Below are 142,631 nucleotides of genomic sequence, written 5' to 3' on the forward strand. Positions count from 1 at the left end.
CCTCAGCTCGTAAATCCGGCCCGTGGACCCTGCCGCCCACTCGGTCAGCCCCTGCATGCTGCGGACACCACATCACAAGGGGACTGACTTCCATGATGCTGGCACGGCTTCTGGGCAGGTGCCTACACTGGCGCGGCTTCGGATTGGCTGAGGGAGTTGTTTATTTCCTTGACATCTGATGGGAGGGCGTTCCACAGGGCAGGCACCACCATCGACAAGGCCCTTTAAAGTGCCGTGAGATTGTCATCTTCTGTAAACATCTGCCAGTAATAAGGCTCAACTCAAATTACCCTTGAATATGTAAATCACACCCACCAGTGTCTGTGGGCTGCTATAAAGAGTTTTGTAATGACCATCGGAGGAGCACAGAGAAGGAACCTCCGTCCCACAGCACAAGACTGCTCTATATCAGTGCAGGTACCATCTCCACAACTGTCTCTCTACGCTTTCTTTTCTTGAGCTGCTTTGTTCCCCTGTTAGGGCTAAACCACCTGTGAGGCAGGAAAGCTGTGTATAGCTCAGGGATCACCAATATTTTAAGTCCTGTGGGCACACTTCGAATTTTGAGTGAGTGCTGTGGGAGGTCCCCCTCCCCCGCCTGTCACTTATCTCTCTTCTCCCCCAAATCACTCCCTCGACTTGACACTACAACAGCCAGAAACTAGTACAAAAAGAGTTTTGGAACTTATTGAAATATTTGGTCAGGTAGCAGGTTTTAAATTGAATAAACACAAGACAAAGGTGTTGGAAAAAAATCTTACGGTGGGGGAAAAAGATAGTTTTCAAAGAGAAACTGGTTTGGAAATTACTAAAAAGGTAAAATATCTGGGGGTGAATTTAACATCTAAGAATGTGAATCTATTTAAAGATAATTATGAGAAATGCTGGGCTGAAGTGAAGAAAGATTTCGAGATATGGTCAAGATTGAGACTTTCCTTGTTAGGCCGAATTGCTGTAATTAAGATGAATGTATTGCCGAGATTGTTGTTTTTGTTCCAGACATTGCAAATTTTAGATAAGATGGACTATTTCAAGAAGTGGCAGAAAGATATATCTAAATTTGTCTGGCAGGGCAAAAAACCCAGAATTAAATTTAAGATTTTGACTGATGCAAAGGATAGAGGGGGCTTTGCCCTGCCGGACTTAAAACTTTATTATGAAGCAGCAGCTTTTTGCTGGCTGAAACCATGGCTGCTTCTTGAAAATACAGACATTCTGGACCTGGAAGGTTATGATAATAGTTTTGGTTGGCATGCATATTTATGGTATGACAAGGTAAAGGTACATAGAAATTTTAAAAATCATATTATTAGGAAAGCATTGTATAATGTATGGACTCGATATAAAGATTTGTTTGAAAGTAAAACCCCCAGGTGGCTGTCACCAATGGAAGCTAAGGCGGTAAAAAGATTGAACATGGATACAGACTGGCCAAAATATTGTGAAATTATAGAATATGATGGTGAAAAGCTGAAACTACAGAGTTTTGAGAAATTGAAACCTAAAGTCCGAGATTGGTTACATTACTACCAGATTAATGAAACTTTTAAGCAGGACAGAAAACTAGGATTTCAGAAGGAGAGGTCAAAGTTAGAAACAGAATTGCTAGAACCCAATACTAAGAATTTGTCTAGAATGTATAATCTGCTGCTAAAATGGAACACACAAGATGAAACGGTTAAATCAGCCATGATTAAGTGGGCACAAGATATTGGTCATGATATTATGTTTGCTGACTGGGAGCAGTTATGGACCACAGGTATTAAATTTACGGCATGTAGTGCCCTGAAAGAGAACATAATGAAAATGATCTATAGGTGGTACATGACCCCAGTCAAGCTTGCAAAGATATATCATTTGCCCAATAACAATTGCTGGAAGTGTAATGAATGTGAAGGAACTTTTTATCACCTTTGGTGGACCTGCCCAAAGATTAAGGCCTACTGGGAAATGATCTATAATGAAATTAAGAAAATCCTTAAGTGGACATTTGTAAAGAAACCGGAGGCTTTTCTCTTGGGCATGGTCGGCCAATTGGTACCAAAGAAAGATAGGACCTTTTTTATGTACGCAACAACAGCAGCAAGAATCCTTTTGGCGAAGTATTGGAAGACTAAAGAACTACCTACTCTGGAAGAATGGCAGACCAAGGTGACTGAATTTATGGGACTGGCAGAGATGACCGGCAGAATCCGTGACCAGAGGAAAGAGACAGTGGAGGAGGACTGGAAAAAATTTAAAATCTATCTTAAAAATTGTTGTAAAATTTCGGAATGTTAAGATGTCAGGGGATTGGACACTAAGAATTACAGCTATAAATCGAAATTTATAAAGCAGAAACTCTTTTTAAAGAGAATTAAATATAAAAATGGGATGAAGAATTGCTAAAAATTTTGAAATTTGGATGCAGTGAAGGGGAGGTTTGGGGAAGTCGCATTATGTTTGTTTTGTTTTTTGTTTATGTTGTAAAATCAATAAAAATTATTATTAAAAAAAAAACCAAATCACTCCCTCGAACAAAAGGTGAATGCGTGCACATACACACTTCACAGGGATCTGGGAATTATCCTGAGCCTTTTAAAGTACACACAGCTGAAAGTGGATGTGGGAACCTGCGGCACTATAGAAATTTATAAGGGAAGAAAAAACTAACCACCCTTACCGTCCCAGGACTAAGGGAGCAGCCAGGGGCTCCCAGAGGCTTTGTGGGTGCCAGCGAAAGGCCTTAAAGGCCCCAGTGCAGTCATCAATGCAATGCTGGTAATCCCTGGTCTAGCTCTTGCCTTGAATGATTTCCCTATCATTATAGCCACTTAAGAGACAGACTAAGAATCCCAGGGAACTGTGATGGTTTAGTAGTTTAACAGCTCCTGTGACCTGGTATGGTTTGCTGTTTCTTAAGATTCTGCATGCATCCCTCCTTTATTTTTTTCATTTTTCTATTTTCCGTTTGCTGTATGGTTGGTTATGCATTTATTATAATCCAGCCTGTACAGTTTGTTTTTATATAATGGAAAGCGAACGTCTGTCTGTCTGTCTGTCTGTCTGTGTCCTCTTCCAGTCCTTACAAAGCTGCTGTTAGCTCCATAGTGGAAGCGATGGGGGAGGTACTATATTTTTATCTGATGGTTATAGTGTTTGGGGAATTTTGATTCAGAAAATGGCAGGGGGAGTGAAAGGGTAAAAAAAGAGAAGTCCTCTCTTCCCCAGAGCCACTGCTTTGAACAAAATTGTAGAGCTCCATGGCTACTTTAAATTTAAAAACTTGGGAGAGATGCTATATTGGGGTGCCATCCAAGAGGGGCTGAGGACCCCTGAATTTTCAAGGAGGACCTGCTGGGCTTTTGCATGGCCACTGCGGGTCTTGCCAGGCCCTCCTGCAGCTAGGATGGGCCCCGTCAGGCTTTATCTTTACTCTAGGTGAGGGAAACTGAGGATGGGACAGAAATTTGATTCAGTTTTCATTCAAAGGCGAACCTATCAAAATTGTGCTTTCCAAAACAATGCACAACCTGAAACTCAGCAACCTTTTGAAATTTACACTTGTCCAGATTTTGCAGTGCAGTTATCCAGTCAAGTAATGTGGAAAAAAATTGCACATATTGGAGTAAAGTGTCCACAAAAGTGCACTTTTGGATGAAAATAACATATTCATTGTTTCTCTTGTTGGTTTCTGCCTCGATGAGGCCATTGACTCTGTACTCTTCCAGTAATGACCCATCCCCCTTGTTGCTTAAGGTGAGGCTGCAGTGACAGTCAGTGCACCACTGCTTTTGTTCAGAATGCTTACAGTGGTGTCCAAACTTTTTTCAAAGAGGGCCAGATTTGATGAAGTGAAGGGCTGTGAGGGCCAACCAAAGTTGTTAACCTTTTTTAGGGTTGAAGTTGTTGAGCTTTTTTAAGGATTTTACCCCAGGAAATAAACTGCTCCAGGGGCTGGATTAAACCAACCAGTGGGCTGGATTAGGCCCCCAAAATGGACTTTGGACATGCCTGGTGCCTTAAGATGTCCTCTGTAGCTTATCACTCTTTGTTTCAACAGCTGTAACTGCTGAAGAGGTGACAAATATCCTGAATGTCAGCCAATCTTCAGGAAGGAATGGAGAAAGCAGGAGGAGATGAAGGTTTGTACACCCACAAGAACGAACTGGCAAATTTCTTTTCATGTAAAGAAACCAAATTCTTTACTTTTCTATTTGTTTTCCAAGGCAATGTTCCCAAATCTGCAGATAGCTTTCTGAAAATCATTGGAGGCTAGATATTGAGAAAATAAAAGAATCAGAAGTGGCTTCAACAATACATTACATTACATTACATTACAGTGGTACCTCGGGTTACATACGCTTCAGGTTACAGACTCCGCAATCCCAGAAATAGTACCTCGGGTTAAGAACTTTGCTTCAGGATGAGAACAGAAATTGTGCAGCGGTGGCGCAACAGCAGCGGGAGGCCCCATTAGCTAAAGTGGTGCTTCAGGTAAAGAACCGTTTCAGGTTAAGAACGGACCTCTGGAATGAATTAAGTACTTAACCCGAGGTACCACCCGAGGTACCACTGTACATTCATATATACACTGTATAGAGAGAAGTCTGTCTTTCTTTCTTTCTGAAGTGGCTTCAAGAGGCAATGCTCTCTGTATGGGGATTCCCCTGTGCTTAATCAGAGACCTGTAATTAGTGAAGAATGCTTCAGCACAGTTGTTGAGAAGAATAAGACCTTGTCAGCATACAGCACTTCTGCTCAGAGATCTGAACTGCGCCCCCCCCCCCCCCCCGATTTGGAATTGTCATTGTTAAAGATTTCACACTTGTAAGAAATCAGTCTTTTAATGCTGCAGCCAGCACCCACACATTGGAATTCCCTGCCTATTGATATCATATAGGCAGCTTCTCTGTGCCCTTTTGGGCACATGCTTAAAACATTCTTGTTTAGGCAGGCCTATCCAGTCCCCTAGGGTGTTGATGTGTTTTATAATCTCTTTTCTGTGTGCTCTACAGTTTTAATGGCCTTTTGTATAGTTTGACTTATTTGTTTAAACTGTTTTCATTGAAAATTTTTATATAACCTGTAAACCAATTAGAGGTTTTGTGGTTACAGTCAAGCAGTATTTTCAAAAGAAATACAGGAACAATAAGAAAAAACTTTGAATCTCAAACTCTCAGAATTTCAGCACTGAGATTCAAACAGATGGCAAAGTTAATTTCTCTGTCAGTCAGCATTCCCAGGGCAACTTACACAACAACAACAACAACAACAACAACAACAACAACAACAACAACAACAAGTCTAATATAACTAAGACAGGCTTCTCCAACCTGGTGCCCTCCATCTATTTTGAGCTGTTACAGCTTCTATCAAGCTAAGCTAGCACAGTCACTCTGCGTGGGATTGATAGGCGCTACAGACCAAATCATCTGAGAAGCACCAGGTTAGCAAAGGTGGATCTAAAGCAATAATAAAACAGCATAGTGCAATGTAAAATGCAAATAAATAAAAACGGGCTGCAGCTTAAAAGAATTAAAAACTTAGCCATGTGAATCCATCTTCTGTCCAAAAATTGTTAATGGATACATGAAGGCCTCTTCCAGGAACAGGAATCCGTCACTATCTCCAAAGAAATAACAGGACTTATTCTCTGGGCATGGCTTTAACTGAGCTTTTCATGGTTTTCTGATTATGTTCCCATTCCTCCTCCACATCTGCCTGGGCCTGTCTTAGAGTACAGATTCCATACAGTATTTGGTTAACCACATACAGTCCTATGTTTGGATATAACCCTGGCCTGTCAGTCTAAAGCACAGAGGCTAAGGTTTATCAGGACTAGGGCAACCAGGCTGACTGCTAAAGCAACAGGGCTGCTAAATGCTGAATATGCACCTCTTTATCCTGTGCTTTGAAGCCTGAGATGTGTGTTTTCAGGACCCAACTTATTCCTGTGACTCTAATTGTTTTTGATTCTGACTTTTAAATGGTAGCAACCCACTCTGGGACCTGCTGGTGAAGGGTGGGTAATAAATTTCGATTTTAATAATACAAAAAAATACTATAGCACTGGCTGTCAGCTTCTCCTTAGCCTCAGCAATACCTGGAGAACTCAGCAGGGAGGAAGATGGGGGCCAAACCTGAATTGGTTTGCTCTGCCTGCCATTGGCTCTGGCTGTGGGTCTTTCTTCATTCCACCCCACCATTCCCAGTGGACACCATCCACCACTGTTTGAAGGTTTGGTGTGGTTTCTTCTCAAAGATATTAGCAGGCTCTTCTCCCATTTGATGCTGCACTGAATCTTAGGTATCCCATCCCATGGTGGATGAGGGCAGGGACAGAGTTGGAGGCAAGCCTCATCAGAGCTTGTTTCCAAAAGGGAAATGACAAGCATACCTACAGAGTGAGGTAACGGATCTCCTCTGCAGAAACCAGTGTGTGCAGTTTTCCATCCAGGTTAGTGCTATTGAAATGCAGAATACATATCAGTTGGCTGGGTCGGTTTGATTGATTGCTTTCCATTAATCAGGAGGAACGGAATTAAATATACAAGCAGTAGGAGGTGACTCAAAGCCAGAAATCCAACAGCTAAGGCAAGAGAGAAAATAGGGAGCCAGTCAAAGACCAGCACCATGGACCAGCACCTAAAGCTGTTAGGTGCAGAACAGAGGTCAGCAAGGCTTACTGGGCATGGGCTGCATCACTCTGAGGACCAGACTGGTGCAGCGCAATGCCGGAAAACGCGTCTGTGCATGTCTGTGGCGCCAAGCGCCACAGCGATTTCCGGAGAAAAAATGGCACAGCCCAAATGATATGAATCAGAACCATGCAGCAATTTCTGGACCATCTGCGGGCCGGATCCAGAACCCATTCGGGCCAGAACCGGCCCGCGGGCCTTAGGTTGCTGACCTCTGGTATAGAATGAACATCAAGCCGCTTCTCTAGGAAGCATTGATAAAGGCCCTAAACACCTGGAGTCCCATGCTCCTACAATACTCTTTTTTGAAGGCTGCTTAGTGTTTTCAGCCAGGGACAATATGTGAGCATGAGGTCTTGGCAAACCTTCAGGGTGGCCGCTTGCTGGGTTTGGTGTTTCTTGTTGGGTAGTCTGGGTTGCTTGGTTCCTTCTTGATGAGTCCATCACTTGCTCATCCCAAGTGGCTTTTCAGGTTCCCTAAGGCTGCACAAGCTCTTTGACCCACAGCTGCTATAGCAGTCTTGAAGGAAAAGGGCAAAGAAATGACAATATATCTCGCCACCAGTGCCTAGGTTGCTTATTGGGAGCCATGTCCATAACATGTTATGGCAAATGACATGGATTGCAGCCTAAAGCATTGTCAGTGAAGGATGCATCTAATTTTTCATTTTGGCAGTATACTTACCTGTGGTTTTAGCACTGGTTGAACAAAGTAAAACTTTGTTGTAGTTGTTTAGTCATTTAGTCGTGTCCGACTCTTCGTGACCCCCTGGACCAGAGCACACCAGGCACTCCTGTCTTCCACTGCCTCCCGCAGTTTGGTCAAACTCATGCTGGTAGCTTCAAGTACACTGCCCAACCATCTCGTCCTCTGTCGTCCCCTTCTCCTTGTGCCCTCCATCTTTCCCAACATCGGGGTCTTTTCCAGGGAGTCTTCTCTTCTCATGAGGTGGCCAAAGTATTGGAGCCTCAGCTTCACGATCTGTCCTTCCAGTGAGCACTCAGGGCTTACCGTATTTTTCGCTCTATAAGACGCACCAGACCACAAGACGCACCTAGTTTTTGGAAGAGGAAAACAAGAAAAAAAATATTCTGAATCTCAGAAGCCAGAACAGCAAGAGGGATCGCTGCGCAGTGAAAGCAGCAATCCCTATTGCTGTTCTGGCTTCTGGGATAGCTGTGCAACCTGCATTCACTCCATAAGACGCACACACATTTTCCCTTACTTTTTAGGAGGGAAAAAGTGAGTCTTATAAAGCAAAAAATACAGTATTTCCTTAAGAATTGATAGATTTCCTCCTTCATGGATCACTGCCTTGACATGGTGAAGGGGCTTGAATAACTCAGAGAAGCTATGAGCTATGCTGTGCAGGGCCACCCAAGATGGACAGGTCATAGTGGAGAGTTTTGACTAAACGTGATCCACCTGGAGCAGGAACTGGCAAGCCACTCCAGTATCCCTGCCAAGAAAACTCCATGGACAAAGACAACAGGCATATAAAAGTAAAACTAGGAACTTGTTTAACCAACTGTAGGCACAATACTCTAACTCTGCACGATTGATGCCAAACAGGGCAGTTGCCATGTCATGCAAAAATGTGATTATTTCTAAGTATTGCTTGTTTCTTCTTTAGATTACTCCCCATTTTTTCTTGCATATGGATGTGTTTTTGGGTACATTATATATTTCCATCCTAATGTGTTCCCCAGTTCCTTCCGGGGGCGTTCGTCCAGCATTAGAGTATCCCTGGCACTGCAGACTTACAGATATCAACCACAAGATCCTCATCCTGCAGAATGACCATCTGATAGCATCCCCACCAAATTCCAACGCATCAGGTAATAGTTATTATGATTCCTTTGCATCTTGCTGGTCCTGCCGTTACTGACTGAACACTTGTTTACATTCTGGAGCTGAGTAGCCAGGAATCGGGAAACAGGGTTTTTTATCATCCAGAACTCACCGGAACTTAGTTCCAGCACCATTGCCATTATAAGAAAGGGAAGTGTTTGAAATATACTCGGAGTCGAGAGTGGATTTCATGCTCTTTATTCAGCTTATAGTGGTGAGGAGGAATGGAAGTTCCCCTGGGATGTCTCCTTTATATACATTATTTACACAATGGGCCCCATGTGATTGGCTAATTCCGGGATTCTCCTGTAGGCCAATCCGGTTGCGGATTCACTTCCACTTGGAGCTGGATTGGGTGGCTCCTGTGGACCAATCAGACTGCTGCATTCTGAATCCTATTGTTCTAGGACCAATCAGACTGCTGCATTTTGGATCCTATTCAACTCAGTACATAACAGTGTTCAGCAGTGGCATGTGGCCCTTGGAATGTTGCCCAGAAGGGATTGAGGACTGCAGGCCAAAAAGAGCTCCCCACTTCTGCCACAAGAGGTGGCAAAATTACAAACAGGGCATGGGATTATCTGTGGGTCTATGCAAACTACCGGCACTATGTAGCAGAAACTCATGAAAACTGGACACGTGTCTACTGTAGTGATCATGTGTATAGACACATATTTGATTTTGAGGGGATCATCAGTAGTTTCCCATCCTATTGAAAACCTTCCTTCCATTTTGGCTTCTCCTACAAAATTCCTGTACCAAATAAGAATGCATGATTTACTCCCTCTCACGGTACTGACCCTGTTTTGTTTTTTGTCTCTAGAGGTAGTATTTGACATATATCCCAACAGAGGTATTATGGGAAATGTAATCTTTATTGGCTTCAATGGACGTGTCCTGTCCTGTGTGGAATCTGGAGGAGGGCCTCCTCAACTAAAGGCAGTGGTGAGTTTTGTCCAGGGCTGATCCAATCATTTTAGTACCTGCGGCGAACCACAAAACGGTGCCCCCTGCCACAGAAGAAGGTGGGAAGATCTACCTTAGGAACAAAGCAAGGAATCAAACCAACCTTACTCAATGGTTGAACTGTGAATCAAAGGGCATCATGGGTGGGAAAGGGCCTGCTTTGGCTCTGAATGGGGGCCCAGAGGGCAGCCCCTTCCCTTCTCTCCTTAGGGATGGGAGGAGACCAGCAGTCCCTCCTATTCTCCGAGGATGGGGTGGGGGACTGCTAAGAGTGATGTGCCTTGGCCCAGTATACCTGAAGGAGCATCTCCACCTCCATCGTTCTGCCCGGACACTGAGGTCCAGCTTCGAGGGCCTTCTGGCGGTTCCCTCACTGCAAGAAGCCAAGATACAGGGAAACGGAAAGAGGGCCTTCTCAGTAGTGGCGCCCACCCTGTGCAACACCCTCCCATCAGATGTCCAGGAAATAAGCAGCTATCCTATTTTTAAGACATCTGAAGGCAGCCCTGTTTAGGGAAGTTTTTAATATTTAATGCTGTCTTGTTTTTAACACTAGATTGGGAGCTGTCCAGTGTGGCTGGGGAAACTCAGCCAGATGGATGGGGTATAAATTATAAATAATAATTATTATTATTATTATTATTATTATTATTATTATTATTATTATCCCCATTAAAACAAAAACTTACACGTTTAGATGAATTAATGCATTCTAGTAGGCACTGTTGTTGCTTTTATCAATTAAAGTTCTACCTTGCCTTTCCTCCAAAGGACCCCAGGGTGGCAAATAATGAAGCAATAGAAAAATACAATTAAAAATAAAGTGCAACCATATTAAAAAGTTTAAAAATAATAATATATATCTTTAAAAGCTATTTTTAGGGTATTTACAAATAATCCCATATTTCCAGGATCCTCCCCTTCCCTCCCACAAACATTTGCTTTCTCTCAAGCAACTGCAAGTGATGCAATACAACTTTTCTTTCTACCCAAGTCTTTGCATTTCTGTTTTCTTTTAGCCTGGAAATATTAAGGAAATGTACAATGAGGTGAACGAATTCAGGAGTTGCACTTTCTTCAGAAAGCCTGGTGGCAAAGAGACGTACAGCTTGGAATCTGCAGCATTCCCGGGCTGGTTCATAAGCACTTCTCCTGAGCCAAACAAGCCTGTTGGTTTGAGCCGCCCAGGAGCCACGGAGATCACAGAATTTTATATGGCGAGAATATAGGACTAAATGTGACCCTGCTGCTTTAAAGGAGAATATCTGCCATTACCAGGGAGCTGTCATTGAAAATACATGACACAGAGGAAATCATCCCCGAGAAACCCCAACGCTTCTCCATTTGTTGTTATTTTTATTCTTTATTAAATTTGTTATTTGCTTTATCTTGCCCTGGACAACCCAAAGCGACCTAGAACCAACCAACCAACCAACCAACCAACCAACCAAATAAATAAATAAATAAACACCACACATACAGTAGATACATTAAAGTCTATAGGAAAAAAGAAATACATTAACACTCCTCCCACTTCACAGATAGTTAAGGACTAACGGCCTGGTAATAGAGGAAAGTTTTTGCCTGGTTCCTAAAGATATGATTGTGCCAGGCCAGCCTCCCTGGGAAGAACGTTTCATAAATGGAGAGACACTGCAGAAAAGGCCCATTCTCATGTTGCCACACGCCAGATCTCTTTTTGAGGGGGCACACAAAGTAGAGCTGCAGATGGTGATCGCTGGGTCTGGGTCAGTTAATATGTGAGAGGCAGTCCTTGAGATATTGTAGTCCAGTTTCTGGCTGATGTCACAATTTACGTCTGTTGAGCTCTTCAGGACTGGGGAGCTGTTCGGGTGGGGGAAAGCCAGGAGTTATGAGGTAAAATTCCTGGCAATGCTCCTCAGGCGTTCTGGGGAGTGCACAGTATCCCGTGGTGTTGCTTAAGCTCATATCTAGAAAGGCAGTATGGACACGACCTCGGAAGTATGTCCCTGCCATGGACGAATCGTCTCAGGCATGATTTGTGATCGGTTCCCCGTGAATTTGGAATATTGGCGTTGATTAGGGGACGCTCCTGAAATGGCATATGATAAAGGGCTGCAATTAATCAGCTGCCGAAAGGACTGGATTTGGGCCATGAAGGTATTTCAATGATTTTCAACAAGCGCAAAAATACTTACAATAGCCAGAATGGAAGGGGAGGCAAGGCAATGTTTGTTTTGATGGTTCCTAAATGGTCTTTTTCTCTCTTGACCACCCCTTTAAAATGAAAGAATCATGTGCAGGTGTTTTGATGTTATCTGTTACTGAGAGAGAGAGGGGAGCCAATGATTTATGCTCAACAAAGGGTTCTACAATTTCTTTTACACCCTTCCCTCTTGACTGAGGGTGAATGGAACTTATATAAATTTTCTTTGGACTGGATCAGGAGTGGAGAAGAGAACAATTTGCTAAGGACTGCTAATTACACTTGGCAGGAATTTAAATATGTGACTTTGATCTTTAATTGCGAGCTGTGGAAAATAATCCCCAGAATTTTAATGGCAGAGCAGACATCAACTTGGGGAGTTGTTTATAGCTCAGCAAGTCCTTGAACAATGGAAGGAATGTTTTCAAAGGAGTGGAATGGACCAAGTACAATGAAAATCTCTCTTCAAACCTGGTCTGGGAACAGCATGCTAGAAGGAATGAACACGTGAATTTTTTTATATATATGTTTGCAAAATAAGAATGGTAATGATTTGTAAGGAAACAAGAAGGCTAGCCACGAAAATGGATTAAAACTAATAGAAGGATGAGAATGTGATTAAAGAAGAAGTGGCAACATCAGGAAGCATTGGACATGTTTGTAACAGGAGTGGGAAACCTTATTATTGTTATTATTATTATTGAAAAATTGTATTAAATTTAAATAATTTGGATCAATTTATTAAAATTCGGAAAACACACACACACACACACACACACACACACACACAAGAATGAAATATTGTAGTCCTGAGTCTTTTAAAGCTTTATAGGTCAAAACCAGCAAAGGCCACTGAGAGATCCAGCAGAACTAGGAAACAGCTTTCACCTTTGTCCTTAGCCCACCAGAGATCATCGACCAGCAAGATCAAGGCAGTTTCAGCCCCATGTTGAATGAAAAGGATCTAAATCGTCCACATCCTCCAGGCGTGCCTGGAGTTGTTTAGCAACCACCCACTCAGTCACCTTGCCTGAAGATGGGAGATTTAAAACTGAGTGATTGTTGGCCATTTTGGATGGGTCCAAAGATGGTTTTTAAAGAAGCGATTTAATAACTGCCTCTTTCAGTGAGTCTGGGAAGGCTTCCACACAGAGGGAAGCATTCACCACCCCACGGAGCCCCTCGCCCAGCCCTTCCTGGCTTGCTTTTATGAGCCAGGATGGGCAAGGATCAAGGAGACAGGTGGTTGGTTTCACTCATCCAAGCAGCCTGTCCACATCTTCAGAGGTGACAGATTGGAAGTGATCCCATGCAACTTGACTAGACAGGACTCTAGGTACAATTGCATACAGAAATGTAAACGTTAATGAGAAATTGGCACCAGAATGCTGATGAATATTCCTGAGGACTCTTTTTAAAACAAAATGAATGAACTTTATTACGGTCACAGACCAGGATAAAAAAACAAACAATCAGATAAATAAAATAGCAGTTAGGATTTTTTAAACTGATAAATGTTGGGGCAGATAAGGACAAAGAAACAAGCTTAGGATAAAACATCTGAATAAAATACAAGATTAAACACAAGGACTCTTTTTAAAACAAAATGCAAACTAATATGGAAATGAGGAGAACTGAACAAGACTGGAAGAATGAGAAACCGAGAGCAACCAAAATTGACCTATCCAGCCATCCCTACTCTTGATAGATGCAATTTCCTTCTGTTTTTGTAGCTTGAGTGAATACTGGAAGTTCTGAACATGTTAGAACTGAAAGGCATTTTGCTACTTGATGAGGATATACATACACTGGCATTAAAACCTTCCTCCTCTTTCAGAAGTTCTAATCTTTTACTTTATCAAAATAAAACTGAGTGATCTCAGCACCTCCTTGATGACTCAAACGAATTGGCTGGTTTGGCTCAGGCAACGTGCTTAGGAACCAACCGGGGAATGCTGCAGATTCAAAGCTGCCGGTCTCTGTGCTGCTGCCACTTTTACAAAAGAAAGTGAAATTCTTGTGTTCCTTGCCATCGTTGTAGAGATCCATAATGCCTTTACCCTATTTAAGATAAAAAAGCATACAAAAGGTTTAGTAGAAAGAAGGGTTGTGCTGCATCACAAATGAACGCCGTCAGTTGCCTGGGAGAAAGCGAGACTTGGGGCTAAATCCCAATGATTGTAACCAAAGCATATACAAATTCAAAGTTTACTGGAAGCCTCAAGTTTAAATCTGGATTGTGTCATGAATACACCAAGCATTCAGCCATGAGATAAGCCTTTCATTCAAAGGGTGGGAGGACCTGTGGCCCTCTAGAGGTTGTTGGACTACAATTCCTATCATCTCTGACCATTGGCTGTCCAGGATGGGGCCGATGGGAGTTAAGGTCCAACAAGATCTGAACCACCACTGGTTCTTCAGCTTCAATTCCTGTCTGCCTTTCATAAGTTTGAATCTTTGTTTATATAACAAAACAGGGATTGTTTCGCTCCTGAATTTAAAAAAACAAAACAGGAAATAGAACCAGAAGCTGGATAATGAAGGAGAAATTCATAACTAATGGAGAAGAGTGCAGAATGTACAATCAGGAAGTATTTGCTTTCACTAAAAGGACAGAAGCAGCCCTAAAAACCTCAGTAGAGCTTTTCCTCTCCCCAGTAGACAGGCTAGGAAGGAGAGGGAAGAAGCCCAGAAGGATAACAGAGAGAAGAATGGAATGCAGTGATTAAGGAAAAAAAGAATGAGCAAACAGCAGAGAATATCTAAAATCTTTGTCATGGTGGATGCCACAGAACAAGCAGAAGAAATTTGAAACAATCGAATGTGGCTTTGAACCAGAAGTGAAACCCACCTCCAAGGTCAGCTGAGGTTGACCACCAGATTCACCACAGGAGAGGGTTTGTGCTCCATCTTGGGTGCCCAAAAAGACGGCAAATGTGTTTCCATCTTTTGGGGTTATCCCTCTGTTGGGGGTCATAGCCAACAAGTAATCTGGAAGCAAAAAACAGGCAAAGATCAGTGTGATAAGAGTGGGGTGTGACCATGGAAAGTTAAGGAGCACCATTTCTGACCCTAGTTGAAGACAGTGCTGCTGTATCAGACACTTCCTGACACCTGGTTACCCAGTCCCAGAATTTGCACAAGTGTTCAATCGGTAACAGTGTAGGTCGCAGCTGTGAGATGAGAAGGGTTCTTAATCAATGTTACCAGGTGAGTTGCCATCTTTGGGAGCTGCTACCAGCATGTTGTTCTTCAGGAACAGGAAATTCTGGTTAATATCCCAAACCCTGTAGAGCCATGGGCTCCCTAACCGAAGGGAAGGATCTGTGATGAAAAGAAGTAATACAAATTTATCAATACAGAAGAAAAATGGAATATTCTAAAGAAGGAACAAACAACTTTTCAGAGATAACTTTTTTCTTCTGTGTTGGAGCTGCAATTCTTTTCTCCCCCTTTTGCATGAAGTGGTAATAGCCATGGTTGGCACAACACATTTTCCATGGTGGCAACATTGTGGAGTTTCTCATGTGAGTCTAGGACTTCCTCTATCCTTAAGATATTACGCATGCAAGTCATTAAATGTGTTCCTAGTGTATGTTTTTTCATCTGGTACTAAGAATACAGGTTTATATATTGCCAAAGAGACAGCCTAGTTGTCTGGCTGTTTTCAGCTTTAATCCAATGGGGTCCAACCTGGCTGAAACCCAAGGACACTAGTTTGACTGGTTTCTCCAGGTGAAATCCATCGACTCCCCCTGCTGGTGTGTGTATCAGTTTCCTTTTGACTAAAGACCCCTGCTTTTTAGAGGAGTTTTGATTCTGACCATGTTCTTGCCCTCCTGAACCATGGGAGAAAGAGATAGGCAGAATAACCAAGGGCACAGAGCACACATGCATGTACGAATGAATGAATGAATGAATAGCTGAATCAGGTTAGCTAATGAAGCAGGATATCTACCGTATTTGGTTATCTGCAAGTATATTTGCACACAATATGGTCCATGAAATATGTACTTTAAAAAAACAGTCCTGATTGTTTACCACCCCCATCTGACGCCCCAAAAGTACCCAATAATTCAGGATAATAATTCATGCATCTGGTGAAATGGGCTTATATTGTTAGGAAAATAGTCCAACAGGTACCACTCGTTCTTTGCTGAAACAGACTAACACGGCTAGATTTTTTAGGAACAAGTCCTCCTTGCTTTTATGTTAAACCACCAACATGGAAAATATCCCCATGGGGAATGTCATTTCATTCAGCTGGTGTACATGCATATGGTGACATAGCATGGTTTGCTGGTTTCCGGGGCAGGTGGGAGCCAGGTGGACGCACGCACACTAGGGCGTGGGATGCGGAAAATGAAGGGAGCCTGCCACAGAAGGCCAGCCCTTGCTGTTGATGCAGCACTGCAATGCCTGCCTGCCCATGCAGGGTGGAAGCCAGCTAGCAAATTGTGGCCCTTGGCAGGTGAATCCCCCTGATGCCCTTGGTGAGGAGTGCCAGGCTTTGCTCGGGTTGCCCCTTGACTGCTTCCCTTCATCCGTGCCCACTCACCATTGGGAGAGCATACTGAGCGAGGAGTAAGTGAGCACTAGGCATTGGTCGGGCGGCCATTCAGAGAGGAGGTTGGCCATTTAGGGAGGGGCCTGGAATGTAGCGGCAATGCCAGGTCAGACTCTGGGGCCCAGATAGCCCTGCAGCAGGCAGGGAAGGATGAGGAGCTGAGGGCAGGGACCACCAGTACGTGCCTGGACAGGAATCCCCGCAGAAGCCAACACCTGCATGGGGGTGCCTGGTTTGCACCCCCTCAAAATTATGCCCCCAGGGGACTCGGCCTCCTTTCCCCCCACTATGTTATGCCCCTGTGAGCCTATATGGATAATGGAAATTTTAATTTAATTTAAGGCTCACTGCAGGTTTTCAGAACTTGTCTTGTGCAGGAAATATAAAAGCAAAGCATTGTTTTTCACCTGGCTTAGGAAAGTGATGGAATAAATCTCTCATTTTCTGGTCCACAGTCATCTTGTGGGGCTTCTCCCTTAAAGTCTCTGTGTCTACTTTATCCATTGCTTCCCAAGGATTGGTTGAGATTCAGGCTACAAGCTCACTCTTCTGCAGTTGTAGCTACTAAAAGAGAGTGATGTAAAATGTTAGAGGAGAGGCTGCAAAAATCCAAAGTTCCATTGATTGCCCTTCTGCACAATATCCCTGGATCAACACAGATACATACATACATATATATATATATATATATATATATATATATATATATATATATATATAAAACTTTATTTGTAAGCCACCTTTACATAGTTCATACCATGCTCAAGGCGGATAACAACATTGAAAAACTACATAATTACAACATAACAACCAAACCGAACAAGTTCCACATAAATCATAGTAAGATCTAAAATAAAATATCAGTATCAATCAAAAAATCAGTATCAAAATTAGCAACAACCCACTGCCTAAACAATACCCCAGGAAAAGGTCATTCAGCAGCCTCAGCTTTTGTAGTTGGAGTCCGTCCTGGCCCCACCCTCCCAGGCCAGGTGGAACAGGCTTGCAAGGCAGGAAGGAAGTCTTCCAGGACTCACAGCCAATATAAATTAGGCATGGTGAAGCAAGGCTAATTACGCAACCAATGTCCAGGAGTAAGAATACAGCAACAGAGAATCAGACGATATGCCACTGGTATGAATTGATGCAATATAGCAGATCATTAAATCAGAGCTTCCACCTTCTTGAAATTTAAAACAGATACACAGGCTACCAGTTTCTATCAGGACAGGGGCTCTGGAGGTGAATTTTTAATCCTTTCCCTTGTGCTCAATCAAGCTTAACCCTCCGTCTCCAAACATTTGTACCCTCTTTAAGGGGAGAGGGAATGAAGGGCATCAATTTTTTCCCCTTGGTACAGACCTGCTGGGCTGGGGAGGTGATATATTTCTTCTAAAAACATATATCCTGCACAAAAGAGCATTACAATTACAAAAATATCTCAAAATACCTTACAACAAATTCATTTTAAAAAATAGCAATGCCACTTACAGCCAAAGTAAATCGAGAATAAAGTAAACAGCAGTCCAGAATGCTTAGAAAGGGGAAACAAAAAGTACACCTGAATTAGTATTGTTAATTACAATTAATTGACATTAAAATCAAGGAAATATGTCTCCCTCAGCTTCACTGCCCACCAAATGACTATAATGATAGATGGGGGAAATGGGTCTGAGGAAAGGCAAAACAGAGATTTCCTGCCTCTGAGATAATTTGGCATTTGAAGCAGACAATTTAGCATAGTCTTCCCTAATTTGAGGCCCTCCACATGTTGTGGACCACAGCTCCCATCAGCCTCAACCAGGATACCCAATGATCATGGATGATGGAAGCTGTAATACAACAATATCTGGAAGGCAACTAGCTGGGAAAGGCTATGATCTCAACTAGCTGCCTTCCAGATATTGCTGGATATCTGGATAGAAGGTTCAGAGAAATAATTGAGGAGATGCTACCTGTCCTGGTGTGAGGAAGTCCTGTGTCTTGCTATGAATTGTCTTCTGAGATTTACACAGCATCTTATAGCTTAGTCAGACCAGTGGGTGTGGTTTATATGCTCTATGGCACCTTATATGGCACAAACACTAATCCAAGTCTTGCAGCAGCAGCCAGCTGTTCCAGGAAGCTACAAATGCTGTGATAGTTCAAAAGCTGAGGGCTCCTCCCAACATCCTTTTTATTCTGCATTGGTGATCATTTATGCTCATGATGGTACTGAGGTGGTCACATGCAACCCCAGTTTCAATACTGTTTGTGACTAGTGATAGAGGAGAAATTTGATTCAGTGTTCATATAAACCTGAATCTTATCAAATTTGCACATTCCAAACATTATGCGAACTGAAACAAAGCTATCTTAAATTTGCGGTTCTGCAGATTTCGCAATGCAGTTCTCCATCCAATCAAATAATGTTTGTGGAATTGCATATATTATAGGAAAGTGTGCAGTATAATGGACACATTAGTAAAAATCTACAGAAATGCATTATATTGGGGGAAATTGATCACAAACATGTGTACACTAGTCATAACTGCATAGAAAATGTGTTTAGTGGGAGAAATTTGCAGTAAAAAACTAGTGAATCTTCATGAGGAATTTTTTTAAAATGCAAATTGCTGCAAAATGTAGAGAACTGAATTTCTGCCCACACTCCTCTTTTACAGTGCCCTCCTTCCCTATGCAGTGTGGACTTTTGGCCAGTTGCCTGCTGGGGTGTGTGTGTGTGTGTGTGTGTGTGTGTGTGAGAGAGAGAGAGAGAGAGAGAGAGAGAGAATGAATATTTGGAAGAGTTTCTGATTGGCCTTGGGGAGCCTTTTTCCATCCTGCTGAAGCAGGTGGATGCGACTATCTCTTAAGAATAGGGGTGGGGAACCTGTGGCCCTCTAGATGTTGAACATAACGCCCATCATCCTGATGCAGGGACAGACCTTCAAAATTTAACCCTCTTCCAGCCCAATGCTGGGTAAGGGAGGCACCAGGCTTTAGGGAGGTGAAACCTAGATCCATCCTACCTGCTTCCCAAATTTGGGCAAGTTCTAATGAGGCTTTAGGATGAAGGTAGGAGGACAACAAAGGACGTGGCTGTGGCTTCAACCACAGAGCCTAGGACTTGCCGATCAGAAGGTTGGCGGTTTGAATCCCTGCGACGGGGCGGTTCCGTCACTGCAAGAAGCCAAGTTACAGGGAACCAGATAGAGGGCCTTCTCAGTAGTGGCGCCCGCCCTGTGGAACACCCTCCCATCAGATGTCCAGGAAATAAGCAGATATCCTATTTTTAAGTCATCTGAAGGCAGCCCTGTTTAGGGAAGTTTTTAATATTTAATGCTGTCTTGTTTTTAACACTAGTTTGGGAGCTGTCCAGTGTGGCTGGGGAAACTCAGCCAGATGGATGGGGTATAAATTATAAATTATTATTATTATTATTATTATTATTATTATTATCCCCATTAAAACAAAAACTTACACGTTTAGATGAATTAATGCATTCTAGTAGGCATTGTTGTTGCTTTTATCGATTAAAGTTCTACCTTGCCTTTCCTCCAAAGGAGCCCAGGGTGGCAAACAATGAAGCAATAGAAAAATACAATTCAAAATAAAGTGCAACCATATTAAAATGTTTAAAAACAATAATATATTTTTAAAAAGCTATTTTTAGTGTATTTAAAAATAATCCCATATTTCCAGGATCCTCCCCTTCCCTCCCACAAACATTTGCTTTCTCTCAAGCAAGTGCAAGTGATGCAATACAACTTTTCTTTCTACCCAAGTCTTTGCATTTCTGTTTTCTTTTAGCCTGGAAATATTAAGGAAATGTATGTGGGAGTCATAAAGCCAAGGCAGAGGCTTGTAAATACCACAGGGTGCCCCCTGACCTCGGCTGACCGGCACTCTGTGCTTTACAATGTATTAGGACCTTAAATGGAGTTGTGTTACCTCTGGGCAGTGTTTCCTTATATGGAGAAGGGAGTGTCAAACCTTGACCAGGCATGTAATGTGAGACATTGCCAGATGACCATGCTGTTGGTGAGGACAAAGGATAATAAAATTTACCGGGGAAGCGAGAGGTTCGAAGGAGCTGCCCGGCCGTTATGAAAATACTCGCTGCCTCATTGTGTCTTCTTTCTATGCTATGCTAAGCACCATCTATGACGGCAGGACTCCGACAAGTGGTGCCCCGTGTGAGGCTAACTTAAAATCTGAGGCAAACTTAAAAGAAGAGGCTAACTAAAGAAGGCAGTGTGAGACTGAATACAGAGGAAACCGTGTGCGGCTTATTGATCCAAGTTATGGATATCATCGACTCACCACGCCCGGCAAGGGTTGCGCTGAATCATCTTTGGATCCCGGTGAGTCGATCCCTTTTATATTGATTTTAGAAATATGGGCAGCTCCCTGTCTTTTCCCCAACAGAAATTTTTAAAAGACTTAAAATTTCTCCTCTCCTCCAACAAATTGGAAGTTCCTGATTGTGATTTGATACAGCTTATTCAAGCCATTGATGAACATTGCCCCTGGTTTCCTGAGGATGGAACTTGGGAATTAAAACATTGGGATAAGATTGGAGCACATTTTCACGGACACCCCAGCTTCAGTGTTCGGATTCTAAATGCATGGTGCAAGGTTCGTTACGCCATGGGCTCTTTATCACCAAAAAATATCTCCATGGCAGCATTGCCAACATCACCTCCAGCTTCTTTAGTCCAGTCTGCTGTGATGCCATCTGTTCTGGCACTTGCCTTGCCCACATCACCAGATCCTCACCAGAGGATCCAATCCTGCAAAAATACCGTGGTCTGGCTGGCAATGATCCTACTCTCTCATCGACAGAACCAGCCACCCCTTTTCAATGTGCAGTCTTTGCCTGTTCCTTAATTCAGGATACTGTGGCATTTCCCATTATAGTGCCACCTGCTGGTGCCCCAGCAGGAACTCAAGCCCAGCACCAACCTTTTGACTTTAAAATCTTGAAAGAGCTGCAGCAGTCAGTAAAAGTCAAGGAACAAATACAGCCAATGGGAACTTTACAACCTGGCATGCCAAATCCAAATATGCTCCCATGAGAATATCAGTTGGCAGTGATTGATTTAAAGGACTGTTTCTTTTCTATCCCACTGGCTCCAGCAGACAGGGAATGGTTTGCTTTTACATTGCCAGTATATAACAATTCGCAGCCCACCCAGCGAAATCAGTGGGTTGTCCTGCCTCAGGGCATGTGGAACTCCCCTACACTTTGTCAACATTTTGTGGGTGAAGCATTGAAACCTTTCCGCATGCGCCACCTAGAGGACAAGCCTTTGTGGGTTCCAGCTCGATGCGTGCAGCCATGGCGAGTCCCTTCAATTGCGGAAGTGCCTTCCCCACCATTTGCCTCGCCATCCTTTGTTGCACCGTTATACAAGGAAGAGAAGCAGACGGCCCCGTCCAGTTGAAACCACCATTTTTCACCTTATCAGCTGGCAAGCCGCTGTCGTCAGAATCCTGCTCTGGCTGGCAGCATCCACGGCTCAGCCACTCTCGAACTAGAAGAACTGTGTTGTTGAATAAGACTTTTAGGGGAGAAAATTATCATAAGATATGGAGGGATAATACTTTTGTACAAAATATGATTATGTTTACCAGTTTATTGCATGCTTCTAGATGCTGGCTGTGTATGCACATGCCCCCTTTTGCCCGTCATTCGGGCATAATGCTTCATGGTGTGCCTATTAATGGATCCTTTCAATTTACAAATGTTATATCACCTAACCAAACTTTTTGGCCTCCAGTACAATTGACCCTCCACGAGCCTGCCTCCATTTGTTTTCAAATTAAAGAGGGGAAAGAATCATGGGGCATATATCCAAACTGTCAATATACATTGAATTTCACCTTTAATAGCTCTTGTTCTCTTACAGGAACATACAGTGACCAATCTGAGTGCTATAGGAGCGATACCAGTGCATGGCTAAAAATTAGAGAAGAAACCTACCATCCAAATTGGAATCTGAATTCTTCAATCCCTGGCTTAGCAAATGCCACAGATGAGCAATTTCATATCAGTTCTTTATTTACTGCAGCCTTTACTTGGTCCCAGCAGAGTAGTAATATCAGCTATTTACTCCAAAGAGAGTTATGGTTGCTTTGTGGCGAAAAAGCATACAAAGCCATTCCTCAAAACCTCACGGGCACATGCACCTTGGGTATCGTGGTTCCGTTGTTGTATAAGGTTGATAAGTTACCATCTTCTCTTAGACTACGAAATCGTCGGGAGGTTAATTCACCCATAAATCAATATATCGGTACCCAGATTTCTCGGGCCTTGCTGCCCTCAGTGGGCGCTGCAATGAACTATAGGGACCTCCATCGGCTAGCAAATTGGACTGAAGGATTATTCAATAATACCATAAAAGCTTTGAAGAATCTCAACCAGGAGGTATCTGCAATGAGAGAGGTGGTCTTACAAAATCGTTATGCTTTGGATGTCATTTTAGCCTCAAAAGGAGGGGTTTGTCCACTTGTTCATTCTCATTGTTGTATGTTTATTCCTGATAATAACGTCAGCATATCTGCGACGATTGATCATATGGAAACCATGGTAGCCCACAATCCATTTGCCCCCCCTCCTTCCATTGATCCATGGGCATGGTTATATTCTTGGCTTCCGGATGGAAGTTGGCTTCGACATTTATTGATTTTAGTGATCATTATAGTAGTTATTTGTGTTATTTTGTGTTGCTTTATACAGTGTATTCCTTCTTTAATCTCTATATGTACTGCATGGTTCTCCAGTCAGCGGCCTGCTTCCGGCCTTACAAGAGTCGCCCATCGCGCTCGATATAACCGTATTGGTAATGAAATATATTATTCTGATTAATAAAATAAAGAAAGAGGGCACGTGGGAGTCATAAAGCCAAGGCAGAGGCTTGTAAATACCACAGGGTGCCCCCTGACCTCAGCTGACCGGCACTCTGTGCTTTACAATGTATTAGGACCTTAAATGGAGTTGTGTTTCCTCTGGGCAGTGTTTCCTTATATGGAGAGGGGAGTGTCAAACCTTGACCAGGCATGTAATGTGAAACATTGCCAGATGACCATGCTGTTGGTGAGGACAAAGGATAATAAAAGTTACCGGGGAAGCGAGAGGTTCGAAGGAGCTGCCCGGCCACTATGAAAATACTCGCTGCCTCATTGTGTCTTCTTTCTATGCTATGCTAAGCACCATCTATGATGGCAGGACTCTGACAAATGTACAATGAGGTGAACGAATTCAGGAGCTGCACTTTCTTCAGAAAGCCTGGTGGCAAAGAGACGTACAGCTTGGAATCTGCAGCATTCCCGGGCTGGTTCATAAGCACTTCTCCTGAGCCAAACAAGCCTGTTGGTTTGAGCCGCCCAGGAGCCACGGAGATCACGGAATTTTATATGGCGAGAATATAGGACTAAATGTGACCCTGCTGCTTTAAAGGAGAATATCTGCCATTACCAGGGAGCTGTCATTGAAAATACATGACACAGAGGAAATCATCCCCGAGAAACCCCAACGCTTCTCCATTTGTTGTTATTTTTATTCTTTATTAAATTTGTTATTTGCTTTATCTTGCCCTGGACAACCCAAAGCGACCTAGAACCAACCAACCAAAGAAACAAAGAAACAAAGAAACAAAGAAACAAAGAAACAAAGAAACAAAGAAACAAAGAAACAAAGAAACAAAGAAACAAAGAAACAAAGAAACAAAGAAACAAAGAAACAAAGAAACAAAGAAACAAACACCACACATACAGTAGATACATTAAAGTCTATAGGAAAAAAGAAATACATTAACACTCCTCCCACTTCACAGATAGTTAAGGACTAAAGGCCTGGTAATAGAGGAAAGTTGTTGGCTGGTGCCTAAAGATATGATTGTGCCAGGCCAGCCTCCCTGGGGAGAACATTTCATAAATGGAGAGACACTGCAGAAAAGGCCCATTCTCATGTTGCCACACGCCAGATCTCTTTTTGAGGGGGCACACAAAGTAGAGCTGCAGATGGTGATCTCTGGGTCTGGGTCAGTTAATATGTGAGAGGCAGTCCTTGAGATATTGTAGTCCAGTTTCTGGCTGATGTCACAATTTACGTCTGTTGAGCTCTTCAGGACTAGGGAGCTGTTCGGGTGGGGGAAAGCCAGGAGTTATGAGGTAAAATTCCTGGCAATGCTCCTCAGGCGTTCTGGGGAGTGCACAGTATCCCGTGGTGTTGCTTAAGCTCGTATCTAGAAAGGCAGTATGGACACGACCTCGGAAGTATGTCCCTGCCATGGACGAATCGTCTCAGGCATGATTTGTGATCGGTTCCTCATGAATTTGGAATATTGGTGTTGATTATGGGGTGCTCCAGAAATGGCATATGATAAAGGGCTGCAATTAATTAGCTGCCAAAAGGACTGGATTTGAGCCATGAAGGTATTTCACACAAGAGGTAATTTACAGAAGATTTATTGAATACAAGCAATTAGCCTCTGACTGCTCTCTCCGAGCATCCATATATCATGATCAAGTTGAGTCTTCTGAAGAGTACTTCCGGCTCCTGCGGAATATCCTGAACTTATCCCCTTACATTTATTGGTTCTTCATCTGTCTTGGACCCTTTCCATTGGCCTAGTTCTAGGACTGACAGGTTCAGCTACCTCCTGTTCCGGTGAGGAAATTCTCTCCCTCCCTTGTGCCATGAGAGGCTGAGATTCCTCAGATGCTAGCTCTCATCCAGCCCGCCTTCACTCTGTTAATAAGCCACATTCCTGCCAGCTTCAGAGAGGGGAGGCATTCGCCCACTGTCTCTAGTTGTCTGAGAAATCTGCCAGTCTCTTTGTTCTCCTTCTGCCTGCCTGCTTTCTAGCTCAGACTGCCCTTCCCAGTTTTGGGCTGTTGTGTCCATGACATATACCTATTGAGGTTTCTTAAGCTTGTTCTGTTAGTGCTAAAGCTTTTGTACCTGTCCATATGCACCAAAGGTGGGTGGGACAGAAATAGGGCAAGTGGGGAAGGACAATGGAGCCACAGGTGCTTGAGTCAGACACAGATGAAAGCACTGCTGCCATATGCATTGAAATGTGTCCCAGAGCACACCAAGCCTGCGAGGTTATCGTGGGAAGCAGAGAGAGAGAGAAAGCAAGCAAGGGCAGAATGAGCAACACTGAGTGACTGGAGATGAAAGACGAGTGACAGAAAGTGGGAAACACAGTGCCCGTGGCAAGAATGGAGGAGGAATGGAGTGGGTGAGAAAGTAGAAGGAGAAAGAAGAAGGTCGTGTGTGCTGGGAATGTCAGAAGGAATGTGTTTAGGCGAGTGATGGAGAGACTGAAGCAACATTGGCTGGAGAACAATTAAAAAGCACAAACAGCATCTGTAAGGGAAGTGAGGTAAATTAATAACAATAACAACAATAACAATAACAATAACAATATTTTTATTATTTATACCCCATCCATCTGGTTGGGTTTCTCCAGCCACCCTAGGTGGCTTACAGCACATAAAAAATGGTAAAACATTAGACATTAAAAAATTCCTAATACAGGGTTGCCTTCAGAAGTCTTCTAAAAGTCGGATTTCATTGACATCTGATGGGAGGGTGCTCCACAGGGCAGGTGCCACTACCGAGAAGGCCCTCTGCCTGGTTCCTTGTAACTTCACTTCTCGTAGTGAAGGGCCCCAAAGCTGGACCTCAGTGTCCGGGCTGAATGATGGGATGGAGACGCTCCTTCAGGTATACTGGGCTGAGGCTGTTTAGGGCTTTAAAGTTCAGCACCAGCACTTTGAATTGTTCTTGGAAACATAACAGGAGCCATTGTAGGTCTTTCAGGACTGGTGTTATATGGTCCCGGCAGCCACTCCCAGTCACCAGTCTAGCTGCCGCATTCTGGATTAGTTTTAGTTTCCTGGTGACCTTCAAAGGTAGCCCCCCCCCCCGTAGAGCACATTGCAGTAGTTTAAGTGGGAGATAACCAGAGCATGTACCACTCTGGCAAGACAGTCTGCAGGCAGGTAGGGTCTCAGCCTGCATACCAGATGGAGCTGGTAGACAACTGCCCTGGACACAGAATTGCCCTGCACCTCCATGGACAGCTGTGAGTCCAAAATGACTCCCAGGCTGCGCACCTGATCCTTCAGAGGCACAGTTACGTCATTCAGGACCAGGGAGTCCTCCACACCTATCTGACCCCTGTCCCCCAAAAAACAGTACTTCTGTCATTTCTTGTCAGGATTCAACCTCAATCTGTTAGCCACCATCCATCCTCCAACTGCCTCCAGGCACTCACACAGGACCTTCACCACCTTCATTGGTTCCAATTTAAAAGAGAGGTAGAGCTGAGTATCATTTGCATACTGATGAACACCCAGCCCAAACCCCCTGATGATCTCTCCCAGTGGCTTCATATAGATATTAAAAAGCATGGGGGAGAGGACAGAACCCTGAGGCACCCCACAAGTGAGAGCCCAGGGGTCCAAACACTCATCCCCCAACACCACTTTCTGAACACAGTCCAGGAGAAAGGAGAGGAACCACTGTATAACAGTGCCCCCAGTTTCCAGCTCCTCTAGACCAGTGGTCCCAACCTTTTTTTGGCCATGCCCCACCTAAGCATCTCTAAAATCCTGATGCTCCCCCCGTGACATATCATTCTTATTATTCAAAAAGTGAGCTCCTATTCACATGGAGGAAGCCTAAAAGGCCATTAACGTGGTCTAAACAAGCTTCCAAAGAACATGGCATCCATGAAAGAGAAAAATCAAAGAACGAAAGGACAGTTGAAGGACTGAGGAAGAAATCACTAAGAAATTGTTACAAAAATAATAATAATATGAAGTGATATGAAAAAATAGCAAAGAATGTTTCAAAACATAATAGAGAACTGAGATGCATAAATATAAATTATTTTTAATGGAAGCTTTTTCTGTAATACGTTGATCATTTTAATTACTATACAATAAAATAAAGGTACCTAGCAAATTCAAAATACAATTTGAGCTCGTCTCAAGATAAGTAGACTAAAGTTAGTGAGATACTTGTGCTTCATGCCTACTTGTGCTTCATGCCATATTAGACACCAGTTTAGTCAGCTTCAGTCTCAAATCTCCTCATTTAGTGATATCCAGTTGATTTCTTTTCTTCAGTAGCAAATCATTTACAACTCTAAAGCCACATTCAGCTAAATATGAAGATAGGAACGGTAACAACCGTTTTCTTGCAAAGTTGCTTGAATTTGGGTACAGTGATACCTTGGGTTACATATGCTTCAGGTTACATATGCTTCAGGTTACATACGCTTCAGGTTACAGACTCCACTAACCCAGAAATAGTACCTCAGGTTAAGAACTTTGCTTCAGGATGGGAACAGAAATCGCGCAGCGGCAACGGGAGGCCCATTAGCTAAAGTGGTGCTTCAGGTTAAGAACAGTTTCAGGTTAAGAACAGACCTCCAGAACGAATGAAGTTCTTAACTCAAGGTACCACTGTATTTAGTTTCTGTCTCATCACAAAGCCATGCCATCACTCCTTTTATATTGAAAAAATGACATCAACCGTAATGTCAGAAAACCCACAAGTTGAAGTTTTGGACCTAGCTTCACTGCCTATGTCTCTTTACCAAACGTGCCATTGAATTGCTAACAAAAAGCCCTGGGAACACAGTTTTTAGTGAAGTTGAATGGTAGCATTAACTATCATGGAATTGTGATCAAAGTTTATTTCATACTTACTATTTGTATTTAGAGTTCTGTAGCAGTTATTATTATATCTGCCTCACATATAAAGCATGAGACCCACAAGAAAGTGTCCTACTTTCCCTCATTGATAAATCGCGAATTTCCTGAGGTATCTGAATTCCCACCGATCACCAGTGCTCAGAGCAGGTAGAGGTCCAAAACACTGCTCCGAAAAATGGCAACCGCTCCAACTTAGCAGCTTATGGAGTGGTCACATTCAGGGGGAAGTTCCACAACTGTTCACTGAGCGCTCTTGTAGCGCTACTTCCCCCTGAATGCACCCAGTGTTTTCTATGTTTAGATAACTGTATATGAAGCCTCTAGAACCATAAGAAATGCCAAAAGTCATTGTTAATAACTCATTCTCGAATTGCTCCCCTTAAAAATCAAATTTCCCCCCTATGGGGCCTGTGCCCCATGTTGGGAACCACGGTTCTAGATGGTCCAGAACGATGTCATGGTTGATGGTATCAAAGGCCACTGAGAGATCCAGCAGAACTAGGAAACAGCTTTCACCTTTGTCCTTAGCCCACCGGAGATCATCGACCAGCAAGATCAAAGCAGTTTCAGCCCCATGATGAGGCCTGAATCCCAAATGAAAAGGATCTAAATGGTCCACATCCTCCAGGCGTGCCTGGAGTTGTTTAGCAACCACCCACTCAGTCACCTTGCCTGTAGATGGGAGATTTAAAACTGAGTGATTGTTGGCCATATTGGATGGGTCCAAAGATGGTTTTTAAAGAAGCGGTTTAATAACTGCCTCTTTCAGTGAGTCTGGGAAGGCTTCCGCACAGAGGGAAGCATTCACCACCCCACGGAGCCCATTGCCCAGCCCTTCCTGGCTCGCTTTTATGAGCCAGGATGGGCAAGGATCAAGGAGACAGGTGGTTGGTTTCACTCATCCAAGCAGCCTGTCCACATCTTCAGAGGTGACAGATTGGAAGTGATCCCATGCAACTTGACTAGACAGGACTCTAGGTACAATTGCATACAGAAATGTAAACGTTAATGAGAAATTGGCACCAGAATGCTGATGAATATTCCTGAGGACTCTTTTTAAAACAAAATGAATGAACTTTATTACGGTCACAGACCAGGATAAAACAAAAACAAAAACATATAAATAAAATAGCAGTTAGGATTTTTTAAACTGATAAATGTTGGAGCAGATAAGGACAAAGAAACAAGCTTAGGATAAAACATCTGAATAAAATACAAGATTAAACACAAGGACTCTTTTTAAAACAAAATGCAAACTAATATGGAAATGAGGAGAACTGAACAAGACTGGAAGAATGAGAAACTGAGAGCAACCAAAATTGACCTATCCAGCCATCCCTACTCTTGATAGATGCAATTTCCTTGTGTTTTTGTGGCTTGAGTGAATACTGGAAGTTCTGAACATGTTAGAACTGAAAGGCATTTTGCTACTTGATGAGGATATACATACACTGGCATTAAAACCTTCCTCCTCTTTCAGAAGTTCTAATCTTTTACTTTTTCAAAATAAAACTGAGTGATCTCAGCACCTCCTTGATGACTCAAATGAATTGGCTGGTTTGGCTCAGGCAACGTGCTTAGGAACCAACTGGGGAATGCTGCAGATTCAAAGCTGCCAGTCTCTGTGCTGCTGCCACTTTTACAAAAGAAAGTGAAGTTCTTGTGTTCCTTGCCATCGTTGTAGAGATCCATAATGCCTTTACCCTATTTAAGATAAAAAAAGCATACAAAAGGTTTAGTAGAAAGAAGGGTTGTGCTGCATCACAAATGAACGCCATCAGTTGCCTGGGAGAAAGCGAGACTTGGGGCTAAATCCCAATGATTGTAACCAAAGCATATACAAATTCAAAGATTACTGGAAGCCCCAAGTTAAAATCTGGATTATGCCATGAATACACCATGATTTTTAAATCTCCTGTTGTAAGCAGCCCAGAGTGGCTGGGGAAGCCCAGCCAGATGGGTGGGGTATGTGATAAATAATAATAAATAATAATAATAATAATAATAATAATAATAATAATAATAATAATAATTATTATTACTACTACTACTACTACTACATCAAGCATTCAGCCATGAGATAAGCCTTTCATTCAAAGGATGGGAGGAACTGTGGCCCTCTAGAGGTTGTTGGACTACAATTCCTATCATCTCTGACCATTGGCTGTCCTCAATGGGGCTGATGGGAGTTAAAGTCCAACAGGATCTGAACCACCACTGGTTCTTCAGCTTCAATTCCTGTCTGCCTTTCATAAGTTTGAATCTTTGTTTCTATACCAAAACAGGAATTGTTTCACTCCTGAATTTAAAAAACAAAACAGGAAATAGAACCAGAAGCTGGATAATTAAGGAGAAATTCATAACTAACGAAGAAGAGTGCAGAACCTACAATCAGGAAATGTTTGCTTTCACTAAAAGGACAGAAGCAACCCGTAAAAACCTCAGTAGATCTTTTCCTCTCCCAATAGACAGGCTAGGAAGACTAAGGAGAGGGAAGAAGCACAGAAGGATAACAGAGAGAAGAATAGAATGCAGTGATTAAGGAAAAAAAGAATGAGCAAACAGCAGAGAATATCTAATATCTTTGTCATGGTGGATGCCACAGAACAAGCAGAAGAAATTTGAAACAATCGAATGTGGCTTTGAACCAGAAGTGAAACCTACCTCCAGAGTCAGCTGAGGTTGACCACCAGATTCACCACAGGAGAGGGTTTGTGCTCCATCTTGGGTGCCCAAAAAGATAGGGGATTTGTTTTCATCCATCCCTCTGTTGGGGGTCATAGCCACCAAGTAATCTGGAACCAAAAAACAGGCAAAGATCAGTGTGATAAGAGTGGGGTGTGACCATGGAAAGTTAAGGAGCACCATTTCTGACCCTAGTTGAAGACAGTGCTGCTGTATCAGACACTTCCTGACACCTGGTTACCCAGTCCCAGAATTTGCACAAGTGTTCAATCGGTAACAGTGTAGGTCGCAGCTGTGAGATGAGAAGGGATCATGACCATGGTTACCGGGTGAGTTGCCATCTTTGGGGGCTGCTACCAGCATGTTGTTCTTCAGGAACAGGAACTTCTGGTTAATATCCCAAATCCTGTAGAGCCATGGCCTATCTAGGCTTATGGGTGGAAACTTGGAATGATCTGTGATAAAAAGAAGTAATACAAATTTATCAATACAGAAGAAAAAATGGAATATTCTAAAGAAGGAACAAATAACTTTTCAGACATAACTTTTTTCTTCTGTGCTGGAGCTGCAATTCTTTTCTCCCCCTTTTGCGTGAAGTGGTAATAGCCATGGTTGGCACAACACATTTTCCATGTTGGCAACATTGTGGAGTTTCTCATGTGAGTCTAGGACTTCCTCTATCCTTAAGATATTGCGCATGCAAGTCATTAAATGTGTTCCTAGTGTATCTTTTTTCATTTGGTATTAAGAATACAGATTTATATATTGCCAAAGAGACAGCCTAGTTGTCTGGCTGTTTTCAGCTTTTATTCAATGGGATCCAACCTGGCTGAAACCCAAGGACACTAGTTTGACTGGTTTCTCCAGGTGAAATCCATCGACTCCCCCTGCTGGTGTGTGTATCAGTTTCCTTTTGACTAAAGGCCCCTGCTTTTTAAAGGAGTTTTGATTCTGACCATGTTCTTGCCCTCCTGAACCATGGGAGAAAGAGATAGGCAGAATAACCAAGGGCACAGAGCACGCATGCATGTACGAATGAATGAATGAATGAATGAATGAGGTTAGCTAATGAAGCAGGATATCTATTTGGTTATCTGCAAGTATATTTGCACACAATATCGTTCATGTACTTTAAAAAAACAGTCCTGATTGTTTACGACCCTCCTCCCCCTCCCAATTCTATAACCCAATAATTCAGGATAATACTTCATGCATCTGGTAAAATGAGCTGTAGTTCATGAAAGCTTATATTGTTAGGAAAATAGTCCAACAGGTATCACTCGTTCTTTGCTGAAACAGACTAACACGGCTAGATTTTTTGGGAACAAGTCCTCCTTGCTTTTATGTTAAACCACCAACATGGAAAATATCCCCATGGGGAATGTCATTTCATTCAGCTGGTGTACATGCATATGGTGACATAGCATGGTTTGCTGGTTTCCAGGGCAGGTGGGAGCCAGGCGGATGCACGTGCACACGGGGATAGGCTGCAGAAGATGAAGGGAGCCTGCCACAGAAAGCCAGCCTTCACTGTTGATGCTGTACTTCAATGCCTGCCTGCCAACGCAGGGTGGTAGCCAGCTAGCACATTGTGGCCCTTGGCAGGTGAATCCCCCTGATGCCCTTGGAGAGGAGTGCCAGGGTGTGCTCGGGTTGCCCCCTTGACTGCTTCCCTTCATCCGTGCCCACTCACCATTGGGAGAGCATACTGAGCGAGGAGTAAGTGAGCACTAGGCGTTGGTCGGGCGGCCATTCAGAGAGGAGGTTGGCCATTTAGGGAGGGGCCTGGAATGTAGCGGCCATGCCAGGTCAGACTGTGGGGCCCAGATAGCCCTGCAGCAGGCAGGGAAGGATGAGGAGCTGAGGGCAGGGACCACCAGAACGTGCCTGGACAGGAATCCCCGCAGAAGCCAACACCTGCATGGGGGTGCCTGGTTTGCACCCCCTCAAAATTATGCCCCCAGGGGACTTGGCCTTCTTCCCCCCCCCCAGTATGTTATGCCCCTGTGAGCCTATATGGATAATGGAAATTCTAATTTAATTTAAGGCTCACTGCAGGTTTTCAGAACTTGTCTTGTGCAGGAAATATAAAAGCAAAGCATTGTTTTCACCTGGCTTAGGAAAGTGATGGAATAAATCTCTCATTTTCTGGTCCACAGTCATCTTGTGGGGCTTCTCCCTTAAAGTCTCTGTGTCTACTTTCTCCATTGCTTCCCAAGGATTGGTTGAGATTCAGGCTACAAGCTTACTCTTCTGCAGTTGTAGCTACTAAAAGAGAGTGATGTAAAATGTTAGAGGAGAGGCTGCAAAAATCCAAAATTCCATTGATTGCCCTTCTGCACAATATCCCAGGATCAACATAGATACATATATATATAACTTTTTTTGTAAGCCACCTTTACATAGTTCATACCATGCGCAAAGTGGCTAACAACATTGAAAAACTACATAATTACAACATAAACTGAACAAGTTCCACATAAATCATAATAAGATCTAAAATAAAATACCAGTATCAATCAAAAAATCAGTATCAATAATAGGACCAACTCCCTGCCTAAACAATACCCCAGGAAAAGGTCATTCAGCAGCCTCAGCTTTTGTAGTTGGAGTTCGTCCTGGCCCCACCCTCCCAGGCCAGGTGGAAAAGGCTTGCAAGGCCCTGGAGGTGAATTTTTAATCATTTCCCTTGTGCTGAATCAAGCTTAACCCTCCTTCTCCAAACATTTGTATTACCCTCTTTAAGGGGAGAGGGAATGAAGGACAGATCTGCTGGGCTGGGCTGGACTAGGGAGGCGATATATTTCTTTCAAAAACATATATCCTGCACAAAAGAACATTACAAAAGAAACAAATGTCTCTGCCTTTGTATTACAAGAAATTCTCAAAATAGCTTACAATAAATTCATTTTTTAAAATAGCAATGCCACTTACAGCCAAAGTAAAATGAGAATAAAGTAAACAGCAGTGCAGAATGTTTAGAAAGGAAAAACAAAAAGGACATATGAATTAGTATTGTTAATTACAGTTAATTAACATTAAAATCAAGGAAATATGTCTCCCTCAGCTTCACTGCCCCCCACCCACCAAAAGACTATAATGATAGGTGGGGGAAATGGGTCTGAGGAAAGGCAAAACAGAGATTTCCTGCCTCTGAGATAATTTGGCATTTGAAGCAGACAATTTAGCATAGTCTTCCCTAATTTGAGGCCCTCCACATGTTGTGGACCACAGCTCCCATCAGCCTCAACCAGGATACCCACTGATCATGGATAATGGAAACTGTAACACAACAATATCTGGAAGGCAACTAGCTGGGAAAGGCTATGATCTCAACTAGCTGCCTTCCAGATATTGCTGGGCATCTGGATAGAAGGTTCAGAGAAATAATTGAGGAGATGCTACCTGTCCTGGTGTGAGGAAGTCCTGTGTCTTGCTATGAATTGTCTTCTGAGATTTACACAGCATCTTATAGCTTTGTCAGACCAGTGGGTGTGGTTTATATGCTCTATGGCACCTTATATGGCACAAACACTAATCCAAGTCTTGCAGCAGCAGCCAGCTGTTCCGGGAAAGACTTTCCTCCCTGGAAGAGAGGGGAGTGGTTGTGGGCGGGAGCCCGAGCACCGCCCCTAGCAGGGGGCATTAGCCCCCTGCCTCCACCTCACCTGGCTGGCGCCCACGCCCCTTGGAAGGCATCCAACCAGCTGCCACAGAGGGGGCGTGTTCAGCAGCCTTTGGCTGCAGCGCCAGCCTCTCCCCGGCCTCATTCTTCGCCGTCATCTCGTCGCGAGTCACCCACCCTCCACTCCCTTCGAGTTAGGGCTTAGGTCATTGGCCTTGCTATGGACCTTAGGTTGGTCACCCTGGTTGCCCAGGGGGCCTGGTAGGAGTTTTTGGCATTAGGCTTTTTGGTTTTTTCGCCTACCTCGTAGCAATCGTCACAACTTTTGTGGTATTGTTGGGTAGGTTAGGCATTGGAATAATGTGTTGTGGTGTGTCGAAGTGCTAGGTGTGGCCATCGCCTATGCCTTCAATTTTTGGGTATTCCATTAATGGAATCTGGCGGTCGTGTATTCTGTCCGATGCCTGCTTGGCGGGAGGCCATGGCACGACCCTCGGTGACATCAGGGGAGAGCCTATTGTTGGATTAGCATCAACAGGCTCCACCTACTGGTGAATAAACCCACTTGTTTTAGAGATCCAATGCCTAAGCCAATACCTTTTCACTGCTGTAATCAATAAAGTTGTGGCCTTTCCTTGCCCATTAACCTTATATCACGTGTCCTTGTGTCTTCATTTCAAATTGTGGGGGTCGGGTCCTCCAACCACAAGCTACAAATGCTGTGATAGTTCAAAAGCTGAGGGCTCCTCCCAACATCCTTTTTATTCTGCATTGGTGATCATTTATGCTCATGATGGTACTGAGGTGGTCATATGCAACCCCAGTTTCAATACTCTTTGTGACTAGGGATAGAGGAGAAATTTGATTCAGTGTTCATATAAACCTGAATCTTATCAAATTTGCACATTCCAAATTTGCGGTTCTGCAGATTTCGCAATGCAGTTCTCCATCCAATCAAATAATGTTTGTGGAATTGCATATATTATAGGAAAGTGTGCAGTATAATGGACACATTAGTAAAAATCTACAGAAATACATTATATCGGTGGAAATTGATCACAAACATATGTACACTAGTCATAACTGCATAGAAAATGTGTTTAGTGGGAGAAATTTGCAGTAAAAAACTAGTGAATCTTCATGAGGAATTTTTTTAAAATGCAAATTGCTGCAAAATGTAGAGAACTGAATTTTCTGCCCACACTCCTCTTTTACAGTGCCCTCCTTCCCTATGCAGTGTGGACTTTTGGCCAGTTGCCTGCTGGGGGGGGGGGGATGAGAGAGAAAATGAATATTTGGAAGAGTCTCTGATTGGCCTTGGGGAGCCTTTTTCCATCCTGCTGAAGCAGGTGGATGCGACTATCTCTTAAGAATAGGTGTGGGGAACCTGTGGCCCTCTAGATGTTGAATACAACTCCCATCATCCTGATGCAGGGACAGACCTTCAAAATTTAACCGTCTTCCAGCCCAAAGCCGGGTAAGGGAGGCACCAGGTTTTGGGGAGGAGGCGTGAGACCTAGATCCATCCTACCTCCTTCCCAAAGTTGGGCAAGTTCTAATGAGGCTTTAGGATGAAGGTAGGAGGACAACAAGGGACGTGGGTGGCACTGTGGGTTAAACCATAGAGTCTAGGACTTGCCAATCAGAAGGTCGGCGGTTCAAATCCCTGCGACGGGGTGAGCTCCCATTGCTCGGTCCCAGCTCCTGCCAACCTAGCAGTTCGAAAGCACAAAGTGCAAGTAGAAAAATAGGTACCACTCCAGCAGGAAGGTAAACAAACTCCGGCTCCCTCGGCCAGTAAAGCAAGATGAGTGCCACAATCCCAGAGTTGTCCGCGACTGGACTTAACTGTCAGGGGTCCCTTTACCTAGGAGGACAATAGGATCTTGTCAGAGCCCTCTTGCTTCCTTCCTGAATCCCAGAACTTACTAGGCTTTGGGAAGGAGGAGTGGAGGCACTGTTAGAATTCCTGCTCCGTGACTGCAGTCATAGGATTGTTGTCTTTCACATGACGACTGGCATGTTCTCTCCCTCCTAGTCCTACTGGAATGTAGGCTGAGCTCCTGACAGGCACCCCTTTGACCCCTGTGCCCTGTGTGGGGGAACCGGTCACGCCATATTAAATCTGCCTGAAGCACTCGCCATACTGTCTGGGGCTGAGGGGAGTTAGAGCATTACAACTTCTGGAGGGCCACAGGTCACCCCCCTCTGTCTTAAAACATGAAATATATGGCAGTGGAGGCCCTTAGTCAAGCACCACGCCTTTTAAAAGTATGGTGTACTGTGTTAACACCACTTAGGAATGAGTTAGGTGTGGCTGTTCACACACAGTTAATTTTCCTTCACTTGCTGCAGTCCAGCAAAGATATCCCATAGGTGAAAACAGTTTTGTGTGTGCTCATTTTTGTACTATCTGTACATAGGTCTATTGCGCAAGCTAAATAAATACAGCAGCCAAGCACCTCATCACCCATGGGAAAATCCATCCCTTGTCCTCTCTTGGTGGCACTAATTAGTTATGGACATATTTATGCAGCCCATACTTTTCTAGATCCAATCCACACCCAGTTCAAATGGTAAGGCTTGCCAGAGACACTACATATTCAAAAGTGCAAGTCTCTTGGGTTTCCTTTGGTCTTACTGTAGAAAGTGAAGTTACTGCATTTTAAAAAATAAAACACACGAATGTAAGAAAATATGAATGCTAAATTGAAAAGGAAAGCTTGATCAATCTATTTTTTAAAAGGGCGATTGTACCAATGGCTGTTGGATTAGCAGTGAATTGTCCTGAGGAAGTTTCTGTTCCCTCCAAGGGGGCTCTAATTATTGGCTTCCATTATTCTTTTCTCACTTTTACAGCAAATGACACAATTTCCCCACAAAATGAAAAAGAAAGCAAAAATAATGGAAGCCACTAATTAAAGGCCATTCTGTTCCTTTGAAAAGCCAGCTAACTAAGGGACAATTCATAACCTATCCCCCATCAGGGACAAACACATATCAATAAAACAGGTAAAACCTGAAAACACAGAAAGCTTTTAATTAAAGGCACAATAGATCTTAAAAATCTAAATGGGACCTCTATATTAAAGGTATTATGCCACTGAGTGCCATTTATTTGGAATCAAAATTGGGGGAGGGTCATTGTCCTGCTTCTAGGATTCCCTAGTGAATATGGTTGGCCACTTTAGGAGAGCTGGTCTGATTCAGCTGGGCTCTTCTTAAAGTTAAGGCAAAAGGAGGACATATATGTTAAAAATAGATTATCAGTTATGGTTTGAGATTAAGAGTGGAAGAAAGCTGAAGACTATAGTTTTGAAGTGATACCCCCCACCAAGACTTTAGTGCAAACTGCTCATCTAACATGGTGAGGTTATGGGGCAATCTTCTGTCCAGCTATATTTTGTATGGAAGAGATACAGTATTTTAAAAAGAAATTTGTATCCTGTTTCAAACTTGTACTAATCAGCACTAGTACTAATTTCTGTTTCTTAAAATTAGTAAGCAAATTATATGAGTCTCAATTTAGCAATGATCAGAGATACCTCAGCAAATATTATTCATGTGCTGTGGAAATACAGGAAAGGTGGTGGCGTAATCAAATGAGTTTTAACAATGTGTACGGAGTTGTTGGTTATTATTTACATACCAAGCAGGGCTTCAGCTGATATTTCCATAAAGGTTATTGGGTGCAGTCAGCTCTAATTTCAGTTATGAGTGTGCAAGATCCACTTATGTAAACATGAGATTTGGAATGTCCAAATTGTGTTCATCTGTTATGTGGGGCACACAGCACTTGTAGGTTGATTTCCAGTCCTATGAATGCTGGGGGCTGATGTAGCAAAAGGGATGAGCAGTGTTTTTTCTGGGGGTACTCATGGGTACAAAGTACAGGCACCTCCCCCCCCCCCAAATGTCAAAAGTGTGTCATTTACTGTATCAAGTTTATGGTGAGTACCAGCACCATTTTTTCTTTTTTTCTTTTAAAAAAAGCACTGGAGATGAGGCTTATTTGTGACTCCCAACCAACCAACCAACCAATCCCAAGCACTGGCTGAGTCTTCCTAATGGGCTTTTTCAACAATCCAAATGAGAAAATCTGTTGCATATTCTGTATGTAACCGACAAACCTAGACAGCATCTTAAAAAGCAGAGACATCACCTTGCCAACAAAGGTCCGTATAGTTAAAGCTATGGTTTTCCCAGTAGTGATGTATGGAAGTGAGAGCTGGACCATAAAGAAGGCTGATTGCCAAAGAATTGATGCTTTTGAATTATGGTGTTGGAGGAGACTCTTGAGAGTCCCATGGACTGCAAGAAGATCAAACCTATCCATTCTTAAGGAAATCAGCCCTGAGTGCTCACTGGAAGGACAGATCCTGAAGCTAAGGCTCCAGAATTTGGTCACCTCATGAGAAAAGAAGACTCCCTGGAAAAGACCCTGATGTTGGGAAAGATGGAGGGCACAAAGAGAAGGGGATGACAGAGGACAAGATGGTTGGACAGTGTTCTTGAAGCTACCAGCATGAGTTTGACCAAACTGCGGGAGGCAGTGGAAGACAGGAGTGCCTGGTGTGCTCTGGTCCAGGGGGCCACGAAGAGTCAGACATGACTAAACAACTAAACGACAACAATTAACCAAATCAAAAGATAGTCCAGGCAGGGTAGTTTCCTAAGGCAGGAGGAATCAACTCCCTCCACTCTTGTGACTGTTTACAGGCTCATCCTGTGGCCAGCAAATGATTGGAAGGAGTTATTCCTTCTTGGGTAAGTGAATTTGACAAGTGCCCCATGGCACAGATGATTTGGTGTTCTGCCTGGTGTGTATGCCAAGTCTAAAGGGCCCCCCAAGGGAGCCGCCAAACCTAAACTGGTGTTGGGTAACCTAAGGGTGCCCTAAACCCAATTGTGGCATTCATCTGTTTCGAGAAACAATGGAGTTTGTCTTTGGGGCTAAAATCAGTGTTAGCAGCCCAGAAGTGACCTCCCCAGGATGTGTATGGAGGTCCTGGGCTGCCCAGATGACAAGACACAGATGTGACCCAAAGGGAAACAGAGTAGTACATTTGGAACCAGCTTGGCTGCAGGAGTGGCCAGAAGGAGGCGTACAAGGCACCGTCAAACCTCCATAGGCTTTTCCTCTCCCAAAAATATTCTGCAAGGGTGTGTACATTTAGGATCAGTGTTTTCCTTCTCCTAGATGGGCTACCTTCCCAGACTGACGAGTCCCAACTGCCCCTTATTTCTCTCTACAGCGCATGCAGCACATAGACCCACTATTGCTCTCATCTGCCAGAGTCTGTCTTCACATGCACTCACTGTGAGTTTGAGGTCTATCAGTTACCACCCTCACCTGGCTAGTTGAAACTGTTCCCAGGGTGTGGTTGCTGTTGCATGCTGACAGCTTCTAGGAGTTACAGGTGACAGCTGAATGGAGTGGGGACCAAAGGTGGACAAACTACCCCAAAAGGAGCACCATGGATCCACCAACGCTGGTACTGCCCCTCCCCATAACACCCCATAAACCCCTTAACCCATTAATACCTCAGGTATGCACCCTTTTCCCTTACATGCTCAGTCTAAAAGCCAGTAAAACCAACCAAAAATTCCACTCCAACACAAAACTCCCAACAGTATGAAGTAGGTGAAAAAAGGCTCCCCAAGGCCATTTTACTAATGTGTCCATTATTCTGACACTTTCCTGTAATATATGCAATTTCATAAACATGGTTTTATTGGATGGAGAACTGCATTGCGAAATCTGGAGAACCACAAACGTAGGATAGCTTTGTTTCAGTTTGCATAATGTTTGGAATGTGCAAATTTGATAAGATTCAGGTTTATATGAACACTGAATCAAATTTCTCCTCTATCCCTAGTCACAAACAGTATTGAAACTGGGGTTGCATGTGACCACCTCAGTACCATCATGAGCATAAATGATCACCAATGCAGAATAAAAAGGATGTTGGGAGGAGCCCTCAGCTTTTGAACTATCACAGCATTTGTAGCTTCCCGGAACAGCTGGCTGCTGCTGCAAGACTTGGATTAGTGTTTGTGCCATATAAGGTGCCATAGAGCATATAAACCACACCCACTGGTCTGACAAAGCTATAAGATGCTGTGTAAATCTCAGAAGACGATTCATAGCAAGACACAGGACTTCCTCACACCAGGACAGGTAGCATCTCCTCAATTATTTCTCTGAACCTTCTATCCAGATGCCCAGCAATATCTGGAAGGCAGCTAGTTGAGATCATAGCCTTTCCCAGCTAGTTGCCTTCCAGATATTGTTGTATTACAGCTTCCATCATCCATGATCATTGGGTATCCTGGTTGAGGCTGATGGGAGCTGTGGTCCACAACATGTGGAGGGCCTCAAATTAGGGAAGACTATGTTAAATTGTCTGCTTCAAATGCCAAATTATCTCAGAGGCAGGAAATCTCTGTTTTGCCTTTCCTCAGACCCATTTCCCCCACCTATCATTATAGTCATTTGGTGGGCAGTGAAGCTGAGGGAGACACATTTCCTTGATTTTAATGTCAATTAATTGTAATTAACAATACTAATTCAGGTGTACTTTTTGTTTCCCCTTTCTAAGCATTCTGGACTGCTGTTTACTTTATTCTCGTTTTACTTTGGCTGTAAGTGGCATTGCTATTTTAAAAAATGGATTTATTGTAAGCTATTTTGAGAATTTCATGTAATACAAAGGCAGAGACATTTGTTTCTTTTGTAATGTTCTTCTGTGCAGGATATATGTTTTTTTAAAAATATATCACCTCGCTAGTCCAGTCCAGCCCAGCCCAGCAGATCTGTCCTTCATTCCCTCTCCCCTTAAAGAGGGTAATACAAATGTTTGGAGAATGAAAGTTAAGCTTGATTCAGCACAAGGGAAAGGATTAAAAATTCACCTCCATAGCCTCTATCCTGATAGAAACTGGAAGCCTGTGTATCTGTTTTAAATTTCAAGAAGGTGGAAGATCTGATTTAGTGATCTGCTATATTGCATCAGTTCATACCAGTGGCATAACGTCTGATTCTCTCTTGTTGTATTCTTATTCCTGGACATTGGTTGCGTAATTAGCCCCGCCTCACCCTGGCTAATTTATATTGGCTGTGAGTCGTGGAAGACTTGCTTCCTGCCTTGCAGGCCTTTTCCACCTGGCCTGGGAGGTGGGGCCAAGGCGGACTCCAACTACAAAAGCTGAGGCTTGTCCTGGAGTATTGTTTAGGCAATGGGTTGTTGCTATTGCGTGGACAGGCGGAGTCCCCAGATCCCGAGTGGTCCCCCCGTCATGTGGAATAACGACTCTAGACAACGTGCTATGGGATTAAATTGGCCACAACTTTATTAAATTTCAAATGTGGGTAGACCTTGGCTCAGGCATTGGGCGTTCTCCCTCCCTAGTCCCCAGCCGGGGACCTAGGGAGCATCAGGGTTATCCAATGTGTGTGGGGGGGATGGGCCGGCTCTGGAGAACATATGTTCAAGCAGAGATAGCCGCCCCCGTTACGCTGCCGCAGGGGAGAGCAATGACGACCTTTCGGCGTACGGCCAAAGCCTCCCTTCAAAAACCCCTTTAACGGGGAACCCTGGTATCGCCGCCGCAAAGAGGAAGATGGACTAAAGGATTCCGCCCAAGGCCTGATACCGCCAAAGTTGTGACGTTTTGCTACGGGAAAGGCGAAACCTGCCAATGCAGGGAAATTCCTTTCCGGCCCTTTAACAGCGACCTTATCGTAGCAGCGCCCGCATACCTGTGGAGACAGGTTAACCTGCAAAACCTATGAAGAAAAGTTAACCTGCAAAAGAAGACATTAACTGAGGGTGGGTAGGGTGGGAGAAGCTCTGGAGCCAAGTGAGGATTAACAATTAAGATCCACCCTCTATTGTGTGGGCAGGTAATCCCTCCCCTTACCTGGCCTGGTTTCCCTGGCAACACTTCCCCCAGGTGGGATTGGACAACTCGCTGGGGTAGGCGGGGACCTCCAGGTATCCCACCTGAGGGAAGGCAAAGCCTATGCTGATGGGGCCACTCCAGATCCAGGGCTGCACGCGTCCACGCAAAAGGCGCCCCCCATTTTAAGTGGGGAGCGGTCATTATTGACACTGAATTTTTGATTGATACTGATATTTGATGTTAGATCTTATTATGATTTAGGTGGAACTTGTTCAGTTTGGTTGTTATTTTGTAATTATGTAGTTTTTAAATGTTGTAAGCCGCCTTGAGCATGCTTTGAACTATGTAAAGGTGGCTTATGAATAAAATTACCTATGTACATATGCATCTATGATGATCCTGGGATATTGTGCAGAAGGGCAATCAACGGAACTTTGTATTTTTGCAGCCTCTCCTCTAACATTTTACATCACTCTCTTTTAGTAGCTACAACTGCAGAAGAGTGAGCTTGTAGCCTGAATCTCAACCAATCCTTGGGAAGCAATGGAGAAAGTAGACACAGAGACTTTAAGGGAGAAGCCCCACAAGATGACTGTGGACCAGAAAATGAGAGATTTATTCCATCACTTTCCTAGGCCAGGTGAAAACAATGCTTTGCTTTTATATTTCCTGCAAGTTCTGAAAACCTGCAGTGAGCCTTAAATTAAATTAGAATTCCATTATCCATATAGGCTCACAGGGGCATAACATACTGGGGGGGAAAGAAGGCCAAGTCCCCTGGGGGCATAATTTTGAGGGGGTGCAAACCAGGCACCCCCATGCAGGTGTTGGCTTCTGCGGGGATTCCTGTCCAGGCACGTACTGGTGGTCCCTGCCCTCAGCTCCTCATCCTTCCCTGCCTGCTGCAGGGCTATCTGGGCCCCAGAGTCTGACCTGGCATTGCCACTACATCCCAGACCCTCTCTCTGAATGGCAGCCTAACCAATGCACTGCTCACTCACTGCTTGCTCAGTATGCTCTCCCAATGGTGAGTGGGCACGGATGAAGGGAAGCAGGCAAGGGGCAACCCGAGCAAAGCCTGGCACTCCTCTCCAAGGGCATCAGGGGGATTCACCTGCCAAGGGCCACAATTTGCTAGCTGGCTTCCACCCTGCATGGGCAGGCAGGCATTGCAGTGCTGCATCAACAGCAAGGGCTGGCCTTCTGTGGCAGGCTCCCTTCATTTTCCGCATCCCACGCCCTAGTGTGCGTGCGTCCACCTGGCTCCCACCTGCCCCGGAAACCAGCAAACCATGCTATGTCACCATATGCATGTACACCAGCTGAATGAAATGACATTCCCCATGGGGATATTTTCCATGTTGGTGGTTTAACATAAAAGCAAGGAGGACTTGTTCCTAAAAAATCTAGCCATGTTAGTCTGTTTCAGCAAAGAACGAGTGATACCTGTTGGACTATTTTCCTAACAATATAAGCTTTCGTGAACTACAGCCCATTTCACCAGATGCATGAAGTATTATCCTGAATTATTGGGTAATTTTGGGGCGTGGGATGGGGGTGGTAAACAATCAGGACTGTTTTTTTAAAGTACATATTTCATGGACCATATTGTGTGCAAATATACTTGCAGATAACCAAATAGATATCCTGCTTCATTAGCTAACATCTTTCATTCATTCATTCATTCGTACATGCATGTGTGCTCTGTGCCCTAGGTTATTCTGCTTATCTCTTTCTCCCATGGTTCAGGAGGGCAAGAACATGGTCAGAATCAAAACTCCTCTAAAAAGCAGGGGTCTTTAGTCAAAAGGAAACTGATACACACACCAGCAGGGGGAGTCGATGGATTTCACCTGGAGAAACCAGTCAAACTAGTGTCCTTGGGTTTCAGCCAGGTTGGATCCCATTGGATTAAAGCTGAAAACAGCCAGACAACTAGGCTGTCTCTTTGGCAATATATAAACCTGTATTCTTAATACCAAATGAAAAAAGATACACTAGGAACACATTTAATGACTTGCATGCGCAATATCTTAAGGATAGAGGAAGTCCTAGACTCACATCAGAAACTCCACAATGTTGCCACCATGGAAAATGTGTTGTGCCAACCATGGCTATTACCACTTCACGCAAAAGGGGGAGAAAAGAATTGCAGCTCCAACACAGAAGAAAAAAGTTATGTCTGAAAAGTTGCTTGTTCCTTCTTTAGAATATTCCATTTTTTCTTGTGTGTTGATAAATTTGTGTTACTTCTTTTCATCACAGATCATGTAAGGCCCACAGAAACGCCATGGCTCTTCAGGGTTTGGGATATCAACCAGAAGTTCCTGTTCCTGAAGAACAACATGTTGGTAGCAGCCCCCAAAGATGGCAACTCACCTGGTAACAATGATTATGAACCCTTCTCATCTCACAGCTGCGACCTACACTGTTACCGATTGAACACTTGTGCAAATTCTGGGACTGGGTAACCAGGTGTCAGGAAGTGTCTGATACAGCAGCACTGTCTTCAAGTAGGGTCAGAAATGGTGCTCCTTAACTTTCCATGGTCACACCCCACTCTTATCACACTGATCTTTGCCTGTTTTTTGCTTCCAGATTACTTGTTGGCTGTGACCCCCAACAGAGAGATGGATAAAAACAAATTCCCCATCTTTTTGGGCACCCAAGATGGAGCACAAACCCTCTCCTGTGGTGAATCTGGTGGTCAACCTCAGCTGACCTTGGAGGTGGGTTTCACTTCTGGTTCAAAGCCACATTCGATTGTTTCAAATTTCTTCTGCTTGTTTAGATGCATCCACCATGACAATGACTTTAGATATTCTCTGCTGTTTGCTCATTCTTTTTTTCCTTAATCACTGCCTTCCATTCTTCTCTCTGCTATCCTTCTGTTCTTCTTCCCTCTCCTTTGTCTTCTTAGCCTGTCTACTTGGGAGAGGCAAAGATCTACTGAGGTTTTTACGGGTTGCTTCTGTCCTTTTAGTGAAAGCAAACATTTCCTGATTGTAGGTTCTGCACTCTTCTTCATTAGTTATGAATTTCTCCTTAATTATCCAGCTTCTGTTTCTAATTCCTGTTTTGGTATATAAACAAAGATTCAAACTTATGAAAGGCAGACAGGAATTGAAGCTGAAGAACCAGTGGTGGTTCAGATCTTGTTGGACCTTAACTCCCATCAGCCCCATCCAGGACAGCCAATGGTCAGAGATGATAGGAATTGTAGTCCAACAAGCTCTAGAGGGCCACAGGTCCTCCCATCCTTTGAATGAAAGGCTTATCTCATGGCTGAATGCTTTTTGTATTCATGACACAATCCCGATTTAAACTTGAGGCTCCCTGTAAACTTTGAATTTGTATATGCTTTGGTTTGGGATTTAGCCCCAAGTCTCGCTTTCTCCCAGGCAAAAGATGGCATTCATTTGTGATGCAGCACAACCTTTCTTTCTACTAAACCTTTTGTATGCTTTTTTAAATCTTAAATAGCGTAAAGGCATTATGGAGCTCTACAACGATGGCAAGGAACACAAGAACTTCACTTTTTTTTCTAAAAGTGGCATCAGAATAGAGACTGGCAGCTTTGAATCTGCAGCATTCCCCGGTTGGTTCCTAAGCACGTTGACTGAGCCAAACCAGCCTATTCGTTTGAGTCATCAAGGAGGTGCTGAGATTACTCAGTTTTATTTTGAAAAAGTAAAAGGTGATTAGAACTTCTGAAAGAGGAGGAAGGTTTTAATGCCAATGTATGTATATCCTAATCAAGTAACAAAATGCCTTTCAGTTCTAACACGTTCAGAACTTCCAGTATTCACTCAAGCTACAAAAACACAAGGAAATTGCATCTATCATTTTTACGGAAAGGTAAAAGGTTCACTCTGACTGCTGAACAGTCAGACTTGGGAAAGGAAGCAGAATTCTTTTGAAGCTAAAAGGTAAAGGACCCCTGACAGTTAAGTCCAGTTGTGAACGATTCTGGGGTTGTGGGGTCCCTCGCTTTACTGGCTGAGGGAGCCAATGTTTGTCTGCAGACAGTTTTTCTGGGTGATGTGGCCAGCATGACTAAGCCGTTTCTGGCGAACCAGAGCAGCACACGGAAACACTGTTTACCTTCCCGGTGGAGCGCTACCTATTTATCTACTTGCACTTTTTTTTGGTGTGCTTTCAAACTGCTAGGTTGGCAGGAGCTGGGACCGAGCAATGGGAGCTCACCTCATCGCGGGGATTTTAACTGCCGACCTTCTGATCGGCACATTGCAGCTGTGTTTCCAGGAAAGGCAAACATGTCCAAGAGAGACCCCTAGTGACTAAAAAATGTACAGAGCTGCTTATTGTATACAATGGAATTTAAAGGTGCTTTATAGATAATGATTTTAAAGGCAATCAAAATCCATAAAAGACTGTCTGTCCTCAGATAGTACTATTTATGCGGGGTCCTAAAAAGGCACCTGTAATGGGATAAGGGGCTGCTTGTGTGTGAGCGCTAAGACTCTCACAGTTTTGTAGTTAGTTTTAAAACTCTCCCTCTCCGCGGAGCCATCAGTGCATGGCTGCCTTAATCGCTGGCAGAATCCGTCAGTGGGCGTTTCCTGAATTTCTTCCAGCATAGAAGTTCTTTGACTGAAAGTCTCCTCCTTGATTCTCTACGTGACAGCTTTCTGCGCAGAGTAGGCGTTCCAAGGGGAGGTCCTGAGCTCTCCCCACTGGTCTAGCTGGAAGTGTCTCTGAGCCTCACCTCCGACTCTGTCTCCTCCGCTTCCCCTCCTGCTTCCGCAGAAGCTCTCCCTCTCCCCCTGCTGGTTCCCTCCTCAGCACCAGAGGGTCTCCCAGCATCCGATAGCCTCTCCACCACCTTAAGTTCCGATGGCAGTTCCCTGACATCCACCTCCCCTCCAGGACCCCCCTCACCCCCTGTTCTCCCCCTTCCTTTGGGCGGTGAGGCTGGGAACCCCCGGAAAGAATCTCCCTCATCTTCGGATGACTCGAAAACTGCTCTCCACCTACTACTATCCCGTCTTCCTGAATAATCTTCCCAATCTGATTCCCCCTCTTCAGATTCTTCTTCCTCTTCCGGTTCTGAGTCCGGAAATCCCTCAAACTCCTCTTCCTCATCGGTGGTGCCAAATTGCTACTCCCAGAACCTAGCTAAAGGCTTGGGCCTCCTTGGGAACCTACGGTGAAACTCTCCCAAGAGAAACTCATCCTTAACGGTTTCTGCTGGTACCCAAGCATTTTCTGACTCCGGTTCCCCTTCCCACGCCACTAGGTACTCCACCTGTTTACCCTTCCACCTAGAGTCGAGTATTTCTGCTACATGACTGCTGCGCTCCCTCTCTACTACTTGTGGTGCCGCGGGAACCTCTCCTTCTCGTCCCTGAAATTCCCGCCCTTCCCTGTATGGTGATAGCAATGACCTATGAAACACTGGATGTAGTTTCATGTTGTCCGGCAGTTTGAGCCTGAAGGCCACCGGATTGACTTGTTGTGTAACCTCGAAGGGTCCCAGTCGTCTAGGTCTCAATTTCTTGCAACCTCCCTTGAACGGTAACCCTTGTGTTGACAACCACACCCGGTCCCCAACCCTTATCGTCTCTCCTTCCCTTCTGCTCCTATCTGCCTGCCTTTTGTACACTTCCTTGGCCCTGTCTAAATTCAACTTAAGCTGTTGATGTATTGCTTCCATTTCTTCCACGAAATGTTCCGCCGCCGGTACACTCCATCTTTCCTCCCCTCCCCCTGGAAAGGCCCTAGGGTGACACCCATAATTGGCCATAAATGGACTCATGCCCGTGGACACATTTTCGGCGTTATTGTAGGCAAATTCTGCCAGGGCTAATTTCTCTACGCAGTCACCCTCTCTCTCATTTACATAGCATCTCAAGTATTGTTGCAAAATACTGTTTGCCCTTTCTGCTTGCCCATTGGTTTCTGGGTGTCTGGCTGTCGAGAAATTGACCTCCACGTGCAGTAAGCTCATGAGCTTCCTCCAGAACCTGGACGTGAATTGTTTTCCTCTGTCAGAGACCACCCTCAAGGGGGCGCCATGCAACCTAAAAATGTGTTTTACAAACAACCTGGCGGTTTCCTCCGCCGTTACCGCATGTGAGCAAGCTATAAAATGACACATCTTGGTTAACAAGTCTACTACCACCATGACCGCCGTTTTCCCCTTGGATTTGGGCAAATCTGTCATAAAATCGATGGACACTGCCTCCCATGGCCGTTCTGGTGTGGGTAATGGTTCCAGCAACCCCGCCGGTGCCGCCCTCTCCCCCTTGGCTCTCTGGCAGCGGTCACACCCCCTTATATATTCTCGTACGTCTTCCCTCACCTTTGGCCACCAAAACTGCCTGGTGACTAACAACATGGTTTTGTGTTGCCCAAAATGCCCCGCCGTGGGGCTGTCGTGCAGTTGTTTGAGTACTCTACTCCTCAATTGCCCCTCTGGTATATACAAAGCCCCCCTGTAGTACAGTGCCCCATTTCTTTCCTCAACCCCCCGGGTTTTCCCCTGCTCCTCTGAGCTCTCTGAGCTTGTTTTGGGCGTATTCATCGCCCTCGGTCCCCTCTACCAGTTCTCGTTGTCCAACCAATGCTGCCCTACACACCCAGTGGTCCTCGGGTATCACATGTCTTTCTTCCGGTGCTCCCTCCCCCTCCATATATTCTGGTTTCCGGGAGAGAGCATCCGCCCTTATGTTTTCTTCCCCCGGTACGTAGCGAATTTCAAAATGGAACTTGGAGAACTCCTGTGCCCATCGCACTTGTCTCTGGTTTAGTACCCTTGCCGTTCTCCAGTATTCCAGGTTCTTATGGTCTGTGCACACCTGGATCTTGTGTTGTGCCCCTATTAGTAGATGTCGCCAGCGTCGAAATGCTTCATAAATGGCCAGCAATTCCCTGTCGTACACTGTATAATTCCTTTCCGACTTATTCAACTTCCGCGAGAAGAAGGCACACGGTCTCCAATCAGACGGATTCCTTCCCGGCTGGAGCAGTACTGCCCCTACCGCTCGGTCTGATGCATCAGTCTCCACACTCATTGGTTTCTGCAGATCCACGTGCAAGAGCTGTTCTTCTGAAGCGAACGCCTTCTTTAGTCGGTCAAACGCTTGCTGCGCCTCTTCCGTCCAAACGAACTTCTTCTTGCTACTGAGGCAATCGGTGATGGGTGCCGTTAAGTGGGCAAAGTTTTTGATGAACTTCCAATAGAAATTTCCAAACCCCAGGAATCTCTGCACGTCCTTCCTGGTTTTAGGTGTCTTCCATTCCAGTACCGCCTGTACCTTGCTCAGATCCATTGATAATCCCTTGTCGGACAACCGGTACCCCAGGAATTCCACCTCTCTGGTATGGAACTGGGACTTCTCCAGTTTGACCCATAGCTGGTTCGCTTGTAACCTGCTTAGTACTTCCCGGACATCCCTGACATGCTGCTCCTCGTCCTCTGAGTAGATCAGTACGTCATCTAAGAAGTCTACACAGTTCTTGTACAGCAAGGTCCTAGAACGTGATGCATGAAAGATTGAAAACATGCTGAGCCCCCCTGTAATCCAAAAGGCATAACGAGGTACTCAAAGGCCCCCAGGGGGGTAAACATGGTGGTTTTCCATTCATCCCCTTCTCTCATTCTGATCAGGTTGTACGCCCCCCCTTAGGTCCAGCTTGGTAGAAATCTTTCCCTTCCTAACCCTGGTTAAAATGTCGTCAATCCTGGGCATGGGGAAGGCTACTGGTTCTGACACCGAGTTGACGGCCCGAAAGTCCACTACAAGCCTGGGCTTATTCGTGTCTTTTTTGTCCACAAAAAACACTGGACTGCCCCCCACAGCTCTCGACTCCCTTATGAAACCTCTCTTTAGGTTCTTGTCTATAAATTCCCTTAACTCCTGCATCTCTCTGTCCGACATGGCGTACAGTTTGCCCACTGGCAGCTGAGCTCCCGGGAGTAGGTTGATTTGACAGTCAAAGGGTCTATGAGGGGGTAGTCTATCTGCTTCCTTCTCACTGAAGACGTCACTCAGATCGGCGTATTGCGGTGGTATCTCTCCCTTTTCCCCCACCGCCAGCCCTGCCAAACTTGTCATTGCCATCCCTGGGTTTCCCCTCCCATTGCAGTGTTCCAAGCAATGAGCTGACCCGAAAGAGACCGTCCGTTGGTGCCATCCCACTAACGGGTCATGTAGCGCCAGCCAGCTCATTCCCAATATGATGGGTGGTCCCTCCAGGGTGGCTACATGAAAGGCAATGACTTCCGCGTGCCTTGCCACCCTCATTGTCATGGGGACCGTCTGTTGGGTTACTTCTTCTCCCAGAAGTTCCCTCCCATCAATCGTGGTGACTTGCAAAGGACTACTTAAGGGCAGAGTCTGTATCTGATGCTCTGATGCAAATTCCTTACTCATGAAATTGCAAGAGCTGCCTGAGTCTAACAGAGCCTTTATAGTGAGTGGATGTCCGTTGGGTAGCTCTAGCACCACCCCTACGGCTATGGCTGCTCGGGGGGGGGGGGTTCAGGCTTGGGCACGTTCACTGATCCTTGGCCTGGCTGCTGTGCCCTGTCGCTGGCAGCCAGGCGTTGGCTTTTACTTGCTCCTTAACCCCCTCCTCCTCACTCCCAACAGCCCCCACCATTCCTTGCCATGCCTTTCTTTGAGGGCAGACCCTGGCAAAATGTCCTGGCTGTTGGCAGAGGAAACACTTTTTGGCGCCTTTCCCCTCCTTCTTCTGCCCTTCGTTGGAATTTGAAGTCCCCCCCGCGCGCGCGCCTCCAATTTGCATTGGCTCCACTGGCTGGGAAGGTTGTTCTGGCATCTCAGGAATGCGGAAATCATTCCAACGCTCTCCTTTGCCTTCCCGCTTCTCCAGAGCCCTTGCCTCCTGGCGCGCCCCAATCGCAAGTGCAGCCTTGGTCAGCTGATCCATGGACTCCGGACAGGGCGCGCGGGAAAGTTCATCTTTCACCGCTGGGGCTAGCCCTTCTTCAAATAACATTTGTATTGGGTCCGAAGCCAGATTCCAACCCAGTTTGTGTATGAGCATGGCAAATTGCGCCCAATACTCTCAGACTGATTGATTTCCCTGTTTGCACGCCATCAACTGCCTGCGTACCATGCCCTGTTCAATCTGGCTGGAAAACATCAAGTCCATAGCTATAAAAAATTTCCTCAAGTCTTTCAAGGCGTCATTATTCGATGCCATCAGGGGTCTAACCCATTCTCTAGCCCCTCCCTCTAGGTGTCCGATCACAAAGGCTACTCTCGCCTCCTCGTCGGCAAAGTCATCGTACTGCAGGTTCAGGGCATACTGCATCTCTGTCTTAAAGGCTTGGTAGTCCCTTGGGTCACCCCCGTATTTATGCACCAGTCCCGGTATCTTCCTTGCAATGGGGGTGGGTTTCCCCTGTGCATCCTGAGCTCTCCTTTCATCGAGCCGCGCCGTTAGCAGAGCCAGCTGGTGTTCCAAATCTCTGTTTCTCTCCTCCAGAGTTGGTCCTCCTCCAGCTCCCCCCGCTCCTCCGACTCCCGTTGGGTTGCTCATAATGCCCTTCCTTCGCACAGGCAGCGTCAAAGACTGACGGATTGCTGTAATGGGATAAGGGGCTGCTTGTGCGTGAGCGCTAAGACTCTCACAGTTTTGTAGTTAGTTTTAAAACTCTCCCTCTCCGCGGAGCCATCAGTGCATGGCTGCCTTAATCACTGGCAGAATCCGTCAGTGGGCGTTTCCTGAATTTCTTCCAGCATAGAAGTTCTTTGACTGAAAGTCTCCTCCTTGATTCTCTATGTGACAGCTTTCTGCGCAGAGTAGGCGTTCCAAGGGGAGGTCCTGAGCTCTCCCCACTGGTCTCGCTGGAAGCGTCTCTGAGCCTCACCTCCGACTCTGTCTCCTCCGCTTCCCCTCCTGCTTCCGCAGAAGCTCTCCCTCTCCCCCTGCTGGTTCCCTCCTCAGCATCAGAGGGTCTCCCAGCATCCGATAGCCTCTCCACCACCTTAAGTTCCGATGGCAGTTCCCTGACAGCACCCTAAAAGCTGAGTAGAGAGAGTTTGTCTGAACAGAAGACAGCTAAGAATTCTTAATACTGTGATAATAGGGAAACTCTGAAAACCGCTTTAGAAAGGACAAGACAACTGGATTTATGAACTTGAAGATAAGAGACAGACAGTTAGCTTGGGGACAGGTTACCCTGCACGTCTCAAAATAGCCCAGAGCAGAGACACTTTTGAGAAATAGAGAATAATGCTTTGAAAAATGTAAGTTTGTAAGATTGCTCTTAAGGGACCAAAGACAGAATATACCTCAAAAGCTAAAACTAGGGTATGCTAATAGGGACAACCCAACACTGAAAGTAACACCAGAAAGTAAGTCTCCCAGGCTAAATACTTGTAACTAAGCAAACCTGACCTGACCTGACCAGCTGAACTGCTGTAGGAAGCTAGGAAGCTGGGAAGCTGGCTAACTCAAGGGAAGCACCCTTATCTAAGGGGCAGGCTTTGAGGATCAAGGTCTCCGGTATTGTACGATTGCCAAATGTATACATCAGACAGGTTCCTTGACTCGCTGCAAATCCTATGCTATAAATTATGCCAGAATCTTAGCTTGAAAATGTTCCTATGTCATATACAGCTTGTCTTTGACCAATTGGGGTTTTCCACATCTTCTCTGTGAGGGAGCAGAGAGAGAGAGAGTGACTACAGACTTTAAAAACCCGTGTATAATTCTTGATCGATGTGCTGCTGGTTGGCATCCCATGCTACAGCACGTACCCATCTGTTGAAAGGAACTAATAAAGCCTTCCTAATTTACCAATATTGTCCAAGATAATTTTATTTTTAAGACTGTCAAAGCATTAAGTCTTGGGGGCCATTATTTCATTTCTAACAACAACCAACTTATACAACCAGCATTGCAGAAGGCTCTGTCTCCACCTCTCTCTCTTAAAGACTAAAAAAAATTGTTATATGGATTCAGAGGTGTTTCTTATCCTGAACACCTTTTGAATACAAGAGGTAAAATCCACCTGGGCATTCTCAAAAGGGCCTGAGAGATGCTGAAGAAGGTGAGGGAGGAGACTCTTGCCTGTAAAACCTTATTGCTTTACTTCACTTTTCCAAGTGTCAGCTTCTGAGAACAATGGGATGCCACAAGTCTTACTCAAGCATCCTGGTACATAAAGTTTCCTTGAGCATGCAAATCACACCCACCAGTGCCATTAAGCAGCTATGAAATGTTGTGTAAAGCCCAGGAGAGACTTCAGAGAGGGATCTTTCACACTAAGGCACAGTACTTTCTCACATCAGCGCCTTCAATTATTGCTCTGGACTTTCTACCCGTGTGTTAGAACAGGAGCAGACTTTGGTAATATGTTGCCCTGAGCAAAGCTATAATTTGGCACCTCCCCTTAAATATTTCTTATTTTCACAAAACTTCATTTTGGTGCAGTTGCTTTTTATGAATCTTCTCAGTAGGTACCTGCATAAATATAGCCTTCCTTCAATCCTTCCACACCCACACTGCCCTAAATCTGGCACTGGTTAGAATGTTAGCTTTCCCCAACCTTCTGCTTTCTAGACAGCTTTCTATACCATCTACTGATCTGTGTAAGCATGATGCTCTGTGGGTGTGATATGGACTAGATCCCATGGAAGGCAACACCCAAACAGGATTTCTATGTAATCAAAACGTAAAACTACAGTGGTACCTCGGGTTACATACGCTTCAGGTTACAGACTCTGCTAACCCAGAAATATTACCTCAGGTTAAGAACTTTGCTTCAAGATGAGAACAGAAATCATGCTCTGGCAGTGCAGCTGCAGTGGGATGCCCCATTAGCTAAAGTGGTGCTTCAGGTTAAGAACATTTTCAGGTTAAGAACAGGCCTCCATAATGAGTTAAGTTCTTAACCTGAGGTACCACTGTACATGCATTTATGGTGATTGGAGTCCATCTGGTATTTAAATGGTGCAAGGAGAATAAAAATACTTCTAAAACTGGCAACAAGCATTAAGAATAAACCGCAGGAGATTTCTTAGGCAAAGGCGTTTCTACATACAGTAACTGGTTCTGGCAACTCTTTGACTTCAAGCTATATGCTGCACTGGCTTCAGGGAGAAAGCAATCACACGTACCTTACATCTTCCTGCTTGAATTTTGCAGACCCTTCACCTGGTTTTGACAACTTATTCTATCAGGGCGGGGACCATAATTCATTGGGGGTGAAGTTGGAGGTGCAGCTGCACAGAAATTTTCAAACTCATATAGATGGAGGGAAAGTGGCTTCTTTAGTCATTTAGTACTCTTTGATTTGCTTGGGCAGAGGTTATACAATGTCCGCTCTTCATTGAACATTTGTTCTGATTTGCTTGTAGGGTGGTTATATAACAGTGCACGTCCTTATTTGTTTGCACAAAGGTTACTGTATGTGATGGACTCTAGTCCCCATCATCCCTGGCTGGCTTGGGCTGACAGTAGTTAGAGTCCACCAACATCTGGAGCTCTGGGAGGAAAACCTTTCATTGCCTACAGAAAGCCACCCAATTTTAAACAGCTCCTCACACACAATAATACAACAACCAGAATTAACATGGACACTGGCACAAGAGCCTGCAATAAATCTAGATGCCAACTTTGTTGCCATGTACACCCAGACAGCATCATTATTGGTCCCAATAACATCAAACATACTGTAATGGATATCGGGTGGTTGCTCGAGAGCAGTCAGGCAAGATGCCTCACTGGTCTGTTCTAAAGCTTTATTATTGGTGCTAAAAACCTTTAGAATGTGGAGTGCCTCTATTCTGTGTCTTGCTCATTCACTGGCAGAATCTGAGAGTGGGCGGTCCTTAAACCTCCCCCAGCAGAGTAGTTTTTTGACGCCCAGTCTGCGCCTCCCCTTTCGGCGCAGAAGCCTACTGCGCAAGGAAGGCGTGGGTAATGGAAGACCTCTCTCCTCCCCACTTTGCTCAGGCAAGGTGTCCTGGCACTGCCTTGCCTCCTCCGAGCCCTGCAGCTCCTCCCCACTAGAGGCGTGGCTGCCTTCCTCCGCTGAGGAAGTGCTGCTTCCCACAATCTTTGGGGGCTCTTTGTAATTCATCCGCCTCCCCCCCCCCTCGCTCCTGAGCCAATGGCAGTTCCCGGACACATACCATCTCAGGCCTATTTAATTGTTCATCTTCCAACATTATGTATGCTATCAAATACCAACAGTGCCCTTCAGCTCTTTATACTGGACAAAAAGGAAAATTTTACACCAAAGGATAAATGGGCATAAATCTGACACCAGGAATCATAAAACAGGGAAACCAATAGGAGAGCCCTTCAATCTCCCAGTCCATTGTGTGCTGGATCTTAGAGTGGCTGTCTTATTGCAAAAGAATTTTAGAAATACACTTGAAAGAGAAGTTGCTGAATTACAACTCATTACCAAACTAAAAACTATGGAGAGACCTGGTCTGAATAGAGATATTGGATTCATGTCTCATTATACATACTAAAGCTAATTATGGTCCTCTATCGCTTTAAAAGTCCCTTGCCCTTCCCTGTGGAACCATCTGCGATAACAGTCATCAACAGTTATAAGGTTGAAGTGACCTCCGCTTCAGAGTATCTGACAGAAGTGTGTATTACACACGAAAGCTCATATCTTGAAAGCTTATATTTAGTTGATCTGGAATCTTTCATCTTTGTTTCATCTTTCATCTTGTTATTTATTATGACTATGACAGATCAACAAGGCTATCCACCTGAATCAACATCTGGAGTGTCATGGGTTCCTCACCCCTGGACTGCAATATTAGTATTATACAAATTTATAGAGCATAAAGCCATGTACAAGAGAAAAGCAGAATAAAACACAGAATTATGGAAGTGCTGTTCCTCCTTTATTCCACAAAGTGGAGATATTGATCCAAATTCTGTTCAGGAGCTTAGCAGTGTCGTGGGAAATATTCTGGCAGTTAGTATCCTACCACCAAATAAATCTCCCTCCACATATCTGAGTTAGCCAATTCACACCAGTTAGCCCTAGTTCACACCAGTTAGCCAGTGTTGTTGTTGATGATGATGGTGGTGGAAATAATGGAGGAGGAGGAATCAAACTTTAGAAGCACATTGGATGGAGGCAAAACCCAGGATCCTATTTCCTCAGCAAGCGTTCCAAATCGCTTTGTCTATATCACAAAATAGGCTCTTGCACTACCCTTTCATGATTTTTTAGACCTCATAGGTTGGTAGTCTTTTTGCAAGAGGACATCATTGCAGTGGAAGCCTGCCCAGTCTGGAGAGGTAAAGCACTATGCAGACTTTTAAGGGCTACTGTCCTTTTAATTGAAAGCTTTGTGAGATTGCTTTTACTGGTTTCAGTTATTTTTTGTCTTGTCTTTTCTTTGCTGTAAAACTGAGAAAAGAATAAAGTAAACAGGTAATTAAAGTTCCCGGGGGTGGAGATATGCTCATCCAACAGCCACACTATCTTATTGATACAACAAGCCTTTCATTTTTTATTAAGCATTCATAATTTCTTAGGAAACATGCATTACAGAGCTTTATTTTTTAAAAAAACAAACAAAACAAAACCAAAAGAGGTTCATTATTTACAGTAGATCTGGAGAGAGCTAAGGGCCTTTCTCTTTTGAATCCATGATGTTTCTGGGTTGGTTCATGAGCGCCCTTTTTGAGCCAAACAAGCCGCTTGCTCAGAGTCAGCAAAGAGCTGCTGAGATCACTTTGTTTTATTTTGAAACCTGCAGCCGTTTCTAATAGATCAGATCCACTGGTGTTAGGGGGAAAAATCAGAATGTTGCTGCTATCCATGCTTGGCATCTGTCTGTCTTGGGAGACAATGGGTCAGTGTACCTTAGGGGGTGAGGACAAACTGTTGGAGAATTACAGTGCCTGCTGGTGCTGTGGAGACCAATGCAAGAGAGACATGTTTTGTTTCAGCTAGGGCAGATGAAGGCGTCCGGTTGTACTGCTGCGGATGCACGCCATGGCGTTTCTTCTGTCTGCGTTCCTCACAGTGGTCATTTCTTCTCTGGTCATGGCTATGGATACACAACTTGACTGTCTGTCTCCCAGCACTGTGGTTGTCTGCAATGGATTCTCACAATGCAGTGTTGACGTTGTCAGCCTTCATGTCACATTTGCAGTCATCTTCATAATGCAGAGTTGGTCTGCCAATTGATTAAAAACTCTCACAGGAAGCTCTCTAAAACCCTGCAAGTAAACTTGTTAGGTTACTCACATGTGATGATTCTGAACACCATAATCAAGGTTCAAAAATCCTTAGGTGGTATAAGGTGAAGCCTCAGACAATGGTTGCAGGCTTTAAAAAAAAGAAATATCTAGATGGGTTGGTGCCTTACAGTTAGACTGTTAAAGCATGACATTACAGCTCTATGCAGCTTGGAGACCCTTCCCCTAATTTCTCTAGTGTGAAGGTTTTCCAAAGTTAGTGGTGAAAGAGAAGCACTCTGGACTTGCTTAAAGGCAGCTTCATCTATCCTTAATATGCATTAATAATACAAATATAGTTAAAGCTATGGTTTTCCCAGTAGTGATGTATGGAAGTGAGAGCTGGACCATAAAGAAGGCTGATCGCTGAAGAATTGATGCTTTTGAATTATGGTGTTGGAGGAGACTCTTGAGAGTCCCATGGACTGCAAGAAGAACAAACCTATCCATTCTTAAGGAAATCAGCCCTGAGTGCTCACTGGAAGGACAGATCGTGAAGCTGAGGCTCCAATACTTTGGCCACCTCATGAGAAGAGAAGACTCCCTGGAAAAGACCCTGATGTTGGGAAAGATGGAGGGCACAAGGAGAAGAGGACGACAGAGGACGAGATGGTTGGATAGTGTTCTTGTAGCTACGAACATGAGTTTGACCAAACTGCGGGAGGCGGTGGAAGACAGGAGTGCCTGGTGTGCTCTGGTCCAGGGGGTCACGAAGAGTCGGACACGACCAAACGACTAAAAAACAACAACAACAAAATACAAATACAGAGATGACAGGTTGGAGCCTTGGTGAATCCAGATGAAAGTAAAAACTTGCTTCTGTCCCTTCTCCTGGAGTATTGCCAAAATACTCTGTTTCCATTTCAACCACAAAGGCAAAGATAAAATCACTCTCACACAGCCAAGGCACAAGAGCTGGAAAGTTACCAGCTAGTGAGTGAGGAAATGGGAAATGCATTTTGCAATTTCACAATAGTGTGAGCCCCCAGTCATTTTAATATTTGGTGTTGGTGGGTTTTGGTGTTGATAACCACAAATATGTAGGGTCAAAATCTACGGTGTTGGCCAGAAATCTTTATTAGGTCCCAAATGTAACAAAATAGTGTGAAAGTCCTCCATCCATGTTACAAAAAGCAGGGGGCGGATGAGGAAACAACAACGGAAGCTACAGATATTAGGCATATATTATAGGGATGAACCGATGTTTAGAGTTAATCCCAGAATGGAGGCTGCATACTGAATTAGTCTCTGCTAATTAGGTCTCTGGTTACCCTATGGATTTGGCAATAAATGACTGTTCCTCATTTATTAAAACCCCACCCCCAGAAACAATAGAATGTAAGAAGAGGCCACTGGATGAAGCTAGTAGGTGATCTAGCCAAGCATTGTGTTCCCACAACTGCTAGTCAGGGACCTAAGCACATTCATCATCTCCCTGTCGTTGTTTTTTAGTCGTTTAGTTGTGTCCGACTCTTCGTGACCCCATGGACCAGAGCACACCAGGCACTCCTGTCTTCCACTGCCTCCTGCAGTTTGGTCAAACTCATGTTCGTAGCTTCGAAAACACTGTCCAGCCATCTCATCCTCTGTTGTCCCCTTCTCCTTGTGCCCTCCATCTTTCCCAACATCAGGGTCTTTTCCAGGGAGTCTTCTCTTCTCATGAGGTGGCCAAAGTATTGGAGCCTCAGCTTCAGGATCTGTCCTTCCAGTGAGCACTCAGGCCTGATTTCCTTAAGAATGGATAGGTTTGATCTTCTTGCAGTCCATGGGACTCTCAAGAGTCTCCTCCAGCACCATAGTTCAAAAGCATCAATTCTTCGGCGATCAGCTTTCTTTATGGTTCAGCTCTCACTTCCATACATCACTACTGGGAAAACCATGGCTTTAACTATACGGACCTTTGTTGGCAAGGTGACGTCTCTGCTTTTTAAGATGCTGTCTAGGTTTGCCATCGCCTTTCTCCCAAGGAGCAGGTGTCTTTTAATTTTGTGACTGCTGTCACCATCTGCAGTGATCATGGAGCCCAAGAAAGTAAAATCTCTAACTGCCTCCTGTTCTTCCCCTTCTATTTGCCAGGAGGTGATGGGCTCAGTGGCCATGATCTTCGTTTTTTTGATGTTGAGCTTCAGACCATATTTTGCGCTCTCCTCTTTCACCCTCATTAAAAGGTTCTTTAATTCCTCCTCACTTTCTGCCATCAAGGTTGTATCATCTGCATATCTGAGGTGCCTAGTCCCCAGCAAATGTTATTCAGGTACTGAGGAAGCAAAGGAATGATTGTGTTGTAATCAAAGGAATCTTCATAATGTTCAGGGAGTGGTTTCATTCTTAGCATTCTAAGTAGGATCAGAGCCAACCTTTTCAAGAAGTTCTTTCAAGGTAGTTAGTTTTAATGTCATTTTCTAGTGTGCAAGATACACTTGCTTGGACACAAGATGCATAATGCCCAATGTGCTACCATTTGTTAAGCTGAACACAAGAGCCTTCCAGGTTGTTCTTGTTCATGTGGTTGGTGCAGACTATGAGCCCAGAAAACGTCAGCCTCACCCCCAACTCTTGACCAGAGCAGATCTGGAAGGGAGGACAAGGTGGGGATAAGTGTTTGGAGAAGGGTGGAATGGAGTATTCCTTCAGGGAGTTGATGGACTAAAGAAGCTTCAAGCCTTTGTCTCTGGAATTTTGGATTCCTTACTTTGTAAAATTTGGCGCCAGGCTGCTAGCAATTAATGCTGGAGATCAAAGCAGCCAAAGGAATGAGGAAGAAACAGCATTTAATTGGGATGGGGGATGAGGCTTGTTGGTCAATCTCAATCAATTAATACACTCAGCAGCTGAGTCTTCCTAGTTAGTTCTTTTAGCAATGCAAGTGTGCAACTTGGTAGCACATCCTGTATGCAATAGACTTATGCAAGCAGCATTGCAGAATGATCTGTCTTCTCTTTTTTCTCAAATGTTTTATAATACAAATGGTCATGTGAATTCATCCTTGTTCAGAAGTACTTCTATCACTGAACTTCAAAAAAACAAACAAACAAAAAACAGATGGAAATCCAACTAGGCATTTTGCAAAGAGCCTGTGAAGTTTTGTGCAGATGATAGACCTGAAAAACTGGTTAAATTAGTATTTCAAATGCCAAGAACCTGACATGTAAATAAGCATGAAGCATGCAAACCACACCTACCAGCCTCACTGAGCAGCAATATAATGCTGTGCAAATCCCAGGGGAGAGCAGAGAGAGAAGGATCTCTCCCAAGGCACGGGACTTTATCGCACCAGCGCAGGTACCACTTCCTTAATTACTTATCTGAACTGCCTGTCTCTGTGTTGAAATGTTAGTCGTCTACAACCTGCTACCTTCCAGATATTATTGGACTGCTATTCCCATCTTCTATGAATGTTGCCTAAGCTGGGCTGGAGTCCACAATATTTGGAAGGCACCAGGTTAAGGAACAGTAGGCTAGATTGTCTGCTTCCACTGCCAAATCATCTGTGAAGCAATGGATTTGTATCTGGCCTTTCCTCTTGCCAATGTTCCCCATCTATCATGTTTCTTTTTGTGCAAGATATATCTTTCGAAACAAGTCAGCTTCAAACTATGGGCTGTGTTGGACAGTGGAACGGATTTCCTTGGGAGATGGTGGACTCTCCTTCCTTAGAGGTTTTTAAGCAGAGCTTAGATGGCTATTTGTCTGTACAGTGGTACCTTGGTTCTCGAACTTAATCTGTTCCAGGAGTCCATTCAACTCCTGAAACCGTTCGAAAACCAAGGAGTGGCTTCCGATTGGCTGCAGGAGCTTCCTGCACTCATGCGGAAGCCGTGTTGGATGGTTGGCTTCCAAAAAACATTTGCAAACTGGAACACTTACTTATAGGTTTGCGGTGTTCAGGAGCCAATTTGTTCGGCAACTAAGCCATTCAGGAACCAAGGTTTGACTGTATGAGAAATGTATCTGGAAGACAGAATGTATCCAGGAGCTAGTGGTCTGACAAGGAGCCCTCCCTGCCTCTGTTCTTTCCCCTTCCCTCTCTCTTGTTAAGTTTTCTGATGGAATGTATTTTGGTTTCTCATTGCTATTTTTCAATATGAATGTTTTTGAGAACAGTCCTCAATGTTTGGGAATGTTGGCAGGAGGTGAAGCTGCCTTATCAGTTGTGGAGGATAGTGCTGGGTACCTTCTTTCATGTTTGTTGTGGTTTGAGAAAGTGAGGCCCTGGGAGGGAGTAGCTAATGGATGATTTGCATGTAGCCAGTCTTGAAGGCTACACAGGTTATCTATAAAATCTGATGGTTTGGGCAGAGTTTCTCTGAAGCCCATGCATGGACTGATCGGCTGCAGGGCTGTGCAAACTGAGGCTACCTGGAGGAGTCACTTTGCCACTTCTTGAGGGTTTCCAAGTGGCAGATTGAAGTGCTTGCTTGGTATGTATACATTGTTTGCTGTTTCAGAATAAAATCTTTTATCTTCTCACTCACTTGTGTATTTTGTATTGCTTCTGAATCTCATTTTAAAAGAACCACCTTGCCTTTGGCAAGACACTGTCCTGCACGCTTTAGTTGAGATTCCTATATTTCAAGGGATTGGATTAGTTGACCCGAATAGTCCCTTTCAACTCTACCATTCTATGATCTATGTGTATATCTTTATTGCTTTAAAATAGATACATTTATGCCAAGAAAGCAAACCAACCAACCAACCAAAAAACAAACAAACATACAATCAAACAAACAAACAAACAAACATACATACATACATACATACAAACAAACAAACTATGATTGACAAAGGTTTTACAATAGTTCACATCATTGGGAGTACAAAGGATGTTAGTTATAAGAATTGTGTAGTTTCATATATTGCTAATGTCTGTTTGTCATTCTATGATCTATAGATGAAATAAACCAAACCGGAAGCTCATCAGGGATCGCAGCGTAAGACGTCACTCTTTTTTAAAAGCTCCCCCTACAGAAATCTGAACTTCATACAGTCTGAACCTCAACCACTCATCAAGAAGAAATGGAGAAAATGGGGGAGGCTGAAATGAGGAAGCCCCACAAAACTGTACAACAGGAAATGAAAGATTTATTCAATCATTTTAAGGAGCCACCTCCAGGTGAAAAATGATTATTTACTTTTCTATTCATAGCTCAAGCTAAGTTTCCAAACTATGCCAATCATCATTATGCCAATAGTTTAGATTTTTTAATTTTTGCCTTTTTAACCATCCAGGTACGGTTGTGATCCAGTCATTACCAGATCCCTGGTACTTCAAAATTTGGGATATTAACCAGAAGTACCTCTTGTTAGTGGGTGACCAGCTGCTCTCAGCTCCCAGAAATTCCAACTCACCAGGTAACAGCTCCTACCATGTTTCTCAGTTCCTCCACCCCCAGGTGGCTGGCTGTTTTCAAGTGGAACTAGGTAACCTAGTTTCAGGGAGATGTCTGATTCAGCAGGGCTGGTCCAAGACATTTTTCTGCCTGAGGCAAAGGACAAGCTAATGCCCATCCTTCATTCCAGGCATGGAAGCTAACTGGATTGGTAGTTGAATATTTTTTTAATACTAGAACAAGATAGGTTCACTCTTCCTAATGGTAGGGCCGGCCCTGTTGTCTTGGTTGAAGGACAAGATAGTGTCTTCCCATTCCACATATGCTAGAATCTGCCTGGCAGTGGCAGTTGAATCTTACTTCAACACTAGTAATGGGACAACATCCTTGACCACACCCAGGGGAAATGGACTAGCTTAGGTACACAGGGATGTGCTGCCTGAAGTGAGTGTCCCACTTTGCCTAGTTGCAAGGCCAACCCAGTGACTCGGCAGCATCTTCTTAAACAAGGCTCAGCAATCCTCTTGTGGGACTTATCCATGGGGTTCATGAGAGCCACTGTGAAATGGGGAAGAGGAGAGTTCTGGGCTGAGTCTGTTCTAATGCAATGCCTTTAGTCACTAGTTGCATAGGCAGGTGCCTTAGACCTAGTCAAACCATTGCTCCATCATGCCCAGATCACTGGTCCATCTCTCTTATTCCAAGGCTAGTCCATCTTGTCTCACTTATTCCAATTGGCAGTGGTTCTCCAAGGGTATCAGTCAGAGAATGATCTGTCATACCACCTGCCACATGAACTTTTTAACTTGGAGATGGGGAGCCTGTGCCCCTCCAGATATTGCATGGACCATTGGCCATGTTGGCTGGAAGTTGACATCTAAGAACAACCATGAGAGGGAGGCACTGGTCCTCCATTCCTGCTTCAGCTAGAGATGACAGATGGAGCCAGTCAATCAGCATTGTGCAAGCCTTGCTTCTCATCAGCCTAGAAAATGCCGTCTTCATGCTTCAGGAAAAGATGTTGCATGTGTGTTGCAACTGTGGTGAGTGGCCTCCATAGTAGATTCACCACAGCCTTATATTGAAATATCTTTCTGTGGCTCCCTTCTTTCAGATCTACACATTTGGATAGTTAGCAAGCCATAGCAGGAAGATACAGCTGGCAGGGTGTTTCAATTGGAAAAACCCATCCAGCTTGAGAACAGCTCCCCAAATGGAACAAATAACTCTGAGATTGCAGAGGGAAAGGCCGGTATGGACTAAAATGAGACACCATGGACAAAATGCAAGCAGCAGGCACTGCACAGAAGCAACAAAGAACAATGTTACGAAACAAGCCTCTAATGCAGGTGCAGGGGAAGTTTGACCCTCCAGTTGCCCTAAGAGGCATGGCCAATAGCCAAGGGTGTTGAGAGCTGTTGCTTTACCCTCACCTGTTATAATGGTTGACAGGGAAGGTCTGTAATACACTGGTAGAGCACATGCCTACAGAACAATGTGTGCTACCTCTGAGCTTAGCACCCATTTTAGGAGGTTTCAATATGTTTTTTGTAAAAACAATGTGTAAGAGGACTGAAGGTCACTTCAAGATACAAAATTGCTTGTGCGTTGTGCAAGCTCCTGTGCCATGCAGTGGACCTCTCATGATATGAACATTGGACATACTTCTAGTATAGGGGTTGAGCTCCTTTCTAGAGACTTGTTCTTATGGGTCACTTTAACAGCTTTCAATCTGATTGATGGCCTTCCAGTCACCTAAGACTCCTGTACCAATAACGCTTTATCTCTCCCTTCCTCCCGCTCTTCCTCTCTCTTTCCCTCCACTGATCCTGTTTCTGAGCTGCTCACCTCCAGAGGGGTTAATTGCTGTGGTCCCAGATCAAATTATTGGGGAAAAAGATGACAGAACATCCGCCATCTTTATGGGTAAGGAAGATGGGCAACGTACTTTGTCCTGTGTGGAAGTTGGTGGTCAACCTCGGCTAAAGTTAGTGGTGAGTATCATTTGTGCTTCAATGTCTCTTTTGATTCCATATTTGTCACCCCTAGTCTATATGAGAAGCTCAGCATATGAGGTCTGAGCTGGCTGCTCCAAACTCAGACCACATGGCTCTAACAAGCCTCCCTTGAGTTCCTGTACCAATAATTTAGGAACTTTCACCACTGTAACTAAGCCAATTTTTACTGCCTGTGTCTTCTGACTGATGTATGGGAAAGCACATGAACCTGGCCTTTGAAGTGTTTGTAAGTAAATCAATTTTTAACTTATTAAATGTGTGGCCTTTGAGGGAAGAGACAAACTTTGAAGGAACTTAGAAAGGTACATTTTGAAGGTCTAACAGCCTATATTTCCACCCTTTACTTTGCTACATATTTTGTGATTTTAAATTTTTGCTGGGGTTCTCTCACCAAAGAGTACTTGCCCCAAACCTGCACCCTGGCATCCAGGAATTCTCTTCTAATACCTATATTTATTTCCTTGCCACCAACATAATGGAATTGGGAGCGGGGGTAACTTAGGCTGGCTTGTGTGAGTTCTACTGGCTTCCAATACAGTGGTGCCCTGCAAGACGAACGCCTCGCAAGACGGAAAACCCGCTAGACGAAAGGGTTTTCCGTTTTGGAGGCGCTTCGCAAAACGAATTTCCCTATGGGCTTGCTTTGCAAGACGAAATGTCTTGCGAGTTCCTGTGGGTTCCCCCCCTTTCCCCCCTTTCCCTAAGCCGCTAAGCCGCTTATCAGCTGATCCGCTAAGCTGATAAGCCACTAAAAGCCGCTAAAAGCCGCTAAACTGCTAATAGCGCTAATCCGCTAAGCTGTCAATGGGCTTGCTTCGCAAGACAAAAAAACTGCTATATGAAGAGCCTCACGGAACGGATTAATTTCGTCTTGCGAGGCACCACTGTACTTAGGATTGCTCAGTACTGCCATGCCTCCTTAACCCTGCAGAGGATTTTATGAGGCAACAGAGGGTCTCTTGTTTTGTTGGATGAATTTAAATAAATTATTTTGCTGATTGTTGTGAAAATGTTTTTTTTTTTTTAAGGGAGAAAAAATTATGGATGTATATAATAAAAAACAGGAATCCAAGAACTTCAGTTTCCTCTGCAAGACTGCCAGTGGCAAGGAGACTGGCAGCTTTGAATCTGTAGCATTCCCAGGATGGTTTCTTAGCAGTTCGCCGGAGCCAAACAAGCCTATTGGTTTGAGCCAGCAAGGAGGTGCTGAGATCACTGAATTTTTCATGGAAAAAACAAATAAAGGGGCAGGAGGTGGAGTGGTAGAATGAAGTCCCACAGATATAATTTTTCCAGCCTTAAGTTCAATACCCCACATTTCCATGCCTGCTATACATTTTTTTGAAGTCCTACTGAAAATTCATTAGCATTTGAATGCAATTTTCTCCTGCTATACACATTTAATGCTACTTTGCATATTTTTTTGCAAAGTATCTCCACCTCAATACACGGCATTTTCTGTGTCATTTTTCACTAGCATATGCAATTTTCTGCACACATTAACTCTAGCATGTGCCCTTTTGTACATATGACTTGGTTGGGGAAACTGCCAGCAAAATTCAGAAAGGCAAATTTGGAAGGATGACGGTGTTTCAATTTATGCATTGTTTCTGAAAGACTGAATTATTTATGTGAAATAAAATTATCTTATACCCCTTTTAAATGTACTTGCGGAAGAAGGAAGGGGACTATTAGTTTGTGGGCTTTGGTTCTTTTTTTAATCATGTATTTTGTGTTTTTATCCTGTACAGTGGTACCTCGGGTTACATATGCTTCAGGTTACATATGCTTCAGGTTACACACTCCGCTATCCCAGAAATAGTGCTTCAGGTTAAGAACTTTGTTTCAGTATGAGAACAGAAATCGGGCTCCGGCGGCGCAGCAGCAGCAGGAGGCCCCATTAGCTAAAGTGGTGCTTCAGGTTAAGAACAGTTTCAGGTTAAGAACGGATCTCTGGAACAAATTAAGTACTTAACCTGAGGTACCACTGTATTTTTATGTTGTGAACCACCCTGAGATCTACAGATAAAGGATGGTATACACATTTAATAAATCATTAAACTGGATTCGATTTGTCTGCCATCCCTACTTACAACAACCCTATGAAACAAGTGAGACTGGGAAATGGTTACTGACTAGCCAAAGGGCACCCAGCCAACTTTATGGGTGAACAGGTACAGTCGCACCTTGGTTCTTGAACGCCTTGTGACTTGAACGCTTTGGCTCCCAAATGCCACAAACTCGGAAGTGAGTGTTCTGGTTTGCAAATGTTTTTTGGAGGCCAAATGTCCAGCGCAGCTTCCGTGGCTTCTGATTGAGTGCAGGAAGCTCCTGCAGCCAATCAGAAGCCGTGCCTTGGTTTTCAAACGTTTTGGAAGTCGAACGGATTTCCGGAATGCATAACATTCGAGAACCAAGGTATGACTGTATTTGAACCTCCTATCACACTGACACTCCAAGTTTACAACTTGTAAAACAGTTATTAAAATCTGCAAAGGAGTTTTTTAACCGATTCTCCCCAATTCCCGATTCTCCCCAATATAACCGATTATCCCCAATATATCCCCAATATAACCAATTCTCCCCAATATATGCCCAATTAGGGCATATAAAATTAGGGCATATAAAAATTTATGCCCTAATTTTTTTGTAAGATGCTTAAAGACTCCTATGGGGCATGTGACCTATTATGATATGAGCCCCACATTGGACAAAAGATTACTGCATTGCAGGGGGTTGGATTAGAAGACCCTTAAAGCATAGCTGTCAATGTTTCTCTTTTTTAAAAGGAAAATTCCCTTATTCCGAATAGGATTCCTCGCAAGAAAAGGGAAAAGTTGACAGCTATGCCTTAAAGTCCCTCCCAACTCTACAAATCTACGATTCTAAGATAACCACACTGGATCTCCCAAATTTATAGCTTGTAAAATAGGTATTCATACCGGAATGGAAGTTTTCATTCTTCCGGAACACAAACACTGCTCCTGATTTTCATTATTGTAGGCATCATAGTTTTAGACATCAAGGGACTAAACATTTCACAGCCCCTGTGAAATGGTCCGTATGCAGTATCTTCTGTTTCCCAGTACAAGAGCCCATGTACTACTGGATGGCAGAGTTCAAAGGAATCCAATGCAACAACTGTGGTAATGGAAGCTTGTTGCACAACAGTGGGTTCTTGCTGCAAAATCTGTTGCCCAACCATCTTTGGTAACGTCCTTGTGTTTTCCCTTGCCCAATGATATTTCTCGCGGTTGTCCCCTGGTCACTCAAAAAAGGAATTGCTTTGTTCTTTTCACACATCTTTAAAAGTGACAAGGGAAGATGAAACTGAAGCAACTTCCTTTTTAAACTGGAAACATTTCCATTCACACCCCCCACACCCCACACCCTCTTCACTCCTGAGAGGGGCATGCCACTAACCATTGGTGCGATGCACGATTGATGAAATAAATGGGTGGCAGTATTAGCTCAGAAGCACAAGAGGCTGCAAATCTCTCCTTTTTATTGCAGTAATCATAGAGGCCTTCGTCACAATAGAATTCAAATTGCTCTGCCCCGAGATAAATGAACCCAGGCAAATGCAGCAGTGGAGGAGAGGAGGGAAGAGTTGGCAGTATCTGGGGATCTGAAAGAGGAGGAAAGGAAGGGGACCTTGGCAGAAATTCTGTGCTTTCCGGGTCTGCAAACTAAGGAGATGAAGAGTGAGTCCAGCGCTACAGTGAAATGAATTGTTCAGAATGAAGAAGAGCATCTGAGTACTGCTTTTTGTTTTGTTTCTATTTTAAATATGGCAAGGTGGATCTAGACTGATCCTTGTAGTTAGCCGCAGTGGTGTAGCATGGGTTGCTGGCGCAGGGCAAGTGTTGCACCTCCCTAATGAACTGGGCAGCTGCGGTGGAGGCATGTCCCGGGGGGGGGCACATGGAGCCCATGAAGCACATGACTGCTGGTGGCTGCACACCTTACAACAACAACTTATTTATACCCTGCCCATATGCCTGCGTTTCCCCAGCCACTCTGGGTGGCTTCCAGCAGAATATTAAAATACAGCGGTCTGTTAAACATTAAAAGCTTCCCTAAACAGGGCTGCCTTCAGATATCTTCTAAAAATCTGGTAGTTGTTCTTCTCTTTGACATCTCATAGGAGGGTGTTCCACAGGGTGGGTGCCACTACCAAGAAGGCCCTCTGTCTGATTCCCTGTAACTTCAATTCTTACAGTGAGGGAACCACCAGAAGGCCCTTGGCACTGGACCTCAGTGTCCTTGGCGGCTCCACCACCTTCTGGCCCAGCCAGCCCAGGGGTGGAGCAAGCAGGTGTTCCACCTTGTTGCACCCCTATCAGAATTTTGCACCCAGGGCCACTGCCCCTCTCCCCCCCCCAATGCTATGCCACTGGTTAGCTGTTACTGACCACTAAGCCAGCATGTTCTGTGTCATATCGCAGCCTAGAAGAAGCAAGCCTTGTGGCAGGAATGTGACATATAAAGTGCTAATGGTAAACTGGGATGAAACTCTCCTCCCTGCATCTGTTTGGTGTCTTAGATTTCTTACACACCAAGGATTGCTTATAATTTGACACTGTCTCATATTATATCTCCCAACTCCCATCAACCCTGACCATTGGCCACAGAAGCAGTTTTAGATTTGGTCACACTGGGTGCCAGCACCACAAGGGGCGCTGCAACAATGATGTAGAATGGAGGTGCCGGGGAGGGGCACCTAATTTTAAAGTAACACAGGGCGTCCCTGAAAGTTGAGAGCCCAAAGTCCTTCACTGCTGGCAATGCTGAACATAAGAGTCAGACCAAAGGCCCGTCTAGTCCAGCGTCCTCTTCTCACAATGGCCAACCAGATGCCTATGGGTAACCTGAGAGTAGGTCCTTGGTGCAACACCCCACTTGTGTTCCCGAGCAATTGAAGGAACACAGATAGCTCAGTCAGTAGAGTGTGGGACTCTTAATCTCAGGATCGTGGCTTTGAGCCACACATTGGGCTAAAAAATTCCTGCTTTGCAGGGGGCTGGACTAGATGGCACCCCATGGTCTCTTCCAACTCTACAGTTCTGTGAGTCTATAATATGCAGAGACACACAGCTTACTTCAGGGCCAGATTCACGTACAGGCAATCCAAACTGGAGGCTCTGGGCTTATGAAGGGGTGTGTGTGTGTGTGTGTGTGTGTGTGTGTGTGCCATTTATTTTAATTACATCCCACCTTGCCTTCAAGGAACTCATGGTAGCATGTATGGTTTTGGGTTTTTTAAATCATTTTTATTAATTTTCCAATAAAAAACATCCAATTAACATATCCAATCATAATCCAATTAAAATAAATAAAATAAAATAAAAAAGACCAAATTATAATTGTTGATTTTTCGGGACTCCCCATAGTCTGGAGCTCTGAAGCATATATCCAAATCTAAGTCCTGCCTCTCCTTGGTAGCATGTATGGTTTTACCAATCTTCTACCACCATATCTTTCGCCTTTACAAATATTGACTGGCCCAAAGTCATCCCGTGAGCTTGATGGCAAAGTGGGAATTTGAACCTGGGTCTCTCTAGGCCTAGGACAGGGGTGGCTAACCCACAGTTCAGCAATTTTCAGATGGCCACAATGACAACATCAGCCAGCATGACCAAGGATTATGGGAGTTATAGTCCAGCAACATCTGGAGAGCCACAGGTCAGCCACTTCTGGCCTAGTGTGATGTACTAATCACCACCCCATGGGGCTCTCATGTGTTTAGGGAGCTCTTCTACCAGTACCTGGGGGGCCAGCGGTTCCCCATTCCTACAGTCAGCTAAGCCAAGTGAGACAACAAAGGCCCTCAACCCCCTAATGAACTTTAAGACTGAACAAAGATTTAAATGTGATGCTTTCCGTGTGTCAAACAAACCCAATATTCTCCACCCGGCACCACACTGTGATGATTGCTGCTCAGTTACACCCACCTCCCTGCTGCGCTGTCTGACATGACTTGGAGGAGGGGAGGTGCCGGGCAGAGCTGGGAACACAAATTTCAGCAGGGCATATTGGGGGTGGCTGCAACTTTGTGGGAGATGAGAAATTAAATCACTAGGTGGCAGCCGATTCTCTTCCTTTCCCTCCCTTTGTCTAATGAGCCACTATAATGAATAAACACATCCCCAGTGGAGGCTGATTTAGAAGAGGTCTCCCAGCCCCCCCACAGAAAATAACCAATTTAATTGGGCAGGTTAACCTTCTTGCAGTCAGGGGGAGAGGAGAAGGGAAGAGAAAACAAGCACCATATTCCTTTACATGGCCCATTAGGCTTCTGGCACCAACAGCAGCTTCCCTCCCTAGGCAAATAGCAGATTCTGAGATTAGAATTTCACCGGGCCCTCGGAGCGAGGGGGAAAGAGTGAGCTTTCCCTCCCATAAAACCCCATGCCCTGCAGTCCAGAACATGACTGTCACAGAAACATAGGAAGCTGCCTTATTCCCAGTCAAATGCATTGATGCATCTAACTTAGTATTTCCTACACCAGTGCTACTCAAAGGGGTGGTTCACGGATCAGAGTCATCAGCTGCCAGTCTCCAATGACTCCACTACAGCCAGGCTGGGTGGGATGCTTCAGGGACCAAGCATGCTACTGGTCCCTGGCACATTGCAGTCCAGGTGGGTGGGAATGCTAATCCAACACACTGGATAGCTTGAGAAACACTGCTGTACACTGCGGCTCTGTAGGGCTTCAGTCTGGATGCTGTCCCAGACCTACATGGAGATATCAGAGCAGAGGTGGTTTTAGGGTGGCCCAGTTGGTGCCGTTACAGTGGGTGCCACGTTGCAGAGGGTGCCAAAACAATGCTGCAGAACAGAGTGTGGGGAGCAGGGCATTGCACAGGGCCCAAAGCCCTTCACTGACTGGGGATTGAACCTGAAATTTTATCCATGTAAGTCTGCTACTCTGCGAGTGAGCTATGTCCCTATCCTTTTCCCAAGTCTGTTTTAAAGTAAAAAAGGCGACATCTAGATGCTATGTCCTCTACCCTTCTCCTCTGTTGTTTCTACCTGCTCTGTATACCCTGGGTAGGCCAACTAAGGTCCAGGGGCAAGATCAGGCCCAATCGCCTTCTAAATCTGGCCCACTGACCGTCTGGGAATCAGCGTGCTTTTACATGAGTAGAATGTGTGCTTTTATTTAAAATGCATCTCTGGGTTATATGTGGGGCATAGGAATTCGTTCTCCCCCCCTTCAAAATATAGTCTGCCCCCCCATAAGGTCTGAGGGACAGTGGACTGGCCCCCTGCTGAAAAAGCTTGCTGACCCCTGCTGTAGACTCTGTGGTTAACCACTGTCTCATTAATTCCTACAATCAATTCTAGACATCTCTGCTGTTCTATTTACCCAGGCTCACCCCATATTTGCAGATGTTTTCATGCACCTGAGTGCTTTTGAAGGGGAACAAAAGAGGTGCTTGACTTTGTCTACTGTAAATTCATGGTTGGGCATTACCTGTGTTAGGATCAGCCACAATGTTCCCAAACAATGGCAAGCTTCCAAGTTCTCCAGGATTCCTCATTGTGGCTAAAACTCTATGCAAAGCCGGGGCGAGGGGGGAGTGAGTGGGTTAAAAAAATGCAGAAGGCTGATATTGTAGCCACGAGGTCCACCTTGAGACCCAAACTGTGCACATGACACATCATACCTCAAAGCACATTCTTTCCCCACAAAGAATTATGGGCACCGTAGTTAACCCCCCACAGAGCCCTGCCCCTCATGAGCACTGTAGTTTATCCCTCACAGTTCCCAGCAATCTTTAACAACCCCTTTTCACAGTGGCCAACCAGATTCCCATGGGAAACCCAGAAGCAGAACCTAACTGCAACCGCACTCTCTTCACCTGCGATTCCCCGCAATTTGTCTCCAAAGGCATGCAGCCTTTGACAGTGTAAGTAGACAATGGAAGTAAACAGTGCTACTTTTCTAGAAAAATAGGTGCCAGCACTCACCATGAATGCTTTCTTTGTTCTCTTATAATGGCAATGGCACCTGCCTGAGTGGTGCTGGAACTGAGTTCTAGCTGAAAAAAAGCAGCCCTGGAAGACAGCCACCACAGCTAGCAGCCAGGGATAGCTTTATCATCCAGGAATTTGCTCTTTTAAAGCCATCCAAGTTGGTGGCCATGACTATCTCTTGTTGATGACTCTCAAACACATTTGTTGCTGGCCCTGTAGCATCTTCATACCAGTTTCAAAACTTCTGAATATATTTTGAGTTCACTTTTTCATGCAAACGTGAACCCTTCAATTTAATCTATGAGTATAGTGGGGTACCCAATAATCCTTGGGGAAGCTGCCCAGTGAAATTTCGCAGATTAAGGTGCATCAAGTCTGTTTTCCCCATTGCATTTCAAGTCACATTTACATGCTGTTTTACACACACACACACACACACACACACACACTCCATGTGCGTGACCTGTTTGGTTTCCTTGTCCCCGCAATCCCCCAACTCCTATTCACAAAGCTGTCAACTGCTCATGCCCAGTCACCCATGCATGCAAAACAACTGTCTCAAAGATACACACTTCCGTTTAACGGTGAATGTTTTCCTTTCAGATTGAGGTTGGTTTGAGGGGAAATTCATCAGACAGCAGTATTTCCCAAGGAAGTGCAGGATAGCTCTGCATCATGCATGATGTTTTGTGTACATGTCTCTGAAAGCCAGTGGTGGGAGTGCACTGGAACCAGAGTAAATGGCGATTTGTACACAGCCTTACATAAGTACACAGAAAGTACTTATGGAGAGAGGCTCATTAACTTTGCTGTAGCTGAACAAGTGCTCCTTGAAATCACACCAAAGAGGGTCTCTAATGAAGTGGCCCTTCTGGTCCAGCATTGGTCTCTCTTTCAAAAAACAATGGCTCCAGTCTGCACGCCAAGGGCAAATGTGCCAGCATAAGTAGAGGTTGATGTGCAGATAAGAGAAACTAACATGCACAATGCTCCTAAAAAGACTGGACCCCTGGATGGTTAAGTCCAGTCAAAGGCGACTATGGGGTTGTGGTGCTCATCTTGCTTTCAGGCTGAGGAAACCAGTGTTTCTTTCTGGGTCATGCTTTCTGGGTCATGTGGCCAGCATGTCTAAACCGCTTCTGGTGCAACGGAACACCATGACATGCCAGAGCAAATGGAAACGCCATTTACCTTCCCACCATACTGGTGTGCTTTTTAACTGCTAGGTTGGCAGAAGCTGGGAGAGAGCAACAGGAGATCACTTTGTTGCATGAATTTGAACTGCTGACCTTCTGACTGGCAAGCCCAAGAGGCTCAGTGGTTTAGACCACAGCGCCACAATGCTCCTAAAGCCAGACATCACCAAGTTGCTGCTAAGCTTCCTTAAGAATCCCTAAACTTGTAATTTCAAAGGAAACCAGACCTCTAAGCATCCCACAGTACAAAAGAACCATATTCAGCTGGAAGGGGAAGGGGTGATGTTGAGATGCCTCATGTTATTTACACCTACACAACTCTGATGGGTTTAAGAATGCACGCAGGACTTGCAACAAAACATTGCAATGTGGAGCACTCCCATTCAGTGTTCCGGCCAGCCAGCCAGCCAGCCCCTCTCCCAGGGTCTCCACTCCATTCCTTCTGGCAGAAGAGGAAGCAGCAGGAACCCGTCCTGTTACCACCTCTGTGCTCCTGCTCAGGTGACTAACGCATCTCTTGGGGTTATATTTTATAATAAAACATCTTACGCTTTTATCAAAATTTATACCCCTTCAACATTATTTGGAATCCTCCCCCGAAATTCTACGAAAATACCTTCTGGAAGATTCCTCAAGCTCAATATCATATGAGGTGGCCAAATTTTGCACTTTAGCAATCAGGAAGCGTAAATCTCTTTTGCTGAACGGCACACTGCGAAGCTCCCTTGCGTAATAATTTTCTTTTTCTTTTTCTTTTTTTTCTTCTTGATGCTGTTGTTGATTTCCTTTTGTATGATCTTGTGGTGTTCTGTGTCACTGGCTTTTGCCGCAATAAAACTTGACTTGACTTGACTTGATAAAACATCTTAGAACAACATCCTAGAGGTCCCAGGCCTGGTGGGATTAGATTAGCCTCAACCAGAGCCAGGGCCTTTTCAGCACTGGCCCCGGCCTGGTGGAACGCTCTGCTTCATGAGACCAGGGCCCTGCAGGATCTGATTTCTTTCTGCAGGGCCTGTAAGACAGAGTTGTTCCACCTGGCCTTTGGCTTAGAATCAATTTGATTCCCTCCCCCTCTTTCTTTTTTCCTTTCTCCTCCTGTGAAGAGGCTGCATTTTAATGTTTTAATGTTGTGTTTTAATCTTGTTTTAATGTTGTATTTTAATCTTGTTTTTTAAGTTGTATTTAGTGTTTCCCAACCTTGGGCCTCCAGCTGTTTTTGAACTACAATTCCCATCATCCCTGTCCACTGGTCTTGCTAGCTAGGGATGATGGGAGTTGTAGTCCAAAAACAGCTGGAGGCCCAAGGTTGGGAAACACTTGTTTTTATTATTGATTGTTAGCCGCCCTGAGCCCAGTCTTGGCTGGGGAGGGTGGGGTATAAATAAAATATTATTATTATTATTATTATTATTAGCCCTTGCTAATCCACTCCCTGGAGATCCAGACTGACTCAGACATCTAGGCCTTTGTGGGTGAGCCCGTGATCCTGAAGTGCTGGTTCAAGTCCTCCTTCCCAGTCACAGAGAAGCTCACCATCGATTGGACATATCAACCTCTTACAGGGGACAACTTGGAGCTGGGGTGTGGTGTTTTCACTGTCTGCCTCAGCCCTGAACAGACACTTATAATTCTGTGGCCGCTAAGCTTCAATCCTCAGTGACAGTTTTGGGGTGAATTTTTTTTTTGCCTCCTCTTAGGGCAGGGCAGGAAAATTCTTTCAGCCTGAGAGCCACAGGCCCTTTTATACAACCTTTCAAGGGCCACATGCCAGTGGTGGGCTGGGCCAGAAGAAGAAGTAGGCAGAGCAGCAACAAAGGTGAATTTTGCCTTTGAACAATTGGCTCACACCCCCTCTCCATCAAGGCAAGCAAAAGGTATTATTATTCGGCCCCTGAGCCTGAGGTTCCCCATCCCTTATTTAGAGATTTTGTAGTGTTTCTGGGCCAATAACTTGTTAGGAAAGTCACTTAATGCAGATAGAGCACAGAGACAAAAGAAATGGATAATCCTTTATTGAATAAACCCAGTGCATAATATGAGAAGAAACACACAGAGTGGTTTTGTCTTTCTTAGTCCAGGTCCTTTCCATAGCAGGGTTCCCACCAAACATACAGTGGGACGCTCCCTCAGAAGTACACAGCCAATCAGAACAGTGTAGAGACCACCCCTTTTGACTGATTGCTAAGCAACATTTCCACCCAGTCCCCTTCTTGACTAGTTGACTTTGACTCCTAACAGAATTAACCCTTAAGTTGCACACTGAATGATCCTTGCTGTTGCACTTCCCCCATACCCCCATATATTTTTTGTACTTCTGCAAACCTTGGGGTTCAGTTGAACATATTAATACCTCCCTGTTGTTTCATAGTTGCCCTGCTTCAGCTACAATCCTGTCAGCGCTCACCAGCTGAGTCAACAGTACGAAGGAGTGATGGCTTCCGCAGTGCATTATATTAAATAATCAAAACAAGCTTTTGCAATTGATGCTTTCTTTGTGTTCTTCGGTACTGTTCGAATGTGAAAACACCATATGGGGTTTCTTAAATGTCTAAAGTAATTGTGAAGCTATAAGTAAAAACCTTGCAATTCCATGATATTAATGATTTTAGAATTGTATGTGCCATCTGCGAGACTAAGTGAAAATATAATGATGCAGCTATATAAGATTGCCGGGTGGAAATGTCAAAACCAGGTGCACTTTTTTTAAAAAGGGGGGGAAAAGGTGTGCCCTGCCTCACAACCTCCTTGAGTGTTTTTGTCTGGCTAGAATATGCCCTTGAACTCTTGGCTGACTGTGAATACAGAGGGGTTTTCTGTGTGTGTGTGCAGAAACTAGCCAACTGTGCAAAGGCAAAATGGGAACTTCTTACTCCACCCAGCAGTGGCATGTACCTGCCCCAGGAAAGTCCCCCAGAAGGGGAAGTGGCTCTCAGGCTCAAAAAGCTTCCCCACCACTTCCGTAAAGCAATATCAACAAAACTAGAGGTAAACTGAATGCCCAGTTGTAAAGCATTGACATTTTCATGCTGTTCCCGATAAGGGTGTAGGAGTGTCCATGTTTGCACCAGTGAAATGTCGAGGGACAAGGGGGGCCAACACGGTGACGTCAAGACTCCCTCGGGAGGTGGTGGACTCTCCTTCCTTGCAGGCAGTGCTTTTTTCTGGGGGGTACGCGGGGGTACGCATACCCCTAAACATTTTGGGAATCTAAGTTTGGCCTCGTTGAGGAGCAGCATTTCAATATGAGTAGGAAAATGAGAGTACAGTAGATGCTCGGGTTGCGAACGTGATCCGTGCGGGAGGCAGGTTCTCAACCCGCAGTGGCGCGTCTGCACATGCACGGGTTGTGATTCAGCGTTTCTGCGCATGTGCAACCACCAAAACCTGGAAGTAACCCGTTCCGGTACTTCCAGGTTCTGGCAGTCCACAACCCGAAAAACACAACCTGCAGCGTCTGTAACCCAAGGTTTGACTGTATCCCTAAACATTTTTTATAGAGAAAAGCACTGCTTGTGGGTTTTTAAGCAGAGGTTGGATGGCCACGTGTCATGGATGCTTTAGTTGAGATGTCTGCATTGCAGGGGGTTGCACTAGATGACCCAAAATGCTAAAAGACTGCAACTCCCATCATTCCTGATCACTGGCTGTGCCGGCTGGGTCTTGCTGTGAGTTGTAGCCAACAAACTACATTGGCTATTCCTGTTGCAGGGTATACAAGGGACTATTCTGGTATATAGTAGTGAATGCAAATATATTTGACCCTCAGCCCTTGTTTCCTGTTGGGGTTTGGTGCTGGAGGGATTAAAGCAGGGGTCAGCAAACTTACCACGCCTCAGGCCGCTGTCTCCAGCACTGATCGTGTGGCAGGCTGGAGGGTGGGGGAGAGCGTGCCCATATGCGTGCACACACACTATTTCTGGCGCACTTCCGGGTTGGAGGAGCACTGGAAATAGCTTGTGTGCATGTGCATGGGCCTCCTCCGACCCGGATGTGCACCGGGAAAAAACGCTTGCGCATGCACACAAGCTATTTCCGGTGCTCCTCCGACCCGGAAGTGGGCAGCTGCGCAGCGCAGTGCCGGTAAGGGCGGGGAGTGGGGGGCGCTGCGGGCCGGATAAACTAGTCCCTTGGGCCTTAGTTTAGGGACCCCTGAGTTAAAGTAAACCCTGGTAAGATTGTCATGCCCTTCTGATGCTGCCGAAATGGAAAAGCTACTTGTTTCTTGTTTCATGAGAAGGTAGTCAGTAAGGCAAGGTGCTGTGCTGTTGTTGATGGAGGAGATTTGGAACGGCCCAGAGCTCACATACCTTTCTCTTCCCTTTTATTGCTAACCTCCCACCCCCAGAGACTGATAATGGGGCTACCAGCAGTTGTTTCCGAGATGTTGGGTGCTTGGTTACTATGGGAACAGGGCTCTGCACATACCTTTTCAAAGAGCAAGAACACGAATTCGGATAGCTATGTCAAACAAAGCCATGGGCTGCTAGATCCAGTTTAGTTTGTGGTTAAGATAAAAATGAAAGTGTTTAATGGCATAAGCACTACACACGACAGTGGCCTCTGCCCGAGCTATCCCATAGAGCCAAGTGATCATTCCATACTCTGCACTGCTTTACTTGGATGGTGGGCTAGGCACTGTCAAAGAAAAAGAAAAGAAAAGAAAAGAAAAGAAAAGAAAGAAAGAAAGAAAGAAAGAAAGAAAGAAGGAAAAGGAAAAGGAAAAAAGACAACAGAGAGGATACTCGTTTGCATAAAATTTGCACTTGCAAATTTATATCTATAGATGGAAATGTAGAAATAACAGTTATAATTTAAATGGGCTCTAAATGCAGCCATAGAACCCTGTGGATTCCCCTAGGCAACAGTGACTGGGGGAAAGATCCAATTTTCTCCACGCTGGAAGGTGACAGATCAATGACCAGGTGCGGCCAGCCCCACTCTCCAAATGGAAGCAATTTATCCAGGTGACAGACACCACTGTTAGCATCCACTATACACAATGCAGCCTCCCTCCCCTTCCTACAAAAAGCGAGGGCATATGTGATAGACACAGCAGGTCCCAGTGAAAATGGAATCTAGCCTCTCCTCTGCGTGAAACCCGGCACAGGAGCTGGGAGTCCGTCTTGTGATGTTTTGATTGCCTCCTTGACTCTCCGCAAGACATGCAAGGCTCTTAGCTGGAAGCTAAACAAATAGCCTGGCCTTTCATGGTGGGTCCGGCAGGCAGCAGGTAGTAGCACACACAGTGGGGCGTGCTGATACTTCCCAGCTGCTGCCCCAATGCACTTACCCCTTTTAAGTCTTAATTTTTGTTGGAGTACCAATTAATGAGGACTGCCCACAGGGCCTGCCCTGCTGCCATCTGATTTCAGCCCCTCGGAGAAGCAAGGAGCAGCTGCCTCACCAGAGAACAAACATTCACCTTCCCCCCAAGGGGGATGTTGGGCTGGGCTGGCAGATGCAAAGCAGGGAACAGGCAGAAAGGAAGGGCAGCAGAGCTGACGAAATTGGCCACAGTGCATTTGCATCTCAAAGAGGGGCTGTGGGGATGGGAAGGTCTCTCCTAGATCCTCTCCTGTGATCAGCGTGGCTTTCTTTCTTTTGTGGTTCACTTCGCAAGACCTTGTTGGGATTTGCAGTGGTGATCCAGTCAGTTTTTGCAAATCGGTGGTGGAAGAGGAGCACAAGTCCTTGGGGAAGAGAGGAAAACCACGCAGCTGAATTACAGCCAGGGATGTGAGAAGGCAACAATTTGTATACCTGAAGGAGCGTCTCCACTTCCATCATTCTGCCTGGACACTGAGGTCCAGCGCCGAGGGCCTTCTGGCGGGTCCCTCGCTGTGAGAAGCCAAGTTACAGGGAACTAGGCAGAGGGCCTTCTCGGTAGTGGCACCCGCCCTGTGGAACGCCCTCCCACCAGATGTCAAAGAGAAAAATAACTACCAAACTTTTAGAAGACATCTGAAGGCAGCCCTGTTTAGGGAAGCTTTTAATGTTTAATAGGTTATTGTATTTTAGTGTTTTGTTGGAAGCCGCCCAGAGTGGCTGGGGAAACCCAGCCAGATGGGCGGGGTATAAATAATAAATTATTATTATTATTATTATTATTATTATTATTATTATTATTATTATTATTCCATCCCGTGTTCATTGCAAACAGCACTATTTCCATTCCACTGCAATTCGGTTTCTGCTAAAACATACGCTATTTATCTCACTGTTCACTATGGCCAAAATACACATAGTTAATTTCAGTGTATGTCAATGGAAGGGGAACATCAAAAACAATGCAGAAAGCAATGCCATTATTTATGTAATGTTTAGACTAGAACAACAGCAAATACTACTGTATACTGTACTGTGTGTATTTGTGTGGTTTCTATTCCTGACCTCAGACAAACATGTGGATTGTGGCAGCCCAAACAGAGAGCAAATTTTCATGATAATTTTAAGGGCTTATTTCTGGCTGTTGATGATGGGATGTCGACCATGGCTTCGATATAGATTCATCACAGAACTGCAATCATTGGCCTGGTTTGGTTTGGGGCTGGTCCACTCCCTCGCCCCTTGTCCTCCACCATGACCTTGAGGAAGAGGAGAACGGAAGCCTACCACACTGCCATCCATTTTGCTTCCATGTTCTGCTCTCCATTTCCGTCACGGTGTTCCGTTGTGCCAAATGACCCAGAAAGCTGTCTGTGGACAAACACCAGCTCCCTTGGCCTGAAGCAAAATGAGTGCCATACCCCATAGTTGCCTTTGACTGGACTTAACCATCCAGGGGTCATTTACCTTTACCTTTTTACCTGAGATACGTTGGGATGTGGAGGATCCATCACTCTAACCCCATGTGATGCAGAGGAGATTGCAGGGAAGCTGGCTGGTTAATTTCGGTGCCATTGGTATAATTTGCCTCACCTGTCACTGATATGAAGGATGCTAAATGTCTTATTGCCCATAACTGAGGTTGGTGAGGGATGGAGAATGCTGTGAAGGCATAGGGCGGGGAAATGGGACCCCATGAAGGAATAGGGCAGGGAAATGGGACACAGTGGCCTGTTTGCTCTGTGTGCATGCATGCATGTGCATGCAGAATGTCCCAAAACAGAAATGGGGGCGAACAAAATGAGAGGTGTGCACACTGCATGCTGAAATCAGACATTAGGATTCTTTGCCAATTCCAGCAGTCATTCTGTCTCACTCAGAAGCTTCTGTTTCCATGGCTTCTGTAATTAAAATGTGACTTACACCACAACTGTTCAGTTTTATGATCTAGTTACAGACACATGTGAGATCAAAAAAACCCGAGGCAGGTTTGAGCAATGATGGATGATAAGATTATGGCTTCAGCTGGGGTCCAGGTGTTTTAAGGCAACTGCTTCTCTACTCTTTAGCACAAGCAGCAGACAAAGTGATAGGGAATGGACTCTGGGGTTGCCAAGGATTTCAGCCTTGGCCAGCCTGTTTTGGACAATTAAACGCATTAGCTGCAGGCCCCCAGAGAGTACACAGCTGTATTGCCTGGGGTTGATGGGAGCTGTAGTTCAAGACTTCTGGAGGGCACCGGAAGTTGGCAAAGGCTGGATCATCTAGTCCAATCTCCTGCAATGCAGGAACAACAACACATAAGGTGCTGAAGTCACTTACACAAACATGTTTAGTGGGAAGGAGGCAAACCAGGATGATACCTAGAAAACTGCAAGATCTACATTTTTCTCACCGAGGTGATCACTGCCTGAACACGCCAGGTTTTAAGCCAGGAGCACATCTGCTCTGCTGAAACCATTTCATGGGTGATCAAAATGAAGCCCTTTCTTATTTCTTGCAGGAGGTGGTTTTTTCCCTTTTCCTTTTTTTTACAGGTAGCAGGTGTGCTTTCCTCATAATGAAGTCACAGCTCCTGCTTCCTAGTGGCTCCTGTATGGCAGAAAGAATGCATGCAAGGAGGTGAGCACATGCATGAGCGCACATTATGCGCAGCATCTGCCACGACCAAATAGTCCAATCTGCTTGTCACAGCCAGGAACCTGGAACAAGGGAGGAATTTAATTTTGTTTTGCCATCCTTTGGGCTTGTCGCTTTCATCCTAATTAAGAGCTGCAGTCGCAGCCTCATCATTCCACTTGCCAAAGTCAGGGGTCTCCTGCCAGGGGTCACTTCACACATGTCCATTCCTCAGTGAGGTCACATCGGTGTGCAAACTCCCTGGTCCTGGTGAATTCCCTATTATTTCACCGGCTCCTCTCTCAATTGTGTGCTTTGCTGGACGCTTGAGGCTACTAGATGGGAAGCACTGTAGCTCAGTCATAGAGCCTTGGCTGTGCATGTGGAACAAGCATGTCTCACATCCCAGCATCTCCAGCTAGGGCAGGATAGGACCCCTGCCTGAAACCCTGGAAAGTCAGTGTAGATGATACCAAGCTCCATCTGCACCCCACGGCAGTCACTTAATATTTGCCAGTTGTTGTAAACAAAATCTGCCCCTTTTCCCTTATGGGGTACCCAAGAGCCAGCATAGAGTCCTTACATGGGTTCCCTATTGGTAGGAGAAAATAACAGAGGCCAACCAGAGAATATTGAGAAGCTAAGCAGCTAGTAAGCCTTATCTTTATTGAACTGTTGCAACAGGGTGCTCCCCTCACATGCAGGAGGATGGAGGAGGACCCAGAACCAAGGTGTGCCTACCCTTATATACTGTAGACATTTTAAATTCCCTGCCCTAGAGCTCAAGACCACCCCTTCATACATCATACACACATCACTGAAGGGGTGTAACCCAAGTCCATCCCCCACAAACATCATACCTACATCACAGAAAAGGTGGTCTACAACAGAAATTTGAATGTTGTTGTTTTTCCTGTTTGCCAGGTTATCTGATACAGTGGTGCCTCACAAGACAAAAAGAATCCGTTCCGCGACTCTCTTCGTCTAGCGGTTTTTTCGTCTTGCGAAGCAAGCCCATAGACGGCTTATCGGATTAGCGCTATTAGCGGTTTAGCGGCTTTTAGGCTTATCGGATAAGTGGCTTAGAGGCTTAGAAAAAGGGGGGGAGGGAAAAAACCCCGCAGGAACTCGCAAGACATTTTCGTCTTGCGAAGCAAGCCCATAGGAAATTCGTTTTGCGAAGCACCTCCAAAACGGAAAACTCTTTCGTCTAGCGAGTTTTCCGTCTTGCGAGGCATTCATCTTGCGGGGCACCACTGTAATGCCTTATCTGATTGCCTTTCCTAGTAGTCTGCCCATTGCTTTGAAATGGTGATTACCCAATTCCTGTAACAGGGAAGGTTTTTCTACCTCCTCCCTCCTTGCAGAAAAACATTTGGTCAGCCTGGGAGTCAAAATGGTTTCAGGACTGTCTTCCGGTGCTGCTTCAGACATGTGGGGCTGGTACGTGTTTGCTTGGTACATTTATGAACATTTATCTAAGACCTTAAAATTCTTATAACACAGTGAATATCAGTTGATGTTGCAACTAGTCCCTGTGACAAAGCCTCTTGTGACTCAAAGACGTCTTTTGCGGCCCAAATTCTCCGGGATTCTCTTGCGTCTGAAACCAAGCAAGACATATGTCAAAAGTTTCTTTCTTCTCTCAAGACTCCTCACATCAGTGCCCTTTTTTATTTCCACAGTTTCGAAGGTCTTATTGGACTTTTTTTTTAAAAAAAAAAAATACTTTTTTATATCTGCCCTGTGTTTTGTAGCCTATTTTTGCACACCATTTGGATATTCTCTGAATGTAAAGCAGTTTAGGAACCACAAAACAAAAACTCAGAAAGAGAGAGAACACACACAGTTGCAATCAAAATTATTCAACCCCCACTGAAAATCAGGTTTATTAACAAAATTTACAGACTTTTGGCTGTTTGCAATGAGCAAATCAAACAAAAGCAATTGAAATAGCTCGACCCAATGGATGCTTCAAGTGGTTTCCCCAAATTCGGCTGAAAATGCAACTTATACTGACTTTTGTTTGATTTGCTCATTGCAAACAGCTGAAAGTCTGAAAATTTTTGATAATAAAACCGATCTGCAATGGGGCTTGAATAATTTCGATTGCAGCTGTGGATAACATAGGTAGCTAGACAAAAAAAGTCAGTGTTCTAAACTATCATTGCCTATAGTAGCTTCCGCCAGCCTGGTGCCCTTCAGAAGTTGTTGTACTCCAACAAACCCAACTCTGGAAAGCACCCACCGGCTTGGAGCAGGCTGGCCCACGGGGTCATTTTCATAGCAGTTCTCCCCGTTCAGGAAACTCAAAGAAAATAAAAGAAAATAAAGGAATATTCAAGACAGTGTGACTCTGGTTTTTACAAATTTATTTATACATAAAAACATAAAATCAAGTCTACATTGGTCACCAGAAATAACGTGTAAAAATAAATAAATAAATAAATAACCATCAAGAGCTCAATGGAAGGGGGGGGGGGGGAGAAAAGACAGTGATAATATTAATATGTACAGCCTGAATTCTGGCTTCACCCAGGTGAGCCTGGGATGCGCCAGGGAGGCAACATGCTGGCAATGCGGACTATCAGTTTCAAACACGGCATTGGTGCAAAGGCATCAGTCATTAGGGGGTGTTCACATATCACATTCAGTGGGTTTGCCGTCTGGGCACCTGTGTACAGAAGTAGCTGGGCTGTACACTCATACGGTTATTCACATGTAACAATCAATGAATGCAGTGGCGTAGCGTCGGTTGCTAGTGCCCGGGGAAAGGTGCAAAAGGGTGTTGTGCTGCAGTTTACCCGTAGCATGCCCACAGGAACCTCCACAGGTCTGGCCCAGGAGCCAGCATGCTTCCGGCCAAAGCTTGTGTGGCTGCTTCTGTATCCACACTGGGCGCTCCAGTGGCACCCTGCTGTGCCTACAGCTGCCTGCTCCTGTATGGGGGCCTTGTCTGGGGGCTCTGCGGTAGCTGAGGGGGCTGCCTAGCACAGCAGCAACCCAGCGTGATCAGCAGCGGCAGGAGCCATGGTGCAAGAAAAGTGTGTCATGCCATCCCGAGGCGCCGAAAGGGACGGGCAGCGAGAGGGGGCTTTGCCCCAGCAGGGGAAGGCCTGCCCGGCTGCCCGCTCTCCACTCGTAGCCCGTCCGGCTGCCCAGGCAACATGCACGCTGCACATTACCGGGCCAGAAAAGGGAGCCACCTCCCTGCCTTCCTGAATGTGCACCCGGGGTGGTGGCCCCTGCTGCCCCCCCCCCGCCACGTTACACCTCTGAATACGTGAACAGCCTGTGCACCTGTGCACACCAGTAGCTGAGCTGTACAAATCAACACGTGCACACTCTTTCACACAAACACTTGTACAAGTGTAGGGGCAGCCGGTACCTGTGTTCAGCGTAACATGGGAACAAGCCCATTGTCACATTAGACTGGGTGTATGTGTTTGTGCATGGCTGGTGAGACTGGGGGTTCTCTGTACCCCCTTAATGCTTTATGGGATTGATACAAAGTATTACATTTCCAGGATCGCTAAAGTAAATTATTTACTTTTCTTGTAGCGCACTGATATAGGCCACATCCACATCCACACCATACATTTAAAGCTCTACGATACTACTTTAAACAGGCATGGCTTCCCCCAGAGAATTCTGGGAGCTGTAGTTTGTTAAGGGTGCTGAGAGTTGTTTGGAGGCCCGTATTCCCCTCCCAGAACTACAATTCTCAGAGTGGTTTAACAACCAATCCCTCTTCACAGGGAACAATGGGAATTGGAGCTCTGTGAGGAGAAAAGGGGTCTCCTAATAACTCTGAGCGCTCTTTAACAAACAACACTTCCCATAATGGTTTGGCAGGATCCACGACTGTTTGAAGTGGCAATGAAACCATTTTAAATACATGTCAACGTGGCTGTAGACAAAAGGGAGATGAAGGAGAAACCTGTTTCAGTTTGTGTTATACTAGGGGCTGCCTCTGAAGACAGGATGGAAACTTTGGCTGGTGCAGGCTGCTCACTGGGGCAAGACAGTTTGAGAATTTTACACCGATCCTAGCCCGACTGCCCTGGCTGCCAATGAATTTCTGGGATCAGTTCAAAGTGCTGGTTTTGACCTCTAAAGCCTTAAATAGCTCAGGACCAAAATAACTTCCCATATGAACAAAGCCAGACCCTGTGATTGTCTGAGGTCCTTCTTTGTGTGATCCTTCTTTGTGTGCTCGCTTCATGAGGGCCCCGGAGAGTGGCAACACAGGAATAGGCCTTTTTTGTGGTGGCTCCCCACCTTCATGACATATCTTCAGATGCCAGGAGAAAATGTTTCTCTATAACCCAGGTCTCTGACTGATTAAACACTCTATGGTCTGATAAATGTATTTGTGGAAGGGAGCTATTGGTTTGTTTTTGCTGTATGATGTATTTTGTGTTCTCATTTTGTATTTTCATGTTGTGAACTGCCCTGTGATCTTTGGATGAAGGGCGGTATACCAATTTGACAAATAAGAACAATAAAAATAATAATTTGAATGTAAACCCACCTTATTCCCAGTTCCTGAAACATGATACAAACAAAAACACAGTTAACTTTCAAGTTCACACGTCTCTAATCCCCCCACCTGCAAAAACCACAAGCCCAAAATGTGTACAAAAATGCATACATTATTGGAAAGTGTGGAGTGAAATGCATACATTGGTGAAAATAACATATAAAAATGCATCATACCAGGGGAAATGGCTTGCAAAAAATGTGCATGGATTGTTAGGTGACATGCACACTGAAATACAGATGAATTTTGGCAAGGACCAGTGTTTCGCAAACCTCTGCAGACATGTGGAGAACTGAAGGTGTGACTGGGATAATGAGAAGCTGCAACAGAAAATGACAGATTCATCCATCCCTAAGTCACAATCAAAGCAATTTGAACAGCAACAGGAAGGACTGGTGTCAAGCTTTGGCACTGTTGGGCTCTTGCTGAGGCCCACACCTGTTAGGGCTCCATTGCTAATCCTCAGAGCTTCCTTGCAATCCTCATCCTCCTTTTCCCTCCTACCTGTTTCTTCCTGTTCACCTGCCCTCTCCACAAGAGCAAGGGGCAAAATGAGCAAGGTGGACCAGTACCTTCCACAAACTTGACTCCTCTCGCCTCCTCTCAGAGTTGGTGCATATATGACAGAGGAGGAGAGGCTCATAAAATGAGCAGCAGAAACAGCGAGGAGGAAAGAGGGGTGAAAAAAATATAGGCTTGAGCACCCAGCCCAAGGGCCCCTCAAAATACGAAAAGGGCATAGATTCCCCATCACAGCATACTTTTAATCCATGCTTACGAAATATTGGCGCAGGGGGAATTCTAGTCCATATTAGAAGTGGTCCAGATTTGGCACGGACACCATTCTTCTGTATCACAGGACAGTTGTGTCTGGCTTGTAATGCATATCAGAACTGGTGAAGGACAAAATGGCTGCCCCCCACCCAGGAAAACCACTGACTGGGCTAGCTGGTTGCACGGAAGCTGACTGGAAAGCATAGACATCAACTCTATGGGGATGAGGACACCTCAGGAAAGTATGTGGGGGTGGGGATGAGCTGCCCCCTCACTCCTGAGGGGTCGGGCCTCCTTGGGGCAGGTCTTTCAGCTTCTTCCTGATGCACATGACATCACATGCGTGTGTCACACATGTGAAGTCACATGCATGTGACAAACCTCCGACCTCCCCAAGTTAGGCAGAACTTGATGCCTCTGCTTGAAAGTGAGGCTTGGAGGACCACATTTGGCCCCAAGGCCCACAAGTTCCCGTCCTCTATTTGAGAGGTACGTCACACATTTATTCCCATTTTAGAGATGAGGGTAGGAAATAGTGCCTATATAAAAGCAATGCCACCACATGTGACTATAGCACCCAGTGCTACAGTCTCATTTGCCTAGAAAGTACTAATCCTTACCTTCATTGTTAAAACAGGACTAATCATGGCGGCCTCTCAAATTTGTTAGGAGGACAAGCAGAGTAAGACAGCAATGCATCCTCCGAATGAAAAATGCTATAAAAATACTAGTGATGGTGGTTCTAGGTTCACACCCAGGGCAAGAACTTGCACACAAGATTTGAGGCTGTGCTTTACAGCTGGGAACGTGTGCTCCAGGTACAGATCGGCTCTTTATTAAGTGGGGATGGCTTTGGACTCACACATGTGCTGGAGCAACACTTGTAGTAGCAATAGGGCCAATTTGCTGGACAATCCCAGAGCTCAGCTGCACAGCGGCAGAAAGACAATGCCCGGATGGCCTATCCTGTGGTGCAGAAATACTGTACATGGATTGGCTGCATGTTGGCTAGCATTTCAGTCAGAGCCATCTTTCCCAGAGGGCTTAGTGGTGTGTTGTGCCAGGGCGCCGGCCTCTCAGGGGCGCCCCAGTGAGTGGGGGAGCTGCGCGGCTTTGCTGGTGGCCTCCCCTTTCCCTGCACGCCAGCCAGCTGCACCCCGCCAACCATAAGGCTGGCGGGCATGCAGCTTCCCTCCCAAGCCTCTGCGGGGATCGCTCTCCTCCCGAGGAGGCTTGGGAGGGGTGCTACTTCACTCCCAAACCTCTGTGGGGATCACTCTCCCGCAGTGGCATGGGGGAGAGTTGCACCCCCCTCAGATGGCTGGCAGTGTGCAGGTATGGCCACCCCAACACTATCTGTGGTAATTTGGGTGGCGCTGGGCGGATATTTGCACCCCAGCGCTGCATCTGCTAAAGACGGCCCTGATTTCAGTAGTAAACCACCCAGTGGATTCAGATATAAATTTAGCCCTGTGGAGAGAGGGACCATCCTTGCATGCAATCTGGGTTCTTCAGCAGGAATGTATAAGGGCTTATTTTCAACTTAGGGCAGGGTGACATAGCATATTGACCCAAATACAGCCTTCATACAATCCAGGGTGGGGAGTTTTTGGGGGGAGGGGGAGTGTGTGTGGTTATATTTGGGTCACTACAGCATTTTCTCAACAAATACCTGTGTGTTTATCAATGCATTGCAGTTGTGGGAGGGTGGCACACTTTGAGTCTTGGAGTACAGCTGTGTGTGCGTGAAAAGCAATGCGGGGGCTAGGAGTTTGGGAAATATTTGCACAGAAAGTTAGTGGGTGGAGAAAGGATTAAGTTCTCCCTGTCACGGGTCCTCTCTAGCATAATGTTTATGAAATGTTTATGAACACAGGGTTGGGAGCCTGAATTGTCTCAAGACTTCAGGAAAAGAGGAAGGCCATTGTGTTCAGCCTTCTAATTCAAGGCCTCGTACACTGCTAAAATGCAGAGCTCTAGAAATCACTTGCAAATTAAGGTCTGCTTCACACATTACAGGTTAAGCACATATGCAATGTGAGTGTGGAGGGACACCATGCTCAAATTGACTATCCACATCTATTTTGTACCATATATGTGGTGGGAATGTAAGAAGGTAAAATGCTTTTGGGAAATGATTTATAATGAAAGAAAATGTTGAAATATACATTTGTTAAGAAACCAGAAGCATTTTTACTAGGCATTACGGGTAATGAGATAAATAAGAAAGAAAAGAAGTTATTTTTATATGCAGTGACAGCAGCAAGAATATTGATGGCCCAGAAATGAAAACAGGAAGAATTACCTACGATAGAAGAATGGAGAACTAAAATGATGGATTATGCAGAACTGGACAGAATGACAGGAAGGATCCGGAATCGATGAGATCAAAGATTTACAGAAGATTGGGAAAAGTTTATCCAATATATGCAAAAACTGAGTGATAATAAAATTACGTTTGTAAGCTTTAAGGAAGCTCTGTGAGGGGAAAGGGTTAAAAGGGCAGAAATGTGTAAAAAGTAACAATAGGAAGGAATAGCAGACAAATTGAGGGAAGTCAAAAAAGAGAAGTAAGATGTAATTAAGATGTATAGAATGTATAAATTTGTTTTTGTATTTGAAAACTAATAAAAATACAATATATATAAAAAATATTTTGTACCATATATGTGGCCAATGACAGCTTTCTGGCATCTCTCCCCACCTCTCATTCTTAAAATTACATGAAGCTCTTAGGTGCTAATTTTAAAACCAGAAGGCTCTAATCCGTATTGAGGGGGATTTGAAAATGATCAGAGGTAAGCTGGAGTCCAACAATTTTTTATAGACAGGAGAAAAGTAATTTCCTATGGACTCCTTGCAATTCTTAATGACATGAATCCTGATTTTGGAAAGCAAATAGGAACAGAAGGAATACAACAGACTGCGGCCTCATCCTTTAATAACAAGGAAGTGGGAAGAACTGGGGAGATGGCATAGCTGTGGACTTGTTCCCAGTCAGGATGTTTTCCTGCGAATGATCTTCAAGGCAGCTAGAAACCACCACCGGCTTTGCAAGGCTGTTTCTGCTAGTTACAGGTGCTACAAAGAATGCTATAGTTACCAGCTGAAGTTCTAACTAAGCATTATTTGAAGATGTGTATAACTAAACCCTGATGGGTGATTTTCTTTACAAAAAGAAAAAGCAGCCAGGGTGGTAGAGGGAGAAGATAAACAATACAGTGGTACCTCGCAAGACGAATGCCTCGTAAGACGAAAAACTCGCAAGACGAAAGAGTTTTTCGTTTTTTGAGTTGCTTCGCAAGACGGATTTCCCTATGGGCTTGCTTCGCAAGATGAAAACGTCCTGCAAGTTTGTTTCCTTTGTCTTGCAAGTTTGTTTCCTTTTTCTTAAAACCGTGCATTCACTTCGAGGAGCAACTCATAGCACGCGGTGTGGTAGCCTTTTTTGAGGTTTTTGAAGACTTTGGTGATTTCTGAAGCTTTTCCAAAGTCCGTGCTTCGCAAGACGAAAGAATCACAAGATGAAAAAACTCGCGGAACGAATTAATTTCGTCTTGCGAGGCACCACTGTACAACCCTACACATGTGTACTCAGAAGTGATTTCCATTTGAATGGAGAAGTGGCAGAAAAGAGTGGATTCAAGTTGATTCGCTATTAAAAATTTCTTCAGCCTCTTTTCCTCTGCAGAGTTCCAAATACATGCTTGTTAAAAGTCAACATGGTTAGGGAGCAGATGAGGGCATGTTTGGAGCAGAGCATTTTAATAAATCATGGCTTTAAGTCGACCTGTTCAAAACAAATCATTGTTGAGATTAACAATGGGTTCTCAGGTTTGGATAATGCACCAAGTTGTAGTCAATTAAAAACAGAAGGGAAAAAAGCCTTCCAATCTCCTTTCTAAGACTCAGTGTGTCTCATTCCCACCACAATAAACCATAGTTTACTGTGGCACCCAAACACAAAAAAATGTCAACTCATAAAAACTCAAGGTCAGGGAAGGGAGCCCAATGTCTCAAAAGAAAATGGAAATCATGATCAAAGAAAGAAGGGTAAAAATATATTATAATAATAACCTGCTGCAAACTCCTGTCATTGTTTTTTGTGTTCTCCGATACGAAGACCACAACGACTAATTTACCTGGCCGCACAGTTAGGGTCATGTGTTTATTTTAAAGCACCAGTAGAGTTGATGTCATTGCTGCTTTCAATATTAAAAACACATAATCACCATTCAGATTTGAAATGCTCAAATCATCATCCCCATTGGCAGTGAGACTGTGGGAATGAATGTGTTCTCAAGAAGACTTCAAAATATTTGTACACAATCAGCTCAAACCACTGGTGCGGATGGGGGACAAGGAAGGGAACTGGTGAGATCCAATTCTTTTACATGACAAATTATTGCTCTCTTTTGGAAGTTTCTGCTTGTAGATGCGGTGGAGCATGGAAGCAGACAAACAAGGCTTCTTTAAGCCACCTGCTAAGTTTCCTAAACTGTCGGTGTGGCCAAAGATCTTAATGTGCTGTGACCAAAAGCTAGGGGAGCAAGGGGTAACGGGAAATATGTGAAGGGAACACCCGCTGCCTCTTTTATAGTTAATCCCTCGTTCCATTACTTATGGAAGGAAAAAACTACAGGCACTACACTTTTAGAAAAAAAATAAATTGCACCAGGTGATCCAAACACAGGCCACCTCCACACTGTCAGTATTCTGCAGGAGCACAACTGAAATTTAGGATTGCACAATTAAAGTTGATTAAAGCACTCAGTCGCCCGAGTGTAACACATCTACTTAAACACCCACCCACCTCCCAAAACTGACTTTTTGTAGTTGGGAAAGTGATGGGGAGATGCACTGGCAAATGTGGGATGAACAAACAATTATTACCACCAAATCAGGATGAATTAAGGACCAATGCTAATCGTCATATAATCTCCTGGCAAAGAAATCAGAATGAATGTTCGAATGAAGACCAGACATAGCCTAACTTCTGTTTAGGCAAAAATCATGACGGGATGCTCAATAAACAGGTCATCTGGAGGAGCTGAGCTAAGCCTTTGGGGCAAATGCAAAATTGTACCGGAGGTGTTCTGCCCTCTTACAAAAGATGCCTTTGAGGCTTAAGTAGGAAAAGAGGCTGCCAGTTTAATGATGTCTGCCAACAGCTGGTCCCCTGCCCTTAGGTGAGGTAGATGGAGGGGAGGAGAAAGACAGCAGGCGGGCACTGGGGAAAGTTGATCGGATCAGCAGGATATGGCAAGTAGGCTACACCAAGCCCCTCCTACTCAGAGGTAATTAACCCCGTGGGATCACTGGCGGTTCACCAGGGAGCAGGCTGGTTTTGAGACTGCAATTAACAATGCAAATTCTGCTAATCAGAAACATATGTGCATAAACCCAATTAGCTGGCTGGGAGGCAGGCAGAGAAGAGGGGACGGTAACACTGTCAGGGCTTCGTGTTCACAAGCCCAAGAGTGATGCTTTTAATCCCCACTGCAAGCTGGGAGTAACCTGCGGAGGTTTTCCCCATCCTTTCTATTCCCCCAGAAAGTCGAACGAGGTGGAACATACCATGCCACCTGCAAGAAGTTTGCTGTACATTTCACAGCAGCAACTAGGGATGGAGGTGGAATTCAACTGAGTTCACATTTAAAAGGTAGCCTACCTAGTTTGCCCTTTTATAAAAGAATAGGTGAACTGAGATACAGTCTGCCCTGTGTCGCCCTGGCAACCGGCAGGCTCTTTCCACAGCCAGTGGGGCAGAAGCAGGTTCTCTGCTAGCTTGTAGTTTGTTGGTTTGGGGCTCTCTTGGGACGAGCTCCATACAAAGGCAGAGAACTTACAAGCGCCTGTCTGGAACAGGTGCTGCTTTGGATTGTTAACTGGTCAGTTCTTTTGCCCCTGAGAAGAAGAGAGTTTTAAACCTTTTGATCCAACTGTCTGTGTTCCAGAATTACTACTTTAAGAACTCCACTTTGCTGTACCACTCTGGCCTAGTCCTTCCTCCGTCCTATTCCATCTGCATTTCACAGCTCCTGGGGTGTCTCAATAAAGGAAGGGGGTGGTTTCCTGTGGGTTCAAAATACCCTTTGAAGGTCACACCTGCACCCTTCATTTAAAGCTGCATTATCCCATTTTAATCAAGCATAGCTTCCTCCAAAGAATCATGGAAACTTTAGTATGTTATGGGTGATCAGAGTTGTTTGGAGACGCCCTATTCCCCTCAAAGAGTTATAATTACGGGAGTTCACCAGGAAGAAGGGTTGATTGTTAAATCACTCTGAGAACGGTAGCTCTGCAGGGGGAATAGGAGTCTCTTAATAACTCTCAGCACCCTTAACTACAGCTTCCAAGATTCTCTGGGGAGAACCATGACTGTTTAAAAGGCGTAATACTGTTAGAAATAGTGCAGATTGAACCCTATTGGCAAAACAGAGGACAAGTTATGCGGACAGTAAACACAAGATATTTGCCAAAAACAAGCCTTCCCAAAAACTCCATAAAAATATTCACATTTTCGATAACTGAATATAAACATTCCCATTCAACACACACACCATTTCGGTTCCCACTCCCACATTAAATAAAAATAGACCTCTCTCCCAGCTTTTACCTGCTCATGGAAGAGGCAATGCCAAGCAATGACAAGGAAGATCTGGTGGCTGATTTGCCAGTTTATGGCTTCTAGTAGCCTAGAACACTAGCCCATTACTTTGGACAGGAGAAGTATGCTGGAGAAAGAGGGTTCTCCACAGGCAACCAGTGGAACAAGGTTGTTCTCTCCCAGATGAGAAAACACATAAATGCCTTACATTCCATCTGATCCCCAAGTATCTCAGAATCCTATTGCTATCCTCTCCAAGGAAAAGGACAAGATATATTCTTGTCTCTGTATTCCATGAATAGAAGCTGACTGGGTAGGCAACTGAATTTTGCTTCAACTATGGTGTCTTCCACACCTGAGGGCAACAGGGCACCTTAGGAGCTGCAGGGCAGGCTGCCTGGCACACACAGCTCTCCACCACTCCTTGCCCCCCAGCATCTGCAACCTGAGGCAGATCCCTCACATTGCCTAATAGTAGGGCCGGCCCTGACCACTTACATATCCCTGGTCAATAAGAATTTGCAGGATATTCTTGACAACCTGTGATGACGGACTCTAACAAAGGAACAAGTGGCCAAATCCTGCACTTTCCCCCTAAAAATGTCTTCTCACATGGCAACAGAGAGGCTCGCGGAGCATGAACATGCCTCATCCCATAGTTTAGGAGAGCTGCAGGAGAGCTATAATGGCATTTGCTATGGCTGGCACTCCAGTAGCCCTTGGGAACTGATATCTGGGTCATGGGCAAGAAGCAGCCACCTGTGGTAATTGGCATGGAGATTATTGCATATTCTCCACTGAAAGCAGCTGCTGCTTTGATTCCATCCTGACAGAATGGTCGACTGGTAACGCCCCCCACTTCCCTTTTTATTTCTCACTGGGATGCTTGAGTCAGGATAGCACTCCCAGAAGGATGCATTGGGCATGACAGGGTTGGGGTTGGTGCCTCACACCATTAACATGTGGCAGGACAACAGCTGGCGATCCATTTTGGCCAGGCAAAGGACCTCAACCAAGAAAACAGGTGGTTCTCCTGGACTGTACACACACAATCTCCTCCCCCCCAGTTGAAAGACGCATCTCCTCTCCAAAGCGGGCAAGACGATGCAGAACCCTTCAGATTTCAGTGGCAATGATGTCCTCATAAGGGACATCAGTTCCATGGAGGTCAAGGTCTAAAGGCTCTTTGCCATCCTCCCCTGCAGCCAGCTGCTGGAGCATCTTCTCCAGGTTCTGGTTCCGTTTGTACATGTGCAGGTAGCTCTGCTGCAGCTGCTTCTGGTAGTGGATGACTTTCTCTTTCTCCTCCTTCCAGGTCTGCCGCTCCTGTTGGAAGCCAGCCGTCATCTGCTGGTTGCTATCCTGAGCCTCTCCCAGCTCAGCCTTCAGCTTCTCCACTTCCCGCCATAGGGCTTGCGCTTCCTCCGTCATGCTCCCCTCCAGGCCCGCGGAGGCCGCCCCACACTTCATCTGCTCCCTGAGGATGGTGAGTTCCGTCCGCAGCTCTGCGATCTCCTGCTCCAGCAGGTTCACCTTCTCCCTCAGGAGCTCCGACTCGTTCTTCTTGCGCTGGAGCTCGTTCTCGCACACCTCCAGCTCCATAGCCTTGGCACGCAGGGAATCTTCCAGGTCCTGGATTTTCATATCTAGCAATTCCATCTTTGCTCGGATGTCCTTCAGCTGAGCTTTCAGGTTGAGGACCTCGTTGGTCTTGCTGTTGAGCTCTGTCTGGGATTCCTTCAGCTGCTGCTTCAGGAGAGAGATTTCACCAGACTTCTGACACACCTGGAGGGAAATACGACAACAACAGCCAGGGTGTCATACAGGAATCAGCCTTCCTGAGGCCAAAGCTATGGTACAACTAAGTTTAGTGTGGACAAGCAGTGATTATGGTATACATGAGAATAGATTAGACCAGGGTGGGGAACTTCAGGTCCAGAGGCCAAAGGCAGCCCTCCTGGCCTCTGCAGCTGGCTATAAGATCTCTCTCAAGCCACACCCCCTCTCCCCAGAACTTGCCCCTTCCTGGCCTTGCTTCACATCCAGAGTGTTTTTGCCTGTCTGAAATATATCCTTGAATTCAGATAACACCTTTTGCTTGCTTGGCTGGAGGATAGAGAAGAGTATGTGTATAAACGAGCCTACTGGAAAAGGGTAAATTCTAGTTGTTCTCCCCAATTTTGCCTCCTGCGGCCCCTGGAAAGTTGGGTTGTAATCATGGAAGAAGGTCTGTAGAGCCTCCTGGGAGACAAAATCCATTTAGCACCCACTGAGTCAAGTGTTTGCTGCCAGCCTATTTGTTTAGGCCAGCGGTTCTCAACCTGTGGGTCCCCAGATGTTGTTGGACTACAATTCCCATCATCCTTGACCACTGGTCATGCTGGCTAGGAATGATGGGAGTTGTAGTCCAACAATATCTGGGGACCCACAGGTTGAGAAACACTGCTTTGGCAGACATTTCATCATGGCTACCTGCTTTCTGAACTATTGCATGGTTTCCTGAAGCCTCCAGTGTTTTTATTTCTTTTTTACTGTTGAGTTTCTGATTGATTGTTTTAGGCTTATTCACATCCCACCTTTTTTCTCCAAGGGGCGCATGGTTCATCCTACTGCCCAGTTAATCCCTACAATGACCCTGCAAAGTTGGCTAAGAGGTTGTGACTTCATGACTGAGTGGGGATTTGAACCCTGAACTCCATGATCCTAGCCTGACACTCTAACCTCTACACCACACTGGCCTCCTAGAGTCTTTCTGCTATGGGGCAGCTATAGAAATTAAGCAGGTAAACAAATGTGGGGAAAATGAAATGTCACTTAGAGAAGGATCTGAACTATTTTACTGGAAGCTTGAATTTGTTTTATTCTGGATTGCTTTATCTGATATTTTAATGTATTGTGAACAGCTTTGAAATTCTTTCTTTAAAATAGAATTATTATTATTATTATTATTATTATTATTATTATTATTATTATTATTACCCCGCCCATCTGGCTGGGTTTCCCCAGCCACTCTGGGCGGCTTCTAACAAAAGATTAAAAATACATTAAAACATCAGTCATTAAAAACTTCCCTAAACAGGGATGCCTGCAGATGTCTTCTAAATGTCATATAGTTGTTTATTTCCTTGGCATCTGATGGGAGGGCGTTTCACAGGGTGGGCGCCACTACCGAGAAGGCCCTCTGCCTGTTTCTCCATAACCTCATTTCTCGCAGTGAGGGAACCGCCAGAAGGCCCTCAGAGCTGGACCTCAGTGTCCAGACTGAACGATGGGGGTGGAGACGCTCCTTCAGGTATACTGGGCCAAGGCCGTTTAGGGCTTTAAAGGTCAGGACCAACTCTTTGAATTGTGCTCGAAAACGTATATAAAGTGTTGTAGAAATGAAATGAAGAAGAGCAAATTTCATTGGAGAAAAAAGGTGCCTAGACACACTCTTGTGGTGACCGTAACCAAGGTTTCTAATGCTGCTTGTAAGCCTGGATGAGGGAAGGAGAGAGGTTTGTGTGAATGGGTGTAGAAACTAGTCTCCTGAGCACAAGTAAAATTCACATTTGTTGCTCCGCCTACTTTTTCCTCAGGCCCCGCCCACCATCGCCCTGCTGGGAGGTTGCCCAGAAGGAAATGTGACCCTTGCAGTTGAGTAAGGCTTCCTGCCCTGACTTAGCACCTAACTGCCTAATGGTAGGGCCGGCCCTCACCAGTGTGTATCTAACTGAACTCGATGCTGTGAGGCAGGCTAGGCTGACAGACTCCGTTTCGAAAAAGCACCAAGCTTTTTAATACGATTTCGAGCAGCGGAAAATGGATAAATGAGGCACTTTCCCAGTCTATTTAATCCCCCCCCCCTCTAAAGGGGCAGCTGAAGTCAGTGCTGCATAGTTCTTTCTATGGTTAAAATTTCAACAGTGCTGCACAGTAGCTTTCTGTGGTATGGTTTTTTGTTTTTTGAAATCCCCTTTTTATTCTGGGAATCTCATCTGGAGATGATTCAGCCAACAGAATCAGTAAAATTGGGGTAGAAGGATACAAACAATACAAGTAAAATCACACCAATGCAGAAAAACCATATTTTAATTCTATTAGCTGTTTATTCCGTTTCCAAATAAAACTCAAATATTCTTTGGATTTTAGACTCTCCTGGTAAAAGGCAGTCAATAATTGGAATAGCCACTACAGAATGCTGTCCTGTCTAGACCTTTTAAGATGGTGACGTGGGGTGTGTGGAATCGTCAAAATGCTACAGCATTTGTTTACAGTGGTGCCCCGCAAGACGAATGCCTCGCAAAAACGAAAAACGCACAAGACGAAAGGGTTTTTCGGTTTTTGCATCACTTTGCTAGACGAATTTCCCTATGGGCTTCCTTCGCAAGATGAAACGTCTTGCGAGTTCTTGCGAGTTTGTTTTCTTTTTCTTAAAGCCGCTAAGCCGTTAATAGCCGCTAAGCCGTTAATAGCCGCTAAGCCGCTAATAGCCGTGCTTCGCAAGACGAAGAAACCGCAAGACGAAGAGACTCGCGGAATGGATTAATTTCGTCTTGCGAGGCACCACTGTATTACATTTTGATGCCACCCTTCTGTCAGAGAACTCAGGACTACATCTGCAGTGCCTTTCTCTTTATCCTCACAAAAGTGCTCTGAGGTAGGTTGGGCTAAGAGACAACTAATGACCCAAGGCCACCCTCCCAGTTGGAGCCTAACCCTCTAAAAGCATTGCATTTTTCAGTCCTCCAAGCCTTGCATTCTCCAAGCACTGAGCACTTCTAAGCCCTGCATTCTCAATTCAACAAAAGCATCTTAAGAGACCTGAAATTTAACTTTAGATTGGGGTTTTTCAGCCCAAGGGCCATATTCCCTTCTTGGGGGGCTGCATAGCAACTGTGCAAAAAGTAGATGGAGCATAAATTATTGTACAGTGAATCAAAAGTTGGAGGTTTCTAAAGAAAAGTGTGCTTTTAGATGTGTTGTGCACCCACCGACAGCAGCTCTCCATCTGTCTTCCAGGCAAGGAAGAGATATTATCCCAATACACAGGCATATTCCAGCCAGGCAAAAGCCTGAGGGCCAAATAGAGGGGACTGGAAGGCTGCAGCCCCAGGCCTGAGGTCCCTCGCCCATTTCAGATCTTTGCCATTTACAGCTCTCACCTTGGGAAATTTGCATGACTGCACAAAATGTATTTGGGTAACTTAACTTGGATGCAGCAATCCTAACATTAACCCCAAGTAGGACTGCTTAAGAACAAGGTGATCTTTAAGGAAAAGGCCTCCTAAACTATGATATGATGTGTTTGGTTTCATTATGTGGGAACAGCAAGAAGTTCTCAGGTTCTTTTTTCAGAAAGCAAAGACTGTTAATCCTGAATATGATTCATGTTCATGCATTGTAACATGAAGGCAAAATGCAGTTGCTTCGTTCATTTCAACTTGGCCTGAATATGACTTCTTGAGGTATGTCATGGATTTGTAGAACATGAAGCTACATTAATTAATTCAACCCCTCCTTAAAATCAACCTTGTTTGGAGAAGCCTTTGGCACAACTGCCTAGTTCTCTGTCTTGCTATAACTCAGCCTAAGCATGTGTAAGGGGCACTGCCACATGTTGCTTATCTGTTAACCTCTGCCTCTGTTTCTCTCCTCTTCTAGGTTGAAGTTTGTAAGCTCCTGGGGGCAGGGACCTTCCCTCTCAAACTCTGTAAAGCACCATGCATACTGATGGTGCTAAACAACTAGCTCTTCGTTGAATTATGAACCTCTAGTGCTCTCCCGATTTTTGTTCCAATGCAATTAAATGACTGTATAAACATAGAAATATTTCATTCCAAAAAAGTAACCAGCAAACTTTCAGACACCCGCTGAAGTTAATGGACCCAAGTTAGTCATGTCCATAAATTTCAGGGAGTCAACCATGACTCCTGTTGGTTTCAACCCAATGAAAGTGATGGTGATGATGATAATGAATATTGAATCAACGAAAGAACTGGCAATGTTTCCTACGATTCTTTTTATGACTGTGACATACCAAAGGGTGTAGCTGCATAACAGGAAGAGGTCCTTTCATTGGCTCAGGCCAGCCCATTTAGATGAAACTTATGCGAACACCATTTTGGTACGTACGTGTCAGGGGACTGCCATCGGAACAGGGAAGGGAGGCAGAAGGGCCGTTGGGATACAGGGAGCTTCTGAAAATCTGGTGAAGCAGTTCCTCTTCCTGCAATGGGGAAAGCCACACCTCCAGGGTAAAGGAGGGGAAGGGGCTAGAGGATGCTGCGGGGAGCCTCAGCACCGCTCCTGGTCAAGCCGGCCAGGAGGGAAACACGCCTCATCTGTCACCCACCTTGTGCAGAGGAGTAAAACGCAAAGAAGGAGGAAGGAAACGGCTGGGGGTGACTAAGTTCTTATGTTGGGGGAGGACCCGGAAAGAGCCACTCCCGGATTCTGCTAGCAGTTTAGGCAGACATGAACTGATGGTTCTGCACTGTAAATAGTGTTTGCACCAAAATAAAACCTGTTAAAGACAGGTCGGAGTCCTGCCTGGTTACTCACGAGCAACCACCACTGACATCTGACAGTACGCTTGCCTGACTTGTGGTGGCAACACATCCTTTACTCCCTCTGTGTACCCATGTACAACACATTCCCACCCCATCGCGGTGCAAGCTTTTCCCTATTAGGATGGAGCTGGGCCTCACCTCCCACTGAGTCTCCTCCAGCGCTGGGGCAAAGTTGGTCTTTTCCTTCTCATAGGACCTCAGCTTGGCCTCCAGGAGGTCCTGCTCCTTCATCAGGTTGGCCAGTTCCTCCCGGAGCTGCTGCTTCTCCTGCTGCAACTGGAACACTTGCAGCTGCAGCAGCTGCTGGGCCCTGTGGCTCTTCTGCGACGCCTGCTTGAGCCTGCTGTTGCATTTCTGCTTCAGCCCTTCCATCTCGTCCCTGCAGCGCCTCTGCTTTTCCTCGTAGCTTTGGCAGGAGGTGATCTCCTTCTCCTCAAAGCTGCACTGCAGCTCCTGAAGCTCCCCCTCCCTCTCCAGAAGCTTCTGCTCCAGCTCCTGGATGGCTGACTCCTCCGTGGAGATGGGCGAGCGGACGCAGGAGTTCTTCTCGCCCGGGTGGGGAGCAGCAGACATTTTGCCAGGGTTCAGGATCTTGGTGCCCCCATCCGAGAAGGACAAGGCCTTCAGGCTCATCATGTTACTGTCCTGCTGGATGGCGCACTGAGTGATGTTCAGGGCAGAGCCCCCAAATCGGCTGATGGGTCCCACGGGAGCGACAAGGGGGTCCAACTGGTAGCTGCTGGCTGTACTGTGTGTGGGGAGGCTAGACATGGAGTTTCGTCCTGAGTCTGACAGTCCTCCGGAGCACAGAGCAGGCTTAGCGTCCGGATCCTTGGCTTTCTCCTGCGATTGCAGCTTCTGGAGAACATGGTTGCCATGCTCTGGAGAAGAGTGGAGGACTGTGCTGGAGCGAGGGAGAACAGGCTTGAAGGCTGTGGGCCTCGTAGCACTCTTGTCAGTGGCCTGCGGGGAAAAAGAAACTGGATAATTACTGGGACTGGCAAAGGTGACAGAGACAGCCAAACCAAAAGTTCAAAAAGGAGTGAGAAATTTATAAAGTGCCCTCAAGTTAAAACCTGGACATGCTTTGATTAATTTTCACAAACCACAATATGGATTATAAGTATAGTATTCAGATAACAGAAGAAAGGGCAAAATGATTAAAGAAGCAGTTTATTAAACAGATAAGACAAACCTGCTTTGAGGAAGACAAAAGCCTATTGGGGAAGATAAGGAATTGGGAATTAAGAATAATGTGGCATAAGTTCTTTTGAAAGAACGTATGGATTTATGGATGTATGTTTTTATTATTTTATCATTTTTGTTAATTTAGTGTGTGTGTGTGTGTGTGTGTGTGTGTGTGTGTAAGAAAACTAATAAAAAGCATATTAAATTTTTTTACTGGGGGTACAGGAGTTTCCAACACTTGGTCCTTTTTCACCTATGCCAGAGAAAAGGCGTCATGGGGGGACGGGGATGGGACAACCACCTTAAAACTATTTGCTCAATGGAGGTCTGATGTGGCATGTTTATTTGACATATTTAGCAAGGAAAACTTTTCAAAAGAATATACCGTGTTGGTTTTCTCTCTCTTCTTTGTATCTGAAATATTTTCCTTCTTTTTTGTTTCCTTTTTATTTTTTCCACTTTACTTTGTTTTACTGAAACATTTCCAATGAAATATGACATTCAAGAGGAAAAGAACTATTTTTCTTATAGCTCAAAGAAGTTAAACCGAAATATTTAGTAGTGGAGAATTCGATAAAATGTGCACAGTATGACACTACTGATTGCTTGATTGCTCTTAATCAGGAGTGCAAAATAGTTTTCAGATCAAGGTCCGCATTCCTTTCTGGGCAATGATCCAAGGGCCACATGCCAGTAGTGGGTGAAATTTTGCCTTTGTGTACTAGACTAGTCTCTACCGGTACTCGCACCCACCTCTCTGTTCTCCATCCAGGCAAGATAGAAGCATTATCAAAGTTCAAGAGCATGTCCCACATAAGCCAAAACGTGGGGGGGGGGGGTAAAGCAGGCCCATTGAGGTGCATGACCTGAGAAGAATTCCAAGGCTGTGGAAGGGCCCCTGGACCTGTGGTTTCTCAGCCCTCTTTGAATGCTACATGCTACATTCAAACAACTGCAAAGCTCTACTTGGGAACTGTAATGATCTGAATTTTTGTAAATAAATACAGTGGTACCTCTGGTTGCGAAGGGGATCCGTTCCGGAGGCCCGTTCGCGAACATGAAAAGCGCACAACCCGCAGCAGCGCGTCAGCACACGCGCGGATTGCAATTCGCAACTTCTGCGCGTGTGTGTGACGTCATTTTGCGCTTCTGCGCGAGCGGCAAAACCCGGAAGTAACCCTTTCCAGTACTTCCGGGTTGCCGCGGGACGTAAAGTGAAAGAATGTAACATGAAGAGGATGTAACATGAGGTATGACTGTAAAGGCAGGACAACCCCACAGCGTGCACTTCCCTTCCACTGTACAGATCTTAAGGGAAACACTAAAGGCACAGGAGGGATGTGGGTGGCACTGTGGGTTAAACCACAGAGCCTAGGACTTGCCAGTCAATAGGTCGGCGGTTCGAATCCCCGCGCCGGGGTGAGCTCCCATTACTCGGTCCCTGCTCCTGCCAACCTAGCAGTTCGAAAGCTTGTTAAAGTGCAAGTAGATAAATAGGTACTGCTCTGGCGGGAAGGTAAACGGCGTTTCCGTGCACTGCTCTGATGCGCCAGAAGTGGCTCAGACATGCTGGCCACATGACCCGGAAGCTGTAAGCGGCTCCCTCGGCCCATAAAGAGAGATGAGCGCCGCAACCCCAGAGTCAGCCACGACTGGACCTAATGGTCAGGGGTCCCCTTTACCTTTTAAAGGCACAGGGTTAGCTGGAGGAGGGGCTCAGTCTGGCTGTCTTCTTCCCGGAAAGGAGCTGCAAGGCTGGCAAGGAATGGCTGTGAGCTGCCCTGCCTGCTGCTGGTGTTGTTCTTGTGGGCACCAGGGATCTGGTAGTGGATCCAGTCCTCAGTTGCAGGATGAAAGACAGTGGAGGGGCAAGGAGAGGGGGAGCTACAAAAGAGCAGCCAATAAAAAGGAAGAGGAACAGGAGAGGAGTAAGAGAAGAGATGTGGAGTGTACGGGAAGGGGTGAGAAAGGCAGTCCCTCAGCAAAAGGCAGAATGGAGGTGGGGAAGGCAAAGGATGCAGTTTTTGGCAGCAATGCTTGTGAATATCAGTTGCTACAGGAGGAGAGCGGGCTCAGATCCTGCTTGCACATTTCCTACGGGCATCTGGTGGGCTGCTGTGAGAACAGGATCCTGGACCAGATAAGCAACTAGCCTAAGTTCTTACAACAGTGTGGTAAGGAATGAGCCAATACGGAAAGCCTCAAAGATGCAATACAAAGGAGAGAGGGCAATACAGAGGAAGGAAAGAGTGCAGGCATGGGGATCGAAGGGGGTGGTGCTTTAAGAGAGAAGAACAAGAGAAAATAGTTCGAGTCCTGCTGGATCTGGCCAAAGGCCCACTTAGTCCAACATCTTGTTCTTACAACGGCCAACCAGCTGCCTTTGGGAAAACCAAAAGCAGGACCTGAGGGCAACAGGGCTCTGCTAACTTGCAGTTTCCACCAATTCCTAGCATTCTAAGAGAAGAGGCAGAACATAGCCATTTGCTGCTGACTGCAGGCATCAGCCCCGGCACAGAAACCAGCAGGCATGGCGGGACACCATGTCAGTTGATTAAATCTTCTGTTTGGTGGTGGTGGTTTTTAAAAACAGATTTAAGGTACACAAGGTCAACAGTTTGCTGAAACTAAGCAGGTCTGAGTCTGGTCAGCGGCTGGATGGGTGGCAGCCTAGAAAGAATATTTATGCCACCTTGCATTCCACAATAGAAGAAAGGCACTACAGTGGTACCTTCGGTTAAGAACTTAATTCGTTCTGGAGGTCCATTCTTAAACTTGAAACTGTTCTTAACTTGAGGTTCCACTTTAGCTAATGGGGCCTCCCACTGCCGCTGCGCCGCCAGAGCATGATTTCTGTTCTCATCCTGAAGCAAAGTTCTTAACCCGAGGTACTATTTCTGGGTTAGCGGAGTCTGTAACCTGAAGCGTCTGTAACCTGAAGTGTCTGTAACCCGAGGTACCACTGTACATAAAGGTAAGGATGAATCAATAAATAAAACCAACCATGTGTTGTCGTCAACCATTAGTTAACTTAATTCACTGATCAGCTGGGTGGGTCAGCCCCCAATGCACTGGGTCATGGGTCCCAACAGCAGCAGCACCACCACCATATAAATATAGGGTAACTCCCCACCCCCCAAAATGCATTTTGCAATTAAAGATGGGTCCTGGATCTGAACATATTGAGGCCTACTTATCTGAAGGTTGATTGTGCGTGTTTGCAAGCACAAATTGTACTACCACTCAACCAGACCACATCTTTACACAAGGATGTAAGAAAAGGTTGGCTGGATCTCTCCAATAATTCACTTAGTCCAGCTTCCTCTTTTGCCACAGTAGCCAACCAGAAGCCCCTAAGAAAGACATCAGGGTAACGGACATCTTTTCTTTCTCTGTGTCAGAGCCTTGGTTCAGAGGCAGGGCCCCTCTAAATGACCAGTTCTTGGGGGAGAACTGTGGGAGACAGCGACTGCCCTTGTGTCCAACTTGTGGGCTTCCCCAAGACATTTAGTTGGCTACTGTGGAAAACACGATGCTGGGCGGAACAGGCCTTTGGCCTGATCCAGCAGCGTTCTTCTTCAGTTAGCACAAGTGAGATTTTTTGGTATACACTGGCCAGGTTTCATGCAACTCACTAGTTCTATCTGGTTGGAGACTGGCTTCAGTTTGGGTGGCGTCGGGGTGCCATAGTCCACGCTGCTCCTCCCAGCCTGGCCTCCCAGCTCCCCCCCAGACAGCGGGGTGTAGTCCGTCCGGTGAGCCTTCTGGTTGACCTTGATGTAAAAAAAGTCCTCATTCTTGTTGCCCTTGGAGCTGGACTTATTGTGAACAGTTTCCTGAGAGAAGCCAAATTTCAACAGTCCGTCTGAGTATCTGTTCAGCTTCTTCAGATGGGAAGACTTGCGCAGTTTGTACTGGGATGCCCGGCAGTGCTTGCTATGGAAGCTGTGGCCTGAGATGAGGCTACTGACACTTCCCATGATGGTCCTGGGTGAAGGGCATGCACAGAAGGGAGGGCACCCGGGGTGGGTCTTCTAAGAGAATGTCCTCACTGTCGGGAGAGAAGGCTGGTGTTGTGGTCATAGCAGAAGCCTTGCTGTGCCAAGGAGCAATAAACCTGAGAAAAGGTGAGAAAGAAATGAGGATTGGTGAGAATGGGTCAAGGTGCCTAACATAAGTCCGCTCAGAAAACAGTCACAATGGATATGGAGGAAACTTAAATCCAAGTCCCACCTCTATCATTGACACATCATATGGTGTTGGGTAAGTCACCATATCTCAGACTTGGCATCCCAACTGATAAATGAGAGTGGCAAACCCCAGAACCCCACTTCCTGTTGGAAAGTTGCCAATGAGGAAGAGATACAGGGTGCCCCACAAAGTAGGGAATCTTTAATGTCTCCTCCCAACCTCAGGAACATGGTCCCTTTGCCTTCCTCTGAGTATGAATACCCAGTGGTGTCTTCCCTGCCACACAGAAGCCAGTGGTTCTGGAACTGGGCAAAGACCACCGTCAGCTCTGTCAGTATGGTGCTGCCAATTGCCGAACAGGCATTGCTTTTGATAACTTGAGATCTTGGCTGAAGCAACATCCCTTTGTGATTTAGAATGTGCAGGGAGCAACAGCCAACTTACTGGGAGCTCTCCATGGTCCTGAAAAGGCCAGCCAGAATTTAAACAAGCTGTGTAAAGTCAAGATATATAAGGAGTAACCAATTTTTTTGCCCTCTAGCCAACATATTTGATAGTCAGGGGGTGATGAAGCGTCCATCAGCACCTGCAGGGCATAACATTGTCTTTTTTAAAAGCGTTATGCCGAATGGTTGGAAATTAGAGAAATGGAAAATAAGAGGGCAAGAAATCCAACAAGTGAAAATCCATAGGTATCTGGGAATCTTATTCCAGAGCAATTTAGGGTGGGTAACCCATCGCACAAATGCCATAAAACAGGCAAAGTGCACCTCATCAGCAGTTGCCCGTTTTTATTATCAGATAGGTAATCAATTTATTCCTGCGGCCATTCAGATATTTCAAACAAAAGTGCAATCCCAGTTACTTTATGGAATCCCGCTATGGGTCCAAGCATATAACAGTGATTTAAAAAAAAAAAATTCATTCCAGCTTTTTGAGACGTATTCTTGGACTCCCAGCTGTGATCAAATATGAAACAATGTGTGCAGAAATAGGCATACACACACTGGAATATTGGGCATGGTCCACCTCAATAAAGTACTGGTTACGCTGCCACTTTCGCTGCCCTCCATCAAGTCTGCTCGCTGATTTGCTCAAAGACTCCTATAAATCAAGATGGTATCAGCACCTCGAAAAAAGATTGAATCTTTAGGCATCGAGCTGGAGCCCCTGTACAACTCTAATGAGCAGTACATTTTTCATAATATCCTAACTAGACTAAAGGATGTCGAGAGACAAAATATTATGGCAGCTGTAAACAAAATTTGCTCCCCCACATTCTATGATTTAAATATCTTAGATAGTAGAGCCAATTACGTCACTAAATTAATAATCCTAGCCCAACGTAGGGCTTTTATGCTGGCCCGTTTAAATGTTTTTCCCTCAGCATTTGTCAGGGGAAGATATCAAAACGTTCCTAGAAACAAGAGATTCTGCAGATGCTCTATGAATGTCCCGGACACTGTAGAGCATATTCTCCTTCATTGCCCATTGCACAGTACGCTCCGTCAACGCGTGCTGTCCCCTCTTTCGGGTGGTCTGGAACCCCAGCAAGGTAAATGTGTGGGACTTTACCTATCCGACGCTGACCAAAGGGTAACGGCGGGGGTAGCTGAGTTTTTGGCAGCAGTCCTCCAAGGAGCAGGTTAACAAGGAAAACCACTGATTTTATATGTATATATATATATATGTATGTAACCATCTGCTGCCTTTTTATATACATTTCAAGGTTTTTATATGTTATTTTCTCTTTTATGGTTTTATTTGCATAATGCCTAATAAAGGTTTGATAATAAAAAAAAAGCGTTATGCAAACCAAAGCACAGCCATCCTTAGAAACTGATTTTTCTCTGATTTTTGTAATAAAGTTCTCCAACCAGGCAATGTGTACAAAAATGCATATATTAGTGAAAATAACATACAAAAATGTGGTTTTAGAGGAAATTGCTTTGAAAATTTGTGTATCTTAGGCAAAGGTGCATTAAAAAGTAGATATTAGGACTGAAAACATGAGAAATGAGAAAATAAGAGGAACCAAAACTGACAGATTTGCCCATCACTCATTCTGGGCAACCAACTCCAATGAACAGCCTGGTGCTGGTAGAGATCCACTCCCTTCCCTTCCCTTCCCTTCCCCTCCCCTCCCCCTGAATCAAAGCTTCATAAACAAAGCTCTAGAGTGAAGCTTAGCCACGGTAGTTTCAACTTTATTCCCAAATAAGCCCCTTGCTCTGCACTTCCCCTACAACATGCAGCACTTTTTGATCTGCTCCAACATGGATGGTGCTGCTGTTCTTAATTACAACTCTGTCTTGTATACCATTCTCAAAGACACAGTGTGTCACTGCCGTCATTACAGCTCAGCGCTGGTACCCTATATATTTCCCCTTTCCCTGGGGCTTTAAAGCCCCTCAATCGATCCGGTGTGCCTCTCAACTGGTGAGGGAAAGAAGGAAATGCTTTCCTGGTGCACACCTAAAGGTTAAGGAGGGTGGAGCAGAGTTGCAGGTGGGTCAAAATCAGCACAGAATCAAAATGACCTCCATCCAGGTGCGTTGCAGAAGGGGAGGCATGTTTTGGAGGCTGATTCATTGCAGCAGGGAGATGGAACAGAAGCTGCTCCAATCGCTGCTGCTCACTAAAAATCACTAAAAGCTTTTCTGCTCTACATACTGTGGGCGTTTGGGAGGCTGTCTTCATCACCTGGCAGGGACTGAGCCTTGTTTCTGCTTTCTCTCTCCCCCCCCACAACTTTGGAATGTAGACAAAATGGCAGTATAAAAGAAAATCCGCCCCCCTTTCCTTCCACCACTGTCCCCCACCCTGCTGCCAGCATCCCACCCAAATATATATATATATATATATATATGTATATATATATATATATATATATATATATATATATATATATATTAAAGTCTTGTAGGCCTGTTGCAGCTGCAGAAGTCTGTGTGGGGAGGATAAAGTTTGCAGAGGAAGCTGGAAAGGGCGGCTGTGACTAATGGCAGAAAAATATCATCGGGAAGAGGAAACTGCAGAACAGAGACCCCTCCTGCTTGCTCACTTTGGGACCTGGTTCTGGTCGTAGATTTTTTTGTTCGCCACCTCCCCACTTCTCTGCTCCTCACAACTGTCTCTTAACATGTTCACAGAGGAATAGAGGAGGCTGCCTCAAGACAGCTGGTCCATCCAATTCAGTTTTCTTCTTCTTCTACACTAGGGGTAGCTAATGTGCCAAACTTCCACCAAGCCTAACCAGCACTGCAAGGAAGCTGCATTATGTCAGACCATTGGTCCATCGAGCTCAGTATTATCTGGCAATGGCTCTCCAGGATTGCAGGCAGGAGTCTTTCCCAACCCCCAGCTGGAGAATACCGCAGGGATTGAACCTAGGACCTCCTCTTTGCAGGACAGATGCTCTGCCACTGAACTGTGGCCCTTCCCAGCACTTTCGTCCTGCAGTCAGAAGGTTAGCCCCGGTCAACACAAACCGTCAAGGTTTCAGGCAGGCGCTACCTTCACATGCCAAGGACATAACTTGGGACCTCCTGCATGCAAAAGAAGATGCTCTACTGCTGATCTGCAGCCCTTTCCTTAAAGCCGTAGTCGTTCACTAGAATGGACAGTGATGGCTTCAGGTTCTGAGAAGTCCCTAGGTGGGCTTCCTGTTTAGGAAAAGGGGAGAGGCTCTCTACCTGAAATCCTGGAATGCTAAGGCTAGCCAGTGTACACAATACTCAGGTGGATGTGCCAAAAGGCTCTCCAAGGCAACACTCATAATCTCCCTCTGGGTCCAAGCCACCCAAGTAGGCAGAGCACAAAGAAAGTAGAAGATGGGGTGTCCATCTCCTCACTGCTTACATTATTGATTTTTTAATTTATTATTATTTCAGTCACAGACCAGTTCCAGCCCACATACAATATCAAGCAATTCATAAAACACGATAGGGATACATTTGAATTTGCAATTAGGTATAACAGGGACAATACAGATATAGCAACAGTTAAAATATATATAAATTAAAACTGAGTCACTAACATATAACCTAAAATTATCATTTAAGGCCTTAATCATTATGATAGCACAGCTTGTTCCCTAAGTTTTATGGCAATTGCACAGAATTTGCTACCCTTAACATGATCTCACAATCCTTCTCCTCTACCAGGGATTTTAGACATTGAAGTTCGCTGCTTACATCACCATCATCATCTTCATCATCATCATCATCATCATCATCATCATTTTAACTTATATACTGCCTAAACCCAGAGGTCTCAGGGTGGTTCACAGAAGAAAATCAAAATATAAAACCACAAAATACATAATCAAAATAAAAACAACAACCCAATAACCCCCCCCCCAAAAAAAACCACCCACATTTTAAAAGGGAATGGGATGTAAATCAGATCAGCCAAAGGCCTGGTTAAAAAGGAACGTTTTTGCCTGGTACCTAAAGATGAATAATGAAGGCACCAGGCGAACTTCCCTGGGGAGAGCATTCCACAGACGGGGAGTCGCTGCAGAGAAGGCCCATTCTCGTTTTGCCACCCTCCGGACCTCTAAAGGAAGAGGCACACAAAGGGTGGTGTCAGAAGATGATCTCAGGGTCTGGGGAGGTTCATATGGAAAGCGGTGGTCCTTGAGGTATTGCGGCCCTGAGCCGTTTAAAGCTTTATAGGTCAAAACCAGCACTTTGAATTGGGCCCGGAAACTAATTGGTAGCCAATGCAGTTGGACCAGGATCAGTGTAATATGCTCAAACCAGTGAGCAACCTGGTTACTGAATTCTGCACCAGCTGAAGTTTCTGAACCATCTTCAGACGCAGCCCTACATATAACTCATTGAAGTAATCTAACCTTGAGGTTACCAGGGAATAGACAACAGAAGTTAGGCTATCCCTGTCTAGATAGGGGCGTGGCTGGGCCACCAACCGAAGCTGATGGAAGGCACTCTGGCCCTTGAAGAGGGCAGGTGAAAAAGTAGTAACAGCAAGGGCAGCAGTGGAGGTGGCCTCAGCAGGTACCCAAGGATGCCTATTTCCCATGTGTCATTCTTAATCAAGACATTGGCTCTAGTAGACTTTACTTTGGATCCAGCATTTGACAGATGACATGCTCACACCAAGGATCACTGCGCCCAAGGCATGCAAGCATGAAAACATCCACCCCCTGTGGTGGCTGTCAAGGCTACTAGATGCAATGGCTATGTTTGTCTCTGAATACCTGTTGGCTCCTCACAGGCAGGGAGTACCTGCATTAGAAACTCAGGTATCTATGCTAATCGCCAAACGGCACCTTAAATCCAGGTTATGGTCGTCAAAACTGAATGTCCAGGTGCCTTTTTTTGCAGTAACATGCATTGTTGTTTTTATTATTCATTTCTAGACCACTTTATATTTCAATGGGGAAAAAATCTCAAAATGGTTTGCAACACATTAAATCAAATAAAACAATCCAGAATAAAACAAATTCAAGCTTTAAGGAAAATGTCCTTCTTTGAGTAGCATTTTGCTTTCCCCATATTTATTCCCCATATGTATTTACAGTAAAGGTAAAGGGACCCCTAACCATTAGGTCCAGTTTTGAATGACTCTGGGGTTGCGGCGCTCATCTTGCTTTATTGTCCAAGGGAGCCGGCGTACAGCTTCTGAGTCATGCGGCCAGCATGACTAAGCCGCTTCTGGCAAACCAGAGAAGCGCACGGAAACGCCGTTTACCTTCCCGCCAAAGTGGTACCTATTTATCTACATCCACTTTGATGTGCTTTCAAACTGCTAGGTTGGCAGGAGCAGGGACCGAGCAATGGGAGCTCACCCCGTCATGGAGATTCGAACTGCCGACCTTCTAATCGGCAAGCCCAAGACTCTGTGGTTTAGACCAAAGCGCCACCTGTGTCCCTGTATTTACAGTACTTACTTAATTTATAGAGCTGTCCCATGAGGAAGTACTCTAGGAAGCCAGTAAGCTGTAGTGGTTAGAGCGCCACAATAGGAGCTGGGAGATCAGTGTTCAAATCCCCAATCTGTCCTGAAGCTCACTGGGTGACTTTGGAGTCAGTCCCAGCCTCCTAACCTACCTCACAGGGTCACTGTTGGGATTAACTGGGGGGGGGGGGGTTGAACCACGTACTCGTTGGAGGAAAATAAATGCAGTGAACAAGCTCTTCTGCTTACTGCTTAAGAAAGCTGGAGGCGTCAGTCAGGTGGAGATGCCGGTCACCAGCCTGGCATCCAGAGATCTCCACATGGTCACAACAGGACGTGTGCCATTCGCAAAATGCACCCAGCACCTGGCTAATTTCTAACACTGGGGAGAATACTTTTGCACTCAGATTCAGTTTGCGGGCTTGCTAAAGGCATCTGGTTGGCTGTGCGAACAGGATCCTGGACTGAAAGGTCCTTTGGCATGTTCCAGCAGGGCTCTTATGTCTTTTACCAATCTCTTTTATGTGCTTGAAGGGACATGGGTGGCACTGTGGGTTAAACCACAGAGCCTAGGACTTGCCGATCAGAAGGTCGGCGGTTCGAATCCCCACGACGGGGTGAGCTCCCGTTTCCCAGTCCCTGCTCCTGCCAACCTAGCAGTTCGAAAGCAGGTCAAAGTGCAAGTAGATAAATAGGTACCGCTCCGGTGGGAAGGTAAACGGTGTTTCCGTGCGCTGCTCTGGTTCGCCAGAAGCGGCTTAGTCATGCTGGCCACATGACCCAGAAACTGTACGCCAGCTCTCTTAGCCAATAAAGCGAGATGAGCACCGCAACCCCAGAGTCGACCACGACTGGACCTAATGGTCAGGGGTCCTTTTAAATTTACTATACCTCTTAAAGAGATTTTAAAAATACTTAGCAGTCCGCAAATGCTTTTAAATAAAAGAAAACAAACCTAGCAATGCCCATGGTCCACAGACCATGCTATTTCCATCAAATATTTCCCAGCCCTGGATGGAGATCGTTCTCCGCCTCTTGCCTTTTCTAAGACAGCAGAACTAAGTTGTCTCATTGTCTGGCCCCAGCCTAGCCTGATTCAGAGGGTTAAAGACAATTAAATAAAAATGGGATCGGGCTTATCTTCTTCTTATTCCCTGTCAGCTGGGGCATGACAGAAGCCTTTGTCCCAGCTGCCAAAGAGATTGCCCAGCCATCAGGCCTGCCGTATTGACAGCCCATTATGATACAGTGGCCCGGGGAAGGAGAAAGAAGCACGCGAAGAGCTAACTCTTTATGATGCAAATTGGTGTGTGTGGACACGTGTCGGTGTGCAAGTGCCAGAATGGGATTTGAAGACCGCTGAGATTTTATCTGCCCAGCCTGGTGGGTATAGAGTGTGCTGGTGTGAGCATATGGAGTCCCTAGCAGCCAAGAGCACCTGGCCTTGCATATATATTAGGGAGCAGAGAGCTGGTTGTAATAAAAGGGGCAGGGCCTGGAACATATTCTCTATGCTGAGAGGCAGGAGCTGCACTCGCTTCCAGCTGGATGGCCCTTAACTGGATATTCAAGAGCCTGTTAATGAAATTAATCAATGCAAAGGGGGAGGGGGAGGATAATAGGCCATATGCAGGGCTTGTTAGAAGGTCACCGAAAGCCACACTGCTCATTTCTGTGCTCAAGCACAAATATCAGAGAACGCTGCCTCTAGGGAGGAGGGGGAAACTCCATTTGGTTTGCATGTGCCTAACTCACACTCTCTGAAATAAGATGCAGACTGAAACATTCACACTTCTCTGAATTTTGCAGCGCAGATCTACAGCCAAGCGAGTAGACATACTAGGGTAAAGCAGGCATAACAATGCATATAAATAGTGAAATGGATGTACAAAATGATATAAAGTGAACACCTATCTTCAGCTGGTTTTGTTTTGTTTTGCATTGCTTTTAAAACAGATTTGTAGCTGTTTTGTGATATGCTTGTAAATCCTCTTAACATTCAGAAATAACTAAAGAAAGAATTCTTGTGGGGGCAAATTCCATAGTTTAGCCATGTCCTGTGTGAAGAAGTGCTTTGTTTTTTCTGCCCAGGATCTTCCAACATTCAGCTTCACTGAATGGCCCTGAGTTCTAGGACTCTATTGCAATATTATTATTATTATTATTATTATTATTATTATTATTATTATTATTATTATTATTATTAATTTATACCTCACCCACTCTGGGCGGCTTCCAACAGAACAGTAAAATACAATAACCTATTAAACATTAAAAGCTTCCCTAAACAGGGCTGCCTTCGATGTCTTCTAAAAGTTTGGTAGTTAATTTTCTCTTTGACATCTGGTGGGAGGGCGTTCCACAGGGTCGGTGCCACTACAGAGAAGGCCCTCTGCCTGGTTCCCTGTAACTTGGCTTCTCATAGTGAGGGAACTGCCAGAAGGCCCTTGGAGCTGGACCCGCAGAATGATGGAGGTGGAGACGCTCCTTCAGGTATACAGGACCGAAGCCATTTAGGGCTTTCAAGGTCAGCACCAACACTTTGAATTGTGCTCGGAAACGTACTAGGAGCCAGTGTAGGTCTTTCAAGACCAGTGTTATATGGTCTCAGTGAGCCTAGATTCCAGGCATGTCCAAAGTCCACTTCAGGGGCCTAATCCGGCCCACCGGACGGTTTAATCTGGCCCCTGTGGCAGTCTATCTCCTGGGGGGGAAATCCTAAAAAAACTCAACAGCTTCAATCTTTAAAAAAGCTCCGTAACTTTGGGGTAAAATTGTAAAAAAAAGCTCAACAACTTAAATCCTAAAAAAAGGCAAACAACTTCTTTGGTCGGCCCTCACGCATGTTCACTTCATCAAATCCAGCCCTCTTTGAAAAAAGTTTGGGCACCCCAGGCAATTCCACAGATGCCAGTGACCCTCATCCCAATAGAGGGAACTGCAGATCCTCCCTTCTCCTCTGCCCTCCATTTTCATTGTGGGAAATGAATTTAAACAGGCCCCCATTGAGTGAGCGGGTGCTTAATTGTCTTTCAGAGTGGATGAAGAGCCCCCATTACAAGACACTCATTCACTCTAATTCATCAGCCTCATTCATTTTGCTGACATTCGCTTGGGATTATTTTGATTGTGGGCAGCGAGGGCATTCAGTTGGGAATTCACAAAGCACACCCGCACAAACACCCACACGCACCACCGCGATCTGTCATTAAGTGAGAGAGAACACTTCAGACTGAATTGCATCTTACAGCTGCTCAAAGAGGCTGGGAGTTCATCGTATTTCATGTTAGTTCAATGAAGAGCATTTGGGAGAATCCACGCCCACTGGCGGCCTCATTATCAAAGCAAGGAATGGATCTGACATTGAGGATCAGAGCTAGGAATTGACACAACTGCTGCAGAGTACCAGCATTTTATTTCCATCCATTGAATGAGAAGTCTTTATAGTAGGATATGCAAACAAACATGGGTTTTACAAGAATAAATCCAAGACCAAAAGGCACCCCCAATTAACTGGGCAGCATTCCCCCACCCCAAAGATTGTATGTTATTTTTAACAGAAGGTTGTGCACACACCAAACATTGAAAGCAATGACTTCTACCGAAGAATCCTAGAAACTATAGTTTGTAAAGATGTTGGCAACTGTAGTTTTGCAGCGGTAACCATAGTCCCCAGGATTCTTGGGGGGGGGGGGAGTAATGTGCTTTAAATGGATGGTGTGTACACAGGCTAAGCATCTCATGAAGGCTACAGATGGCAGGCACCGTTTTAGCAAACGCTTTCCCTCCTCACTCTCACATGCAAGAGAGAATGCAGTTTTGAAGACGACACCTGTGGCAATCTGCACACACAGTTTACAAACTCAGTGGAACAATTCTGAAGTGCAGGCACTCCTCAGTTACAGCACCCAGAGCCATGTCCCTCCTAAAGCTATACAACAGACATGGATATCTGACCAATGCAGACATTACGGCTTTAATATGAAGTCAGAGTTTTCCTTACTCCGGCATCCTGCTTCGCTCAACTTCCAGTTTAATTAATAATAATAATAATAATAATAATAATAATAATAATAATAATTTATTATTTGTACCCTGCCCATCTGGCTGGGTTTCCCCAGCCACTCTGGGTGGCTTCCAACAAAGACGAAAAATACACTAAAATGTCACATATTAAAAACTTCCCTGAACAGGGCTGCCTTAAGATGTCTTCTGAATGTCAGGTAGTTGTTTATCGCTTTGACATCTGGTGGGAGGGCGTTCCACAGGGCGGTGCCACTACCGAGAAGGCCCTCTGCCTGGTTCCCTGTAACTTGGCCTCTCGCAGTGAGGGAACCGCCAGAAGGCCCTCGGAGCTGGACCTCAGAACGATGGGGGAGGAGACGCTCCTTCAGATATACTGGACCGAGGCCGTTTAGGGCTTTAAAGGTCAGCACCAACACTTTGAATTGTGCTCGGAAACATACTGGGAGCCAGTGTAGGTCTTTCAAGACCGGTGTTATATGGTCTCGGCGGCTGCTCCCAGTCACCAGTCTAGCTGCCGCGTTCTGGATTAGTTGTAGTTTCTGGGTCACCTTCAAAGGTAGACCCACGTAGAGCGCATTGCAGTAGTCCAAGCGGGAGATAACCAGAGCATGCACCACTCTGGCGAGACAGTCCGTAGGCAGATAGGGTCTCAGCCTACGTACCAGATGGAGCTGGTAAACAGCTGCCCTGGACACAGAATTGACCTGCACCTCCATGGACAGCTGTGAGTCCAAAATGACTCCCAGGCTGTGCACCTGGTCCTTCAGGGGCACAGTTACCCCATTCAGGACCAGGGAATCCTCCACACCTGCCCGCCTCCTGTCCCCCCAAAACAGTACTTCTGTCTTGTCAGGATTCAACCTCAATCTGTTAGCTGCCATCCATCCTCCAACCGCCTCCAGACACTCACACAGGACCTTCACCACCTTCACTGGTTCTGATTTAAAAGAGAGGTAGAGCTGGGTATCATCTGCATACTGATGAACACCCAGCCCAAACCTCCTGATGATCTCTCCCAGTGGCTGCATGTAAATGTTGAAAAGCATGGGGGAGAGGACAGAACCCTGAGGCACCCCACAAGTGAGAGCCCAGGGGTCTGAACACTCATCCCCCACCACCACTTTCTGAACACGGCCCAGGAGGAAGGAGCGGAACCACTGTATGACAGTGCCCCCAGCTCCCAGCCCCTCAAGACGGTCCAGAAGGATGTTATGGTTGATGGTATCAAACGCCGCTGAGAGATCCAGCAGAACTAGGAAACAGCTCTCACCTTTGTCCCTAGCCCGCCAGAGATCATCAACCAGTGCGACCAAGGCAGTTTCAGTCCCATGATGAGGCCTGAATCCTGACTGGAAGGGATCCAAATGGTCCGCTTCTTCCAGGCGTGCCTGGAGTTGTTCAGCAACCACTCGCTCAATCACCTTGCCCAAGAATGGAAGATTTGAGACTGGGCGATAATTGGCCATCGTGGCCACATCTAAAGATGGTTTTTTAAGAAGCGGTTTAATAACCGCCTCTTTCAGCGGGTCTGGGAAGGCTCCCTCACGGAGGGAAGCATTTACCACCCCATGAAGCCCATCGCCCAGTCCTTCCCAGCTAGCTTTTATAAGCCAGGATGGGCAAGGATCCAGGAGACAGGTGGTTGGCTTCACTCATCCAAGCAGCCTGTCCACATCCTCGGAGGTAACAGATCGGAATTGATCCCACACAACTTGACTAGACAGGACTCTAACACTCTCCTGCCCTGGCCCTGCTCCCACGGTGGAGTCTACTTCTTCCCGAATCTGAGTGATTTTATCTGCAAAAAACTTTGCGAAATCATTGCGAAATCATGAAGGGCTCAGTCTATGCTGAGACAGAGACAGATTGAGAGATTGAGAGCAAGATCCTAATATTTAGGGCAGAATCAGTAAGGGATGTGGCCTGAGGAAAGGTCGAGAGAAATAGACAGGGGTCAGCAAACTTTTTTAGCAGGGGGCCAGTCCACTTTCCCTCAGACATTCTGGGGGGCCAGACTATATTTTTTGGGGCGGGGGTAATGAACGAATTCCTATGCCCCACAAAGAACCCAGAGATGCATTTTAAATAAAAGCACACATTCTACTTGTGTAAAAACACCAGACAGGCCCCACAAATAAACCAGATTTAGAAGGCAATTGGGCCAGATCCAGCCCCTGGGTCTTAGTTTGCCTACTTATGATCCAGAGTGTTGCATTTGGGCCCCAGGCCTGAGATTCCCCATCCCCGCCTTAAAGATTAACTCAGAGTAGACCCACTGAAATTACTGAACCAAAGTCAGTCATGTCTATTTACTTACTTCAATGGGTCTATGCTGAGTCAAACTAGCTTTTGGATACAATCCTCGCAGTTTCACTGAAGAGTAAGCCAGCCTGGTCCTGTGTCTATCAGCACTGACATCCTCCTCCCCACAACCTTTTCCTTCCACGCCAACAGGGTCTGCTAGGAGCCCAAGTACAGAAATAAAAAAGCTGAACTGGGTCACACAGCCCTGGCATGGGTTACAGGCTTCTCCAAGGAGAGCTTAACTGGCTTGTCAAGAACTCCTGGTCCACATACGATGGCCACATTCTCATTGCCTGTATAAGACTGCAGCTGTGGAACAGTGACTGATGCCACATTCCTATTGCAGGGGGACGAAACCAGACCATGGGGAAGCTCTTTCAAGGTATCTCTAAAGACGGTCCAGTCCAAATATCTGCTCTGAATCAGGATCCCCCTTCACCTAAACTTCTCTAACATATATGTTCACATGCCGAGTTACAGAACTGGAAGATAATTTGTTATTATTTTTAAACAACCGCTTAGATGTTTTCATGATTAAACAGGACAGTATATATAAATTCTGTTAAATAAATAAAAATATATACTGATTTTTTTAAAAAAAATGTTTTAAAAAGGTATTTATACTCAATTTGCTATATCGTGAGCTGTTTTGTGAAGGTATTCTGCCTTGAATAGCAGGGAGATAAACCTACATGAATAATCAATGTTAAAATAAATCAGTGATAAACATTTAGCATAGCCTATGACAGGAGGTATGATAGTCACTTTCAAATATCTCAAGGGTGTCACATGGAAGAGGGAACAGGACTTGAACCAATGGCTTTAAGTTACAAGAAAGGAGATTCCAACTACAGGAAGAACTTGGAGGCTTTTAACCAGAGGTTGGGTGGCCATCTGCCCTGGATGCTTTAGCTGAGATTCTTGCATTGCAGGGGGTTGGACTAGATGACCCTCGGGGTCCCTTCCAACTCTACAATTCTATGATTCTTTGTGTAATAAACACATTAGAGGGAGCAGCCTTAGGATATGATTACTAATGCAGTAACTGCTTCTGAAGTTTGAGCCCAATTCTCCACCTGCGTCGTGCCAACTTATATTGGACTTTCCCAAGCTGGTGCTGCTCACCAGATGTTTTGAACCACAACTCCCACCAGCCCTCCTGTTAGCATGGCAGGGTTGGGGGTTATTGGTGTCATGACCCAACAACATTGGCAGGGCACTGCATTGGCTGGCCCCGATTTTCTCCGTTTCCTCTGATGAAGCAACAACTTTCATCACGATCAGAGAGATGAGAAAGACTGCAGCATGCTAAATCTAAGTCCCTAGAATGATTCAGCCCTAGAACATTAGGCCCACTCACATCAGGAACATCCTTCATCTTTGTGGCACAGTGGGAACACCCCCATAAGCTAAATATGCCAGGGAAGGATGTTGATTTCTGTGTATTTAATTACAGGGAGCCTCTCACTTCCCCAGCTGATGTGCAACTAATACTGCAATTGAGTTGTCGCTAATTGTGCCTCTTTTGTTTCCTCTTAAGGGTTCGCTGGATCTTTGGGGCCTGGGAATCCATGTTTGGTTACTTCACAGGAAGTGGCAGGCGTCCTGAGAATGCTACTTTTCATGGGACGCAGGTGGCGCTGTGGTTTAAACCACTGAGCCTCTTGAGCTTGCCGATTAGAAGGTCAGCGGTTTGAATCCCCGTGAAGGGGTGAGCTCCCGTTGCTCTGTCCCAGATTCTGCCAACCTAGCAGTTCGAAAGCACACTGGTGCAAGCAGATAAATAGGTACCGCTGTGGCAGGAAGATGAACAGCGGTTCCATGCACTCTGGTTTCCATCACGGTGTTCCATTGCGCCAGAAGTGGTTTAGTCCGGCTGGCCACATGACCCAGAAAGCTGTCTATGAACAAACAACGGCTCCCTTGGCCTGGAAACAAGATGAGCGCCGCAACCCGATAGTCGCCTTTGACTGGACTTAACCATCCAGGGGTCCTTTTACCTTTACCTTTTACTTTTCATCAGTTAAAGTAAAGCTTCTCCCTCTTTTGGATGGAATATGTTTAAACGCAACTATTTCCATACCATGCAGTATGCCTCAGGTTCAGTCCCTTGCTTCTCCTGTAAAGCAGACCAGGAAGCCAGTATTGGGAAAGGCATTCTGCCTCTGAGACCCCAAAGAGCTGCTTCTGGTCAGAGTAGACTATACTGAACTAGACAGATCAATAGGCTGGCCTGGTGTAAGTCAGTTCCCTAAGTTCCAGGTGTAAAGCAACTCAGCCAAGCCATATAAAGGCAAACTAAACGGGGATACATACTGGTTCCAAACTATGGTTCGTTGTTGGAAAGATCAAGTTCCGCTCCCCCTTGGTTCCATTTCTATACTGACAGGTCTGCATCACGCCTCACCCTCTTTCCAAGTTTCCAAGTTTCTGTATTGTTCAAGTGTTTCCTCTGTGGCAATAAGCAAGTCTTTAAGGTTATCTTGCTGAGGGAAGCAACCAATTGCCCAGTGCAGCTCCTTTAGCAAGACAGGACATGACCCTTGATTCAGCTTACTTAGTCAGATGCCAGAAGAGTGTGACAGTAGGGATGGGGGGGTTGAAATTAAATTTTGGTTTATTGTAATCTTGGTAACTTAGTAATTTGCACTTCCTGAAATGATAAGAGAACCAAAACACTGCTAGCATTCAAAATTTGCACTTCTCCCAATTTTGTGACACGGTTCTTCAATCAAATAACGGGTGCACTAGGGGAGTGTGGGAAAACAAATGCATGTATTTGTGAAAATAACATACAAAAATGAATTGTTCTCATGCAAAATTGCTTACTAAAGTGTGCATATTAGGAGGAATTTGCACTAAAATGCTGATGAATTTTTATGAAGACTTTTTTTTTAAAAAAAAAAAAGCATTAGCAAGATGATGTGGAAACTTTTAGCTGGAGTCAGACAACCACACACTGAAAGTCATACCATTGGTCCACTCTACAATAACAGGCAGTAGCCCTTTAGGGTTTCCAACAGCAGATTTCCCCAGCTCTACCTGGAGATGTTGTGAGCTGAACCCAAAACCTTCCTGCATGCAAAGCAGGTGATTCCCCCACTGAGCTATAGAGTCCTTCCCCTCTCTGGGAAGTTGCTTTCTGGGGGAATCAGAGTGCCTTCTGTCCAGAAGTCCTGCTTGTACGATTGCTCATAAAAAATGATAATTACAAATGCAAACGACTCTCCAGTTCCAAAGGAAACCAAGTAGAGTAGCCCAAGCGTTGGGCAACTCTCCTCTCAGAGAAGCGGAGAACATGTGGCCCCATTTTACATAGACTCTTTGTGGCAGGGAGCATCCAGCAAGACCATTTAGAGCGTCTTAAGCTTCACACCTAACAATCTGGTTGGTGACACTGACTGTGCTCCCGTGGGTCCTCATTGTGCAGCAAAATACCTGCTTTAAGTATTAAGAAGGGGTGGCAGTGGCGGATGGGGGGAGAGCCGTTTAATTTTAGATTGGAGAAGTTAGTAGCTGAGCCCCGGGGGTTGCCATGGAAACTAGGCATTGGTTGCCATTTCTCCCTTCCCACCTCTAAGTAATTAGGTAGCAAACCTCCCCGCAGGAGGAAAATAGGACTGGAGCTCAAAATCACATTTGAGCAATTTCACCATCATGTGGGAAATCTTCTGTTAACACACAGTTTCACCTTTCGGAAGGTAAGCTGCTTGCCACTTTATAAACTCACAATATCCCTGGCAGACAGTGCAGGAGAAGACGCTGGGGTATGCCTTCCTGGTGGCATGTTTAAATGTCCTTCTTCCATCAGTCCTGGAGGGAAGATATACAAATACCCCAAACCACAAGCACAAGTGCCCCTACAACTCCGGAGAGCCCGAGTCAGTGACTCATGTCCTCCTGTACTCCTTTGGTCGTGGCATAGATAGATAAAACTTTATTTGCATTTGCTAATAGCCATAGCAACAGTAAAACATTACAGTATACGCAGAAAAGGAAATTTGATATAAGAGCACAATTTAAAGTCCTGAATCAGCAGTCAGTTAGTGGCCCTTTTTCTGATTGCCCCAGCTATGAACCTAGCCACCTTTGCTGTTATCTGCTCATTTTGATCTGATAAAAGAAAGGACATTGTGGCAGCGGCTGAGCGCCCTGCGATGGTTAGTACGAGTGGGGTGATGATCTCGTTCCTCAGGTCTTTGTAGACAGTACAAGACAGGAGGACGTGTGCCACTGTTTTGGTGCTACCGTCTCCACAGGGGCAAAGACGTTTCTCAGGCGGAATCTTTTGGAATCGACCCTCAAGTACCACAGATGGCAAAACATCCAGTCTTACAAGTGTAAAAGCACGTCTGTATTTTGGGATAATAAGTTTGTGCAGCTATGGGGCCAGAGAATCAAAATGGAGAGGTGGAAAATGAACATACCAAGGGCAGAATTTCCTTATAGTGGCCAGGTTGTTCTAATGGTCGTGGCATATGTGAAATCTCTACTGAACCCTTCTTATAAAATCTGCCAGGAGTTGCACGTCTCTCAACTCCGTTCAGCTCGACACGCATCTCTCACTCTCAGTGTGGCCAAATACTGCGCTGCAGTAAACAAAATCCACCAGGAACTGATTCCAAGCACTCCCTGGAATCTCTGACAGGACCACATCTTTTAAGCTGCTGGTGCCCATCCTATTTTACTCTACGTTGTTGTTTATCAACCTCATTTCATTTCATGACCTTTTGTGTTTTGTGTGCTACTTATTTGGATTCCTTGGTACTACTCATTGACTTCAACAATCAAGATTTGATAGAATGTGCTGCTGGGCTATGCATCCCAGCCAGGACGCAAGGCAGAAATCTCATAATTCTATGGCTGGTGAATGTCTGTCCATAACACCTCTCCTTACATGCCTGCCCGTGTTGGCAGTTTCTATTAGTTAGTACCTTCCTTCTGCAGTTTCCAATGAAACAACAAGCTCAGGGTGGGGTGGGAATGGAAACAGACCCTTGCCAGCTTCATTAATGCCACTTCTCAGGGGGGTTTTTTAAACATAAATATAAAAGTATTACAATGGGTGCGTTCACATGGCAGTATACAGTGGTAAAGGTAAAGGGACCCTTGACTGTTAGGTCCAGTCGTGGCCGACTCTGGGGTTGTGGCGCTCATCTCGCTTTATTGGCCGAGGGAGCAAGCGTACAGCTTCCGGGTCATGTGGCCAGCATGACTAAGCCGCTTCTGGCGAACCAGAGGAGTGCACGGAAATGCTGTTTACCTTCCTGCCGGAGTGGTACCTATTTATCTACTTGCACTTTGACATGCTTTTGAACTGCTAGGTTGGCAGGAGCAGGGACTGAGCGACGGGAGCTCACCCCGTCGCGGGGATTCGAACTGCCGACCTTCTGATCGGCAAGCCCTAGGCTCTGTGGTTTAACCCACACCTCGGGTTAAAAACTTAATTCGTTCTGGAGGTCCATTCTTAACCTGAAACTGTTCTTAACCTGAGGTACCACTTTAACTAATGGGGCCTCCCACTGCCGTCGCACGATTTCTGTTCTCATCCTGAAGCAAAGTTCTTAACCCGAGGTACGATTTCTGGGTTAGTGGAGTCTGTAACCTGAAGTGTCTGTAACCCGAGGTACCACTGTATTCCATTTCCCCAATGTTCCCCTAATTTTTAATTTCTGCATTATATTTGAGCTACAAAAGCCACTTATAGAAATCAAGTGGAAGTTTAGGGCTCAGTTCTGTGTCAATGCTTTCAGGAAATCCATCTGCAACCCCATTAATCCACAAAATTGTGGGAGTAAAGTGATGAAATTTGCGGTGGCACGCCAACACAGAGTTCTTTCTTGCTGTTTCCATGGGGGAATTGTGGGGCAACAGAAGCACTGCCCAATGTTGCACGTTGTTGTATCACACCAGATACAAGAGAATCATAGAATTGTAGGGTTGGAAGGGACCACGAGGATCATCTAGTCCAACAATGCCACAATTTTTTGCCCAAAGATTAAGAGTCTCATGCTCTACCGACTGAGCTGGTATACTGCAGGTATAGCAGTGTGAAAGGGTCATTGGACACAGGAACTAGCATTCTAATCAGGCATCATAATCACGTCTGAACGCACCCTTTGTGAATCAATGGTTAGGGCTGACCCGATCAGCCAATCAGCGAATCCCCTCTGCTGGAGAGCAGAACTCTGTATGCCTTGTGACCTGCCCCTGACCCATCACTAAGATGCAGTGAAGGATGCTAACCCATTGCTAGTGTTGAAGCAAGATTCAGCTGCCATTCTGGTTGGCTTCTGTATATGGAATGGGGAGAGGGTACCACTTTGTCCTTGCCCCTCAGGCAGCAAAATGTCTTGAGCCAGCTCTGCCAATGGAGCTGTACAGTTCACCTGCATGTCTGGGGTTGGGGTTAAGGGATGGGAGAACAGTGAAGGAAATAGCCATACTGCAGAGATGGGGGGGGGGGAGAGGGGGAGCAGTCATGGAAAAGAAGGTGGTTATTGTTGCTAATTAATTTAATGGAGTTATTAAGCCGGGTTTTCAAAAAGCAGATTACAGTGTACTCTAAAACAAAGAGTAAAAAGCTAACTAACTAACAACCCATAAATGCAGGGCTGTATGCAACTGACTTCTACCCAGAGTAAACTCACTGAAATGAATGAGTTCTAAGTTAGACATGCCTAATAATTGCAGAGGGTCTATTATGAGTAAGACTAGGACGGGCTACAACTCACAATCAACAATATTCAGGACCTGAGCCACTAATAGAAAAAATAAGAGCAGCAGCAGATAAAAGCGCAATATGACAAAATCAACCAAGTGCAGACTGGATTAAATAAGCCTTTGGCCAGCAAAGGGGAGTGGAATACTTCCTGGGAGAGGCAATTCCAAAAATTTGGTGCCACCCCATAAAAGGTCCTGTCCCTGGTCTCACTTCATAAGAATGCTGTGTGTGCCTGTTAGTAGTAATTAAAGAGACACTCTCCAAGGTGGGAAAAGATTCTCAGATGTGGTTCCAATGCACATCTGAGAATACATTATTTAATTATTCTCTCTTTCAACTGTGTAATGGATTTTTAAACTGCTTTTCAAGAACAATTATCTTCCCAAGGCAGACTAGCAGCTGTTCACAGGAGACGTGAGAAATGCAGGATGCTTGCAGTGGAACCTTTCAGCGTGGCCATCAATAGGCTGAATAACCTGATACTTGTGTATTTAAATGGCATTTCTATCTTTCACACATGCTCACAGACAGCAGGTTGGGAGAGGCACAAAAGTATCTTAAGTGCCATGTGTGAAATATTCCGAAATCCCGGTGGGAGTACAGTGTCTGACACGTCCATAACTGAAAGCTCTTGGCTACATCTGAGCCTCCTTGGCAGATATCTTTCCTGTTTCATGGCACTTAACGCCCACTGCAGGGATTTCTGAACAAGCATGGTTGGCAATGGAAGAAGATGCATGCAGAGGAAGGATGGGGCAAGCGAGGCAGAGGAAAAATGCAGGAAGGGAAGAAGAGCCAGATAGCATCATAGCTCTCAAGGGTATTACATTGTTCTAGGGACAATCTGGGAGAGGGCATTGCTGTAAAGAAGGAAAAGAGCTTTTGTGGGGTGGAGTGGGAAGCTGCAAATCTAGAAACAGTTTAGTCCAATTCCTAAAAATAATCTGAGTCTTGCAGCACTGTGTTCATGGGACTTACTCTCTGGTAAGAACCTATAAGATTGCAATCTTAACAAGTTGAACAAAGAACCCTGCGGGCTCAGATCACAAGTCCATATAGACCGGCATCCTGGTTCCAAACTTTGCCAGCAATTTCTGCTGTTCTCTCAGTGGCAGCTTAACTGAATAGCTTCCCATACCCTTGAACTTTGTCTCCCCTTGCAAACCCATATTATCCCCAAATGCAATGCCAATTTTCAGATGGTAGAAAACAATTTTTCCATAGGTTGTAGATCCCACTCTCAAAGGCTAGATTTAAGAATTACTTTATTCTTTTGCTGAGTCCATTATGGAATGTGTGCTTTTTTCTTCAGTTACAAGGTGAAATGAACAGTTTAAGTGCAAACTGACACAGAAAGATTTGCTAGAGTTATTAATTTTACTCTTTCCCTTGTAAGCCATAGTTATAGTTAAACATGGAACACAGCACATCGTACAAGCAGGTTTATTGCAGAGAAGCACGTTTATTGGACCAGTGGAGGCGGCAGCAGCCACCACCAATGTCTTGTAAATGTCAATTACAACATCTAAATGTGCTCTGCAATTTTCACGCCGAATTAGAGGACCTATAACACCATCTCCTTGCATATGAGATATGGCAGCCAGCCAAGCGCATCCATCACGCATCCGTGTGAGACCTCAAATCAATTCCCCTTTCACAAATTCTCTTGCAGGCAGAGGGCTGTGCAGTATTTCATGGGGATGAAGAGGTGCTCATCAGAGATTTGTCTTGCAGAGAAAGAGCCTGATAAGTAAAGCACCTCCATAGTCTTCCTACATCGCTGCCTATATTTAAGACTGTGAAAAAGACCCAGAGGTGTCTGTAGCCAATGCCCCTTCCCACACAGAATAAATTAAAATATGGTTGCTATGCTGAAGAGGAGGCGGTCCCTGTTCCTAGATTTATTTATTCAGTTTCGCTAACAGACTCATAACTGGTCTTTAAAGAAAGAGTCTTCACAAAGTGGCTTATAATCCATCCATCTACATATCTCAAAACATGGCTGATTAAATATAATTTAAAACAATTTTAAGTATCAATTTCATAACACTATGTTTTAAAATAAACAGCACAAGAACAGCAGTGGCCCAGCATGGATTAAATCAGCTTTCCTGATGCAAATAAAAGCATGCATGGTTTGGAACAGGGACGTCCAACAGGTAAATTGTGATCTACTGGTAGATCACTGGTTCTCTGTGGTAGATCACTGGCTCCCCCCAATGAAGCCCAACAAGTTTGGCTCCTCTAAAAAAAAAAGCTCAACATCTTTGCCCTGCACCCCCAAAAACTGGGGCTTTTCTCCTCCCTCAAAAAGCTCAACAATTCTGACCTGAACCCATAAAAAACAGGGCTTTCCTTCCCCCCCAAAAAAGCTCAACTGCCAGTTTTTAACTCTGTGAGTAGATCGCAGTCTCTTGGGAGTTGGCCATCCCTGGTTTAGAAAAAATGGATAATTCCTCCCCGCACTTCCTGACTCCCTGCCAGTTATATTACAACTTGGAGTCACCCAATGAAACTGACTGGCCGTTAATTCAGAGCAGACAAAACAAGTATCTCTTAGCAGACTGATATGCCTCACTGCTGCAAGATATGATGGTGGTAACTGGCACTGATAGCTTTACAGGGGGCTAGCCCTATTCTCCGTAAATTTGCCTGCCAATGGCTTTTGGCTAGGATATCGTAAACCTTCATGTTCAGAGGCTATCCATCTCTGAATACCACTTGCTGGGAGAGGGTTGCCTTTGGGGCTTCCTGGAGGCTTCTGACAAAGCGCTGAGGGAAGCAGGCAGCTGCAGAATGAGAGGGAACTTTGGTTTGGTCCAGAAGGGCTCATCTTATGACCAGGGTGGGGTAATTTGTTCGGGCCACATTCCCTCATGGACAATTTTCTGGGGGCTGCATCGCAGTGGTGGGTTCCGCCAGAGTCAAAAAGTGAGCAAGGCCAGAAACCAATGTGGTGGAAAGATGCATGTGAACAGCCAAGCAAATGCTAGAGGTTTTTTTTTTTTTTTTTAGACTCTCAGCTTTCCATGGAAGGGACCTGGAGAGGGATTGTGGGCTGGGGAGACTCCCAAGGGCTAGACAGAAAAGCTCACCGGCCATATTCAGCTCTTGGGCCCAAAGTCCCATACCCCTTGTCTTACGGCCTTATTTTTTATCTTCTGACCTTCCACACAGGCTAGCATAACATTCCCCTAGCAAGACTGCCATCTTTGCTCCAGGGAACAGGCTGCTCTTTCACGTCACTGGCACAGCGTCTCCCTGCCTAAATGCAGCATCCAGCCCACATAAGAACACATTCCTTCTGTAGCAAATTTAGAAATGAAGTAATGGGAGGTGGGTGGTGGGGAGAAACGTTTCGCCTGGCATGTAACTGGTCCTTGAAACTTGTTGCTATGGAATGGAACAATGCCTGAGAAGGCTGCCCATGTTAAATAATACATCCATTAACCAATGGTTCGCTCTGAGCACTCCTATGTCAAGATGATGATGATGATGATGATGATAATAATAATTTATTTCTATCCTGCCCTCCCCAGCCGAAGCCGGGCTCAGAGCGGCTAACAACAATAAAAGTAACACAGCATTCTAAAATCAATTCATTCTAAAATCAATTCAGAATCAAATTAATGGCAACCGTTGGGCTAGAGTTCTATCAGAATTATCAAAGGAGGGGGTCTGACTGTGCCTTGGCCAAAGGCCTGGTGGAACAGCTCTGTCTTGCAGGCCCTGTGGAAAGATGTCAAGTCCCGCAGGGCCCTAGTCTCTTGTGACAGAGCGTTCCACCAGATTGGAGCCACAGCCGAAAAAGCCCTGGCTCTGGTTGAGGCCAGCCTAACCTCCCTGTGGCCCAGGATCTCCAAGATGTTTTTGTTTGAAGACCGTAAGATCCTCCATACCAGGAGAGGCGGTCCCATAGGTATGAGGGTCCTAGGCTGTATAGGGCTTTAAAGGTTAAAACCAGCACCTTAAACCTGATCCTGTACTCCACCGGGAGCCAGTGCAGCTGGTATAGCACCGGGTGAATGTGATCCCACGCCGAGGACCCTGTAAGGAGTCTTGCCGCGGCATTCTGCACCCGCTGGAGTTTCTGGGTCAGTCTCAAGGGCAGCCCCACGTGGAGTGAGTTACAATAATCAAGTCATGTGACCGTCGCGTGGATCACAGTGGCTAGGTCAGGGTGAGAGAGGTAAGGAGCCAACTGCTTAGCTTGGCGGAGATGACAAATGTATCCTTTATTTTGGATTGACTCCTGCAATGTGCTTTGCGTGGGGCTGCCTTTAAAGATGCACTCACTGATTGCCTCCCATTGGCTATGGAGAGGATGCTATGTCCTGGTCCTATGCTAGATTCCAGGGAGAAGGGAGATAGTAGGCTGGGGGGGGGAGGGGAGGTAGGGCTGCTCAGAAGATGCAGGACTGCAGACAACTTTGAGTGACCAACTTGCTCCAACAAGGGTTGGGAGCTAAGGCTCTGGCATCAAACTATGTCCTCCAAGCTCCACCTGTCCCATGGAGAACTTCAGGGCCTGAAAGGGTTAACCCCCGGCCTGAAGATGGGCAGTCCTCCTCTGTTCCATAGCCTCCCTCCTGGTGCATCCTTTGTGCCACTGGACCGGTGATGTGTGATGGGAGGCTCAGGAGAAGGCCTTGGTGGTCTACCAGATTCCTCTGGTGGATCCTGTCCCCCAGTCTCAATGGTCCCCTGATCTTCAGGAGCTGCCTCAGAGTCCTGAACCTGATCTTGCTTCTCAGCCGCTGCCTCTGCTGCCAGATTCAGGGGTCATCATGACACAGGCAGGTTTTGCAACCAGGATTTCAACCATGGCTGGCAACCGTGGTTTTCCGGGCAACCTCAAACCATCATTTCCTGCAAACTACAGCTTGCTACCATTTTGGAAAGAGAGAACAGCACAGGATGAGAGGAGGGAGGGAGCCCAGAAACAGACCTGAGTCTCACAGAAGCACAGAGCTAGAGGGAGGGTGCCTTTAGGGCACCTCGTTCAGTCTCCTGCTCAGTGAAAGCAATTCAGTGCTCTAGCATCCCCAACAGATGGCTGCCCAGTGTTTTTCTGAGGATCTCCAGGAAGGAAGAGCTCACCATCTCTCTGGGTAATTGGCTTTGCCATTGAACTGCTCTTACCATCAAGGCACTTTTAATGTTCAACCCAAATCTGCACTCCTGGAAAAGCAACTGCCAGAAAGGGAAGTCCCACCTACATTATGGGCCGAGGGACCCTCTAGATACTGTGGAACTCCAATTCCAATCAGTTCCAGGCAAGCTGGCCAATTGTCAGGTATGATGGGAGTTGTAGTCCAACAACATTTGGAAAGCCAGGTCCTGGTTTTCATTAAAGGCACATAAGCTCTTAAAATGTATTTGTTGTTTAAATGTTTATTTTTTTACCTTTTGGCTCCCCAGGTGGACTTCCAAGATATAGAAAGATATGTTAAAACAATCACACACACACACCCACATACCCTGGGGAGAGGGGAAGAAGATTAAACCCTTAAACATAGAAAATGGTTTTCACAGACTGTTGAAATGCCAATAAGGAGAGGTTGTCCTGCTGGGCAGGGGTTGATCTACCAATTTCAGTTTCTCTCAGTTTATCATTTTTGCAATCTTAAGTTCTGTTCTACACATTTCCACATCAGTCTGCATTTTTTAAGTAGTCTCATGAAAATTGATCAGCAGTTTAATGCAAATCTCTCCTAAAACACACATATTTTATGCCATTTTGGCTACTATATACATTTTTGTAATGCAATGTTTCCTTGCTTAATGCATTTTTTAATGCTATTTTCTGTAATATGTGCATTTTGAGGCATACTTTACCTTCAGTATATGCATTTTAGTTCACATTATTTGGCAGGAGAATTGCATTGCAAAATTTGGTGAAGTGTCAATTTCAAGGGAAGGCTGCATTTCCATTTTTGCATGTGTTGGAACTCATTAATTTGGTAGGTTCACCTTTAAATGCAAAGTGAATCTCATTTCTCCCCAGTCCTTGCTCCTGGGGTTCATGTTCCACTAACCTGGATGCCACCACCAAGAAGACCATATCCCAGTCAAGTGAGCCTCTGATGGCATGGAGAGGTGGAACAAAGTGCTTTGCCTATCTGCGCAAGGAAAGCAGAAATTGTATTTCTGCAAGCAACAAAAGCAAACTCTACTAATCAGATCTCAAAATAAACAAAAGAATGACACAGGAAAAACAACAACAGAATGGAAGCACATAAAAGGATGCCAGAGAAAAAGGAGTAGTGTGGAAGAAGCAAACTAGGGCTTGGACATTCAACCAAGGTCAAACAATTTCTTTGCTTCATCTCGTGCCGGGGCTCAAGTTCAGCTTACAGCATTCTCTTCCCTCTTCCCTTCCGAATCCGGTAACTTTAAAGCTGCTAGTTTCCAAGCAGAAGACTACTGTTCATCAACCTCCCACCATGTTTCAGCCCTGCCTGGCAGTGACTAACGTGGTGGCACAGCAAGCTAAACCCAATTTTAGCAGCTCACAGTGCCAAGCAGAGGGTGTGTTGTCAGGGACTGGGGCTGCCTCAAACAGAGAACCGGGTGGTTTCGGCAGCCAGCGAGCTGCCAGGATGGAGGGTACAGTACAGCACGGCTGGGATGCGCAAGACTCGGGGGGACAGAGTGTGCAAGTGTGCTGTTCTGGTTACACACATACTCACTCAACCAAGTGCTATCCAGCTGCTTCCACTTTGAGGCTAGAAGCTGTGCTTCCATCTAAAACCAGTGTCGCTTTGCACACACACGAGACAGAAAGGGGAAACATTTTGCATCCGTTGCTCCGTGCCATTCGTGTTAAACCCTTTGCAGCCTGAGGGCCTCATTCCCTCCTGAGAACCTTCCAGGGGCCACAGGATGCATGTGGTGGGTGGGTCCAGAGGCAAAAATGAATGAGAACGTTACTTTTGCACGATGGGCTCATTTCTGCAAACACTTACATCACCTCTCTGTCCACCTCCACCCAGGCAAGCAAGAAGCAGTATTAGCAGCCAAGGAGGGTGCAAAGCAGAAATGTGGCCTGGGAAGACCACTGGAGAGAGTTTCAAGGGCCAAACAGAGAGATCTGGAGGGCCACATTTGCTCCCTGGGCCTGAGGTTTCCCATCCATGTTTTAAACCATGCTTATGCCCCACTTCTTTTCCTTGTCCCATAATTCACCAGATCTCTGATTTCACACCATCTATCATTTTACCATACTTTCATTTCAGCAGTGTTTGAAATTAGCCATCCTGCACCAACCAGCTCCATCCCTTGTCATCCATGCACAAATGCCTGCAGGGAGCAGGTCTCTGTGTAGACAGCTGCATGTGCAAAGGCTTCCTCTGGGCAACCTGGAACCCTGCGCAATCAAACGATGCCTTATGAGGAACGGCTAAGGGAGCTGGGCATGTTTAGCCTGGAGAAGAGGAGGTTAAGGGGTGATATGATAGCCATGTTCAAATATATAAAAGGATGTCACATAGAGGAGGGAGAAAGGTTGTTTTCTGCTGCTCCAGAGAAGCGGACACGGAGCAATGGTTCCAAACTACAAGAAAGAAGATTCCACCTAAACATTAGGAAGAACTTCCTGACAGTAAGAGCTGTTCGACAGTGGAATTTGCTGCCAAGGAGTGTGGTGGAGTCTCCTTCTTTGGAGGTCTTTAAGCAGAGGCTTGACAACCATATGTCAGGAGTGCTCTGATGGTGTTTCCTGCTTGGCAGGGGGTTGGACTCGATGGCCCTTGTGGTCTCTTCCAACTCTATGATTCTAGGATTCCAAGTCAACACGCGAGCATTGCGCATGCAGCTGTGTGCAGAAAGGACCTCTGATTACAGATATTCGTGCTGTTTGCGCTGGGGTAAAGCTAACCAGCGCAGCCCCTGCATGTCAGGAAAAGCATGCAAAGAAGACTGCTGCCTGTTTCTATGCAGCCAGCTGCAGCCGGGGGGGGGGGGACTGCTGTTCTTCAAAAGACAGCAATTTGCAAAACAAGGTATTACTGTGTCCTCAGAGCTCCAGAGACATTTGCACAGGAGGTCACAGAGACATCCCATGAGCCGCTTGCCAATGCCAGCCAAAAATCAAAACCATTTGCAAACAATGCCTGGCCGGTTCAATTGCTGTGCCTGAAGCAAACCTTGGCAAACCACACTCCAGCAATAATTATGAAGTGAGGTATTCAGCTCGCATCTGGCACTGCTCTATCAGGAATTCTAGATAGCACAGCCTCATTAGGACTTTTGTTCCAGGTGGTGCGCTCCACGGAAACCACATCTGCGCTCACTCCTACCTATCATGTTGCACCCTCCTCCTAATGCATTTGAAAAACACAACGATCACAAGGTCCTCGCTTTGGCTCTGATCACATCCCCTCCACCTCCAGGGAGAGGCCTTAAGCCACAAAGGCTGCTTGCAGTTGAGTCTTAAAAACCCTTTTCAGTTTCCCTTTTATTTCCCCCACTCCTCAAAAATATGGATCAAGGCAAAACAAGGAATGATGGGAGCTGGCCTGATGTTTGTGAACAAGAACTGGAGCTCAGCGGCAGAGGGCATGTTTTGCATGAAAACAGTTCCAGGTCCGATCCCAGTTAAAAGGATTAGATAGCAGCTGGTGATGGGGAAAGGCTCTTTGGCTGAAACCCTGGGAAGCTGCTGCCAGTTAGGGCAGAAAATACAGGCTAGATGACTGAGTAGTGTGATCTGGGAAAAGAGAACTTTCTATGACCAACAGGGGCCAGGGTGGTTTTAGAGCTGTGTGTCCAGCTCACGCACTGGCCATTGAGCTGAGCAAAGCCTGATAAGCAAGGCGCTGGACTTTGGGAAGGGGGCACGAGGCTCTGACAGGGTCTTCGGGTCCTCCTGTCTCCTTCCCAAAACCTACTTAGCACTTTCCCAGCTTTGGGTAGGAGGTGGGAGGGCTCTAGGACTCTGCCAGATCCCCAAGCCTATCACTACAGGGTCTAAACTCAATTGGAATGGATCAGGCATAGGCAAACTCAGCCCTCCAGATGTTTTGGGACTATAACTCCCATCATCCCTAGCTAACAGGACCAGTGGCCAGGGATGGTGGGAACTGTAGTCCCAAAACATCTGGAGGGCCGAGTTTGCCTAGGCCTGGAATGGATGGATTCAGGTCCGAAAGGCAAAAGTTGTGTCATGAAGCAGAAACAATGGCTCTGCAACCATCTTGCCACCAGGTGGAAGGAATGGGGTGTCATCTCAGTAGGGCTACATCTGGTGGGGGCTGGTCCAATATGGCCCTGCTGAGTCTCAGTGGTTCCCTTGTAGAAATCAGCACAGAGGAAGACGGGGACAAAACTAGAATTTGTTGTCATTGGCTCAGGCTTCCACTTACTGTTTGGGTTCCCTGCCTCCCACCCCGCCAATCGCAATGGGTACCAGCCACTACTTCACAATTGCAAGGGAAGTGTACTTCCCAGATGATGATCTTACCCCACCAATGCCAGGAGTTTGGATTTCCTCCATGGGAAAGTTTTCGGTGGTCAAAGAACAGGCAAAAGGAAAGGAGCAGTACAGCACATGCTTTCCATGCTGAAGGTCCCAGGCTCAATCCCTCACATTAATGGGATGGGAGTCTTCCCAGACGGAAGCCTTGGAAAGCTGCTGCCAGCCAGTGTGGACAAAACCAAGGTAGACTTGGTGTAAGACAACTCCCTACTTTCTCTCTGTTTAGGACTTATCCAGATGGTGTAAAACAACTACCACCAGATTTTCTCCATAGCACTGTACTTCGAAATTTAACATTAAAGAGCTTCCATTGCTTTTACAATGTGTATAGCATTTCTTCTCACAATGCAAATCCATACATGCCTTGAACAGGCTTGTATCAAATTCTAGTCCTACTCAGAGTAGACCCACTGATATTAAGAAACATGACCAAATTAAAGTCATTCATTCCAATGAATTACTCCAGATAGAAGTTGGTTGGATATGATCCTACATCTCATTCAGTTTAATGAGGCTTATTCCCTGGTAAATGGGCTTAGGATGGCTGCACTGGTTCCCTGATGTGAAAATTAGTGGATAGACAACAAAAATTGCTTCATTGCAGAATATGATGGTGCTGATGTATTCAAGCACTGGAATTCTATGGGGTATAAATATTTTTTAAAAAACCATCTCTCTCTCTCTCTCTCTCTCTCTCTCTCTCCCTCTCCACTCCAAGTTTACAAAACAAATCAGATAAATACACATGTCATGAACTTAAGTAGCCTCAGACTCTGCACATGAAGGATGTGAAACATTCAGCAGCAGCAGTTGTGATCTCCTGTCTGTCTGTAATAAATGACAAGGGGTCCGATGGCAGCAGGGGGGAAGGTTAGCTCTGCTTCCCGCAGATTGTTGTTGCAATTAAAAGAGAACATCTGGAATGGCCCATTATCTGTTCACTCTGGGTGAAATACATGCAAATGCCGTGGTGAGACTTCGCTAACGGTGATCACTGTTTTGTGAACAATGCATGCTGCAGCATTTTCCTGGACACCACAGACAGTTGTCTCTTAAGACCTGGACATTACACTGTGAATGGCCGGAGTATTTTCTGCACCAAAACACACCAGTTTCTCAGATGGCAGTTCTAAGAATGCCTTATTGCAAGTGAGCCCGCTTGAAAACAAAAGGGAACAGCGGGTCTTAAAGTCAATTCAAATCTGCACCGACCACATCAAGATGATCACAATCTAGGCATGGTACATTTCACCACAAAGGGATTTTTATCACAGGCATGGCATTCCATCTAAGAGGGGTCCACTTCCACTAACACATAAAATATGTCACCAAACCAACCAACCAATCTAGAGCTATACCTCTTGGCATGCTGCCACAAACAAGTTTCATTATGTATGCATGGGGGTGAGTGGGTGGACAGGCACACTGTGGGTGGGAAGAGAGGAAATCAACAAGAACTACGGTCTCCATCATATTCCCAACATGAGCAAATCCACTCTTTCTTCCAGGTCAGCTGCTTTCAGCATTAGTGACAAATTCCAGAGGAGCGGACGTGTTTGTCTGTTGCAGCAAGAACAACAGAGGTTCCATGTCCGCTATACATTTAAAACAGTATCATACCACTTTAAAGAATTATGGGGACTGAAGTTTTTTAAGGGTGCTGAGAGTCCCCTCACAGAACTGGAATTCCCAGAGCTTCCTGGGAAGAGGGCTTGATCGATCAATTGATGAATCCCTCTGGGAATTATAGGGAAGGGAATAGGAGCCAGAGTCTTGCGGGACAAAAAGACTAACACATTTACTGTACTGTAAGCCAGAGGTTTTCAACCTTTTTGGGTCCACGGCTCCCTTGACCAACTACATTCTTTCTGAGGCACCTCTGTGGGGCTCAGGAGTCCAGTTATATCACCCTTTGCCTGCAGAGCTGGCAGCCTCTCGCCCTTTTTCGAACACCTTCCCTTGTGGAGTGTTCCCTCAGCCTCCTCTCCTCTCTCCTTGGGAGTCCTCTAGGCAGCCGCAGCTGCCGCCCCTGGTCTCTGAGCTGCCCCCCTGTCCCAAGAGAGGTGCCTCCTCACACTGCCCCACAGGGGCCTGGGAAGCGCCCCCTGACCAGCCTGGGGAGCTTGTAACCAGAGCTGCAAGCCTTTGGGAGGCAGAGACACGCAAGGACATCAGAGGAGGGTGGGAAGAAAAGAGGGACAGGGGCCAGTGTTCCACACGACACCCCTGACCATCATTCAAGGCACCCCAGGGTGCCACGGCACACTAGTTGAAAACCACTGTTGTAAGCTATTCATGCAACTGGCTCACAACAGCTTATCTTTTGTAACTGGTCTAGAGGTCCAAACACAGCTTGTTCTAGAACTGATGCCATAAAGAAAGAAAGCTGCCCTACCAGCTCAAACAATTTGTCCGTTTATTATTTATTCTCCCTTTTAATCTACTGAATTTAACCTATTAATGTTACCTATCATCACTTACCCCTATTATCTAGATTCTCTATTATCCCTTTTATCTACTCGGCCAGGAGTTCTCCGGGGTATTCTCTACCACCTGGCTATACAACCCTTTTACCTAGAAATCCCCCAAACAAAAGCTGAGACCTTCTGCATGCCAAGCAGGTGCTCTGTCACTGAGGTATGCTCCCTCCCCCTCAGCACTGAGCTATGCTCCCCAAATCATGCCGCCTATTGAAGATACACTGTATGCAAGTGCCGTCAACAAATGCTGGCTATGTCCAGCACCACCTTATTAGAACAGCCCTGAGTCTCGTTATCAGATGCTCAGGCGTTATTTCTGAAGACATGCACTTCTCCCCTGTGCCCTGAGCAGTCTGCATTCCTGGCACAGGAAACACAATGCTCTCCCAACTGTGAGAACAGCACACCGGGCACAGACTTGTTTTTTTGCGCATACCAATGTGCCGGCACAGGCAGCCCATGTCTGGTGTGGGTGGGTGGGTTCGTTTCTGCAAGAGCTGTCCATGCGCTAAGTTGTTCATTGGACCCACCTTGGGAAACCGTTGCTACCTACCCAAACCCTTGTGATGTGCGGCGCGCGCGCACGGGGCACATGATGGATGCTGTCTGGTTTTGTCTGTCTGCTTCTGTTTACACAACATACCCCTTCTCCGCCCTGCAGGAGACGGCGGTCGGAGCAGCAATCAAAAGCACCCGAATTGGAGCAAGCGTAGCAGCGCACCTGCTTTTTGCGCGCACAAACGTCCCGGGTTCGATCCCCGGCGCGTCTCCAGATAAAGAGTCCGCAACAGAGCCGTGGCCAGCTAGTGCGGACCCTGGCGAGCTAAAATGCTCTGCACTCCCTACGAGGCAGCTCCCGCCGTTTTGTCCCTAATGCGCCACCGAGACGCGCTTCCCAGCCCGGGCTAATCCCACCCCACTCCCCGCGTCCCAGCCTCCTCCCGCCCCGGGCTCGGATCCTGCCTCTCCGCGCGCCGCCCTCACCTGAAGCTGCCTCTTCGCTGCAGCCTGCTGCCACCTCCGGAGCGCCAAGCACGGGCGATCGCGCCGCCGCCTCCTCCTCCTCTCGCCGCGATCCCGGCCAGGGCTGCTCCTCTCCGCCGCGCCGCCACTTGCACGGAATTGGCGAGGCGGGAGAGGCGCCGCGCGCGCGCGCGGGCGGGCGGAGGAGGGCGAGGAGGGCGGCGCTAATTGGCTGCTCCCTCGACTTTGGGCACGCGGCGAAGGGGAGACGGGCGCGCCTCGGGCGCCTCCGGCAGCTGCCCTGCGCGGGACGGAGAGCAGGGGAAGGACGCGCGGGCGGGGGACGAGGAAGGGCTTGCAAGCAGAGGAGTCCCCAAGGGGCGGCACGTGCCGGCTGCCCTCGCTGGCAGGGAGGGAGGGAGGGAGGGAGGGAGGGATAGGGACCCATGTGGGATAGAGACGGAGGGCGGGGAAGGGGCTGCGGGGGAGGAGCGCGGGGAAGGAGCCAGGCTGAGCCAGCTTTGCACGCACCACGTCTCCTGCTGGATGTTGTTGTTGTTTAGTCATTTAGTCGTGTCCGACTCTTTGTGACCCCATGGACCAGAGCACGCCAGGCACTCCTGTCTTCCACTGCCTCCCGCAGTTTGGTCAAACTCATGTTCGTAGCTTCGAGAACACTGTCCAACCATCTCGTCCTCTGTCGTCCCCTTCTCCTTGTGCCCTCCATCTTTCCCAGCATCAGGGTCTTTTCCAGGGAGTCTTCTCTTCTCATGAGGTGGCCAAAGTATTGGAGCCTCAGCTTCAGGATCTGTCCTTCCAGTGAGCACTCAGGGCTGATTTGCTTCAGAATGGATAGGTTTAATCTTCTTGCAGTCCATGGGACTCTCAAGAGCACCATAATTCAGCACCATAATCCAGCACCATAATTCAAAAGCATCAATTCTTTGGCGATCTGCCTTCTTTATGGTCCAGCTCTCACTTCCATACATCACTACTGGGAAAACCATAGTTTTTACTATAGGGACCTTTGTTGGCAAGGTGATGTCTCTGCTTTTTAAGATGCTGTCTAGGTTTGTCAAACAACAACAACAACAATAAATTTTATTTATACCCCGCCCTCAACAACAACAACAACAATAATAAATTTTATTTATACCCCGCCCTCCTCTGCCAAGACTGGGCTCAGGGCGGCTAACAACCAATAATAAAAACAAGTTGATTAAAATACAATTAAAAAGAACAAGATTAAAATACAACATTCTCCCACCTTTCAAACTCTCCCCTTCCCTCCTCCAACGCATCTCCCCGCCCCCGATTGCCGTCAGTGGGGGAAAGGGAGGTGGGGTGCGGGGGTGCGAGTAGCCTGGGTTGTGATTTGGGATGAAAAGTGTGGTATCCATGTTTGTCCTCAGAGTAAACCCTAATGCAGGCATAGGCAAACTCTGCCCGTCAGACGTTTTGGGACTACAACTCCCATCATCCCTAGCTAACAGGACCAGTGGTCAGGGATGATGGGAATTGTAGTCTCAAAAAACATCTGGAGGGCCGAGTTTGCCTATGCCTGCCCTAATGGACATGCCTAATTTAGATTCATTAATTTCAATGAGTCTACTTTGTTTAGAACTTACTTAGATGCAACCTGGTGTGTACTACTTCAAAATGTGACAGGTCAGCATTCCTGCATTTGTGAACCCTCTTGCTCATTCTGCTAGGTTGGCTTCTGTCCTGAAATCCTGCCCTGGTTTCATCACTGAGTGGTAGAGGAGGAGAGCTTCTGCCTAGCTTTGGTGGGAGTAAAGGTAAAGGTAAAGAGACCCCTGACCATTAGGTCGAGTCGTGGCCGACTCTGGGGTTGCGGTCCTCATCTTGCTTTATTGGCTGAGGGAGCCGGCGTACAGCTTCCGGGTCATGTGGCCAGCAGGACTAAGCTGCTTCTAGCAAACCAGAGCACCACATGGAAATGCCATTTACCTTCCCGCCGGAAGGGTACCTATTTATCTACTTGCACTTTGATGTGCTTTCGAACTGCTAGGTGGGCAGGAGCAGGGACTGAGCAACGGGAGCTCACCCCGCCGCAGGGATTCGAACTGCCGACCTTCTGATTGGCAAGCCCTAGGCTCTGTGGTTTAACCCACAGCACCACTAGATGGGGCATCCCTTGGACTGGACCTGGAAGGGTCTTCTAACCTCCTGAATTTGAGCCATGGAGAGCCTGAATTTGATTCCTGGAAATTGGTTTCTGGAGGGGCTCAGCCATGGAACATACGAAAGAATAATTAAGGAAGTCTTTGAGCATGTGCAAAATGCATTTCCTTCTTTCTTCATCTCCTCCCCCCCTTCCAGAACACACAGAAGGGCTGGCTTTCAGTTTCAGCAAACGTTCAGAGGATCAGGGCGCAAGTTAGAGCAGGGAATCTTTCCTCAATGGAGGGCCATTGACCCATGGAAACAGAAATATTCAGGCCTAGGGCCAACAGTGGATGGAGCCAGACCTGCTAGCTGGCTGGAGGAGCTGAAGTCAAATGTGGGTGGAGCCAGAGCCAAATGTGGGTGGGATCATCTTTCTATCTCTCTCTGCCAGACCCTCTCAATCTATTCCTCCTGCCCTCTTTGCTTTCTGCCTCTCATCAACACTCTCTCATCTCCGCTTACATAATACCCATGGCTCTTGTCATGCTGAAACCGCAGCCTGTCTTTTCATAAGACATTCTGGATAATGGCCAAGAGTATTCCCAACATGCACAAACATTTTGGTCTGCCTTTAGCACAAGCGCACTGTAAACACAACCTCACAGCCTCTGCCTTCCACATTGGGGAACGGGATGCTTTTGAGGACAAACTCATCAAGCCCTCCTACGCCGCACCCTCTGCCAGACACAAAACAAGGGGAGGAGACGGGGCGGATCCAGAACAATATTCCCCACTAGACCATGTTGCATACTAATCCCAGGAGTTGTCTGCACAAGCTCCGAAAGGCAAAGGAAATGCTGGAAGATGGCAAAACCGGTGCAACCTGTAGTAACCCCTGGAATTTTGACAGACATTGCACTGAGAGCAAACCTGGTGCAAGCCAGGATTTGAGACTGCATCTGTAAAGCTCCCGGGAAGCTGCCTTTTGCCAGGTCAAGCTATTTGTCTGGCCATCCTAGCACTGCCCACTCTACAGCATGGGATGAAAGGGTTGAAACACTAATATCCACATCCCCATAGACCTGATTGTTATCCTGCCCTTCCCTGTGACTCCTATTATGATTTGGTTTGGTTTGCATTCATAAGTGAACTGACTAAGTACACACTTTTTGAAGCAACATGTGAACCTAAAGAGGGCCAGCCATAGAAATTTGCACATGCAATTCTCCAGCCAGGTAATGTATACAAATATTCCTGTACTTGGGTGCCGTATTTTTTGCTCTATAAGACCCACTTTTTCCCGAATGCAAGCTGTGCAGCTATCCCAGAAGCCATAATAGTGAGAGGGATCACTGTGCAGCGATCCCTCTTGCTGTTCTGGCTTCTGGGATTCAGAATTTTTTTTTTCTTGTTTTCCTCCTCCAAAAGCTAGGTGCATCTTATGGTCTGATATGTCTTATGGAGCAAAAAATACGGTAATTTGTGCAGGAAAAAATCATATCTTCGGGAAAGCAGCATTTAAAAATGCATTGTATTTGGGAAAATTGTTTTGTAAAAATCTATGGATTAGGCAAAATTTCATGTGGAGGTAGATTTGCTCTACAACACTGCTGAATTTTCACGAGGACTTTTTTTTTTAATGCAATCAGGAAATGTGGAGAAAGGAACTTAAGGGTGGAAAAATGAGAAATAGAGAGACCAAAATGGACCGATTTGCCCATCACATATTGTGATGGGGGGGAAATAGATGCACAAGGGAATGTGCAGTTTGGTTTGTTGTACTCGATCCTTTAAGACCACCTAAAACTTTCCTTGTTACTGCACTGTCTGTGCCCTAAGACTGCACACCAAGGGCACACCATTCTCCAGGGCTGCCCTGAAACTGTGGTGCCCAAGAAAGGCCAAGAGTTTTCCAGAAGAATTGCAATGACCTTTTAAATTCAAGCTGGGCTTTGAAAAGCCAGACAAACACGGAGTAACTTTCTTTATAAGTACATTTCCTTTACTGCATTGCATGTTTGGTTCGCACCCCTATGCTAAGCACGTTTACTTGGAAGCAAAGTTTCATTTATTTCAGTACAACTTGCAAATGCATCTGTATAGGATTCCTACAATGTAGCATGGTTTTAAGCATGTCTGCTCAGAAATAAGGCATGCAGAGGTCTGTGGGGATCTCACATTCATTAGTCCTTAGGATTGCAGCTTTCATTACACAGTCAGTGCATCCAAGCCATCATCAAGACTGCCACTATTGTTGGGTGGGATTCAATCCCATGGTGGCAACTTTGAAGAAGGTACATCTTGGGGAGAATCTCAAGGGCCAAATAGATAGGCTTTGAGGGCCACATTCTGCTTCTGGGGCTCCAGCTCCTCACCCCTGATATAGGGTGTATGGGATAGAATTGTTCTGTTCAGCTGCGGATTCATAGATTATCAGCAAACAGCACCTCTTTCCTTTCCTTTGCTGCATTCTTTGCCCCAGGGTGAAGAGCAGTCATTAGCTTACACTGGATGTTGATTCATCTCCTTGGAATGTGCTGACTGAAGGGGCCTGTGGTTCTCCACTGGTGACCCTCTGGTGTCATGCTGTTTGCCTTCTGGTCAGGTGCGCAGCTAGAGCAGCCACACCTTTATTTATTCCTGGAGAACAGAACCAAAATCAGCCACATTTCTGCGGTTTCTGCTTTTAATCAGACCCAGACATCAGTGTTGGAAAGAAAGAAAGAAAGAAAGAAAGAAAGAAAGAAAGAAAGAAGTTCTCTGTGGTTGTGCTTTCAGCTCTTGAAAACACTGAAGACAGCAACAGGGAAAAGGAAGGATTGTAAACAGTGCTGTTTTTCTAGAAAAAGAGGTGCCAG

General features: G+C 45.6%; 5 protein-coding genes and 1 long non-coding RNA gene across 13 annotated transcripts; 4 read left to right on the top strand and 2 right to left on the bottom strand.

The window, feature by feature from the left end:
• The first annotated feature begins 289 nt into the window (after positions 1–289).
• Positions 290–10,885, top strand: LOC309331267 (interleukin-36 receptor antagonist protein-like). Its single transcript, XM_081843394.1, has 5 exons — positions 290–417; positions 4,043–4,124; positions 8,391–8,519; positions 9,356–9,477; positions 10,518–10,885. The coding sequence occupies exons 2-5, from the start codon at positions 4,076–4,078 to the stop codon at positions 10,725–10,727; spliced, it is 510 nt and encodes a 169-aa protein (XP_081699520.1). The 5' UTR covers positions 290–417; positions 4,043–4,075; the 3' UTR covers positions 10,728–10,885.
• Positions 10,886–13,097: 2,212 nt separating this feature from the next.
• LOC309331262 (interleukin-36 receptor antagonist protein-like) lies at positions 13,098–67,833 on the bottom strand. Of its 5 annotated transcripts, none has more exons than XM_081843386.1 (5): positions 67,702–67,822; positions 16,661–16,814; positions 14,894–15,010; positions 14,538–14,677; positions 13,098–13,747 (listed from the first exon to the last, which is right to left on the bottom strand). In XM_081843386.1, the coding sequence occupies exons 2-5, from the start codon at positions 16,755–16,757 to the stop codon at positions 13,529–13,531; spliced, it is 573 nt and encodes a 190-aa protein (XP_081699512.1). In that variant the 5' UTR covers positions 16,758–16,814; positions 67,702–67,822; the 3' UTR covers positions 13,098–13,528. The 5 variants fall into 5 exon arrangements, with proteins under 5 accessions (XP_081699512.1, XP_081699510.1, XP_081699511.1 ...); XM_081843384.1 differs by lacking the exon at positions 67,702–67,822 and adding an exon at positions 18,209–18,234 and having other exon boundaries at positions 16,661–16,817; XM_081843385.1 differs by lacking the exon at positions 67,702–67,822 and adding an exon at positions 18,209–18,233.
• On the top strand, positions 40,417–46,626 carry LOC309331263 (interleukin-36 receptor antagonist protein-like). Of its 3 annotated transcripts, XM_081843387.1 has the most exons (6): positions 40,417–40,465; positions 40,887–40,929; positions 42,673–42,829; positions 44,455–44,571; positions 44,788–44,918; positions 45,673–46,626. In XM_081843387.1, exons 3-6 carry the CDS (start codon positions 42,733–42,735, stop codon positions 45,892–45,894), a joined length of 567 nt encoding a protein of 188 aa, XP_081699513.1. In that variant the 5' UTR covers positions 40,417–40,465; positions 40,887–40,929; positions 42,673–42,732; the 3' UTR covers positions 45,895–46,626. The 3 variants fall into 3 exon arrangements, with proteins under 3 accessions (XP_081699513.1, XP_081699515.1, XP_081699514.1); XM_081843389.1 differs by lacking the exon at positions 40,887–40,929 and having other exon boundaries at positions 40,436–40,465; positions 42,676–42,829; XM_081843388.1 differs by lacking the exon at positions 40,887–40,929 and having other exon boundaries at positions 40,437–40,465.
• LOC309331838 (interleukin-36 alpha-like) lies at positions 60,481–66,030 on the top strand (the record flags this gene model as incomplete). Its single annotated transcript, XM_081844344.1, has 5 exons — positions 60,481–60,693; positions 62,303–62,524; positions 62,641–62,763; positions 64,596–64,735; positions 65,788–66,030. Exons 2-5 carry the CDS (start codon positions 62,428–62,430, stop codon positions 66,028–66,030), a joined length of 603 nt encoding a protein of 200 aa, XP_081700470.1. The 5' UTR covers positions 60,481–60,693; positions 62,303–62,427.
• A 21,590-nt stretch (positions 67,834–89,423) lies between the features above and the next one.
• LOC309331318 lies at positions 89,424–90,953 on the top strand. Its single transcript, XR_014151815.1, has 2 exons — positions 89,424–90,427; positions 90,802–90,953. It is a non-coding gene; the product is annotated as an uncharacterized lncRNA (long non-coding RNA).
• Positions 90,954–91,340: 387 nt separating this feature from the next.
• On the bottom strand, positions 91,341–137,776 carry LZTS1 (leucine zipper tumor suppressor 1). 2 transcript variants are annotated; one of them, XM_081843295.1, is made up of 4 exons: positions 137,665–137,776; positions 105,188–105,669; positions 100,503–101,327; positions 91,341–95,598 (listed from the first exon to the last, which is right to left on the bottom strand). In XM_081843295.1, exons 2-4 carry the CDS (start codon positions 105,530–105,532, stop codon positions 94,930–94,932), a joined length of 1,839 nt encoding a protein of 612 aa, XP_081699421.1. In that variant the 5' UTR covers positions 105,533–105,669; positions 137,665–137,776; the 3' UTR covers positions 91,341–94,929. The 2 variants fall into 2 exon arrangements, with proteins under 2 accessions (XP_081699421.1, XP_081699422.1); XM_081843296.1 differs by lacking the exon at positions 137,665–137,776 and adding an exon at positions 121,729–121,812.
• Between the last annotated feature and the right edge of the window lie 4,855 nt (positions 137,777–142,631).

Source organism: Podarcis erhardii (genome assembly GCF_964252035.2).
Source record: "Podarcis erhardii genome assembly, chromosome: 16".
NCBI lineage: Eukaryota > Metazoa > Chordata > Lepidosauria > Squamata > Lacertidae > Podarcis > Podarcis erhardii.

Bases quoted from the DNA above. Each gene is read 5' to 3' on its own strand.
- LZTS1 (XM_081843295.1), bottom strand. From the start codon at position 105,532: ATGGGAAGTGTCAGTAGCCTCATCTCAGGCCACAGCTTCCATAGCAAG. The intron at 101,328-105,187 runs GTGAGTTGCATG...TTTTCCCCGCAG, and splicing joins TCTCCAACCAGATAGAACTA to GCCACTGACAAGAGTGCTAC. The intron at 95,599-100,502 runs GTGAGGCCCAGC...ATTTCCCTCCAG, and splicing joins TGGAGGAGACTCAGTGGGAG to GTGTGTCAGAAGTCTGGTGA.
- LOC309331262 (XM_081843382.1), bottom strand. From the start codon at position 32,867: ATGGAGAAAGTAGACACAGAGACTTTAAGGGAGAAGCCCCACAAGATG. The intron at 31,115-32,770 runs GTGAAAACAATG...TTTTTATCACAG, and splicing joins CCATCACTTTCCTAAGCCAG to ATCATTCCAAGTTTCCACCC. The intron at 29,679-30,638 runs GTAGGTTTCACT...TATCTTAAATAG, and splicing joins AACCTCAGCTGACTCTGGAG to GGTAAAGGCATTATGGATCT.
- LOC309331267 (XM_081843394.1), top strand. From the start codon at position 4,076: ATGTCAGCCAATCTTCAGGAAGGAATGGAGAAAGCAGGAGGAGATGAA. The intron at 4,125-8,390 runs GTTTGTACACCC...TGTGTTCCCCAG, and splicing joins GAAAGCAGGAGGAGATGAAG to TTCCTTCCGGGGGCGTTCGT. The intron at 9,478-10,517 runs GTGAGTTTTGTC...GTTTTCTTTTAG, and splicing joins CTCCTCAACTAAAGGCAGTG to CCTGGAAATATTAAGGAAAT.
- LOC309331263 (XM_081843387.1), top strand. From the start codon at position 42,733: ATGGAGAAAGTAGACACAGAGACTTTAAGGGAGAAGCCCCACAAGATG. The intron at 42,830-44,454 runs GTGAAAACAATG...TTTTCATCACAG, and splicing joins CCATCACTTTCCTAGGCCAG to ATCATGTAAGGCCCACAGAA. The intron at 44,919-45,672 runs GTGGGTTTCACT...AATCTTAAATAG, and splicing joins AACCTCAGCTGACCTTGGAG to CGTAAAGGCATTATGGAGCT.